The sequence below is a fragment of the Schistocerca piceifrons genome, chromosome X, assembly GCF_021461385.2.
Source record: "Schistocerca piceifrons isolate TAMUIC-IGC-003096 chromosome X, iqSchPice1.1, whole genome shotgun sequence".
Lineage (NCBI taxonomy): Eukaryota > Metazoa > Arthropoda > Insecta > Orthoptera > Acrididae > Schistocerca > Schistocerca piceifrons.
The window spans coordinates 373,400,166-373,544,344 of record NC_060149.1 but is presented as its reverse complement, the minus strand read 5'-3'; positions in this window follow the sequence as shown (position 1 = coordinate 373,544,344).

The window sequence follows — 144,179 nt, the reverse complement described above, 5'->3', positions numbered from 1 at the left end:
CTTTGTGCAATGAGTGGCAACTCTCTTTAAATGTGGATAAACGCAAACGAACGCTCGGAACACCTCAGTAGAACTGGATTATAAGGTTATTAGTGAACGTGTAGAACACGTCACATTGACAAATATTTAGGCGTAACAACACTAAGACGTAATATGAAATGGGGTGAATATGTAAGATCTGTGATATGGAAGTTGAATGGCAGGCCAAGATTTGTTGGAAGTGTTCTGGGAAACTGCAGGTTAGATGTCAAGTAAACAATTGTACTGTTCCAGAGACTGGAGACCTTATCAGCTAACAATAACAATAGATATCGAACAAATTCTGCATTGTAAGCTGTTAAACATCTTTCCAACTTATTTATTTCACTTCAGTATCGTAAGTGCAATGCCTCTCTACTGAGATAAATCTACTAAGAAGATTAACAGAAAAATACTGGATCCTAAGATCTCTGGAAATGCAGGAGATAAATAGATGTTTTTCACATAAGAGTCTCATAGCGCCACTATAAGCAGTATGTGTATGTAACATATGTTCTAAGTTTATTCCACTTTTTACGATTATTTCGTCTCGCTTTATAGATCTTGGACCCTTACTTATTGGTTACTGCTAGTTATATGTTATATCAAAAGGCAAATGCATGAAATCTAAATAAATAAGGTACTTAACAGCTTATACATGAAACCCGATTTACCTATCACGTGGAGAACAGAGTCTTATCTGTCAAAGGAATGAAATTACACTAATCACTAACATTGACAAAGTAAATAAAAAGTTTTCAGTATTCAGTCTGCGTAATTTGAAATAACATAGTAAAGAGTAGATGGTTAATGTAGGTTCTGGCTCACTAGCTAAATATTTATAGAAAATAAAAAAAATTGCTCCTTAACACTCACAATTTTGGAATTTTTTATAAATATTGATCTAATTACCCAGAACCTACATTAACCACTTAATTTATGTATTCGGCAGCACCTTTAATAAGTACTTTACTAAGTAGAATAATTTTAGTAGAGTACTAAAATTATTATTATTATCATTATTATCTTTCTTTCTTTTCTCAGACATTATGTCTGGTCTAAAATGGAAAGTTACGCGGACCTTGATCAAGCGTGACTTCCTTTTAATTGTACTGTATATGTTACATTGCATTTAGGAACTTTCAGGTAATTGAACATGTATCAATAATTACAGATTTCTGTAGTTGTATATTTAAGTTTGGATGTAGCTGTATTGCATTGATGTACTGGTGGATATTGTGTGGTATGACTCCTGTAGTTGATAGTATGATTGGTGTGATGTTAACTTTATCCTGATGCCACATGTCCTTGACTTCCTCAGCCAGTTGGATGTATTTTTCAAATTTTTCTCTTGTTTTCTTCTGTATATTTGTTGTATTGGCTATCGATATTTCTATTAGATGTGTTAATTTCTTCTTTTAATTGGTTAGTATGATGTCAGGTTTGTTATGTGTTCTTTTACCTGTTATAATGATTCTGTTCCAGTATAATTTGTATTCATCATTCTCCAGTACATTTTGTGGTGCATACTTGTATGTGGGAACGTGTTGTTTTATTAGTTTATGTTGTATGGCAAGTTGTTGATGTATTATTTTTGCTACTTTGTCATGTCTCCTGGGGTATTCTGTATTTGCTAGTATTGTACATCCGCTTGTGATATGATCTACTGTTTCTATTTGTTGTTTGCAAAGTCTGCATTTATCTGTTGCAGTATTGGGATCTTCAATAATATGCTTGCTGTAATATCTGGTGTTTATTGTTTGATCCTGTATTGCAATCATGAATCCTTCCATCTCACTGTATATATTGCCTTTTCTTAGCCATGTATTGGATGTGTCTTGATCAATGTGTGGTGTGTTAGATGATACGGGTGCTTGCCATGTAGTGTTTTCTTTTTCCAATTTACTTTCTTCGTATCTGTTGATGTTATGTGATCTAAAGGGTTGTAGAAGTGGTTATGAAATTGCAATGGTGTAGCCGATGTATTTATATGAGTAATTACTTTGTGCATTTTGCTAGTTTCTGCTCATTCTAGAAAGAATTTTCTTAAATTATCTAGCTGTCCATAATGCAGGTTTTTTATGTCGATAATTCCCCTTCCTCCTTCCTTCCTGCTTAATGTGGATCTTTCTATTGCTGAATGTATGTGAAGTATTCTATATTTGTGGCATTTTGATCATGCAAGTGTATTGAGGGCTTCTTGGTCTGTCTTACTCCATTTCACTACTCCAAATGAGTAGATCAATATTGGTATAGCATAAGTATTTATAGCTTTCGTCTTGTATCTTGCTGTCAATTCTGTTTTCAGTATTTTTGTTACTCTTTGTCTATATTTTTCTTTTAGTTCTTCTTTAATATTTGTATTATCTATTCCCATTTCTTGTCTGTAACCTAGATATTTATAGGCATCTGTTTTTTCCATCACTTCTATGCAGTCACTGTGGTTATCCAATACGTAATCTTCTTGTTTAGTGTGTTTTCCCTTGACTATGCTATTTTTCTTACATTTTTCTGTTCCAAAAGCCATATTTATATCATTGCTGAATACTTCTGTTGTCTTTAGAAATTGGTTGAGTTGTTGATTTGTTGCTGCCAGTAGTTTTAGATCATCCATATATAGCAAATGTGTGATTTTGTATGGGTATGTTCCAGTAATATTGTATTCATAATTTGTATTATTTAGGATGTTGGATAGTGGGTTCAGAGAAAGGCAGCAGAACCAGAAAGGACTTAATGAGTCTCCTTGGTATATTCCATGCTTAATCTGTATTGGCTGTGATGTGATATTATTTGAATTTGTTTGGATATTAAGTGTGGTTTTCCAATTTTTCATTACTATGTTTAGGAACTGTATCAATTTAGGATCTACTTTGTATATTAAACTTCCTGGCAGATTAAAACTGTGTGCCCGACCGAGACTCGAACTCGGGACCTTTGCCTTTCATGGGCAAGTGCTCTACCATCTGAGCTATCAAAGCACAACTCACGCCCGGTACTCACAGCTTTACTTCTGCCAGTAAGCGGTGAGTACCGGACGTGAGTCATGCTTCGGTGGCTCAGATGGTAGAGCACTTGCCCGCGAAAGGCAAAGGTCCCGAGTTCGAGTTTCGGTCGGGCACACAGTTTTAATCTGCCAGGAAGTTTCATATCAGCGCACACTCCGCTGCAGAGTGAAAATCTCATTCTACTTTGTATATTTCCAATATTTGTAGTAACCATGAGTGGGGTACACTATTAAAAGCTTTTTCGTAATCAATGTATGCGTAGTGTAGCGACCTTTGTTCAGTTTTAGCTTGATATGTCACCTCCGCATCTATTATCAGTTGCTCTTTACATCCTCGTGCTCCTTTGCTACAGCCTTTTTGTTCTTCGTTTATAAATTTGTTCTGTGTTGTATGTGACATTAATTTCTGTGTAATGACTGAAGTTAATATTTTGTATATTGTTGGTAGGCATATTATGGGGCGATGTTTAGCTGGGTTTGCTGTGTCTGCTTGATCTTTAGGTTTTAGATAAGTGTATCAGGGAATGTGTGTGGGTCTGCAATGTAACTGTTAAATAATTTAGTTAAATGTGAATGTGTTCAGGTGAACTTCTTCAGCCAGAAATTTGCTATTCTATCTTTTTAAGGGGCTTTCAAATTGTGAGTAGAATTAATTGCTTGGGTGACTTCATGTTGCATAATTATCACTTCAGGCATTTGTGGTATCATCTTGTATGCGTCTGTTTCTGCTTGTATCCACCATGCATGCCGGTTATGCTGTACTGGGTTAGACCCTATGTTTATTATTTTTATTATTATACAATATATAATAAATTAAATATACAAAATTACTCACTTTCTGCTTCAGTAGACATAAGATTACTATGAATTGTTGTTTGTAAATGTTGTTTGAGTTAAGACCAATTTACAGTTCTACCACATTCACAAGTAACTTTAATTTTATTACATTCTTTACTTGCATAAGAATGTCCACCTGTTCCATATTTATCTTTATGAAGTTTTTCAGTACTTTTTTTAATCATACATTCACTACACTCTCTTAACTGTAGCGTAATGCTATCCATTTGAAGAATATAAAATTCATGAGAAAAATGTTTTTTTTTTAATTTTACATAGTGAATTCTAAGACATGAAATTCATTCCCCTATATTTCAATTTCATTTGTCCTTTTTTAATTATAACAAAATCAAAATCATCAATTAATGTAGAAATCCTATTTGGTAAAATAACTTTAAAATCATTATTAGAATCTAGACACAGCTGTTCTCCAAATCTAGTGTTTAAATATTCACAGATGATTGCATTATTTAAAATATTTAACTCTAGCTCATTTACTTTTCTAATTTCTTTAGGAATACTTAAATTATTAACTTTCTTGATTAAAGTAGTTTCTATTTATACAGAAAATTTTTAAATCGACAGCAAAAATGGACAACTAAGGTGTATTAGTTAACAAAAGTAAATTATATTAAAAATTTACATTGTGCATGTAATATCAAAGTAAACAAAATTCAAAGAGACAACAGAAATTGGACAATATTATTAACATAAGCAAGTTATTAAAATGTATTAGTTAACAAAACTAAGTTATATTAAAAAGTTTACATTGTGAATATAGGTAAATATATAAAGTGCATTTGTTAACAAAAGAAAGTTATTTAAGAGAAAACATTTTGAACATAAGTAAATAATTAAAATGTATTAGTTAACGAAAGTAAATTAATTAACAATTATTAGTTAACAAACGAAAATTATATTGAAAAATTTACATTGTAAATGTAAGTAAATAAACTGTATCAGTTATCGAAGAATTATATTAAATATTTTATATTGTGAAGTAAATAAAAATTGAATGGACAATAAAAAAGGACAGCGGTCTATTATTTTTTTTACTGTATTAAATGGAGAATGTAGAACAAAAGAAATATACTAAATGTTGTATAGTGAAACACTATGGGACAAAGTTAGATAAACCAAGATCGATTTGTAACTAGTGTATAAACTAGGATCAACTTAATAGATACTATTCAAACAAAAAACTAAGAATTATTACATACTGAACAGTAAAGACGATATAAAAAAGAGTACTAATTGTGACACTGTAAAAACTGTAACAGAATATGGATTATTAGGTAATCCTAGATCAATTTGTAAGAAATTTTTAAATAATGATCCTTTTAGCAGATATTCTATTAAAATGACTAATGTTCAGAATAGTACAGAAGAAATGCAGGGCAACAAACAACAAAATGTACAAAATTGAATAAACACAGTTTAAACAACTACAGTTTAAACAACAAAAGTTTAAAAATATGCAATTTATGTAGTATTAAAAGGAATTTAGATTTTTTTGCAAGAAATCACGGAAATATACCATCAATTTGTAGAAAATTAAGAAAGTTACATAATAAAAAACTAAAATAGATTACTCAAATCTACATTTTTTTGTTGTGGTATTATTCGCAATTGTCTAATAGATTACATACGTATACAAGATACATACCCAATAGAAATCCAATGTAAAGATACTAAAATGCAAAATTTTAAATTACTAGAAACTTTTTGTTGAAGTAATAAAAACAGCAATATTACATATAATTACACAAAATATATAAAAAAGATTGTAAAAAATAAATTAATTGTTAATACATTCTTATTTCTAAGTTAGATGTATACAAAAATCAATTATTAATGTTGTTATAAAATTGGTGTTGTTATAAAATTAATGATAAGCAATTTTAGGTTATGAAGTTAATTTTATTCATGTTATTAAAGAGAATAATTATTAAAAATCCGTACTAGTAAATAAAATAAGAAGACAGAAATGCTAAAATTATAGATCTAGTTTTTAAGAATAAAATGCATTACTGAGATACAAGAGAAAAACTAAATAATTTTTTTGACAAAGACAAACAAATAGAATGTTTGCATTAAGTTTTATTGAAAAATATTGGTGTAAAAATTACAGCTTATAACAAACAAAAAGGTGCTATTGTAGAATTAAAAGGTTTAAATAAACGAAGTAGAAACAAATATATAAGATAGATTCTTGAAGCTATTAACAAATATTACTTGCAAAAACATGACTCAGATTCTAACGAAGAAAGCAAAGAAGATAGTGATAAATATTATAAAGAAACATTTCCACATGAGGAAGTTGTAAAAGATGACAATGGTGAACGAATTAATGGAACAAAAATTTAGTTTTTATAAATTTTTAAGTAGCAGTGTTTTTGTGCTACCAAAATGTTTATATACTTTACAAATTTTATATATATTTGACAATATTTATATATCTTTTACAATATTTAATTATATTTTAATTTTTTAATGAGTAGGAGTAGTGTTGTAGTTATAATAAAAAAATTAGATAAAAGAATATTTTAATTAACTTTAATAGTTGTTAAGTTATTAACAACAATGTTGCTGCAAGCAATAGACAAATAAATATTTTTGATTTCATTTAAAATAACAACTATGAAATTACTTTAGGTGCTTGGTTTATAGATATTTTGTTCCCTTTGTTTAAAGAAATATATATATATATATTACTAATGACATTTTATGCTATATTCACTACGGAATTTGAGAGTTTTGTTTCGAGAAGCATAGAAATATTAAGCAAATTAAAAGAAATTTAATTTATTCTTTAAATAATTACAATCTTGAATGGATGGAAATAAAACAAGATAATGCTTTCACTTCAGATTATGAATATTTACAAACTGAAATAAAAACTTTAAGACCAAATTATCTTGTTCAAAAAACATGCATTTTGCTAACTGTTAAAAACTTTAATAGACCTATAATTTGTTTAAAAACTAAAGATGCTGTTGAAATTATAAATTACTATATAACAAATGAAGAAATAATATTTGATTATGTTAAGTATACAGCAAGTTATAAAATTAAAGAACAAGATCAATTATTATTAGACTTTCAAAACAAATTACAAATTAAAGACAATGAAATAGAAACTAAGGAACGACAACTACAAATTACCGATTATAGAGAAAGAAATAGATATTAAAGAACAACAACTACAAATAAAAACAAAAACTAGAAAAGAAAGATCAATTAGTTGTACATTTTAAATCTTTATTTGAAAATACAGAACTATTAAAAATCGTATCTTTATGATAACTTAAACATAAAACATATGTTTACTTTTGTTAACTAATATATTTTAATTATTTACTTATATTCACAATGTAAAATATTTAAAATATATTATTTTTGCTGTGTAATACATTTTAATTATTTACTTACGTTCACAATGTAAAATTTTTAGTATAATATACCTTTGTTAACTAATTCATTTCATTTATTTTCTTATTGTTGTCCATATTTTGTTGTCTGTTTGATTTTTTATAAAATTTACTTTTGTTAACTAATACATTTTATTTATTTACTTACGTTCACAAATGTAAAAAAAATTATACAATCTACCTTTGTTAACTAATTTATTTTGTAGATTTCCTTATTGTTGTCCATTTTTATTGTCCATTTAACTTTTATTTACTATGATCTTACATTCTCAGTTTAAATTTTTAATACAATTTACTTTTGTTAAATAATTGATTTTATTTATTTAGTTATGTTCACAATATGATCTACATTCGTCAGCTAGTTCATTTTATTTATTTTCTTAATGTTGTCCATTTTTTTTTTGTCAATTTAATTTTTATTTACTTTGATCTTACATTCACAATTTAAATTTTTAATATAATATACTTTTGTTAACTAATACACCTTAGCTGTCCATTTTTGTTGTCCATTTAAAATTTTTCCTGTGTAAATGGAAACTACTTTAATCGAGAAGCTTAATAATTTAAGTATTTCTAAAGAAATTAGAAAAGTAAATGAGCTATAGATAAATGTTTTATGTAATATTATGAACTGTGAATATTTAAATTCTAGACTTGGAGAACAACATTGTGTAGAACTTAATAATGATTTTAAAATTAGTTTACCAAAATAGGTTTTCTAAATTAATTGATGATTTTGATTTTGATATAATTAAAAAAGGACAAATGAAATTGAAATATAAAGGAATGAAGAAACTTATAAATAAAAATAATGAATTTCATGACATAGAATTCACTGTGAGAAACTGAAAATAAAATATTTTTCTCCTTAATTTTATATTCTTTAAATGGATAGCACGAAGCCACAGTTAAGACAGTGTAGTGAATGTATGAATTAAAAAAGTATTGAAGAATTTTGTATAGATAATTATGGAACAGGTGAATATTCTTCTGTATAAAAAAAGAATGTAAGAAAATTAAAGTGAATATTTTTATATATTTAATTTATTATATATTATATAATAATAATTAAAACATAATAATAATAATTTACTATATATTATTATATATACTACATATTAATTATATATATTTTATATATTTAATTTTTACAGGCACCTATGGGGAATGTGTGTAAAATAACTGATTTTTTTAGTACTTTACTAGTATTATTCCACTTAGTAAAGTACTTAGTAAAGCTTGTACTTAAAAAATTAAGGAGATTGTTAATGTAGGTAATGTGGGTAATTAGATCAATATTTATAGAAAATAATGAATAATGTTAGTGTTATTGAGCAATTTTTTTATTTTCTATAAACATTGAACTAGTGAGCCAGAACCTACATTAACCATCTACTCTCGAACTGTCGAAAGCTGACTTCGCCATCATCTTCAAGAGTAAAAGTACTAACTGCCGTAATTAGCACGGTGTTTTGTAACAGAAATCTGTGATAAATCTTGCAGTGAGTAGAGCTACTCCTGAAGGTGATGAAGTAGACAGTTGTCGAATGCCTGTGAATTTTATTTCATATGACGCTGAAGGAATACTGTATTCAGGCATGTGATGCAAAAGACTTAGAGTAAACAATAAGAAAATGTCTTACTGATAAATCAAATCATGACGTGTTGTTTTCTATTAATTGTCAACAGCTTTTTAATGAGACACAAACAATAACTTTATCCTGTGTTCTTTATTCTCCACTGTAAAAATAGATGTCTGAAGGACCAGTATTTTAACATGGACGCCTCCTCTTTTGTGCAATAATTTCACCAAGAGATGGACTCAGTTGCGCCTTATGGCCTGAAGCAAACATTGAAAGGTAATGAACTTTGTAATCATTAACATATATGGTGATTCCACGATGATGCTAAAATCTTTATGGATGATGGAAAAGGGTAAATGTATCAATTTGTGGTAAGAGACACGGATCCGGAAACAACAGAGTCGAAAGTCATAAGCGGAAATCGTGATGACAGCTCTGACTGTGGACTTCCTCTGATGCTACCTCTTTGCTTTCCATGTTCTCGAAGGAGGTTGTATGAGCCGAAAACAAGAAAAAAGTGTCCATGAAACATGTGCTCTAAAGTGCACACCTTAAGAGCTATGAGCACTTGTTCATTTTTGCTCTGTGAAACATACCTCTTCTACTGAATATTTGCTTACAGCTGTTAACATATGAGCAGTTTAGACCCTTGTTTAGTGGATATTTTTTCTTTTTTTGGTCCATACTCCCACTTCTGAAAGTTGCCTGCCCTACAATCTAATCAACAACAGCATTTGTACATGTATTCCACTATAAGAGGTAGTAGAAACATTTCCTCTTATAACTTTCGACTCGGTCGTTTTCTGACCAGGATCTCTTGCATCGAATTGACACCTTTTCCCATCATCACTGAAAGTTCGTAACACCACCATGGAATCACCCTGTATCTTACAAGCTTGCATATCAGTAGCTAATTAACTGCCACGTGCTGCTGGCCACAAATAGCTGCACCAGAAAGAACAAAGCCGATGCACCCGGTAATTGAAGAGCGTCAAGTACAATGAACTACATATCCCCTCTTTTAGAATGAGCAGTTACTGCCTTAATAGGCAGATATAAAATGACAGCTAAAGCTGATAGAAGTTACTAAGGTAGTTTACTCAGTTATTAGATCACTGGATTTGTATTCAGGGGTAGCGGGTTGAAATCTCGGACGGGGAATTTTGATTTAAGTTTTTTGTTATTCCTCTAAATCATTTTGAAATTGTAGAATTTTCCTTCAATATGGAGTTGACCATTTCCTTCCTAATTCTTTCTCCAACTGAGTCAGTCCACCATTTCCATCGCAGAAGGTTTGTTTGTCTCTAATTACCTTCTTCCTATCTGAAAGCAGACGGCTAGCAATAGTATTTTAATTAATGCGCCGCACAGTTTAAACTGAAACAACATAACAGTCAGCGTGTAGCTGGGAGAATGAAATCTCGTGTTTTGCACAGGAGGAACTGATATCCATGACTCTCAGTTTGTAACTGGTACTGAATTGTGTGGATATCAGTGTATCTAACTTTTCAGGAGAGTGTTCTACCCACTACGAGGTATGATTTTTCCACACATACCTAGGGAAATACCATCAAGTTTGTAAGAGGTAATCTGCGAAAATATATTCTCATTCCCTGTGACAGTGCACTGCAGAAACACGTAACTAAATACAGAAGCATGATAGCGACCATTACTGGCAAGGCATTCCTTTTGAATCAGCCTTAGCTCATAAGATACACGATTCTATACGTTCCACTCTCCTACACGAATATAGGGTGAACATTAATAAAAACAGGCAAACTGCAGGGACGAGTTCCTGATTGGAAATAGAGGGAAAAAGTCCTATGAGCATGTGTCCGGAAATGCATCGTTGTGACGTAAATTCCACTGACCACATGCCATGTATTCCTTGTATGATGTAAGCTGCTGATGGTGCAAATGGGTCTAAGCACTATCGGACTTAACATCTGAGGTCATCAGTCGCCTGGACTTAGAACTACTTAAACCTAACTACTCTGTGTGAGTACATCATACACCGGACGAAACAAGGTAGTAATGCTAATTATCTATGGCCAATGTAAGCTTGTGTCATCCGTTTGCGAAACGAGCAGTTGTGGTACTGTTTGCTACGGTATTTTATCTATTTGTCATCGTATTTTCTTTAACAGACGTTGGGTACCAGGCCGTTATTTGCTTAAACGAGCAGTGTAAACTTCCTAAAAGTCACATTCGAGGAGGCCGGTATCCCAACCAATGATCTTTAATCTGAGGGATTCAACATCGGTCCTCGTCATTTAACTGCCCCGTATGCTAGTTCGCTTAGCATTAAACTACACAGGCAGTTCGGCAGGTCACCAGCGATTCGCGTAATGGCACTCAACAGCTTTTAGTAGCAGTGGAAAAGCCTTGGGTTAAAGGAGGAAATTTTTCTATTGAGGAAATTACACGTTGCTACAGTAAACCAAAAACACGTTAGATAAACAGTGTTGGGATCGCAAAGATACGAGAGGCATTTGCTTAGAGGTATGTGAAGTCTGTAATTCGTTGATCAGTTATTCATTTTTAGTTTACACACGTAACTACCGAGAAAACTGGTGGACAGTCACTCTGTAGTACGTGTAGTTAGCTCTAGGATTACTTATACAAATCTATGACCTCTAGCGAAGTCATATCCCTGTGCAAAATTTAACTACATTAAATTTTCTACTAATAGATCCTGTTTCTTATCTTTTTGTATGTATGGAAGTGTGTGTGTGTGTGTGTGTGTTGGAGGGAGAGAGAGAGAGAGAGAGAGAGAGAGAGAGAGACAGAGTGAGAGGGTGGGAGAGAGAAAGAGAGAGAGAGGGTGAGAGAGAGAGAGAGAGAGAGAGAGAGAGAGAGAGAGAGAGAGAGAGAGAGAGAGGGTGAGAGAGAGAGGGAGAGAGAGAGAGACCTCGATAATCTTACTACTCTCTCTACAACTCTCAGAGCTGTAGTTATTCTCTAGTGTTGCCCACACAATCTTTTCCACAGTGGTTATTATGTTTTGGGGGAACGTGTGTATTTGAGACAGGGACAGAACAAATCTACTAAAATCACTTCCAATTACAAAGTCACGTAAGAGAGCAAGGAATTAGAATAGGATATAGTACAAAGAACCATTTGGAAGTTTGAAAAGAAATGAACAATGAATGAGAAACACTACTTTGTTTGGGATTTATCATTTTCTGAAAGCTTTAGAGTCCGGTTCAATTAAATTCGTATTAACAGTCACAGAGAAACAGACTGTCCGTCACATTACACGAGAATACTGAAAAAATTATACATAATTGCTACAGGTTATGTTACAATTCGCAACTAGCGTGACATTTAGAAGTGAAAGAAAATTGGGCAAGTAAATTCCACATGTCTAAAGCTATTGTCAGTTCTCATAAACGAATTTTTCCGATCCATAAACAGGAAGAGTGAAGAATGAGTACGTGTTGATGTGACACAGGTTCATTTAGCTGATGACATTGGACTGTTTACCTTTAGTAAACTTCAACAACAACGGAAAGAACGTAACGGAGCAAGTTTAAAAGTAGCCTTAAAAATCAATTATAACGACCCTATGCAATGTATAATCAACATATCGAAAAGAAGTACAAATTAGCAACGAAATCAAAGACGCAGCGGATGAGCTTTTAAGTGTGGGACAGTTGAAGATAACGACTGCATGGATAGTAAAAGAAATGCATAGAACAGTCGAAATGACCTGGAATGATTTAATAAATGAAATAAGGCTTTCAAGATGAAATTCTGGTGTCCAGAAAAGAAAATTTGATAATCTTTGCGTATTACCAGTAGAGACATACGAGAGGAAAACATGGACCTCGATGAGGAACACACTGGAGTGCAAAACATAATTATGAATGAAATGAAAAAGTTATGTAGTTCAGTGAGATACATAGTAGGGTTAAAGGATGGAAGGTAAACCAATGAGATTCTTTAATGGAGTTCATGACATAAGAAACTACATAGACAATGAACCTATGTAATGCTAGTAAATGACATCTGAAAACTTCTAGGAGCAACACTGATGCCTGTAGATGAAGACCATAAAGCATGTTAAAGTGCTACATGGCTGCTCCTGATGATGACGAGTGTATACACATTCTAAGCACGCAGCATTACTGCAACATTTGAAATTAACTTCTTGCAAGAAATCCTGAGCAAATTTGAATTTTTCCTGAAACTTCCTGCTAGTGATTATAAATTCTGTATTACGTCAACACAGTAAAATAGAAGAATGCCAATTACCAGTAAACTAATGTACAATCGTTTACTGTCAAGGGATTAATTAAACCAGTTATGCGGATTCGTTACTCTTCCTTTCCTTCTCCGATATATAATCGATGAAGGACAATACCATGTAATGTTAAGGTCGTTAGAGGTGGATAGAAAGCAAAGTTACAAGAGAATGGAAGAACGAAATTCCCGCGGTTCTCTAGAAGAAAAAATAAAAACACCCTGGTATTCGTCTCATGCGGATTAGAGAAAGAAATCTAAATTGGGGTAAACTATCGTGGATTCAAACTTCTCTCTTTTCTAATACGAGATAGTAGTTTTACCACACGATCATTTAGTACAGGGTACAACTTCGAGCGAAAGGGTACATGTAAATGTAAGTCGAGCTTTAAGTAAGAATGAGTTTTGTTACGCTCATCTTCCAAAACTTTCAACAATACGCAAAAAAGTTTTATTGCTGGTCGGTTGATTAAAAAATAGACTAGTAATTTCCTACGGGTTAAATTAGCTTATGTGAAATCACATAGTGACTTATAAGTACTTTACAGCTGATTTTTCATACCGTAATTGTTTATTCCAATATGACACTGTGTAATTTTACTGTCGCACTAATTTTCACAATGCGAGCAGCAAGTAGATATCTTACATTTTGTGGTACTATAAGAAGTAGCCAATAAACGTAAACTAAGAAACTGATTAAGAAAACAACATAAACCTAATTTCAAATCCTCTTATTCTCAAAGCACATTTTTGTCTGTGAACGCTGGATATGTGATAATCAAACATCGGTGCAAAGATGACGCTTTCGAAAACGTGATTATCAATCCCTCCCGCAAATATCTGACTTGTAGTGAAATACTGTTGCAGACTCAAAAACCCCTGGCGACCCGATCACCACCGGTGTTGATTTCTGCGCACTCGTTGCCGATAGGTTGTTGATTTATCAACGTAGCTCTACAATGGTGCACTTGCGACCTATTGTAATCTGTCCATTTTTTATCTGTTCCACGTCCCCTACGTCGCTCTAAACATTATTCCTAATTTCAAGAATGATTATTCACACTGTTAAGGAGTGTGTGCTGATTTCAAAGATAGGAGTTAGGTACTGGGGGAAGTATAGCTGTGAGGGTGGGTGGTGAGTCGTACTTGGTACCTCAGTCGTAGAGCACTTGCTTGCGAAAAGTAATTGATCGAGGTTCGAGCCCCGATCCGGACACAGTTGTGATCTGCCAAGAAGATTTATTATTATTAAATTTTTCTCCACCGTATATGTTACTGACTCGTACGTGTTCTTTCTGTTCATAACTACAGAATAGCGTATCACAGTCTTTGTACAAGAAAAACGGCACAACATACCACTGTCGTATAAAGACTGGCAGCTACATCTCGATCGACAATTATTCATCGCGTCCATATTTGAACAGCGTAACCCGACATTACTGTGTGAAATTTCAAAGGGCACCAGAAGTCAATCAGCACGCCTCTGCAATGGAGCTCTCACTGAGACCTGACGCGCTCAGAGGCAAACGCGACAGTGAACGGAATGCAGAGAATTCTGTGTGTGAACCCCGCAGGTAGCCACCCCGCGGCTCCGTCGCTGTGTCAACACAAGGCGGCGTCAGGCGCCACGTTAGTTTACTATCCGCTGCAGTGGCGTCACGGACAGCCAGTTACGCAACTTCTATGGAAACGACAGCCACTTGTCACCGAAGTAGCGGCGCGCTGTGGCACTCGTCCATTCGTGCAATGACATAGAACGTCTACCACGCTCTAAATTTTTCAGGAAAATGATTAACTGAAAATGATAACTTTGACTGGTTTGCCTTGCGTCGCTAACTGCATTTGGGGGGGGGGGGGGGGAGTAAAGACGTTGAAGACTAGTAGTCAGTTCACTGACGGAGGGTTATATGTTGGTATTAGAAGACTATTGTCACTAACGGCACCATCACATGTAACACTACATTTACATCGGTCAGTTATGGCAAACGACCAGCCAAAGCTGTGGTTGGCCCACGTGACTGATGTCACATGTGGTAAACTGCGGCGTACTTCACCTCAACTGACCATTGATAAAGTCAATTCTAGTCTGTGGTAATACAAGTGTCTATGTTTCTGTGATGAAACAGATTTCAGAATTAATGAAAGACTCTCCCTGAGTAAACTACTGATGAAAAGCTCCAGAGTTTCCAGCCGGGTGCCAGTGTTAAATAACCGCGACGATTCGAAGAGAGCTGTACCATCACCTTCATATTTCCCAAATGAAGATAAGTACGACACTCTTCTGAACGTCGCTATGTTTTAACACTGCCACCAAGTCGGAAACTCAGGAGATTTCTATTAATACTGTACTCAGGGAAAGTCTACAGTTACAGATTTCAGGATTGTTTTGAAATCAAACTGAAGAACACAGTATCTATTAACAATATAGCAGTGCATGTGTTGTTAAGGAGGAAGATGCAATCTTAACAACACAGCACTTCAATATCGCATTTATCCACCGATACCAGGTAGTGATGGGTCATATGGTTCAATTGGCTCTGAGCACTATGGGACTTAACATCTGAGATCATCAGTCCCCTAGAACTACTTAAACCCAACTAACCTAAGGACATTACACACATCCATGCCCGACGCAGGATTCTAATCTGCGACTGTAGCGGTCACCAGGCAGTGACTTTCAATTAAAATATCCCCCTCTGTACGGGAATTACATAACGTGTGTATGAATATAGAAACGACGACATATGGAAGTTTGGGTCTGGCCATGAGTCGTGCATGGACAGCCAAAGAGGTTACTCGACCTATCGCGTAAAGCGGAAAATTTACGGCCGTGATAGAGGTCTTCTGGTTCCAATAGCTCTAAGCACTATGGGACTTAACACCTGAAGTCATCAGTCCCCTAGACTTAGAACTACTTAAACCTAACTAACCTAAGGACATCACACGCAAACATGCCCGAGGCAGGATTCGAACCTGCGACCGTAGCAGTAGCGTGCTTCGGACTGAAGCACCTAGAACCGCTCGGCCACAGCGGCCGGCTAGGACTTCTGGCAGTGACTGTTATTGAACATCAGATGGTGTCACTTCAAAAGTTGATAAGGGGCTGTAAACTGCCGTTTTAGCCATAAGCTACTGCGCAGATATAGTCAACGCAAAAACTTTGCTATATATAGAACACTGAAAGCTAATAGTACCGAAGTTACTGGTGATCCTATTAGGCAGCAGTTAATTTAACAGTCCATATTTTCTTAGAGATTGCTTTTCGAGGAAGGACACGGCTTGCTGTAACAATTTAGGCTGCTTCTCATGAAGATTGCGGAGGTTTGGAAGCTTCTGCTGGTCGCGACATTATAGCTAACTGTGTACCTGAGACCACATGATTTTTTTCAGAAGTTACATTATAGAGTGATTCACAGTGACAAGGCACTTCCCATCAGGAAGAGGAGGTAGGGGAAAATTAATGGAGGTGAACATATATTTTTATTTGGTAAACGATTGGAAGTGATAACGGTAAAAATACTTTTTCTGGTGATATAACGATTTGTTATAGATAAGAAACTAGGCTGTTCAAGGCTAAGAAAGCTGGACAAGTTCGTAGACAAAGCAGTGACATCGCGGGACTGGAATCCCATTGAATTTGGTGTTACTCCTTTGGACTGTAGTGTGACTTCAAGTTAGAGAAACTCTGCCGTGGGATCAAACAGGATTTGCTTGATAAATTAGCCACAATGTCCTCAGAGAACGTTAGTCCTCGCAGATCAGAGATACAAAAGATTAATATGATTTTAGTAAACTGCTGGAGCATCCAAGGAAAGATTCCAGAATTAATAACGCTTACTGAAGGTTACAATGCACTGATAGTATTAGGAACCAAAAGTTGGTCGAAACCGGACATTAATGACAATCCTAAGTCCAGATTGGAATATTTATCATAAGGATACGTTAGAAGCCAATAGTAGTGGTGACGTGTTTATTGCAGTAAAGAATTCGATAAAATCTAGCAAGGTTAACACAGATTCCGTTTGTGAATTAATCACAGTGAAGCTAAGTATCAAGATCGGTCAAAAATGGCAGTCAGATGCTTTTATAGATCGCCTGGGTAAGGAGCTCTAGCAGTAGAGTTCTCCAGACAGATCTTGCAGAATATCGTTAGTAATTTCCCTGATCATGCTATTGTAACAGGCGGTGACTTCAACTTTCCAGGTATGGGTTGGAAGTGTTATGCTATCAAAACTGGTGCCAGAGACAGGGATCTGTGAGACATTGCTCTGGATGTCTTGTCCGAAAATTACTTTGAACATATAGTTAGAGAATCAACTCGTAATGGTAACGTATTAAACCCCCTGTCAACAAACAGACCTGACCTTAAATTTCAAATTTATGGTAAGATCTTATGGGAGCGAACAGCTGACGTTATCGGTCCCTAAGCTTACACACTACTTAATCTAACTTAAACTACCTCGCGCGGAAGACCTGACCTTGTCTATTCAGTTAATATAGAGAAAGGTATCAGGGACCATAAAGCTGTGATAACATCTATGAAAACGGGTCTTATAAGGAAAGTTAAGAACGGTGGGAAGATAGTTTTACTTAGCAACAGTGATAAGATATACATTTCAGAGTATCTGAGCACTCAGCATCAAATATTCGGAGACGAGGACGAAGATGTGGAGACGCCCGTGTCAGCATCAGACCAACAGATATGGAGGGGCATGTGGCCAGCACACCGCTCTCTCGGCTGTGGCCAGTTTACCTGACCAGGGCCGCTACTTCCGAATTGGGTAGTTCCTCAATTGCCCCACTGGGGCTGAGTGCACCCCACTTGCCAACAGTGCTCAACATACCAGACAGTCACCCATCAGAGTATTAGTCAAGCCTGACAGCCCTTAACTTCGTTGATTTGACGGGAGTAGTAGGTTAATGGGGCTCCGACCCCAATTTTGATATCAAATTGATATAAAAATTAATTAAATTCCTCAATTAATTGCGTCATCACCCACGCCCAGCTCACCCTCACCCTCACCCCTCCCCCTATGACATCATGTTTTTTCCTCAGTTGACACATGGGTCCCCACTCACTCCTCCTGTCCGCCCCTCCCCCTCCCCAACATACCATATTGGCGGGAATTTCGAAGTTTGAAGGGAATTTAGAATGTTGGTTGGAATGTCTTTGTCCCACAGGAATTGGCAAGACATTAAAAATGGCGGTGCCATTCCTGGGACTTGTACCCTGATCCCTCTGGACGGAAAGCCCAAGACCAACCTCAACAAATGGAAATTGCCTAGATGCAGGAGAGAAAGATTAGGTTAGTGTACTTTATTTATTTTGGTTGGAAACTGAAGTACCAATTGGTCCCTAATACGTAATTAATCACAATGATCGGTCGAAATTACAAAATTATATGCATAGCGCTACACAAGGAGTGCCTAAAATCGCAATTCAGCCCAAAAATTGACGATGTCATACAACTGGTGTTATTCTGCTTCGACCATATTTCACAGTACCACTCAAAACTAGTTGGAGACATACGCAAACTCCACCCTTCACCTACAAGCTGCAGGAAAAGAGACTGTAGTGGAAGGTACTATCTTTATTTTTAGCGGGAATTGTGTACAACTGACGAAATGCTGGTGTTGGACAGAGAGGAGTTTAAGAAGTGTATTAACTGTAAGCTTGCAGCTGAGGACTGTATCTATCCCTGTTACTTGTCAGAGTTCACTACAGACGACTCACCCTACATTGCTCGACAATCACCCTGCAGCCCAGATAATCGAGGGCAATACACGCAACTACAACTGATGGAAAATGCTTCATTGTTCCAATTACTCATCGAAATCGTCACAAAAAAACAACATTCCTCACTCTAGATAGACGCAGAGGCCTGTTCTATCATGTCGCTGATGGTCCACATAGAGATCCTTCTGTTGTCATTGACACACTGTCTCCAGTCTGCGAAAATCAATCTCGGATAAACAAAAGACAAGAATAAGACGCTTCACGCAATCTGTTAAATGTATATCTTGAAAAGACTGGACCCCCCATGCATTTGCGTTATTTTCTGTATGTCTATGTCTGTGCGAGCGTCATGGTTGACTGCCATAACCACACGTTACGGATATAATGCATGTTGGATCCAACAGTGGGAGACTGGGATAAGTTTATTGGAGCCATCCGAAACACACACATAGATACAGACGTACATAAAATAGAGCAAATACATTGCAACAGTAGAATATATGGTTGTATGTGACTGGGCACATTCGAGTACATTGCTATACTTTACCGCCAGACTAACGTGCTGTTCTATCTTGTACATAAGAATAATACTCACGAAGGAGTATCCTCCTCCAACCAACGGGCAACTAGCACACAGAGTAGCGGAACTGGGATGATCATGTGCCGTCATCGTAGATCTTTAAGAGTATAAAAGGAGGTGTGACAGACGCAGAGTATGCCTTGGTCTGTTGTTTTTACTGGAGAATCTAGACAATATTGTTACGATATATTGGTAATACAGCTTGTATCGATGATGTTATGCTCTTTAGCTGGATGAATTTAAATGTGCTTACATCCCCTACAGAAACGATTTGCGAAGAGTTTTTCGCTATTTGCGGGGGTGGAGCACTGTCGAAAACATGTGGGTGAAATCGAGACTTCGCGATTGATAATATGTTTGCATGGTGTCTATATGTATGTGTTAGGGCTATTAACAGCGGACGGTTGCCGTTCGAATGTATAACTTGCTAACTGTTCGTCCATAAATTATGTCGCTGGGGTTGCGCACTCTGAAGGTATGGGGAGGGGAAATTCTCACGTTCCAGGATTCTAAGTGCAGTCGACACATTTTCAGCTGACGAATAACTTATTAATAGGAAAGAATACCCGAAATCTACAGTTTGTAGACGTCCTAACATGGTTTTCGGTGACGTATCAGAGCTGGAAGGTGTAAACAAAAGTAGCGAAGCTCTTCGAGTAAGCAGTAAGAGCATGTACTTACGGGGAAAAATGAGTCAGAACAGAAGCAGAAAACCACTCTGTACACATGCATATCCCTACACGATAGAGAGGAAGTCAGATGAACGTGTAGAAATGTGCCAGACTTTGAGTCTGCATCAAGTGCATCGCTACATGAATCTGCAGACAACCTCTCTGATGTGTCCTATCAGCACACGGATTCGTTTCCAGACTACGAGTTTACACTGTACACCAATCGTTGAGTCTCATGTAGGTACGAGGCGAGTGTTACTATACTTTTCATGATCTTCCTATACAAAATGCATGCATGTAGATCATCAGGAAGAGTAGAAGTCTTAGGATTTTTTAGTGGGCTGGTGCATAGGACACACAAATATCCTCGTATATAATCAAACAGTGCATCGGTATGCCAGCAATATGACTATATACATACGGAAAAGTATCGAAAAAACATGAAAAAATTACATAAAATCGGTAAAAATCGAGGAAGATCTAGTACAATAACGAGGAATTGATGGTAAATACGTAAAATTGAGGAAAATATGAGGGAATACGTAAGTTCGCGAAAAAAACTTGAAAAATAACTAAATTGACTGGCAATAAATAAACTTAGAGAAAAAGTACCATGAAACGTGGGGAATTAAGGTGGGTTGGGGTACCCGAACACTCATGACCCTGAAAAGCTTAAAAATTACGCTCTGGCTGCAGTGAGTTTTAACTCTGCCCCTCCCGTGTAAACTACGAGGGTTTTCGTAACACATACTTCAACAGAGGTGGTATAAGTTTTCACAGAGGCGCTTTGTTGAAGTAGACGAAACATATGTATCCCTATCCATAGCTGTGTTCAAACGCATGCAGACAAATATAGATATTACGGAATTACGGTTGGTTGTCACAAGTATTAAGGAGAAGAATCAATGCGTTTATCAGACTTAACCCATTCTCTAGAGTGTTCTGTAGAACAGTGGACCGATGGCACATATATCACCATTAATAATGTGAGGGGGACGGGTTGTACTCGAGAGGAGTCGTGTTAGGACGAAATTTCAGTATTATCCTGCACATGAGCAAATCTACCCAACAACAGACCAGGACTGCCTTGTGCAAAGGAATGCTAAAAGAGCCGTGTTGATGCTACTGCAAACAGCAATAAGGCTGTTACATCTTCTTTGGCTACTGATCGTGGCGCATACTCCCTCATAAGAAGCTGTTGCTTCCTTGTGTGCATTTTCATAACCGCATCCGTCAAAGCCGATGTTAGTACTAATAACAGGGGAATCCAGTCTTTCCCAGAAATACCTTTAACAGATTGCATGAGGCATCTTGTTCTTGTCTTTTATCTATCTGTGACTGATTTCCGCAGACTGGAGACAGTATATCAACGCCAACGAAAGGATCTCTTTGTGGACCATCAGCGACAAGATAGCATAGGCCACTATCCCTACCAACGGTGAGGAGAGAGAGGAATGAGGGCTGGAGCGGGGTGGGGGGTAGGACCACCTCCAAGTTGGTTAGTTCGTGACCAACCATCCAGGATGACACAGATGCAATTTTCTGGGGTCGATTTGTGGGTAGTTGTGTTATTACAATGATTTTTCCCGACCTCCAGTACACGTGTTGCACTATGATCCGTTGATTACAATGCTGTGACTTTTTTTATGACAATTTCGAAGTGTGATGAGAGCAGTGACGTATTTTCCATCAGTTGTGGTAGCGTTCATTCGCCTCGATTATCTGGGCTGCAGGGTGATTCTGGAGCAATGCAGGGTGAGGCGTCTGTAGCGAACTCTGACTTCAAACAGGGGTAGATACAGTCCTCAGCTGTACGCTTACAGGCAATGCATTTATTAAACTCTTCTGTCGAACACCAGCACCTCATCAGTTGAATACAATTCCTGCCAAAAGTAAAGATAGTACGTTCCACTACAGCCTTTTTTCCCGCCAGCTGGTAAATGAAGGGAAGAGTTTGAGTACGTCTACCACTAGATTGGAATGGTATTGTGAATTTTTTTCCCAGCTTGATAAAACCAGTTGTATGACATCAATGTTTTAGCTGTATTACGGCTATAGGCACTCCTTGTGTAGCGCTGTGGATATAGCTGTGTGACTGGAACCAATCATTATGATCACTTACATAATTAGGACCGATCTTTATTTCAGTTCCACAACCAAAATAAGTAAAGTACTCTAACCTAACCTTCCTCTTCTGCATCTGGGCAGTTTCCGTGTGTTGGGGGGTACACTTGGGTCTTCTGTCCAGAAGGACACGATTCGACTCCATGAAAGGGCACTGCAATTCTTAATTTCCGCCAATTCCGGCGTGGAGATGGAGTTAGACCTCAGCAGAGCTCTGGGACGAAGAAATTCCCGCCAAAATTCGAAATTCCTGCCAACAGTGGAGGCGGGTGAGGAGGAGGGGTGGAGAGGGGCAGCAAGTGTGTACCTGTGTGCTGACTGAGGAAAGCACATTACGTTATCTGGGAAGTGTGGTTGAGGGTGAGCGTGAGTGTGTGGGGGCGTAATTAATTGATGAATTTAATTAATTTTGATATTAATATGATATCAATTTGATATCAAAATTGAGGTGAGATGCACATTACCATGCCACCGAATGGGAACTGCTGTTACCATCATAGTAGGGCCTTTAGTAAAGAGGTGGTAAGTGATAGGAGAAAACCCTTAGGCTGACTGTCGACCAAATACCAGACATTTTTTTTAGAGTCTGGAACTTACACACTTAGCCACCGAACGCCAACATATTCTCTTTTTAAATGCATCTTAATTTATCTTTACTCTTAAGCATAAGACTCCCGCAAGATAGTGGTTGATTATAAAATTTAACTTTACCTTTCTGTATCAAACTCCCACAAGGTAGCTGTACATTATAAAACAGACACATCTGAGAGTAGTATATCCATAGTGTACTAAACTTGATCCAAATACATATTACGATAATTTAAAAAACTGTGTGTTGGAAAGAGCATATCTGTTAACTCAAAATCCGTTTATGACAGGAGATACCGAAAGCCATGCCATTCGTTTATCCCATGCTCACGGAGGGAAGCGTTCACATGGTGAACGCTGCATGCTCGAGCATTATCGTCTTGAGAGACGAAACGAACGCTGAAATTTTGGTTGTAAGGAAGTACAGCAATTCGGAAAGTTCTCCCCAGATTATACACAGCCGTCAAATTACTCACGATAGGGGTCAGAGGAGTCCAACATCCCTTCATGATTTAGGCCCAAAGCAGAACTGACTACCTCCTCGATCAAGACGTGGATCAGTACCTCATCGCCTCCACACTCTTTTACGTCAATCATATGGATTCAGGCAAAGTCTCCGATCCACATCGATCCCAGATTTTTAAAATAAATTCAGAAATGTGCTAGGGATTATCATGTAGTTTGTAATGAAGACGTAGGAGCCAAAGTTACCACGTAGAAATTGTTACTTAATGTCTGGGTCGATACATCCCCTTCCAGTTGCCTCTAAAAGGGCAATACACAGCTCTGTTGCATTCTTTTCTGAGTACCTACGAGCCATAACATCAGGCAGCAGTCTTAAGCTGGTCATGATGTGAGTGGGAAATAAATATGAAGTAGTTCTTCGATATTTTGTGTCTCATGATGGAGGGTGAATGTTCGAAAGAAGTGTGCATCATTTCGGCGATCAGTGTTCCATGTTTACAGCCCTTCTTCCAGTAAAGCGACAATGCTGAAGCGATCTAAGCTTTAAAAGTCCCTTCGAGGCATTATCCCGTTCACGACTAGAGACATAGCGCCATTTAACGAAGTGTTTTTCTGCGACCAAAAGAAATGAGTTTCCTATGAAAACTCACACAATGTATGCAAGTCTTCAGGGTGACGCTAAACTGTTATGGAGCAGTTTATATCGGAGTTGAAATTGTAACGTACTATAGGTAATTGCCGTATCGTATGACTTTCTAAACACTGAGTGCCCATAACTTTATAAGCATCGTTCTAACTAGGTAATGAGCGTATGCGAATGGTAGTAATAAGAAAACAAGGTAAGCGTTCTATCCATAGACAGGGCCGATCTGGCCCGACCGACCGCCGCGTCATCCTGTGCCACTGGCGTCATTGGATGCGGTATGGATGTGCATGTGGTCAAAAACCACTCTACCAGTCGTCGACAGGTTTGATGACGTTGATAGCGCCACTAATCAGTCGAGTATCTCGTTAGTTTGCCTCGCGAGGTTGAGTATACCCCGCACCACTTCTCTCGCCAAGGCTAAATGCCTGGGCGTAATGCGAATCGAACCCGGGTGGTCTGCATGGCAGTAAGCGGCGCTGACCACACAGTTACGTAGGTCGATGAAAATAATGAAGATTTAGTTAGTAAAAGGTGAAGCTGCGACCATGAAATATGGGGATGACGTTAGTAGTTTTCTAAATATTCACCTTTCAATACGACGCATTTTTCTCAACGATCGAAGACTTAGCGGGGACCTAGCCTGCAGATGTCTGCATTTTGTCTGTTCAGGAAACGTTCTGCCTGGAAAATCACGTCATGCTCATTCTGAAAATGCTTGTCAAACAATGGCTCATTCATCAGGGGAAAGAGGAAGGGGCCACTCTTTGTTATGCAAGAGAAATACGAAGAGCAGGTTGCAATACTTGATAGCCCAGACAAAGAGCATGTATGAAACCGCCCTGCGTCGAATGAGCTGGGCATTGTCGTGAAGCTGCTCTTGGGCAGCTTCCTTCGAAGCTTCGTCTTCACGACCTCCCATAACGTCGTCAGGAGATTTCAAAAGTATGGTCCTGTTACGGCTTACTTATTACGAGCACCACCGCACCATAGCAGTCCCGAGAAACACACAGCATCACCTTGCTTTTCCGGCGGTGGTGAATCCACATATTCCCAAAGTTTTGTCTGGGCAATAGTGACACACCCAGACCTCATCCAACGCCATTAAAAATATCATTTCTATCGTTCTAACACGGCTCCTACATCTCCACTGCTGCCTCAGTTCGGCGGGCATTTTGAATATATGTGAGCAATTACAGGCCGCAGTGGCCGTGCGGTTAAAGGCGCTGCAGTCTGGAACCGCAAGACCGCTACGGTCGCAGGTTCGAATCCTGCCTCGGGCATGGATGTTTGTGATGTCCTTAGGTTAGTTAGGTTTAACTAGTTCTAAGTTCTAGGGGACTAATGACCTCAGCAGTTGAGTCCCGTAGTGCTCAGAGCCATTTTGAGCAATTACAGAGGCCAGTGAGCAATGATATTCTTCATGTTCAAAATGCCGTTCAAGTGGCTCAGAACTGATCCGTTACTGATTTTCACTTTTTCCAATATTGCCTCTTTTCTTATACGCCGGTTTTCGGTGACCAGGGCGTCCACTTCTATTCCGATTCGCGGTTCTTCATAGGAGAGATGGTGTGCCATTTCGTTCTTCGTCAATAAAACTTGTTTGATCATAGAAGCACCTACCACAACAGTCCAGTATGTCATATGAAGGCGCATTGTTGCGAATAACTGGGTATAGATTGTTGCAGCGTTGATATAGGTCAAGTGCGGGAAATGAGTACTGCACCTAATCAATCGGTGCCAATTTGTGACAATTTCTTTTGCCTCGTCCGAGGATATATCACTGTGTATCAGCACTGTAGACCTCGACCTACACCCAAACAAAAATTTAATTACGGAACTTGATTTTTTTGGAAGTACTCATTAAATGTTTGTAGCTACACTTCGTGTAGTATGAGGTATCACGTAGTAAGACGTGTATATTTCTATTGTCTATTGCCAACCACAATTTATGAAAGATGTTTATATTTTATTAACAGGATAAAGTAGGAATAATTAATATTTGTCATGTTGGAAATAATTGTGGTAGCAGGGAATGTCTGCACCAAAGTATTGTTGGCAGGAGAGACCGCACATAGATATAATTTCAAAAAGGATGGGAGAGACCACGTAGGATACATTTTAAGAAAAGAGCGGGAAAGACTGCGTATTGATACATTTTGTAATGGTAGCAGGGAATGTCTGCACCAGAAAGCATTGTTGACGGGAGAGACCGCACTTACGGGTTCTTGGGAAGTCAGCAGTAAGCGAGATGTGAAGCGAGTCGGTAACAGGTCTGAAGCGAGATGTTGAGAGGAGCAGTGTGCCTGGCATCCACCAGCTATGATTTACAAGAGATTATAAACGGATGTACAGAGACATCAGCTAACTATTATCATAAGAGGAACTAATATTATTGAATTATTTTTTTGAGAAACTCAAGACTACTGAAGGTACGTTTGCGCAATGCTGGTTGTAAGATTATTGTAAAACGTAAGTCCCATTTCAACGTTTGTAGAATCATTTCATTCAGAATATAATTAATTTTTGCCAGCAATATTGCATTACTGATTATAATCCATCCCAAAAACCATCAACGTAAAACACTGCAAAATTTTATTGTTGTCAAGAAAATGTTTAACTACGAATTACGTAACTTCAGTCAAAATTAATTAAAGACTAACGTCAGCTTTGCTATTAAAGAATTACGGCAGCTATGGTAATAAATACAGCCAGTTATTATGTCAGCCCACCAGCAGCTAATAGAGTATAGTAAAACCGAGTATGTATATTCATGTCGTAGTTCGATGTAGCAGTCAGATGGCGATCCAGTAACAACAAAAAAGGTAAGGAACAGTTTTGGGTTATTGCAGGTAACGACTGAGGGCCACGACGGCGACACATTCTATATTTCGTCGAAATAATCAGAAAATCACTTTTAATAAGCAGAAATAATCAGAATCGAAATAATCAGAAAATCACTTTTAATAAGCAGCATTTAAATTTGTATGCTAAGATTGAGAAAGAGAATTAATTTCAACCTTCGCAACATTTTTTATTATTAAGCAAGAGATATAAATCCTAAAGGCAGGTTTCATAGGTTACTGTAGAAGGGAAGGTTGTGTAACAAAAGAGATATAGAGGAGACGGGAAGGTTTCAACGTGTTAATATATGTCACAGTGTAGTTGACTCAAATTACAATTGGTTCTAGGGCCACACTGCAGACCGACTGGAGATTATTGTTCATTGCAGCTGACAGCTAATTTATCCAGTAGGTTAAAGCAGCACTATTTTTCCGTCGGTGTAACGCAGAACTTCACTCTCAGTCGCTGAGACACCTTGTCAAAAACAAACAGTATCCCTGTATTTTTTTCGTCTGGGATAGGACATTGCAAGCACACGTAACGCGGTGGGGAACAAATATATGAGATAAGATTGGGATTGACGATAATGTGATTCTCGCAATCCTCGAGCACTTGAAATTATTCGGATACTTAAGGTAGACGAAACCTGAGCTATACTGCGTGATTGGAATTCGGTAGTAGAAAGAGAAATAGAAGGAAAAATAGTAGCAGAATATCATACCAAAGAAAGCAGTTGTTGATAGGTGCGAATATTACTACTGTTCGTGTAGGAAACCTACTAATTATACATTAATGTAGCCAAAATGTATCAGCGGATGAGGCAAGAAAGTGTACTTTTACGGAACAAGTTTCTTTTGCTGATGCGTAATTACGCTTTAGCGACTTCTGCCGGTCCCGGAGAGGAAATGCGTCCTCGCTCTACTGCCAGTACGGAAGTGCAGCTAATTTCTAGTCTCACTTTGTGTTTTGCACGGTAATGGCTGCTTCACTCGCTCAAAAAGACTCATTCTTGATGAGAGCTTTTCCGGTCTTCGGCGCCATTGTTTGAAGTGAGCTTAGACGGTGCGTGACACTGCATAATATGCAACAACAAGCATACTGTCTTTAACATGCCCTTGTTTCCTTGCTGCCTAGCTGTTGCACACGATGGATTCGCGACTGTATTTTTACATCGTGTCGATAAGATGAAAAGATCTCTTTGCATTCCTCGAATATTGCTTTAAGACCGCACGACTGGGGTTAAGTGCCATTACCACAGTTTTATTAGGACATCATGAACATTTCTGAAAGAGGAACTGGCTTCTAATTGAGTTTGTCTTCATGGTCTACCAGGGACGTGGTTCCGTGGCTCAGAATGTTTCTCACGTTGCGCATGATGTGGAGCACTGAATTGATTTCTCATGACAGATAGCAAAAGCATGAAGATGTGCTGAATACAAATAGCACAGATTTTTTTTTATTCTGTGGAATTGAGCAATTACATGTCCTGCATATTACTGGGTCGACTTTTCCACTTTGCTGACGCAATTGAAACCTGCTGCCGCTAAATGGCTCGAAATCTTCTCCATAGGAATTGATAAGGGGCACGTGACAAGCAATGAAAAGTTGAGGTCAAACCTGTAAGATCAATGACACAAACGGCAGAGGATCCATAAGAGAGTACTTTAAGATATGGAACCACTGGTCTGAAATGAATATTTTAAGCTGCACGAGACTGGAATACCGTTCAAATGGTGAACGTTTTAGATTAGATTAGATTAGATTAGATTAGAACTTGTTCCATAGATCATTAATACGACACTTCGTAATGATGTGGAACGTGTTAGGTTAATAAAAGGTGTCTATGCAAGATATTACATTACACAAAATATTATATGACACTCAATATTTATATTTTTTATTTGTGGGGGGTTGGGAAATTACTCACTTACTATATCCAAAAATTCATCTAATGAGTAGAAGGAGTTGCCATTAAGAAATTCTTTTAATTTCCTTTTAAATGCTATATGTCTATCTGTCAGACTTTTGGTGCTATTAGGTAATTGACCAAAGACTTTTGTGGCAGCATTATTTACCCCCTTCTGAGCCAAAGTTAGATTTAACCTTGAGTAGTGAAGATCATCCTTTCTCCTAGTGATGTAGCCATGTACACTGCTATTACTTTTGAATTCGTTCGGACTGTTAATAACAAATTTCATAAGCGAATATATATATATATATTGTGAGGCTACACTGAAGATTTCTAGCTTTTTAAATAAGTGTCTGCAGGATAATCTTGGATGAGCTCCAGCAATTATTCTGATTACACGCTTTTGTGCAATGAACACTCTTTTACTCAATGATGAGTTACCCCAGAATATGATGCCATACGAAAGCAGAGAATGAAAATAGGCGTGGTAAGCTATTTTACTCAGATGTATATCGCCAACATTTGCAATGACCCTAATGGCGTAAGTAGCTGAACTCAAACGTTTCAGCAGAACCTCAGTGTGTTATTTCCAGTTCAACCCCTCATCAATACATACACCTAGAAATTTTGAATATTCTACCTTAGCTGCAGATTTCTGATCGAAGTCTATATTTATTAATGGTATCATTCCATTTACTGTGTGGAACTGTATATACTGTGTTTTGTCAAAGTTTAATGAGAACCCATTTGCAGAGAACCACTCAATGATTTTCTGAATAACATCGTTTACAATTTCACCAGTTAATTCTTGTCTGTTGGGTTTGATAGCTATACTTGTACCATCGGCAAAAAGTACCAGCTCTGCGTCTTCGTGAATATAGGATGGCAAGTCAATAATATATATTAAGAACAGCAGAGGACCCTGCGGCACCCCATTCTTGATTGTTCCCCAGTTTGACAAATCACCAGTTTTTTTTTGTATGTTATGTGAACTGTTTATTTCAACTTTCTGCACTCTTCCAGTTAGGTATGATTTAAACCATTTGAGCACTGTCCCATTCATACCACATTACTTGAGCTTATCTAGAAGTATTCCATCATTTACACAATCAAAAGCCTTTGATAGATCACAAAAAATCCCAACGGGTGACTTCCGGTTACTAAGAGCATTTAATATTTCATTAGTGAAAGTATATATATCATTTTCCGTTGAAAAACCCTTCTGGAAACCAAACTGACATTTTGTTAAAACTTCACTTTTACAAAGTTGTGAAGCTACTCTACAATACATTGCTTTTTGAAGAATTTTGGATAAGGTGGTCAGAAGAGAGATTGGGCGGTAGTTGTTGACATCAGACGTATCCCCTTTTTTATGCAGTGGTACATCGCCTGATGTACATTTGTGAAGTGCTTTTACAGTAACTGGAGGCTGTAACTCTAGTTGTCCACGAGAGGTGCGGTTTATATACGAAGCTTCAGCATTACTCTTCGACTGTAAAGTAAGTTAGTTACCATCAACATTGATTCGAAGGAGAGGTGCTGTCCTATAGGTATCACGATCACCGAATTTCACAACTACGGAATTTTTTCCTTAAAAATTCCCAGAAGAAACTGAAGAGGAACTGGCAGATAACGGCCTAGTTATTTGTCTCATTTTAGGAATTCCGCCTGGGAGAAGCTGACTGCCAATTGCGCAACGAATTTTTCGAGAAGTGGCTGTTGCCATGGCTGAGAATGCTGGACGAAATGTGAGGTGTTCAAGCAGTGTACGAGCTGTCCCACGACAGCTGAACATTCCATGGTCCAACATCCCATCTGAGATGTTTCGCGCAACAATAGACCAATCTCTAATGCGGTTCCAGGCTGTTGTGGATGCAAATGGTCATCACATTGAGCAACGTTTGTAGCCTGGAACGCAAACATTGTACGCAGTTAACAAATGTTACCACCCTATGTGAGATTAAAATGTGTTTCTTTCAGCGGTTTATTTGTTATTTCTCTTTCGCATGTCCAGACAAATGTTTACATGAAGTTTCTTTGTCCTACAACCACACGGCTTTGATGGCATTGCTCTCAATCAGCAAAAGTTTTATTACAACCACCATGTACAACAGGGTCGGAGGTGCGGACACAATTAGTATCAAGATAGTGTTTGCATGTCGATGGGTTGCACATTACGGGGTCACGGACGGTCGTAGAATCAGAAGAGCACCATTTGTAATGTTGTTGTTATTATAGTCTTCAGTCCTGTGACTGGTTTGATGCAGCTCTCCATGCTACTCTACCCTGTGCAAGCTTCTTCATCTCCCAGTACCAATTGCAAGCTACATCCTTCTGAATCTGCTTAGTGTATTCATCTCTTGGTCTCCCTCTACGATTTTTACCATCCACGCTGCCCTCCAAAACTAAATTGTCGATCCCTTGATGCCTCAGAACATGTCCTACCAACCGATCCCTTCTTCTAGTCAAGTTGTGTTACAAACTCCTCTTCTCCCCAATTCTATTTAATACCTCCTTATTAGTTATGTGATCTACCCATCTAATCTTCAGCATTCTTTTGTAGCACCACATTTCGAAAGCTTCTATTCTCTTTTTGTCCAAACTATTTATTGTCCATGTTTCACTTCCATACATGGCTACACTCCATACAAATACTTTCAGAAACGACTTCCTGACGCTTAAACCTGTACTCGATGTTAACGCTATCCTTGCCATTACAGTCTACATTTTATATCCTATCTACTTCGACCATCATCAGTAATTTTGCTCCCCAAATAGCAAAACTCCTTTACTACTTTAAGTGTCTCATTTCCTAATCTAATTCCCTCAGCATCACCCTATTTAATTCGACTACATTCCATTATCCTCATTTGTTGATGTTCATCTAATATCCTCCTGTCAAGACACTGTCCATTCCGTTCAGCTGCTTTCCCAAGTCCTTTGCTGTCTCTGGCAGAATTACAACGTCATCGGCGAACCTCAAGGTTTTTATTTCTTCTCCATGGATTCTAATTTGTACCTCAAATTTTTCTTTTGTTTCCTTTACTGCTTGCTCAATATACAGATTGAATAACATCGGGGAGAGGTTACAATCCTGCCTCACTCCCTTCCCAACCACTGCTTCCCTTTCATGTCCCTCGACTCTTATAACTGCCATCTGGTTTCTGTACAAATTGTAAGTAGCCTTTCGCTCCCTGTATTTTATCCCTGCCACCTTCAGAATTTGAAAGAAAGTATTCCAGTCAACATTGTCAAAAGCTTTTTCTAAGTCTACAAATGCTAGAAACGTGGGTTTGCCTTTCCTTAATCTATCTTCTAAGATAACTCGTAGGGTCAGTATTGCCTCACGTGTTCCAATATTTCTACATTTGTAATGTATAAGATTCTTTGTTGAGTAAAACGCTTGTACAGAGGTGATGGTGGCGATTCAGTGGTGTGCGAAAGCCCTCAGCAGCTGCCATCTCCCACTGACCACGGCGGCGTGTTTAGGCGCGGCAGTGCGAGGAAGCCAGGCAGGAGGGCGCCTCAGTGAAGTGGCAATAGATGTTGTGGCCTTGCAGGAAAGCTTGACGTCAGACATTCAGTAGGTGGCAGGCACAGGCGCTGGACAGCGGTCGCTCAGGCACTTGGCCCCAAATCTGGGCAAACGGTCAGGGACCGTGCCCATTTAGGCCCCTACTCTGGTGATTGTCCCATTTCGGTGGCACGGGCTCGAGACCTGGTATCATCAAGTCTAGCGTAGCTCGTAGATCAGCAGTTAATGGATGCTGCAGCTAGATGTAAGAGAAGCTGACTGGTCCACTAGCGACCGACGATTGTCATGAAGCGTGTCTCAGCGCCCACAGCAGTCGAAGACGAGTTGCTGCTAGGCTCTGAGAGGCGAGCATTTATAGTGGCTCTGCACAAGTTTGTTATGACAAGATCCCTTTAGTGTCTGAGACAACGCAGCGTTGGGTTACAGCATGAGGAAATTTAGCTCGCCACTGCAGCCAACTGGGGTCTTGCACCATGTTGCTTCAGCAGTATTCCAGCTCCACCAGCAGGATTCCGTAAGCAGCTAGCTTGCCCACCCTGCCAAGGTTTGTGAAGTCTGCACGGAGGAGTTTTGCAGCAAAAATTGTTAAGAGCTTTAGTTTTTGATATAGCGTGCTAATATCTTATGTCAATGAAAAGTAAACATTTATTTACATCCACGATTTCCTTTTCTCAAAGTAATCGGTTTAGGATCCTCTACCATCTGTACAATTTCGATTGTAGAATTTTCTGACATACTGAAAGATTCCTCAAAGGCAATGAACACATTCAAGTGACTTCTATCATAGAAAAGGTTAGTGACTAATTCAAATAACTTTTATAAGGGCAAATTGTTACGTCCTAGTGGCTAGGATCAACCATAGTCGCCTGTATTAGTACCTTTCAAAGTTGGACAAGTGGCAGTGAAATTGGTCTACAACTTGTATGATCCATCGTGTCTTCTGTTAGGTCTTTGCCATGATCCAATCAAGATGTACGGCCTTCCAAAAGAACTGTTGCTTGACACATATGCTAGGAGACACACACCTGACGATAGTGTCACTTTTAGTATCACATGAGACAAACTTACCTTGATATCATCATGGTGATTTGAGGATTCTGTTGCGATACGAAAGTATGGCATACTTTCAGCACCTCTACAGGGTATTATACCATCGCAAACGACATCACTAGTGCAGGTGGTCACCTGTAACACGGCGGAATTTCAGCAAAACTGGTTCAAATGGCTCTGACCACTATGGGACTTAACATCTGAGGTCATCTGTCCCCTAGAACTTAGAATTACTTAAACATAACTAACCTAAGGACATCACACACATCCATGCCCGAGGCAGGATTCGAACCTGCGACCGTAGCGGTCGCGCGGTTCCAGACTGTAGCACCTAGAACCGCTCGGTCACTCCGGCCGTCGCATTTCAGCACTCTGACACACAAAATGGTATCGACTCAATGTTCCGTCAACTTTGCTATGCGACGCCAGCACCAGAGACAGTCAAACAAACCATCGCCTCAGTGATATTTATACATGTTCATATAGTCACCAGGCATGTTCGAAATGGTGGCCGTAGCCAAACTGCCCCCATGCTTATGGAGTCTCCAGTATCCGCTGGACAGCAGTCGTTCTTCGTCAGCCACCACTCGTACGCTGAGGTCTGGTTGGTTCAAATGGCTCTGAGCACTATGGGATTTAACATCTATGGTCATCAGTCCCCTAGAACTTAGAACTACTTAAACCTAACTAAGCTAAGGACAGTACACAACACCCAGTCATCACGAGGCAGAGAAAATCCCTGACCCCGCCGGGAATCGAACCCGGGAACCCGGGCGTGGGAAGCGAGAACGCTACCGCACGACCACGAGCTGCGGACGCTGAGGTCTGGTGTTCGGAACCACCCGAGCTGTCCTGCAACCACTCTGCTGTCCATCGCTGCGCCGATGCCTGCAATGGCCCGCCAAGCCACGACGGCCATCATCATCAGCCGATGGCTCAGTTCACAGCTGCGTCTGCTGCTTTAGCTACCACGCTGCCACTCAAACAGTACGCCGGGACGAGACCGCGCTTCGCGAAAATTGGAGATCGTCGCCTAATCGCTCTTCAAAATATTGTCGCCTACCGGTCTCCGGAATTTTATCTTAAGCCTTGTGGTTAATAAAGAGTTCTCCCCAGGTGTTGAGGCTCTTCGTGACTGGCTTGCGACATCCACGTGTGCCATCGACCCACAGCGCCCAGGTGTTAGAGGAGCTATTCGGTCTTCACTGACGGGTATAATAGCTCACCACCCATTTGGTATCGGACAGTTACAGTTCCACGATGTTTCAGGACTGCAGCCAGATGATGACTGATTGACCTCGTTATCAGCCATCTTCAACTGAATTTACGACTGAAGATTAGTAGTGTGTGTTACTATGTTTGTTGCAGTACGTGGGGCGATGTCTCATGCCTATAGGTCTTGCCTCGATGACTGTCCTCTGTCGAATCTAGCACCATCTTTCAAACTCAGCTGCATTTGTGGCACGTTGGTGCATGCTCATTATGGTGTACATACACCCTCTGTCGAACTACAAACCCGCAGAGCTTTTGCCGCGGAACGTGCTACTAAGCGTTTGATTATGATATTTACACGTTCCCAAGCGTTATCACGGCTGAAAGTTGCCATCCCAATTCATGAGACCTTGCACCAAATCTACTTCTACAGATTCCCTAATAATTGAAGCCAAGACTTTTGAGAAGGAATAATCCATGTGTTGATTGTAAAAAAAAATGGTTCAAATTGCTCTGAGCACTATGGGACTTAACATCTTAGGTCATCAGTCCCCTAGAACTTAGAAGTACTTAAAGCTAACTAACCTAAGGACATCACACACATCCATGCCCGAGGCAGGATTCGAACCTGCGACCGAAGCAGTCCCGCGGTTCCGGACTAAAGCGCCTAGAACCGCACGGCCACCGCGGCCGGCGTTGATCGTAAAGATACAGTGCTTAGCTGCAGCTAACTTAATGGGCAAGTGTGACGATCATGTTCCATACACCTTTCATGTGATGTGCATTTGGTTTGGCCCATGTAGGCTACATGGATACGGTCTACTGAAGAATCCAGCCTTATGCAATTTGTGTATACAAACTACAGGATCCATTCTTGGATATCTGGCACCATTTACTTACTGCCACGTGCTAAGAACAGGTTGCATGTTCATCGCGACAAAATGCTGAAAAGTGATACCAGCATGTTACTACATGTGTGACTGTAGTGATCAATATACGTGTCAAAAGGTAAGATTCCTACTTGGAATGACATTTATCAGAAATTATTGCTATTGTTCTCCAAATATTCATTATGTTTCCCGGAGGAGCTAAGCAGTCATTCTTTTGGAGGATTCTTAGGAAGCAGTGAAGTTAGGTAGACAGAGCTTTTCCCAAATGAGATCACAGTATTTGAAATCAGTCACGCAGACGCAGTTGAAAATGAGTTCACAGGCATATCCTATTCCAATCTGCCAAATGCCTCACCTGTTCTTCCTTTTTTCCCAAACAAATCACGTATAGCATAAGAAGGTCCTTTTATTCACATGTGATTAAACGGTGCCAAAGTAATAACTATGAACCTACCGTAACAGCAGGGGAAACACGTGGATTTATCACCCCCGAAAAAAGCGACGATGCAACAATAATCATGCTAGGTGATGTGAGTGGCTTTTGGAACTGCCATGATATGGTGCTACGAAATTAATTTCGTAAGGGTTAAACATTTGTCAAGAAAGGCTGTCAAGATGAAGAGTAGCAAGAAATTGACAAAGGGGGTGCTTTTGCTCCATGAAAAAGCCCCAGATCATTCTACACGGCATAACTGCTTACACTGCTTCTTTGAGTAATTAAAATTTGCCTCCTCTTTTCTAGGATTACAACTGTGGTCTCTGCCAGGTCACGCAGCGTTGCAAACAAAGTTTCGTGTTGAAGGCTGAAGATGTCGAGGAGTGCTAGCACCATCACAGACTTTTATGTTTGCAGCTTGATTCTTGCTACGTGGCAATTCAAACTTCACGGCTGACGCTCGAATAGAGATTTTAAAATACAATATGTCTAGGAGTTAATCAAATCTCTCTCTCTCTCTCTCTCTCTCTCTCTCTCTCTCTCTCTCTCTGTCCCTGTCCAGACCGAACCCGAAGAAAATAATCAGTTTTTTTAACATCGTAGATATTTTTAAACGCCGCTTCCAAACAGTCCTGTATTTAATGTGCAGAAGCGGCAACAAAGGGTTTTCGCTTCCAGGCCCACTCAGTGAGGCATGCTGCAACTCGCCGTTCCAGCACGGAAAGCCGCGCTGCCCCAACTTGCGGTGGAGGGTGCGACTGTGGAGATTGAGCCGGCCGGCAGCGCGACAAACCGCAAAACTGCGGACAGCGCTCACTGCCCAGATTGGCCGCAGAGGGGCGCTCGTGCGCGTCACTGCACACTGCCAGCCTGGCTAACAAGACATCTTGCTTCACTAAATACCGTCAAACTGGGAAACGCTATTAGCAATTTTCGTCACGTACCCTTAAACAAATATGCACTGCGATATTTAATGACCATACAAATAGAATTGTATAGCCGTTATCGTTTAATTTTTATAGACAAACGTCTACGAGCAATGAGATATTCGAAATATGGGATACTACTGATAGAAAGTCACCTCCTGCAGCTCAGGACTAAATTGTGACTTGATGAGCTAGACAGGGAAAGTAGTGTTAGATTCACCTGTCACAATGACACAGAGTCATACATTTGATATAGTTTTTCCCAGTTTTATGACTTTCATTTTATCCTTACACAAAACAATATTTGTTACAAATTTTCCCAATTTGGTGAGATATATGTCGCTAATGTTCTGACTATGGGCCCATCCTCATCGAAATGAAATAAGAATGGAAAAAGTAAACTAAACTAAATAACGTAATTAAACAGAACTTTTAGACACTTATTTAATCGTCTCTTCAGGGAATTTTACGCAAGCTAATTAGTTCACGTTGTTAGACATTTATTGGGTTGCTGCATACATTCGTAGCGTTTTTCCGTAAGTTTAATAAACACAACGACATACACAAAACAGAGACTTTAGCCATAAATAATACACTCTCATTCACTATTTACAACAGTTTGCAAACGCTGCGATAACTTCTCGATTCAGTGACGGCAGAAATCACGTTGTTTTGAGACGAAGAGCTCGTCGATCCCTGTTCTGAGCGAATTTTCATCCGGAAAGGAAGTTTCTTGAAGGTTTTTCGATAGAAATAGGGAAAGGTGAAGATCTGAGGCCGCAAGGTCATGTAAATAAGGTGGGTGCGGAATGACTTCCCAACCCAGCCTTTGCATAGAGCTTCTTGTCAATCTAACGGAATACGGCAGGCCTTATCGTTGAGGAGCGTCACTTCACGCAGGCTCTCTGGTCGATGTTCTAGGATTATGGCTGCAAGACGTATCAGTTGTGGAGAATAAATGTCAGCAGTGATTGTTACACCTCAGAAACACCACACGTCGCTGTCCCACCAGATACACAACGTTATCTCTTGTAGATGCGCGCAGGTCTTTGTACGGGGAGCTGCTGTTTTGTTTGGACTCAATCATTCCTTTCTTTTCCTTATATTAGCATAAAGGCACAATTTCTCGTCACCAGTAACCATAAAGGATAGAAACAGTCGTTGTTATTCAAGATCCAATTGACAATAAACAAGGATAAATGCACATATGGTCATATGCTGATATTTTTTATTCTGATTTAGAGCATACGGTACCCACCACACTCGATTTTTAACCGTCTCCGTTTCATGCAAATGTCACACGGTGGTGGAATGATCACAGTTCATCACATTTACGAGTTCTGGAGTACGCTGACGTGGATCATTGTGGATTAATGCGTTTAAACCATCTTCATCAAACCCGAAGGTTTTCCTGAACGTGGAGAGTCACTAATGTCAAAACTATCCTCCTTAAAACGAGAAAACCTTTTTATTCGCGTGATCTGTCCAATGGCATTATTCCTATACACGGCGCAACTGTTTCTGGCTGCCATCGCTGCTGTCACCGCTCTATTGAACTGAAACAGAAGAATATGTCGGAAATGTTCCAATGTCTCCACTTGGGAGTCCATTTTCTAGCTTCCATAGGTTCACCTTCTACCTTTAAATGACAACATGAAAATATACGAACACAAGTAGCAGCAGTGAACCGTAAATAAAAAAATTACAAACCCATAGCAACCAGAATACGAATATGCAAAACAAAAACGCTAAGAACTTATGCACCAACGCAAAACTTATATGTTCACTGGTATGAGAAAATAGAAAGTGATATTTTTAAGAGAATGTTCTGAACAACTGTATGCTACACTCCTGGAAATGGAAAAAAGAACACATTGACACCGGTGTGTCAGACCCACCATACTTGCTCCGGACACTGCGAGAGGGCTGTACAAGCAATGATCACACGCACGGCACAGCGGACACACCAGGAACCGCGGTGTTGGCCGTCGAATGGCGCTAGCTGCGCACTTTTGTGGCGGTGTTCGTAGCGACAAACACTTGGCTGTAGAAATGGCTTACGAAGTCACCGCCACACTTTTAATAGCGGGCCGACCGGTCCGCTGGAACAGTGAACAGGAAGATGAAAGCCCAAACACTCATATTAAATAAAAGTCGGTACTTATCTTTTATTAATGAAGATACAGTAACACAGTAGTGAACTCGGTGTCTACAGAGATCCGTCTAGTTGAGTCGGAGCGGCTAGGTCAGCGTCGGTTGACGACAAACAACAACTCTGCTGCGATGAACACACAACTGACTAGCAAGTACACAATTCGGTGGCGAGTATACAACTGAGCGGCGAATACAGAACTGTCCTAGCGCTCGCGACTCCAGCGCTTAAGAACCCAGAAGCCAGCGGTGGCGCGCGCAGACTTGCGGCGATTTCCTGTCTCGCTGGCGCTGCTTATGCGGACGGCGTCCGTACTTTGATGCTGCCAACCTTTTGGCAGTGGGCTCGGTTGGCATTACTGGCTAGGATACAACACTCCTCCCCCCCAAATCGCCGCACCGTCGTGGAATAATGACGTGGCGAGCGTCGACGGCGGGGGAGGGGTCCGGCCGCAGGCGTAGCAGAAGAGACCGGGGCGGAGACTGTTGTCGGTGGCAGTCCCCGGTCCGCACCCCAGCATTGGCTGCGCGGGGTCCCGGGAAACACCGACTGAAATCCGAGGTCAGGGTGCACGCCTGTGACCACGGGCGCAGCTTCTGGTACTGGACGCGACGGGGCGTCGGGACCCACGAAGAGAGGCAGCGTCTCCTGACGCTGCGTCGACGGCTGCTGAGCGGGCGCCGGACAAGGCGCTGCGGTGTCAGACTCCTTGGGGGTGCCCAAGGAAAGCGGCTGCAGGACAGGCTGCACAGCCACCGCTTGGGAAGGCGGCCCGGCTGAGGGGTCGACGTCCATCATCTCCGAAGGCGGTGGCGACTGAAGAGGGACCGCAGGCGCCGGAGCGACCACCTGGGGCGCTCCCGAATGAAGCTGCGCGGGAGGCATCAACGGGACGGGCTGTCGGCGTGGTAGCGGCGACGGCTGCTGCAGCTGCGCTGGGGGCGGCAGCGATGTCGGAAGGCGCGGCTGGAACCTGCCGCGGACCAAATCTGCGGACAAAGAACGAGCGGCAGAATCCGGGCGGCCAGCGCGGCGCAACTGGTTCTGATGCCTCCTGTGCACCCCAGTAGCACCTTAAACAGTATAAAAACCTCGACCCAGGACACTTATCACGGTACCACGTTCCCAACGACGGCGACCGTGATAAACTCTGAAAAAACGGCGTCGTTTCGCTGAAAACGCGTGCGATGCTCAGAAGCGGCGGGTCGATCCGGGGGGTGCAACAACTGTAGTAGGGTGCGATGACGACGGCCGTGGAGAAGCTCCGCAGGAGAAGGGCCGTCGCGTGGCGTGGTCCGGTACGACGACAGGAACGTGATGAGGGCCTGCTGACGAGAGTGCGTAGCACGAAGGCGGTCCATATGATCCTTGAATGTGCGTACAAAACGTTCCGCTGCACCATTCGATTGAGGGTGGAACGGCGGAGGAAGAACATGGCGAATGCCATTGGCAGAACAAAAACTTTCAAATTCAGCAGAGGTAAATTGGGGACCATTGTCAGACACTAAAACTTCTGGAAGACCCTCAATACAAAAAATTGAAGTCAACGCCTGTATAGTTTGTGCAGACGTTGTAGACTGCATGGGCACAACAAACGGAAAATTACTAAATGCATCTATCACGATGAGCCAACGAGAATTCCAATATGGACCAGCGAAATCAATATGTACTCGCTGCCAGGGACCGGCAGGACGAGCCCACTCAAAATAGCGTTGAGGCGGAGCAGCTTGGTGTTCGGCACACGTCGAACAATCTGTAGACATCTGCGTAATCTGCTTATCAATGCCGATCCATGTACAATGACGGCGGGCAAGCTGCTTGGTGCGGACCACTCCCCAATGACCTTGGTGCAACAAGTCGAGGACCTTGGATTGGAGCACTTGGGGAACCACTACACGAAGCTGGTCATTCTCGGTGCGTAACAGCAAAACTCCGTGCGAAACAGACAACAGATGACGTTGCGGATAATAGCGACGAACCACAGGATCCGATATGTCCTTTGCCTTGGACGGCCAACCACGTTGAACAAAACGTAATAGTAAACTCAGATGAGGATCCGTAGCTGTCTCACGTGCCACCTGACGAGAATCAATCGGAAAATCCCGGAGGGATTGATGCTCATCGGCGTCAATCTGATGGCAAGAGTCTTCAGAGGAATCGAAGACATCATCCGCAGCAATCGGCAATCTAGAAAGCGCGTCAGCGTTTGCATGCTGAGCTGTAGGGCGATACAGTATCTCATACTGGTATTGTGATAACAAAAGAGCCCAACGTTGTAGTCTCTGAGCTGTCCGCTGAGGAACTGGTTTAGACGGATGAAACGGTGACGTCAAGGGCTTGTGATCTGTTACTAAATAGAATGGTCTACCATAGAGGTAGTGATGGAATTTTGCGACACCGAACACAATAACCAACGCTTCCTTGTCCAATTGGCTATAATTACACTGAGCTTTGTTTAGTAATTTAGATGCGAACGCAATAGGACGTTCGGTGTTACCGACTCGGTGAGACAACACAGCACCGAGGCCGAAAGAAGAGGCATCACAAGCTAACACCAGAGGCTTGTTAGGGTCGTAATGGACCAGACAACGATCATTCAATAAAGCCTCTTTAAGCTGCTCAAAGTCTGATTGGCAATCAGCTGACCACACAAACGGAACATTCTTACGGCGGAGACGATGCAATGGTGCAGCAATCTGTGATGCATTAGGTATAAACCTAATATAATACGTCAATGTGCCAAGAACTGCTTGCAATTCATGCAGATTGCGAGGGGCGGGCAAATCACGAATAGCTGCTAAATGTGACTGGGAGGGATGAATGCCTTGAGCATTAATAACATGTCCCAGATACTCCATCTCCGTAAGGAAAAATGAACATTTATCGATGTTGCAACGTAGGCCTGCCTGAGACAACACTTTAAACAAACACTCCAAATTACGGAAATGTTCAGCAGGCGTCCGACCGGACACAACAATATCGTCTAAATAGTTGCAACACGATGGCACATTAGCCAGAAGTTGAGACAAAAAACGCTGAAAAACAGCTGGAGCTGACGCACAACCAAAAGGCAAACGCAGAAAACGGAACAACCCCAACGACGTGTTTATGACAAAATACTGTTGTGATTGCTCGTCGAGGGGCAATTGCAAATATGCTTCACGGAGATCAATTTTGGAAAAGAAACGAGCTTCCCCTAACTTATCCATCAGCTCGTCCGGTCTGGGCAAAGGAAAAGAATCAATGACAGTCTGAGGATTAACTGTCGACTTAAAAGCAGCACACAAACGTAACTTGCCAGACGGTTTCTTTATAATAACTAAGGGAGAAGCCCACTGGCTCGCTGAAACGGGTTGAATAACACCGTTGTTTTGCCAACGACGAAGTTCATCTTCTACAGGTGCCCGGAGGGCGTGAGGCACTGGACGAGCACGACAAAATCGAGGCTGAGCATTATCTTTTAACGTAATATGAGCGGCAAAGTTCGCAGCACAACCTAGTTCGTCTTTAAATATGTCACTGTATCGTTTACACAAAAACGGTTATGCTGTCTTGAGGAACAACAACAGAATTAAGTTGCAACACATTGTCTTGGATAGACAGGCCAAACAAGTCAAAACAGTCCAATCCGAAAATGTTTACACTGTCTGTAGCGCGGAGCACTGTGAATGAAACTGTTTTTGTATTGCCACGGAATGTGGCTGGCACGCTACATACACCTAACACTGGAATTCGTTCTCCACTATAAGTAGCCAAATAATGTTTTGCCGCTGAACGTTTAGGGCGGCCGATAGCCGCATACGTAGCACTATTTATGAGAGTCACAGACGCACCAGTGTCTAATTGAAAATTGAAGGTCTTATCCTGGATGCGTAGCTTCACAAATAATTTATTACACTGTCTCTGGATCGGTGCAGTGGAGGCGGAAGACACAAAATCAGCGCGTTTAGCGCGTGTTCGCTGCTTACGACAACTCGTGGGTTGGGCGGGTGGAACAACAACTCCCGCTTCACTCGCAGTCTGTACATTACTGTTTACAGCGTTTGAATTACGCTTGGGTCGCATAGCAGAGGGCTGGGTGGGTGGCTTATTGCGAACAAGTTTATTACCCACACGAACCGTGGAAGAGTCTTTAATCGCGACCTTCTGGGCGGGCTGGCTTTGAAGAACATGAATATCCATGGGCTGGGCAGCACTAGAATTGTTCTTGCGTTTACGCAAACAAACAGTCTGGATGTGTCCTTTCCGTTGACAAAAGTGACAAACCGCGTTTCTTAACGGGCAACGTTCACGAGGATGAGCAAGAACACACTTAGGGCAAGACTTAACTCTATCATTTTGCACACGCGGCTGACGAATGTGTTTAACATGACGCGGCCGGCTAGTGTTTACAGTCTGACTCTGCCGGTGGGGCCGCGGGCGTGACATAACTTGCTTAGCATAGGCAATTTGAGAAATACATGGCTGATCTAACTCACACTCGGCATAGTCAAAAGTATCTTGGGCTTCAATGATGTTCATCACAGTCTCTAATGACGGGTCAGGCAACTTTAAGATAGCAGCACGAATACGAGAATCTGCAATGTTTTGAGTAATAGCGTCTCGTAGCATGACATCACTGTAGGAAGCTCCACACACACAATTAAATCGGCACTGACGGGTGAGGCCCCGTAAATCTGTTAACCACTGTTTATTAGATTGATGTGGCAGTTTCTTTAATCTGAAGAACTTGAATCTGGCTGCTGCCACATGAACTCGCGACTCGAAATACTCAGCAAGCTTGTTAACAACAACGTCATAGTCTAAAGCTTCTGGCTGGGATTCCGGGAACAACTTACAAAGTAGTCGATAGATTTCCACGCCTGCAGTGGAAATTAAATAAAGCTGCCGCTCAGGACCTGTGGTTTTGTAGACTGACATGTGCGCCTGCAACTGCGCGAAATATTCTCGCCATTCTTCTCTGGATTCATTAAAAGCCCGGAACTGTGGTGCTGCCTGTGCTTGTTCCTTTTGTGTTGGAGGATTAGCCGCTTGTTTGGCGATTGCTTCCACCAGAATTTGTGTTTGCTGACTCTGTAACAAGATCAACTGTTGTAATTCGGCAGACATAGTGAACACAAATTAAACCAGCCCCCAAAATTTTATCTCTATAATTAGTATAACAAGAACAAGTTGAACCAGCCCTGCACAGGAGTTCGGAAGACCTCGTCGCCAGTTTTGTGGCGGTGTTCGTAGCGACAAACACTTGGCTGTAGAAATGGCTTACAAAGTCACCGCCACACTTTTAATAGCGGGCCGACCGGTCCGCTGGAACAGTGAACAGAAAGATGAAAGCCCAAACACTCATATTAAATAAAAGTCGGTACTTATCTTTTATTAATGAAGATACAGTAACACAGTAGTGAACTCGGTGTCTACAGAGATCCGTCTAGTTGAGTCGGAGCGGCTAGGTCAGCGTCGGCTGACGACAAACAACAACTCTGCTGCGATGAACACACAACTGACTAGCAAGTACACAATTCGGTGGCGAGTATACAACTGAGCGGCGAATACAGAACTGTCCTAGCGCTCGCGACTCCAGCGCTTAAGAACCCAGAAGCCAGCGGTGGCGCGCGCAGACTTGCGGCGATTTCCTGTCTCGCTGGCGCTGCTTATGCGGACGGCGTCCGTACTTTGATGCTGCCAACCTTTTGGCAGTGGGCTCGGTTGGCATTACTGGCTAGGATACAACACGCAGCATTTGTGCACCGCCGCCGTCAGTGTCAGCCAGTTTGCCGTGGCATACGGAGCTCCATCGCAGTCTTTAACACTGGTAGCATGCCGCGACAGCGTGGACGTGAATCGTATGTGCAGTTGACGGACTTTGAGCGAGGGCGTATAGTGGGCATGCGGGAGGCCGGGTGGACGTACCGCCGAATTGCTCAACACGTGGGGCGTGAGGTCTCCACAGTACATCGATGTTGTCGCCAGTGGTCGGCGGAAGGTGCACGTGCCCGTCGACCTGGGACCGGACCGCAGCGACGCACGGATGCACGCCAAGACCGTAGGATCCTACGCAGTGCCGTAGGGGACCGCACCGCCACTTCCCAGCAAATTAGAGACACTGTTGCTCCTGGGGTATCGGCGCGGACCATTCGCAACCGTCTCCATGAAGCTGGGTTACGGTCCCGCACACCGTTAGGCCGTCTTCCGCTCACGCCCCAACATCGTGCAGCCCGCCTCCAGTGGTGTCGCGACAGGCGTGAATGGAGGGACGAATGGGGACGTGTCGTCTTCAGCGATGAGAGTCGCTTCTGCCTTGGTGCCAATGATGGTCGTATGCGTGTTTGGCGCCGTGCAGGTGAGCGCCACAATCAGGTCTGCATACGACCGAGGCACACAGGGCCAACACCCGGCACCATGGTGTGGGGAGCGATCTCCTACACTAGCCGTACACCACTGGTGATCGTCGAGGGGACACTGAATAGTGCACGGTACATCCAAACCGTCATCGAACCCATCGTTCTACCATTCCTAGACCGGCAAGGGAACTTGCTGTTCCAACAGGACAATGCACGTCCGCATGTATCCCGTGCCACCCAACGTGCTCTAGAAGGTGTAAGTCAACTACCCTGGCCAGCAAGATCTCCGGATCTGTCCCCCATTGAGCATGTTTGGGACTGGATGAAGCGTCGTCTCACGCGGTCTGCACGTCCAGCACGAACGCTGGTCCAACTGAGGCGCCAGGTGGAAATGGCATGGCAAGCCGTTCCACAGGACTACATCCAGCATCTCTACGATCGTCTCCATGGGAGAATAGCAGCCTGCATTGCTGCGAAAGGTGGATATACACTGTACTAGTGCCGACATTGTGCATGCTCTGTTGCCTGTGTCTATGTGCCTGTGGTTCTGTCAGTGTGATCATGTGATGTATCTGACCCCAGGAATGTGTCAATAAAGTTTCCCCTTCCTGGGACAATGAATTCACGGTGTTCTTATTTCAATTTCCAGGGGTGTATATTTTGGAAACAAAGTTTTAATACGAGATAAAACATCTTATTTTTTAATAAACCATTGAAAAAGTCCCTGACTTCATTAATTTTCTACGGTTTCACTGTCACACTTGTTTCTTCACGAAGGCATATGTGCAGTGTCACAAAGTTTTCTCTATAACCTACGGGAAAATGGTTTTGCGTTCTCTAGTGGATGAAGAAAATACAGAATAGTGTGCATATATAAGTAATTTATGTCAAATTAACTTCAGTGAGTCAACTCTTCAAAGTAGCCATCAGTAGCAGAAATTTTGCAAGAAAACTAGAAACATACTTTACCGCCTGGAAACAAAAAAGTTTGGTGGCCAGCTCATGTGTAATTCGCATACTTCTGGGTTCCATCACTAATTACAGCACTATGCCGGAAGAAACTGCACCAGAGCTATCTGTAGGATCTTGACCCGAGTTACAGTATTTAAGATAAAAAAGATAGAGCGTACTTTATTCACAAGGTAATACCTCAATTTCAAAGCTGCAAATTACGAATTTCAGAAGATCCCTACTGGGAAACTCTACCACTACGGTTGGTTACAGTGTTTTTCGTCTTGTCAAAATGGCTTTCTCTTGTTCGTGGCAAATATTTTCACAATTAAATTTCCTGGCAGGTTTCATCTGTGTGCTCGACCAGGAGTTGAACCCGAAATCTTGTCTCTGGCGGACTATCCACGTACTTCAGTCGGTACCTCTCTCCTACCTTACAAACTTCACAGAAGCTCACCTCCACTTCTTTGGGACTAGCACTCCTGAGGCAAAGAACAATGCTGAGAAATTACTTCGTCATAATCTCAGGCATTATCACCGTTGAAACGTGGTGGTATGGAAATCGTACCACCTGTTCAACATGTCTTCAGGAAGCGTCTTGGTTGTATACCTCGTGAATACTATTTGACTCCATACTTGCACTGTTTGCTTCAGTGGTGTGGTGAACGTTTCGCTCGTAGTATCACAGGAATCGGAATACTTAATCGCTAACAACCGCAGGATGCGTGTCGACACGTTACACTGAGGCAATTCTCGACCTGTAGCTCGTCATAATATATTATGTTGAGTAATCTACATTTACATCCCTACTCTGTAAGTCACCTACGGTGTGCAGTGGACGGTACTTCTTGCTCTACTATCTTTTACCCGCTTCCCCGTTCCATTCACGTGTGGCGCTTGGAATGAATGATTGTCGGTAGAGCTCCGTATGACATCTTATTTCTGGAATTTTCTACTTGTGTTCGTTTCTCGAGACTTATGTATGAGAAAATAATACGTTGCCCGAGTCTTCATAGAACGTGAGCTCTCGAAATTTTAACAGTAAATCCTTCCATGATGAGTCTGGTACTGGAGCTCGTTGAACAACTGTGTAACACTCTCCCGCAGAGTAAATGATAATGTGACGAAACGTGCAGTTGTTCTTCGCATCTTGTCTGTCTTCTCTATTTATCTATTAACCCTACATGGTAAGGGTCCAGACAGATGAACAATGCTAAATAATCAGTCGAAACTAGCGTTTTATACTCCACTTCTCCGTCAATGAATTACACATTTCCTGAAGATTCTCCCAACGAATCTTAAACTGGCATCCGCTTTACCCGCCATTTGTTTTATTAGGCCACACCACATTAGGACCCTCGGGACGGTTATTGCTGATTATTTTAGGATTTTTTTCTGTGTCCAGTGGCTTGTCGTTAGTAGTGTAATCTATCAGTAGTGGATCTCTTCGTATATTTATGTAGAATACGTTACATGTATTTAAGTCAGCGTCAACGGCCGTCCCTGCACAAACTGATGAGCCTCTACAGGTCGTCCTGCATTTAACTATAATCTTCCGGCTTTGCAGCTGTCTTATATACAACAGCAAAATCCGCGAGTAGCCTCACTGAGCTTCCGACAATACCCACTATCTACATCTACATGGACATTATGCAAATCACATTTAAGTGCCTGACAAAGGGTTCATTGAACCACCTTCACAGTTCTTTATTACTGCAATCTCGTATAGGGCGTGGAAAGAACTAACACCTGTACCTTTCCGTACGAGCTCTGATTTCCCTTATTTTATCATGGTCATCGTTGCTCCCTATGTAGGTCGGAGTTAACAAAATATTTTCGGATGCGGAGGAGAAAGTTGATCATTGGTATTTCGTGAGAAGATTCCGCCGCAACGAAAAAGTCTTTCTTTTAACGATGTCCACCCCAAATCCTGTGTCATTTGAGTGACACTCTCTCCCCTATTTCGCGATAATACGAAACATGCTGTCCTTCTTTGTACTTTTTGAATGTACTCCATCAGTCCTATCAGGTAAGGATCACACAGCCCACCAGTATTCTAAATGAGGACGGACAAGCAGCCTCCTTAGTAGGCCTATTACATTTTCTAAGTGTCCTGCCAATAAACCGCAGTCTTTGGTTACCCTTCTCCACAACATTTTTTATGTGTTCCTTCCAATTTAAGTTATTCCTAACTGTAAATCCTACCCACTTAGTTGAATTTGCTGCATTTAGATTTAACTGATTTTTCTTGGAACCGAAGTGTAAGATCTCTTTTAGCAGTCATGTGAATGGCCTGACAATATTCATTCTATAGAACCAACTGCCAGTTTTCGCACTATACAGATATCTTTTCTAAATAGTTTTGCAATTTTTTCAATTTTCTGGTGACTTTACTAAAAGATAAACGACTACGTCATCTACAAACAACCTAAGACGATTGCTCAGATTGTCTCCTAAATCGTTTATACAAGAAACCACTTCTGTTATCACTCGATGACTTTCCATCAGTTACTACGAACTGTGACCTCTCTGACAGGAAATCACGAAACCAGGCACATATCTGAGACGATATTGCATAAACATGCAATTTCACGGCAAGCCGCTTGTATGGTACAGTGTCAAAAGCCTTCTGGAAATCTAGAAATACGGAATCAATTTGAAATTCCATTGTCAATAGCACTCAACACTTCGTGCGAGTAATGAGCTAGTTGTGTTTCACAAGAACGATGTTTTCTAAATCCATGTTGACTGTGTGTCAATAGACCGTTTCCTTCGAGATAATTCATACTGTTCGAACACAGTATATGTTCCAAAATCCTGCTACATATCGACTTTAATGATACGGAACTGTAATTTAGTGGATTACTCCTACTACCTTTCTTGAGTTTTGGTGTGCCCTGTCCAACTTTCCAGTCTTTGGGTACGGATCTTTCGTCGTGTGAACAGTTGTACATGATTGTGATGTATGGAGCTATTACATCAGCACACTCTGAAAGGAACCTAATTGTAATACAGTCTGGACCAGAAGACTTGCTTGTATTGAGTGATTTAAGTTGCATCACTAATCCGAGGATATTTACTTCCACGTTACTTATGTAGGTAGCTGTTCTTGATTCAGTTTTTACGGAATACTTTGTTCGTCTTCTTCTGTGAAAGTATTTCTGAAGGCTGTGTTTAGTAGCTCCGCTTTCGCTGCACTGTCTTCGAGAGTATCTCCATTGCTATAGCGCAGCGAAGGCATTGATTGCGTCTTGCCGCTAGCATACTTCACATACGACCAGAATCTCTTTGGATTTTCTCCCAAATTTCGAGACAAAGTTTCGTTGTGGAAACTGATGTAAGCACCTTGCATTGAAGTCCGCGCTAAATTTCAAGCTTCTGTACAAGATCGCCAATCTTGGGGATTTTGCGTCTGTTTAAATTTGGAATGTTTGTTTCGTTGTCTCTACAACAGTGTTCTGACCCGTTTTGTGTAACAAGGAGAATCAGCTCTGTCGTTTGTTAATATATTTGGCATAGATCTCTCAATTGCTGCCGATACTATTTCTTTGAATTTAACTACATCTGGTTTACACTTATAACGTTAATATGGAAAGAGTGGAGATTGTCTCTCAGGAGGGCGTCAAGTGAATTCTTATCGGTTTTTTTGAATAGGTGTATTTTTCGTTTATTTTTGGAGGATTTGGGGTCTACAATATTCAATCTCCCTACGCCAACCCTGTGTTCACTAAGCCGTGTATCAGTTTTGACGCTCGTTATAAAGTCAGGATAATTTGTTGCTAAGAGGTCAAGTGTGTTTACTATTCGCGTGGGCTCATGAACTAACTGCTCGAAATAATTTTCAGAGTTGCGTTTTGCACAATTTCGGATGATGTTTTATGCGTACCACCGGAATTAAGCATGTATTTTCGTCAACATATGGAGGGTAATTTAAAGTCATCACCAACTATAATCGTATGAGTCGGGTACGCGTTTGAAATCAGACTGAAGTTTTCTTTGATCCTTTCAGCAATTGTATCATCTGACTTGGGAGGTCGCTATAAGGATTCCATTATCACTTTTTTCGTCTGCCAAGAATGATTTCTGCCCATACTAACTCACAGGAACTACCTACTTCAATTTCGCGACGAGATAAACTACTTGGAACAGCAACAAACAGGCCACCGCCAACTGTGTTCAGCATATCCTTTCGGAACACCGTTAGGTTCTTCGCAAAAATTTCGGCTGAGCTTATCTCCGGCTTTAGCCAGATTTCAGTGTCTATAACGACTTGAGCATCGGTGCTTTCTATTAGCACTTGGAGCTCTGGTACTCTCCCAACACAGCTACGACAATTTACAACTGTTATACCGATGGTTCCTGTGTCTACGTATTTCCTGTGTTCAGCTTACACCCATTGTGACTGCAGCCCTTTTTGTCTTTTCCTGACACCCTCTAACCTAAAAAACCGCCCATTCCACGCCCCATAGCTCCTGATACACGTGTAGCTGCCTCCTGCTTATAGTGGACTCCCGACCAATTCAGCGGAACCCGAAACCCAACCACCCTTTACCGCAAGCTGAGTCTGCAGCCTACACGGTCACAGAACGGTCAGACCCTCTAATTCAGACCCTCCACTCGGCTCTGTACCAGAGGTCAGCAATTGGTCCTGTCGACCATGCTGCAAATGGTCAGCTCTGTTTTCATCTCGCAAGCAAGACTGGCAGCCTTTACCACTTCTGTTAGCCACTCGAAACCGGAGAGAATCTCTACTGATCCAAAGTGTCACACATCATTCTTAGCGACGTAAGCAACCACCTGCAGTTGGCTGCACCCTATGCCCTTCATGGCATCCGGGAGGATCCGTTCCACATCCGGAATGACTCCAGCCGATATGCACACGGAGAGCACATTGGCTTTCTTTCACATCTTCGCAGCAATCTCCCCAAGGGGCCCCATAATGGTCCTAACGTTGGAGCTCCCAACTATCAATAATCCCACACTCTGTGGTTTTCTGAATCTTGCAGGCTGAGAGGTTTCCTCTGAAACAGGACAGCTGACGGCATGTGGCTGATGAAGCCACAGACAGCACCTAGAACCTGTTTGTCAGACTAACTGGGGAGGCCTTACGTGTGGTCCCCTGGGAAGAATTTCGCCACCTGCTACGCCCCAGGGCGACCTCCAACTCGACCACAGGTAAGCCGTTAACCTCTGTGCGAGCAGTAGCTGGGCTGCCGCCAGTGAGGACTCATCAGAGGACTCCCACGTGCTGGACGACCGTTGGATCTCCACGGCCGGCCCACAACAGTCGTGCCCGTCCACTACAGCCTCAGACTGTGTAACCGAAGCCATCAGAGACTGGAGCTGATGTAACGCGCCGACTGGCGGGACTCAAGATCTAACCCAAAACGAAAATGGATCGTATTGTATATGTTATGACTGTGGATCGCCATCCGATCACAGAAGATTCCAGTAACAGCCGAGCGTCGGGCAAACACTTGAAGCCTAGCTTGTACAGTAGTTGCAACAAATTGAGGACAGATCAACCCTATGGTGATTAGCAACTGCAACGATAATAAACATTGACAAGACAGCAGACTCAAATTCTAGATAATAATGCTACTACACCACAAATAGATACACCGAAATATCCAAAATAAGTTGACAGTCGCTATCTACCAGCAATGACGAGGCTAGCAGAATACAGCGACAACACACGTTACCTTACTATCATCAAAAACAAGACACCAAAATTATTTCAATATAATACCTTTTTATATTATGTCAGACTATATCGTAAATCCAGCTTGCAATTATCCTCACAGCTGACAACTTTCTTCCAACGCAGAACTATCTCTATGGAACCGCCTCGTATTTTTTTTTAATAACTTTTAAAATTCATCTCAATTAGGGAATCAGTGCAAAGACCGATTCATATTAAAATCGTACTTGGACAACGTTTATACCGGAATAAAGGTAACTGAAGCGATAATTCTGTTTCTTTCTGTGTAGTCTGACGTTGCTATGTAAAGAGTGATACGTAATGTATTTCGCAGGTTAACCACTACACCTTTGTGAGTATGATCGCTGACTTTTCGTAACAACTTCAAACGACATCAGTTCTGATTTTCACTCACTTAGAGCTTTTCTTACGTAAATTTAGTCTTGTTAGCTTTTATTAGTATTGGAATCTTGTGTAGTTTGCATGTACCTACGAAATTAAGTGACTTTCACTGAAACCAAAACTTCCTAATACGGACTCGAGATTATGTTTCGCAAATAGGTAGTAAAATATCTGAAACTTAAATCTTTGCTTTCGTCGTCTTGTAAGAGTTCCTACTGATTCACCTTTACGTAATAATACTGTCTTCAAAGATTATTCATTACTCAGTTCCAACCAAAATAATTTTCCCTTGCACTTTGAAATTAAATATTCTTCAAACAGGTCACTTTTAGAGTGACACTTAAACTTGCAACACAATGAATTACACACAACAGCTACTAAGTAACCACACGTAAAGGTTTTTTCGAGCCAAGAAAATTTCTCTTTATTTGGGCTTGTATTGAGATCAACACAAGTTCAAACCTCGTAAGTCATCGAGTGCCAGAAAAGACTACACAACCCCACAGAAACGGAAATTCAAGAACAAACAAAAATATAAACAAAAAACCTAGGTGCCACCGGCTCTTTTGCCTTAACCTTAATTAACAATTCAAACAAAACTGAACCTCTTCCAGGGTTAGCACAACGTGACCAGTTAAAGTTCCCTAAATTAAATCAGGCCACTCGTCACTTCTACTAACCAAGTTTTTTGTTTAGTTACGTGCTGCTTGTAAATGGTTCCTTTCTATTCCCGCCACTTACAAATTCAACCTACTGGTGCGATCTCTCATATCAAGGTGAAACAGTTCGAATATACATGAGCCAATTCTAGACCCTCTGTATGGTCGTGGCACCCAAACAACAACGAAAAATGTGTTCGAGGTTTTCCCTTCTCGATACACACCAGTCACTACCAAACCACTCCCAAAAAACGTTAGCAACCCAATTACCTCTGGGCGAGCCACGACCACTAATCATACAACACGGACAGGATATCGGGCTCTAAAGATTCCCTAAAAATCATCAAATGCAAATCTCTCCTTCTAACACTGTTCACCCTGTATTTACCACAACAAAATAACCACTGCTTCCCCTCGAACTTTCCACAGGATGACAGCCAGTCGAATACCAAAAAATACAATTTCGCCAAATCAATGTCTAATCCGCGACTACTTCAAAATCCCGGAACTTACATATATTCCGTAACTCGGCCTTGGAAGGAAAACTACAGTCACAGCTACGTCTATCAACAGGGTCCTAACGACAGAGGTGCGACACTGTCTCCGTAAACTGTACAAAATACTGCTCTGGCTTCACCAGCCAAACTACTTCGCCTCCCCCAAGCCTTAAACATCAATTGTGGAACCTATACACAACACGCAGTGGGTTGGTACTATTATATATCCGACCTAGATCTACCCCGAGATTAACTTTATCGGTAAGAAGTCTACTGGGGGACTATTTTCTGATGTCATACAATGGGAACTATTTACATGAACAAATACGCAACACCACGCCAATTTTTGACAGTTAAACTATTATTCCTTTTGGCCGTCGGATGACGTCGATAGCGGCCGGCTGCGTCGCGTCGCTGACTCAGCATCTCTGGAATCAGCGATGGCGAGTTGTCACAACGCTGAAGCTGCGCGCGTTCTCCACCTGTTTTCTCTGCGGCGCGCTCGGGGTATCTAGAGGGTGTTTTATAGCCTTTTAATACATCATACACATATGATTATTGTATTCACCAGGTGTTATTGTCCATTTACCAGATCGGAGCTCAGCAATTGTAATGGCGAACGAAATCCGTGCTTTTGACACAGCACACTGAGATCGAAGTGTCACCAACTCGGCTCGCATCCGCACACAACAATCACAGTCCTTATCCATACTACAGACCGTGAAAACCTTAAATACCCAGATAAAAGGACTATCGGCACGTGCTGCGGAACTCTACTCTAAACATAGAAGACAACGCTGGAACTTGAGGCGTAGCGCCGTATAACGATCCTGCCTTGGAGGTGGTTAAGTGGGAGATGTGTCTCAGAGCTGGATAGTGACATATGGTGACGCGAGACTGGACGCGCACGTAGTTTATGTATCAGCCGATAGAGGACAATATTGGATAGGAGGACTGTGATTTTAGTTTCGATTGTGCCCACTAGAGTGCACTAAAGCAATGGAAAGTTTTTCATAAACTGTTCTAGTATTTTCATGAAGTGTTATTATTTCTTTTTGTGTATGTAAAGTGTTATAAATGTGTTTTAGCAGTATGAATGATGCGTGAGTGTGGTTTAAGGTTAATATGAAGATAATTGTTTAACGAGTTATGCAGTAGGATTTAGTGTGGGATCATTTCGAAGAAGTATGGATATGAACAAAGGGGATTTTTGTAGAATAGATTTGTAAAGTAAGTTTATGGTAAAGAGAAAGTTAATTCAGGTATAAATAACAATAGCAAATAACTTTATGCATAAACAAACTTCAGTATATTAGATAATTACGTCGATAAAAACTGCAGTCGTGAGGTTTACTATTTTGCGATTGGTTATTGATGAAAAGCGCGGACTGACGCGGGAGAATGTTGCTTTGCTATTGGCTGTTGAATAAACTGACCAATGGTAAAGCAATATTCTACGCGCACCTTTCTCTGCTGGTAGAGAAGGCTTAGAGTATTCTAGAGAAGAGTCGAAGTCTAGCCATGAAAGAGATCGGACGTGTGTAGTAGTAGTTCCGATGGAAACTATAAGTTGCCGGATCTGGCAGTGTTCCATACATCAAAAGTGTTGGAAAGTGACGGCATAATTATTCCGATGTGTGTGTAGAAATTTCGGAATTTTTAAGTGAATTTAGTGACGAGATAACACATATATTCCGCGTTGCGTATTGATCAGGTCGGTGGCTAAAAACTGAGACTGCATTTGGTACCGACAGACTTAATATTTGGCGAGCATTATCAATAAAAAACAATCAGTATCTTTGTAGCTATTACGTTTTCGGGAAATGCAACACCATAAACTCGCTAACGTGAGTGAAAGGGATTATGAGTGACTGTGTTAAGACTAGGACGGGCTTGGCAGTGATACTTGTTCACTTAAGTTTCAGAATATATTAATTGAGGACAAAATTTCCAAACTTTCATTTCGTGTTTCTCACGAAACGTAGATTAGTGACTTAAATTGCAGCCTGGTTCACATCGAAGTACAGTAGGTTTCACTCGGCTTTCCTACTGATGATCTGCTGAGACAATGTTCACAGGTAGGTGCAGGTCCGTCGTAAAGGAACGGAAAGAACCGCGCCGCTGCAAACTGTGTCTAATAAATTAGATTAATACATACAGATTCAAACACCTAACTACCGAAGCTCTCAGGTGAAACTAAATAATTCACCCCTGATTAGGAACTTGAAGTATGTCACAAAATTGGTTTACTTTTCGACGCAAACGAAATGACGAGAACTGTGGCTATTGGATATTACATGAACACGCAGAAACTCAAGAAACTGATCTATTAAAAGTCGGCCGAAGTGGCTGTACGGTTCTAGTCGCTGCAGTCTGGAACCTCGAGACCGCTACGGTCGCAGGTTCGAATCCTGTCTCGGGCATGGATGTGTGTGATGTCCTTAGGTTAGTTAGGTTTAACTAGTTCTAAGTTCTAGGGGACTGATGACCTCAGAAGTTGAGTCCCATAGTGCTCAGAGTCATTTTTTTATCTATTAAAGACTTCTCTGTTGCTGCGTCTGCCTCGGCCGGCTGCTGTTGCTTGACTGGCTGACTAACGTCAACAAGCGGTCACTAGTTTTCAAAACAAACAAACAAACGACTATCGACTCGCGCTGCGGAACTCTATTGTAGACCCTTGCGAAAACGCATGAACTGTGTCTAACAAACTAGATTAATAGGCAGAAATTCGAAAACCTAACTATCGAAGCACTCTGATGAAACTAAATAATTCACCCCCGATTTGTAACCTGTAATATGTCACAAAATCGCTCTGTTCCTCCGTGAGATCCACAGCGCAGTGGACAACGGCGCTCAGGCTGATGCCGTGTTCGTTGACTTCAGTAAGGCAATACGAGCTTACGGAATATCGCAGCAAACGTTCGATTGGATTCAAGACCTTCTTGCAGATAGAACTCAAATGGCTCTGAGCACTACGCGACTTAACTTCTGAGGTCATCAGTCGCCTAGAACTTAGAACTAATTAAACGTAACTAATCTAAGGACATCACACACATCCATGCCCGAGGCAGGATTCGAACCTGCGACCGCAGCGGTCGCTCGGCTCCAGACTGTAGCGCCTAGAACCACACGGCCAGATAGAACTCAACAGAAACAACCACAGGGAAGTGTGATAGGGCCGTTGCTGCTGACAATATATGTAAATGATCCAGTAGAAAGCGTCGGATGCCCTTTAAGGCTATTCGCAGATGATGCAGTTGTTTATACCAAAGTCGGAACGCCAGAAGATAGTAATAATTTGCAGAACGACGTGCAGAGAATTGATGTATGGTCCAAAATAAAGGTTCTAATGGCTCTGAGCACTATAGGACTTAACTGCTGAGGTTATCAGTCCCCTAGAACTTAGAACTACTTAAACCTAACTAACTTTAGGACATCACACACATCCATGCCCGAGGGAGGATTCGAACCTGCGACCGTAGCGGTCGCACGGTTCCAGACTGTAGCGCCTAGAACCGCTCGGCCACTCCGGCCAGCGATGAATGGTGCAGACTCTGGCATTTGAACCTGAACGTAAATAAATGTAACATATTGCGCATACATAGGAAAAGAAATCCACTACTGTACAGCTACACTACTGATGAAAACAGCTACAGACAGCGGCTGCCGTAAAATATCTAGGCGTAACTATACAGTGCGACCTTAAGAGGAATAACCATATAAAACAGGTAGTGGGAAAAGCAGACACAAGACTCTGATTCATCGGAAGAATCTTAAGGAAATGTAACTCATCCACGAAAGAAGTGGCTTATAAGGCTCTTGTTCGCCAGATTCTTGAGTATAGTTCATCTATCTGGGATGCGTATCAGGTAGGACCGGTAGAAGAGATAGAGAAGATCCAACGAAGAGCGGCGCGTTTCGCCACGCGATCGTTTAGCTAGCGAGAGAGCGTTACGGAGATGCTAAACAAACTCCATCGGCAGACGTTCCAAGAGAGACGTTGTACATGACGGAGAGACTTACTACTGAAATTTCGAGACTGCACTTTTCAGGAGGAGTCAGACAACATATTACTTCCCCCTACATACGTCTCGCGTATTGACCACGAGGAGAAAATTCGAGAAAGTAGAGCCAACACAGAGGCTTACCGATAATTATTCTTCCCACGCACTATTCGCGAGTGGAACAGGGTTGGAGGGATCAGATAGTGGTACCGACAGTACCCTCCGCCATATACCATTAGGTGGCTTGCGGAGTATTATGTAGATGTAGTTGAAAATAGGTTTACTTTTCGGAGCAAACGAAAACGCGAGAACTGTTGCTATTAGATATTAAATTAACACGCAGAAGCTCAAGAAACTAAATTTTTAAAGCACACATATGATATTATAAAATTCGCTCTTGGTTAGGAACTCGTAAAAGTCACATAATCGGTTACTTCCCTATTGTAATTGCATCGGCCATATAGCCCTCCTTTGGGGTACTACTGAAGTTCATTTCACATTTGTGCATTTTGCTCCGTAAAGAGCGACCTGTTGAGTTCTGTTTGCAAGATAATCCCGTATCAAATATCAAATCTGGTCCGATACTCTGTCAGTATATGTTTTTTCACCAAACAACAATGCGGAGCTGCATAGAATGCCTTCCGGAAAGTAGGGTTCAAATGGCTCTGAGCACTATGGAACTCAACTGCTGAGGTCATCAGTCCCCTAGAACTCAGAACTAGTTAAACCTAACTAACCTAAGGACATCACAAACATCCATGCCCGAGGCAGGATTCGAACCTGCGACCGTAGCGGTCTTGCGGTTCCAGACTGCAGCGCCTTTAACCGCACGGCCACTTCGGCCGGCGGAAAGTAGGGAACACGGCGTTAACGTGAACGCCTTTGCCTACGGCGCTCAGTATCTCATAGACGGACAGAGAGAGACAGAGAGAGAGAGACAGCTGAGCTTCGCGATATTTCTGTTTGTTGAATCAATTTCGGTTTTTATAGAGGAGAATTTTCGTTCTAGAAGAATGTCATAATGCGTGAGAATAAAACGTGTTCCACAAATCTACTAGAGGCGGAGGTCTGTGATGTATGCTTGTAAAGCTGCATGGTGGCATCGTAAACACATTACTTGAAATAACACGACGCAGAATACGGAATAACTGCGGTGAATACATAATGAATGACACATATCTCAGCGATAGCTCCCAGAATCGAAGATAGATTAGCCACATTACTCACGGGGATCGGAAATGTAAAATGTTAATGTGATATTAGTAAAGCGCAGAGGCATCCATGCTGAAGTCCCAGAAATAGTAAGGCTTATTAAAGGTAACAATTCCCAATTTTATTGGGAACAGAAAGTTGGTTGAAGCCACAAGTGAGCAGAAATGTAATCCTAAGTTCAGACTGGAATATATAGTGTGCCCATAATTAAGGTTCCAGTTTCAGAACGCTGTAGAATGGAAACCACTCCTCAGAATGACGTCATATTTGAACAGCGTATTACTTACGGCAGGTGAAATGTCATGGGTAAAAAGAATAAAAAATAAATAAACAAATAAAAGTAAATTAACGAAAATTTCACCAACTTAACTGGAGTCGGCTACAAATAACAGATAAATCGCAGTACGAGGGGCATGGTTTAAGTTGAACATTACGCCATCAGCGCCGCTCAGTATGCATGACTGCAAAAGTTCGGCATTCAACAGCTGTGGACCTGTTCGTTAGTACGCCCATACATCACGGAATGGTCGTATGGTATCTGATAGGAAAATCAGTATTTAATTATCCTGAAGCAACAAGCCGCATAAAAAGAAAAGACATTGTTTTCCAATTTTCGTGAGACTGCCGCAAGACATGTTCAGTAAGCTGTCCACCGTTTTCTGCCACAAGTTGAAATCGAGAAATAGCATTTTCCAAAACAGACCGAAGTCTGTCAGATGTCACGCTAAGAATGCGTTGCGGAATGTGTGCCTTCAATGCAGCTACATTCGTAATAGGAGCACTGAACAGAACGTCTTTCAGCTAACTCCACAGTCAGGAGTCACACGGATTAAGATCATGTGATGTGGGCGGCTAGGCTGTAGAGAAATGACAGCTGGTAATTCTAGCATTTCCTAAATTCCTCTGCAGCAGCCGCTTCACTGGCTGTGCAACGTGCAGAGGAGCGCCACCTTGCATAAAAATGATCCTACTCATACATCCAAGCTGTTGAAGGGTTGGAACGACATTGGTGCGCAAAAGACTTTCATAGCGTTCACCAGTGATGGTACAGGTAAGGACCGGCAGCACCCATCTCCTTGATAAAATGCGGCTCTGCGGTAAATGATGCCGTCAACCAGCACCACACACTCAGCTTTGCAAGATTAGGTAGTACCGGCTGACGTGCGGACGGATTTTCAGTTGCTCACATTCTGCAATTCTGCGTATTGACATGCCCTTGGAGATAGAAATGGGCTTCGCTCGTCCACAAAACGTTACATGCTCATTCACTGTCAAGTTCCATGCGAGCAAGAAATTCCAGAGCAAACGTTTGTCTTGCTGGCAAGTCAGGAGGAACCAAATCCTTACCATGACTGATTTTCTATGGTTAACAGTGCAGGATGTTTCATAGGATTTTATGCACCAGGTTTGCAGGCATTCTCAACTTCCGGGCAGTTGCCCGTACACTGTATGTTTGCACACCACCAGTCGACCTCTCCTGCAATGCTGTGGCCACATTTTCGACAGTCGTAGGATCAACTTCTTTCCTCCCTCTGTATCACTACACTTGAAAAGGACCTGTCTTTTCAAATTTTGTAATCATTGTCTCCAGACCCTTAGCATACATAGGACGAAGGCCTTTTTTCAAATCGTCTAGGAAGTTCTGCAGCGCTACATGTGCGTATTAACCGTTCTTGTAAAAGAGCCTTACCAGCACTGCGCAATACGTCATGGAGGCAGTCATGTTGTCACGTTGGGTCCCTGGGACGCAAACACGGGAAAGGTCGTGCATCACGTGTCTGTTAGTATGCATATTCTGACGTTTATAGCGCTGTCTATTCCTCGAATTTCTGTTGTTCTTTTGTTTCTGCTTTTTTTTTTTTTCATGACGTTTCCCCTCACGCCAGTAATGTGCTCCTCGAGATCGACGTCATTCTGAGCAGTGGGTCTCTTCTTTTTCTACAGCGTTTTGAAACTGGAACCTAATTATGGACACCCTGCATACACATTAAACACCAGTAGTGGCGACACATTGCAAAATAGTACCGGGTCAAGCAACAGGCCGCTATTTTGGACGTTTTTATAAGGTACTAAAAACTATACGAACACAGATTAGACAAAGTGTGTTGCAGTAGATAATGATGATGCAAACGCGATAACAGGAAAGAACAGCCGATTAACGAAAATATTAAAATGGCTCTGAGCACTATGGGACTTAACATCTGAGCTCATCAGTCCCTGAAAATATTCAAAGATCGTCTTATACCCAGGGCGGAATGGACGCTCTGCTTCCTTCACAGTGGTGCCCTTGTCATAAAAACAATACAATTCTTTCTGAAATTGGAGAAATGGTTAATTTTATTAAAATACGGAAGAGGCTGCTAAACTATGCCATGAAATGAGCGAAAATAAGGAAATCCCATCTTTTCCAATAAGTGAAATGGTTATCACGGGGGATAGTGTTAACTCGAGTACAGGAATTGCGAGACGAATTAATAATATTTTTCCAGGATACACAAACGCCATTCTCATTGTTTTTCAGAGTAACGAGTGTATGTTGTTGTTGCCTTCCTTAGCTGATGTATTTCCGCATTTAAACGAATTGAATCAAGATTTCAAGAACGCTATAAAAAAACGTTTCATTTGTGGCAGACAAAGTTCATACCTTGATTGAGAAGCTCGATATCTGGATTATTCGGTTTCGAGCCAAAAAATTTTATATGTTATATCTCAATGAACAAGACATTGTTACTCGCCACAGCTTGTACTGCATAAAGATCTACATCTAAATATCTACATACGTCTACATTTATGAGGGAAAAACGACTGTTTGAACGCCTCAGTACGAGCTCTAATTTCCCTTATCTTTGTATGGTGATCATTGCGCGATTTGAAAGTTGGTGGTAATAATATATACTCTACATCCTCGGCGAAGTTCGGATTTTGGAATTTAGTGAGCACCCCCTTCCGTTTAGCGCGTCGTCTATCTGAAAATGTGTCCCACTTCAAACTTTCTATGAGATTTTTAACGCTCTCACGATGGTTAAATGTACCAGTCACGAACCTTGCCGCTCTCCTATGGACCTTCTCAATCTCTTGAATCAGACCCAACTGGTAAGGGTCCCACACAGACGAACAATACTCTAAGACTGGACGAACTAAAGTATTGTAAGCAATTTCCTTTGTTGAAGGACTGCATCCCTTCAGGATTCTACCAATAAATCGCAATCTAGAGTTCGACTTACCCGTTACTTGTGTAATCTGAGCGTTTCATTTGAGATCATTTCGACTAGTCACAACCAGATACCTGACGGGTGTTACCGCTTCCAAAGACTGGGCATTTATTTTGTACTCGTACATTAATGGGAATTTTCACTTTGTTATACGCAGTATGCTACACTCACTAATATTGAGAGATAACTGCCACTCATTACACCAGACATTTATTCTCTGCAAATCCTCATTGATTTGTTCTGAACTTCCGTGTGATACTACTTTCCTGCAGACTACAGTATCATCAGCAAACAGTCTAATGCCGCTGTCAGTAACGTCAACCAGACTGTTTATGTAAATCGTAAAAAGCAGCGGACGTATTACGCTGCCCTGGGGCACACCTGATGTTACACTTGTTTCTGTTGAAGTCTTCCAACTCAGGACGACATACTGCTCTCTGTCTGTTACAAAACTTTCTATACAACCGCATATCTCATCGGATAGACTGTAAGCGCGCACTTTTTGGAGCAAGGAACAGTGCCGAACTAGCCGAACGGAGTGGCCGAGAGGTTCTAGGCGCTACAGTCTGGAACCGCGCGACCGCTACGGTCGCAGGTTCGAATCCTGCCTCGGGCATGGATGTGTGTGATGTCCTTAGGTTAGTTAGGTTTAAGTAGTTCTAAGTTCTAGGGGACTGATAACCTCAGAAGTTAAGTCACATAGTGCTCAGAGTCATTTTTTGAACCAGTGCCGAACTGATGCATTTGTGTGACCTAAAACCCAGTTGACGAGTGTTTTCTGGAAGTTAAAAACGGTTTCTCGAAGGGACAGATAGTGAATCCGTTTGGTGAAAACGTTGTTGCCGTCGCTAAGCTACCAGTTGAAATTCGCGGCCAGGTCATCGAAATGTCTATCGACAAAACGTTACAACTGCAATTTACGTCTGACGATTCAAACAGGTTTTGGCTTGCTCGTCGAAATGAATATGGAAATTTAGACACAATAGCATTGAAAAACATTAATCGGTTTGGTCACGTCTTGCCCCTGTTAAAAGGACTTTTCGTCAACAGTTGCACTAAAGCTAAATACAAGAATCGCGTTTAATCACTCAAAAACATATTGATTTTTTATTATTTCTGACGTAGATGCACGTACGAAGAAACTTTTAAACGACAAACAAATGCAACCATCAAATTAATTTCTTTTTCTTACGTGTGCGCTTATTGTAAGTAATATGTTTATAAGAAATTATTTATTGTCATGAAACGATTTGATTATTGTTTATGATATTTGAAGACCCCTTTAATATCACCGCGAGTCCAATGGGGGACGCGATTCCCGGTCTGAGAAACAATGCCGAATGAGGATTGTTCAAAATACGTTACTGTGTTATTGAGAGGAATCGGTTGGCTGTAGAGGGAATGATTACGTATATGATCCGTCTCCATGATAACCATAAAAATATTCATGCAGTGTATGTGAAAGGGAGAAGTGGCAGCTCACACACCATCCAGAGCGACAGCACTAAGTAAAGCTGCCGGTAACACAGAGGCGCTCGATAGCATTTAGCTTCCGTAACGAATTTCCGTGGGGCGAGTGAAAGGCAGGTTAATCTGGGAAGTGTGTCACGGTTTGAGTTAAGTTGGTGGCACGCGGAAGTGCTGGGGTCGGCGCGACAGCGCGCCGCACTCAGGCCGCCTCACGAGCAATGGCGCGCCCTGTCGTTACCCCCTCCCCAGCCTGCTGCTGACCGCCGACATCCAGCTTCATGTGCTCTGCCCCTGTGGAGCTGCGGCTATACACACACTACTAAGAATCAAGGCCTTTCCGACTGAACCACTTTGCGACATTCGTTTACAATCGGGAAATTTTTTCTGTACGATGTTTTTCGTACTCAGTCGTGCAATATGTCTTAGGCATTAAGATTCTTTGAATATTAAAATTATATGCTGGATTAAGACACAGTTATATTCTCTCAGATAGAATAGAAACATATACAGTCACATCGCAGTATGCGATCTGTGCAAACACATAGAGCAACAAATTCACGACTTCCCTGGATGTATAAACATGTTTAGTACTTTAGCACTTAGAGAAGTGCAGGTATCTCTTCATGCTTCGAGATTACCTTTTTTTTATTTAAGTCAAAGAATAAATATCTGGTTAACATACTGTAATGTTAAATCAGTTATCCCTTCCAGACACAACGTATGGAACTGACATATTAATCAAATATAATTGCCACAGAAAAACAGTATTTCCAACATAGTAATCTGTGTCACACAAACACACTAGTGCCTACATACGTAACACTTGTGGCACATATCATGTCCCTGCTTCCTCTAGACACACCCTGTTTCCCTTTAGGTGAAGACACAACGGTAACATGGTTCTTTACTCAATTACTGGTCAATACAAGGTGATCGAAAAGTCGTGGGCATCAAAAAATAAATATATGTAAATAAAATTTCATAACCACACACACATAGCTTATAAGACCAGCTCAAAATGGTTGCCGCTTTCAATCCCCCATGCACGAACTCGTTTCGCCATGTTTGAGGTCACTTGGCGGAGAATTTTGATATTGACAATGTTAATCTCCATCGTTACGTGAATATTGTTCCTCTAGCACCTGTCGCCTGATTTTATAGAGCCGTGCTTTAAGGTATCACCACAAGAAGGAGTCTGGAGACGATAAATAGGGAGAACATGGGTCATCATCATTTACAAATGAGTTATTCACCAAAAAATTCGTTTAAGATACTGGTTTCTTCATTATATCTACATGAATACTCTGCAGTTCACAATTAAGTACCTGGCAGAGTGTTCATCGAACCACCTTCAAGCTATTTCGTGACTCTTGAGCACTCTAACAGCTCTCGGGAAAAACGATGACTTGAATCTTCTTGTGGGAACTCTGACTTACTTTATTACAGTGATAATTATTCCCCATGTATGTAGGTGCTCACAAAATAATTTTACATTCGAGAGAGAAAGTTGCGGACTGAAATGTCATGAGTAGATTCCACAGCAATGAACAACGCATTTGTTTAAATGACTAACACACTAATTTTTGTATAATATCCGGGGCACTCCATCCTCTATTTCGCGATAGTAAAAAACTCGCTGCCCTTCTATCCTATCTGGTGCGGATCCCACACCACGTAGCAATACTCCAGAAGAGAACGGGCAATCGTAGTTTAGGCAGTCTTTCTAGTAGACCTGTTGTATTTTCTCTTTGTTCAATTTCACCACAACATTATGTGATCCTTCCAATTAACGTTATTCGGAATTGCAATCCTAAGTATTTAGTTGAATTCACCGTCTTTAGGTTTGTGTGATTCATCGTGTAATGATCTGCGAGTCCATGGATCTCAACATACGGCCGAAAGTATATTAGGCTAGATGGTTTTCTTTAGCTGGCACCTTCAGTTCCTCCTCACCATGAAAATGATATGCACGAAATTTCAACCTCCGTATCGCTTTGCCGGCGTTGCCACATCAGATTGGCTCAAATGGCTCTAAGCACTATGGGACTTAACATCTGACGTCATCAGTCCCCTAGACTTAGAACCACCTAAACCTAAGGACATTGCATTGCACACATCCATGCCCGAGACAGGATTCGAACCTGCGACCGTAGCAGCAGCGCGGTTCCGGACTGAAGCGCCCAGAACCGCTCGGCGACAGCGGCTGGCAGATGAGATTGGATACACAACCTGCTTAATTATTTTTATGATGAACTCAGCCAGTTTGGCGTCCGCTAGAATGGTTAGTCCCCCTGCTGTCTTCTTGTCTACAACTGATTCACATTCCCGGAAACGAGCGTTTAATCCCACTGTTGCTGAACATTGCGGCATTGGGACATCTGCATATTTCTGACTAAATGAGCCTACAACATGTGCATAAAACAAACAGGTAAAACACTTTCCAACAATGAATATTCGTTGCATCTGCGAAACGTCATGTTTACCAAGCAGTGAACTACGCAGTAATACAGCCATCGTGTGAACTGTACCCGGTACATTGGCGTCTTGCCTTGGACTCGGTAATACCTGTGGTAATGTCTTTAGGTGGCTGATCGATCGAATGCAGTGCAGCTCCGATTTACAGAAACATTATTTTCATGCGTGCTACTCTTCACTCTGAATTCCATAGGCTGAGGGATGTCTCGTGAAATTCATCTTAAATATGTGAGTCCCTCACAGTGTAGGACAGCATACTCACGCGTTATAAAATTCACATCAATCTTTCCATTGTGCGCCAGCCTAGTCCGTTGTAACTAGCTCTGACGTCATAAATATTACGCAATACTTTAAAATGAAGTAAATAACCTGAAACGTTTTAGCATGTCAGGAGTAATACAAAATCAATATGTGTTGAATATCAGCTCAATAACTTTAACCATTTTCGAAATTTGGACGTTATTCTGTAAAAATCATTGGCGCAACAGAAAAGAGCTAGAAACTTAAAAATTTATATTTAGATTCCTTTTGCATAATAAGTTCGTAGAAACAGTATTCTGGATCTAACAAATTAAAATTTTAGTTGAAATTCATGATTTTCTGGTTTTTGTCTTAGAAATTAAGGAAGCAAGGTCGATTAAGTTGGCGAATAAATAAAGCTAGGATGTTTAAATTCAAGTCGAAGGGAGATCCGCTATAATTCTGGGATGACGTTAATGATATGTCTTTAGTTTGCGAATGTCGTATTTTCGAGTGCCGCCGCAGGACAGACATTCTACCATTATTAGAGTGGCGTTTGATTAACATTACCATCAAATTATGGCGAGCATTCACTTAAACATTTCATTTGAACTGTTATAGTTGCATCAGCGCATTAGACTCTCGAATGCTCTGGTAGTTGGATTGTGTGAATTCTTTTTGGTCTGTGACTTTCAGAATATAGCGAACATTTTAGAGAGAATGGTTTTTGATTATGAATCCCAGACAATCTCCTAATTCCTCAGAGCTATAAGCTGTAGCCATATATGTATTTCTCAGATGAAGTGGGAACTAGGAATTCCAATTACAGGCTTCACGTTTTGCTAATCACTTTTTGGTTGCCAATATTGTAGTTAGAGAGCCAGTGTTGAGAACGGCAAACAGCATAAATACAAAACATTTATTCTAATATTAATCCACCCGCCGCCCCACATATGGTGCATCGGCCGGGAAACAAACTGAGTAAAAGTGAAAGTGATTTTTAAATATTCGGATTCGCAAGTGAAATGCGACACGCTACTGAGCAATGGAACAGTGATAGACAGTGTTACGTGTGCATGTGGACGACGCAATTGGATTAACAACGCATCTGGATTGATGGAGCTGGCGCTGAGTCCAGCTGCACTGCTGGCATCGCGAGAAGTCAGTCTCGCCGCACCAGTCATCCGTCGGAGCGACCGGAGCCGCGTCTGCTGTTGCGGGCTATGCCCACAACACAGCAGTTGTCGAGGTGCCGTCTGGAGTTCAACGCGCCACGTCACATCAGTAATCCTGGTACGCCGCGCCGGCAACGCCATACGTCGTGCATATGGAACTAGGTTAAGTGAAAAGCTGTTAAAACTTTTACTAACCCGCACTATAAGACTGTCGGCGATGGAACCGCAAAAAGAAACAGAAGTTAAACCTAAATCAGGACCTATGTCTGTTGAAGGAACTGTAAAGCGAGACAACGGTTCAAGTGTAAATATGCATGAAAATAGTAATGTTAAAGTGAAACCCGAACTAGTGTCCCCCGACAGTAGTGTGAAAAAGGGCAACGATTCAATAGTAGGGACCCATGGTAAAGCAGAAATCAGAAAGTGTTAAGTTATAATTTCTCTGATGAATTAAAAATGAAACAGTCATCAGAGATGGTAGAGTTTAAAAAGGAGAAGTTATATATGACTGATCAATCAGAAGATTCATTTAGTTTTGATGATTCTGGTGTTGTAGCTAGTTTTTAGTCACCTGAGTGTGATAAAAAGCCAGCTAGTGAGCAACCCAAAGATACTGGGGCTATTGATTTAAATGTAATATTACAAGCAAGAGCTGCCAGTAATGCAAAAATGACAGCAAGTAATGCTAGAATGACAGCTGATTTAAAATCTGATATAATTGAGGTAAATATCAGGATTGTGGCCAGCCAAACCAATTTTAATAAACGGTTTGAGGCAATGGACAATAAATTAGAATCCAACAAAACTGAATTAGAAACTTCCTTCAAGACTGGCTGCAATAAGTTGAAAGAGGATCTGGACAGTTTAAATTATAAAATTGATTACAACCATGAGGATATTAAGATAAAGGTTGCTCAACAGTTATCTGAGATGTATAAAACAGTAAAATCCGAAGTTGCTGAGGTTCGCAAAGACTTACAAATGGAAGATGCGAAGCTGGAGCACAAGTTAACAGAAAAGATCGAGGCGGAATCTGAATTGTGCTCAGATAGGTTTAAAGATGTTAATATAAAAGTAAACATATGTTAAGCAGAAGTAGACGCAATCAAAACTGATACTACTCATATTGTGCAAAGAGTAAATAATGTTGAAATGAGAGTAGAAGATATTAGTACTAACATTACTAACATTGAGAGTAAAGTGGCTTCAGTGACTTCTGGTATTGGTAGTATGCAACAAGCTGTAGCTGCAAACGCCGCTTTTTTCGGGTGTCGGCAATTCTTGCGGTTCGATCCAGATAAAAATATCCACCCGCTAGATATCAGGATCGATTTTGAAGATGGCGATTCCACCAACTTGGTCTGAACGAGAGAAAATCTCATTTATTAGAAGCCATTTAGCGGGTGGCGCCATGCGTTGGTCAGCTGATGTTATGTTGAAGTGTAAAACATTAGCAGAATTTAAAACAGCTTTCATTAATGAGTATTGGTCTAGCAATAAGCAAAATGAAGTGTTGAGAGAATTTTGGAGTGGAAAACGCTTCAATGCAGGCAAGGAATCTATTAAAGAGTTTGCCAGGTCATGGATCTCACGTTTGTCACATTTGGCCGAAAAGCTAAAACCTGAAATGATAATACTAGGTCTTGAAGCCAAACTGGCATGGTATTGGCAAACTAGAATTATATCTGCCCCTAGAGACAATCTGGATCGTTTCATTGAATATTTGGAACGTGTAGAGCGTGTGGCTGCCAATGAGGAGTAAGCAGGTAATAACAGAAATGCTAATAACACTAGTAGTAATTTTAAGAACGAGCAGAATGGCAATGTAAACATCAGAACAGTAGGTGTTCGCCATCCTAAGAAAGGTAGGAATTGGAAAAATAATTACCAGAACCAACAATGGCATACAAACGATAGTAATTTTGTTCCTAACAAAAATGTGCAAGGAAACAACAGTGTTGAAAGCAATGCTGTGCCAGTTAACTATAATGCAAATAAAGGTAACAGTAGTAGGCAGAGGCTGGAAAACTAGTTCCCGTCTATGAGGATACTGGCGCCCACCAGGCGGTTGCTTTTCCAAAGCCAGTAATTACAATAATTAGTATGACAGATCAGAATACTCAAACTGAGGATTCGGATGATGGGTCGGTAGCATCCAATGATACTGCAGAAATATTAAACCATTCACAAGATTTGATAGATACCGTGTTAGAGACGCTTTCTAAGTAGGAAGAGAAAGAGAGGGCGCAGCAGTGTAACGGTAGGGAAGAGCTACAAAATACTGAATTGTCAGGTGAAGAAGCAGAAAAAATTCATGCTTATATTTACGATGAGGATGATGTGCTCTTATCTAAAGTGCCTGTGCAGGATGTTGATACTGTACTAATAGATTTAGGACAGGAGGTAAGTGAGAATGTAGAGGATAGCCTGTTGGGCGTCGATGAACCCAGTAGCTGTGACCAGTTGTCACTGGAGAAGGAACCCGACGATAATAGTGAAAGTGGTTTAGCTGTAACTAGTGTTATGCCCGGTCTGGAGGCGAAGAATCGCTCAGACTACAGTAATTTGGGTCATGTTCAGCAAACTAAATGTAATGAAGTCGTGCGGTGTTTCGATTTGAAATTAAGAGACCGACTGGAAAAGGCAGCTGAAAATGTAGTTCAGGAAACCCTTCCACACTTTAACCTAGATGTAATGAAGACAGATGTCGATAACTTTAGTTGGAGACAAATCCAAAAGGAACTATTGGATGAGTTTGAGGAACCACCTGTACAGCCTAGAATAAGCCACCCTATAATAATAGTGAATATGTTGTGTATCAATGTATGTTGTCTCTTAGACAGTGGAAGTGAGGTGAGTGCGATATTTCAGTCCTTCTTTGATGCATTACCTGGTAAACACAAGCTTACAGTAATGATGGTATCAGGACTAAGAATAATTGGTGCTACTGGCAAGGTGTCAAAAACGGTAAAGCAAGAAGCTTTACTGCCCTTTGATATTAATGGTAATTTAATTGATCATCCATGTTTAATTGTAAACAATCTCAGTATTGAGGTTTTGACTGGCAAAGATTTCTTGTCGAAATATCAGAGAGTTGTTGACTTTGAAAGAAGCCAGTTGAAATTGGTCTTGCCGATAACCGGAGTAATTACGGTACCTTTTATTGATAAACATGTAGTAACCAATGATGAAACTTGGGAGCTGCCTATACGAGTTCTGAAAAATAGGAGATATTGGGACGAAGGTGTTAATCTTAGTAAAAGTAAGCTAAACACAGAAGAAGCAATTATTTTGGACAAAATTGAAGCTAAATTGCAGGAAATCGATAAAATTTCAGCTAATCAGAAGGAAGAACTGTGACAGGTTTTAAAAAGGCATCGTAAGGTATTTTCAAATCGACCTGGCGTGGTCAAAGGTTATGAATGTCAATTAAAGGTGAAATCTGGCCAAGTGTTTTTCAGGAAGCCATACCAAATACATGTAGCTATTCTGTAGGGAGGAGGTTGTTCTGTAACCTCTACACAGTGTGGCAGCTCTGCAGTCCCAGCTGGGTGAAATCTTCTTTCCCATTTCAGATCTCACTCTATCTCCATCTTTCCTATCCACCAAAGTTTCGACTCCTTCTTTGCAATACAAAAATTTTCCGTCGTGGCTATCAAGCCATGGGTTCTGTAACCATTCTATCCACCGATTAGTGAAGAAAATACCTAATGTGACAAACCTAACAGTGACATAAACAACAGAGAAGTATGATGTAATTAAGATACAAAGGTATTTTAGTAACAAGTATGTATTGAACCCTGGTAATATTATAAGTACTAAGTTGTTGTTTTATTGGAAATGGTCCACCAACAGTAATTTAAAAAGATATACAAATTCGTGTACAAGCAGGATCTGAAGTGGCAGTGAAACCTATTGTACGCGGTAGAGCTGACTAATTAATAGTAAAAGAGATTGCTCAGTGTTATGAAAAATATGCAGATAAGTTGTAAGAATGAACTCACATTGTGTAACAAGGAATGGCAGTGTAATGGAATTGAACAGTGTTTGTGGTTGAGACGTGAAGGACACGTCCCTGAAGTATTTATAAGGTAGGAGCTGGCCATTATTTTGGTGTTGGGTGTGCGGTGACACACCTACATGTATTGAGGTTATGAGTTGGAGGTGTGAATGCGACCATAGGTACCCTTATGTTATATGAGACAGAGCAGCTCATGCTGTCCGATAGGTTTAAGGAAGTTAGCATTACGCTCGTCCATAATTACTTAATGCACTTTAGTGGTAGGTCGAGAGAGACTACCTGTGGTTTCAGCGTCAGATCGAGTGGAAATGGATTGCCACGTCAGCAAACTGATCAGCTGCAATACACTATAGATACGAAATAAGTGTGCAATCCTATGCTTTAAATTTTAATGGAGTGAGTATTACTTAAGTTCATACACTAGCAAAGTAAGTAAGCACATAATGGCAGACGTGAAACATTATTTATAGCTCAGCATAAATACACTTCGATGAAGTAAATACATAATTGCAGATGTGGAACTGACACAGCAGCAGAGGACCAATAAGTGGATTTAGTAGTCAGCTAAACGTAGTGTGTTTTGAACACTCAGAACTGTACTATTACCACAAGTTACTCACATGTACAAAGAAGCTGAGAAGACAACTACTAATCAAATATACTCATACTATCTCTATGAATAAGATAATCGAAGATGAGTCAGCTAAGTAAATAAAATACAAATGTATCAAGAATGTACCGAGCATTGGTTCAGTGTTCCGGCCCAGAAATAATAAATTGAGATTAAATAGGATTTATGATTGTATGCCTTGAGCATAAATTTTCTCTAGTACGTGACTAACGGCGTTTTGAGCCATTTGTTTACTGATTTTATGACAGTTAAGTAACCGCGAGGGTAAAATTGAAAAAGTTCTGTTAACGTTGTTCCAGTAACATATTGAAAGATTAAATGTATATATCCCCATTTCATTGTGACCCACCCTTAGATATTAAGTCAACACAGTCTGAGGCACTCTTTTTGTTTGTTCTACAGGACAAACCAGATAATGGCAGCCTGGTAGCTGCATGAAAGCGTGGAGTGACTTGGACACAACTCGCAGTGACCCCTCCCCTTTCCCCATGTAATTTAGAGTGAACGTGAAGGACGCACACTCTAGCAACTTCCCCTCCTCTACCCTTGTGAATGAAAGTGTAGAACGCCAGCCAAAGCGGCTACAACCACGTGTGTAAAAATGAAATTGTCATCCAGAATGAGATTTTCACTCTGCAGCGGAGTGTGCGCTGATATGAAACTTCCTGGCAGATTAAAACTGCGTGCGCGACCGAGACTCGAACTCCGGACCCTTGCCTTTCGCGTGCAAGTGCTCTACCAACTGAGCTACCGAAGCACGACTTACGCCCGGTACTCACAGCTTTACTTCTGCCAGTATCTCGTCTCCTACATTCCAAACTTTACAGAAGCCATGTCTCCGCAATATCCTTTCTTTCAGGAGTGCTAGTTCTGCAAGGTTCGCAGGAGAGCTTCTGTAAAGTTTGGAATGTAGGAGACGAGATACTGGCAGAAGTAAAGCTGTGAGTACCGGGCGTGAGTCGTGGTTCGGTAGCTCAGTTGGTAGAGCACTTGCCCACGAAAGGCGAAGGTCCCGAGTTCGAGTCTCGGTCGGGCACACAGTTTTAATCTGCCAGGAAGTTTCGAAATTGTCATGATTTGTGAAATTTTCTTTCAGGTTTAGAAAAGACTGCAAAGATATAATTATCTGATTAAGTATCATGAATAACTGTGTTATTTTCTTTGAATTTGTTTGTTTAAAAATATTTACAGACAATTTAATGGATTTAAGATTTTCATAATTTTACATATTTTTATGTGTTTCTCTGTCTAAGGCAATATGTATACCAAAGTGTTTCATCGCTTTTTGCTTAAATTTTGAGTGATAATGTTGCTTAAGAGGCAGTGAACATCCCAGCAAATTTAAATAATTGAAGTATGTAATAAGTTTTCTTTTAATATTTCTATATGTTTACATTTCAATTTTAATTTTCATAGGGAGTTAAGCTGTACTCTTGCTTCCCTTTTTGTAATTATTTTTTTTCATTTACATTCAAAAAAATTAAGTAGAGGGTGATGTAGGGAAGCAGCATACTCACGCGTTTTAAAATTCACATCAGTCTTTCCATTGTGCGCCAGCCTAGTCCGCTGTAACTAGCTCTGACGTCATAAATATTACGCAATACTTTAAAATGAAACGTTTCTAGCATGTCACGAGTAATACAAAATCAATATGTGTTGAATATCAGCTCAATAACTTTAACCATTTTCGAAATTTGGACGTTATTCTGTAAAAATCATTGGCGCAACAGAAAAGAGCTAGAAGCTTAAATATTTATATTTAGATTCCTTTTGCATAATAATTTAGTAGAAACAGTATTCTGGATCTCACAAATTAAAATTTTAGTTGAAATTCATGATTTTCTGGTTTTTGTCTTAGAAATTAAGGAAGCAAGATCGATTAAGTAGGCGAATAAATAAAGCTAAGATGTTTAAATTTAAGTAGAAGGGAGATCCGCTATAATCATAAAAATGTGAGAAGTTTCAACAGAATAACTATAAATCTATAGCTATAGTGCATCTCCAAAGAGCAAGTTCAGAGCTCGTCTACTGCGTGTAGTGTAATTAAATTAATTCTCTCGCCCAAAATATTTGACTTAGCCACGTCAGACTTTTATTATGATTACTTACTTGTGTGCTGATTGCACAATTAAATTGAAAGCTTCATCGGCCATCAGCAAAGGAAGCAATGATTTATTCGATAACTTAAAGTGGTGCATTACTAGCCCAGCGGCTAGTCGGGAGAGCAGATTTGATCAGGTGTTCCCTTAGCGTGCACACTGCGGCTTTAAATGTAAGAACGCTGCGCGAGAAGAGGAAGGCCCTAGTTCTCTCCAGACACTGATTAGCGCACCACCTGTACCGGGAGTCGCGTCGCGTTGGTATCGTTGATATAAACAGCCTCGGATGCAGTAATAAGTTACTCGGGATACGCGTAACCATGAAATCGTTTTCGAGTGAAGTGTTAATTTTGGAATGACGTTAATGATCTATCTTTAGGTTGCGTATGTCGATTTTCGCGTTCCGCCGCAGGACAGACATTCTACCATTATTAGCGTGGCGTTTGATGAACATTATCATCAAATTATGGCGAGCATTCACTTAAACGTTTAATTTGAACAGTTATAGTTGCGTCAGCGCATTAGACTCTCGACTGCTCTGGTAGTTGGATTGTGTGGATTCTTTTTGGTCTGTGACTTTCAGAATATAGTGAACATTTTAGAGAGAATGGTTTTTGATTATGAATCCCAGACAATCTCCTAATTCCTCAGAGCTATAAGCTGTAGCTATTAATGTATTTCTCAGATGAAGTGGGCACTAGGAATTCTAATTACAGGCTTCACATTTTGCTAATCACTTTCTGGTTGCCAATATTGTAGTTAGAGAGCCAGTGTTGAGAACGGCAAACAGCATAAATACAAAACATTTATTCTAATATTAATCCACCCGCCGCCCCACAACAGATTAACAAAGTTCAGCGGGCACTGAATTAATCATTACAGGATATTGATAGAGGTGTGTTGACATGAGGTTGAATGTGCTAAAAAGATGAAATAAGCCGTACCCATCATGATATTAGCACTAACTAGTTGAGTGAAATGTCCCATTCATACACAGCACAGCAAACAATACGATTTGATCTAGGTAATATCCAATTATAGTCATGTTTGTCTAGGCAACGTGAGAGAGAACTAATCTATGTTTCTGTACAATGCCTTCGCTTTATTATATTAAGTAAGATATAGTATTTTGCACGAAACTAGGTTTTGAGGTATCTTTATCTCTTGTTTCGGCTGAATTAAATCAGTTACTTCTAAAATCTGTTTTAAGAAGAATCTGAAAACAAGTAATGCAGTACGCTCGTATCCCTGGTTTAGGGGAATTAGCTCATGGAAATTGTCCTCGACAAAATCTCATATCTCTCTATGAATAAGAGATATTTCTGTCAATAAATTTGCCAATTTTATTCATAATTTCTAAAAAGAAAACGGAACTGAATGACACGATAATTGCGCAAATATCTGCAAAATGACTAGGGAGCTCCAAGCAATTTCTTGTTACAATGGAAAGCGTATGTCATTTTATGTCGTAACACACTTTTAATATATGAAAAATTCGTATTCAGATATCCATCAAGTGTCTGCTATCGTTTTTCAAATGTTGAGAGCGGTGCAGTCATGAGAATTACATCAAAAGCTGGAAAATAATTACCGAAAATAATTCTTGGGTTATTGCCCAAGCATTCTTCACCGTTACCATCAAATGCAAGCAAAAGAGCTCCTGTGTTATTGGGGAAGTAGCAGAGATGAACAGTGTAACAGAATCCGTGCAGCAACCAATAATGCGTGGCTAAATATCTCAAAAGGGAAGTGCACTGCCTGAGGAAGACAGAAATCACAGTTCGTGCCCTGCTCTTTAACACAGTTTTAAGGAAAATGAGGGAAGGAATATGAGGATTTAAAGTCCATTTTAAGGGATGATTGTTAAAAACTATGTAGAAGTACGGAACAGATCACTTTTCCAAAGTAAACATATCTGAATGATTAGACATGGAATTGAAACTCACTCGTCACAAGTGCATCACCTCACTCGGTCACTATTTAAAGTATCAGGAAGTCATGTAACTGATAACCTACCATCGCAGGGTTAAGGATTCGTTGTGTCTTAGGGATATCTTGGTACATGGAGGATGCACAGAATCATATTACAAGAGAAACGTTTCGTTTATGCAGTTTATACAGAAACCTTTTTATTATGCAGTACGTCAAGAGCAACAGTAGGTTTGGGGTTGGGTTGTTTGGGGGAAGAGACCAAACAGCGACGTCATCGGTCTCATCGGATTCGGGAAGGACGGGGAAGGAAGTCGATCGTGCCCTTTCAAAGGTACCATCCCGGAATTTGCCTGGAGCGATTTGGGGAAGTCACGGAAAACCTAAATCAGGATGGCCGGACACGGGATTGAACCGTCGTCCTCCCGAATGCGAGTCCAATGTGTTAACAACTGCGCCGCCTCACTCGGTAAGAGCAACTGTATCTAAGATTATGACGATGTACGCAACTTTATGAAATTAAGTTTACAGGCGCTAAATGAAACAGTAATCATGAGTCATATTTAACTGAAAAGCATCTCAGGTTGGGGAATAACAGTGAACTGCTGCAATGAAACTAAAAAGAAGAGCTAAAATCATTGCCCTGAAAAATATGTTTTCACGTGAGCAGTTGGACGAAACCTTCATAAACCTAGCAAAAGGGTGAGAATTACCGAAAACGGTATTTTGTAGCGGGGAAGAATGTATGCGAATGTAATTCTTTGCGGCGACATTATTGAATAAATGATTCGCGGAGTCCTTGCCGCATCAGATATATCAGTCTCGAGCTTTCGACGACTGCCTCCCTCGTCATCGCCTGGATATATTTCAGTAGATCTTTAGGTAATTAAGATGGCCGAATTTTGTCATCGAGAGGTCACAGAGCCATATGCTACCAGAGATTACGTCAATGTCTGTTCCTGAAGGATATTGTCAGCGATGCTGATTTCGTTAGATGATGGACGACTCACGTCCTTCTCCGTTGCCTTTTAGCATCATCTTTCCTTTTCCGTGCATGGATCCCCTTCCCCATTTAATCAGCATGTACGGCTGGAAATGGTTTGACCTGTGCCAGCTTTTTCGAGGATGGAGGATAAAAGTAGTGAAATGCCCTCGAAGAGTTCCTGCAATACTTCGTCGCCTTGATTATCCAGATAGGACGTCGAAATTACCTGTTGAACTGCCCGTCGATCGACGGTTTCTGGAGTGCTGCTTGGTTCTACAGGGTGTTTCAAAAATGACCGGTATATTTGAAACGGCAATAAAAACTAAACGAGCAGCGATAGAAATACACCGTTTGTTGCAATATGCTAGGGACAACAGTACATTTTCAGGCGGACAAACTTTCGAAATTACAGTTGTTACAATTTTCAACAACAGATGGCGCTGCAAGTGATGTGAAAGATATAGAAGACAACGCAGTCTGTGGGTGCGCCATTCTGTATGTCGTCTTTCTGCTGTAAGCGTGTGCTGTTCACAACGTGCAAGTGTGCTGTAGACAACATGGTTTATTCCTTAGAACAGAGGATTTTTCTGGTGTTGGAATTCCACCGCCTAGAACACAGTGTTGTTGCAACAAGACGAAGTTTTCAACGGAGGTTTAATGTAACCAAAGGACCGAAAAGCGATACAATAAAGGATATGTTTGAAAAATTTCAACGGACTGGGAACGTGACGGATGAACGTGCTGGAAAGGTAGGGCGACCGCGTACGGCAACCACAGAGGGCAACGCGCAGCTAGTGCAGCAGGTGATCCAACAGCGGCCTCGGGTTTCCGTTCGCCGTGTTGCAGCTGCGGTCCAAATGACGCCAACGTCCACGTATCGTCTCATGCGCCAGAGTTTACACCTCTATCCATACAAAATTCAAACACGGCAACCCCTCAGCGCCGCTACCATTGCTGCACGAGAGACATTCGCTAACGATATAGTGCACACGATTGATGACGGCGATATGCATGTGGGCAGCATTTGGTTTACTGACGAAGCTTATTTTTACCTGGACGGCTTCGTCAATAAACAGAACTGGCGCATATGGGGAACCGAAAAGCCCCATGTTGCAGTCCCATCGTCCCTGCATCCTCAAAAAGTACTGGTCTTCCAAAGGAATCATTGGCCCATTTTTCAGATCCAAAACGATTACTGCATCACGCTGTCTGGACATTCTTCGTAAATTTGTGGCGGTACAAACTGCCTTAGACGACACTGCGAACACCTCGTGGTTTATGCAAGATGGTGCCCGGACACATCGCACGGCCGACGTCTTTAATTTCCTGAATGAATATTTCGATGATCGTGTGATTGCTTTGGGCTATCCGAAACATATAGGAGGCGGCGTGGATTGGCCTCCCTATTCGCCAGACATGAACCCCTGTGACTTATTTCTGTGGCGACACTTGAAAGACCAGGTGTACCGCCAGAATCCAGAAACAATTGAACAGCTGAAGCAGTACATCTCATCTGCATGTGAAGCCATTCCGCCAGACACGTTGTCAAAGGTTTCGGGTAATTTCATTCAGAGACTACGCCATATTATTGCTACGCATGGTGGATATGTGGAAAATATCGTACTATAGAGTTTCCCAGACCGCAGCGCCATCTGTTGTTGAAAATTGTAACTACTGTAATTTCGAAAGTTTGTCTGCCTGAAAATGTACTGTTGTCGCAAGCATATTGCAACAAACGGTGTATTTCTATCGCTGCTCGTTTAGTTTTTATTGCCGTTTCAAATATACCGGTCATTTTTGAAACACCTGTATCTAAAACCAAGAAGCAGTGGCAGCCAGATGATCTCAAAAATCTCCTGGCTAAAATGAATATATCACAAGTCATGGACTCATACGGTTCTTTTTAGGAACCTCCAGCTATAAACTTTGTACATGTCATCAAGTTATATCAAATCACCATTCAAGGCATAAGTAAATCAAAATGCGAAGTCTTACAGAATATTTTATTAAAGTATAACATCGATGTTGTTGTTGTTCAGGAAACGCTTACTGAAAATGAAGAGTAAATGAATCAGAGAGGAAAAATTCGTAGCTTTGAATTACTGGAAGCAACGTACCACCGTGCTTACTAATTGGCAACACACGTACGACTGTCAGTCAAGAACGCACATCTATGCTCTGTATTTGATCTCAATGTCATCCACGAAGTTATAGGAGAAACAACAATAGTTAATGTATACAAACCTCCAGCTATCTCCTGGCCTCCATATGTCATTCCGGTATCATCACAGCACCCCGCCATATACCTCGGAGATTTTAACAGCCACCGTGCACAATGGAAGTACAAGGAAAGTGATGGAAATGTTGCAGCCGTAGTAAATCGGGCAGAAGACAATATCTTATACTTGGTGTTTGTTGCAAAATATAAAGGAATGTTCTTTCAGCAGCTTGGAGACAGGAGTATAATCCCGATCTAAGCTTTGTAAAAAGTAATGAAAATATATTACCTCTCCAAAATTCGCGGTTCTTGTTACACGGCTTTCCTCACAGTCAACACCATCCAATCTTAGTTGAAATAGGAACAAATATCCCACTCGTTTCATTCTTTCCACGACATAGATGGAACTTCAGAAAAGCAAAGCGGGATGTAATTGCTAAAAATCTGGACGAATGTCGTGGTTGGATTCCCCTAAAGGCAAAAAAAAAAAAAAAAAAAAAAAAAAACTATGAGATGTTTGTTGGAGCTACGATAAGTGCAGCAAAGAAGGCAATCCCTGGCGGCTACCGGAAGCAATACATTCCAAGTTGGAACGAAACTACTGAGAAACAATATGATGAATTTCTAGAAAGCGAGGACCCGGAAATAGCGGGTAACTTACTTCATAAACCCAATACAGCTATGTGAATTAGCTGGACAGAGACTGTTGAGCCACTCAGTTTTCAAACATCAAGTAGAAAAGCATGGTCATTACTAAGGAAATTGGATGGAAATAAAGTGAAAGCAAGGAACAGCACTCACATATCGGCTAATAGGATTGCATCACATTTATCGTCAACATCAAGAGCACCAAGGGATACAACTCATACAAGATACATCAGACGCGAACTTAACAATTGTTCAAAATGAACACAAAATGAACAATATGAATTCTCAAGCACTTTCTCTATATCTGAAATTTCTGCTGCTCTTAAAACTCTAAAACCCGAAAAGACACCGGGAAGTAACGTAATCCATCCAAAAAGTCTTCTGCATAGTGGGAACTACGTAAAAAGAGGGTTGGCGGATTTCTTCTCTGACATTGCGATATCTGGTTCAGTCCCACAAAAGATGAAGCCATCAAACATCATAGCAGTACTCAAGCCTGGCAAAGCACGAGACCAGCATAAGAACCACCACACAATAGGCCTACTGAGCACTATTTGTAAGTTCCTTGAAAGAATTCTGTATAATCGAATTAGTCCAGTAATCTTTCAGTACCTTCCTACTGAGCGAGCGGCATACAGACCAGGACTGAGCTGTGCTGCTTAAATCTTATCTTTAACAACATTTATTGAAGGAGGATACCAAATGAAGCAAGAAACATCTGTTGCCTTCGTTGAACTAAGTACAGCATATGACACAGTTTGGAAGTATGGACTGCTTTATAGATTATTGCAACTTGTTCTATGCAAACGGGCAAAAAAAAACTAACTGACAATATGTTAATTGGAAGGTCATTTACTGTAACTACAGGAAAAGACACCAGTTACCCAAAAGTATTTAATAATGGCTTACTACAGAGATCCGTCCTAGCTCCTCTCTTGTTAATTTACATATATCTGATATCCATCCAACACAGTCCAAAAAGTTTGCCTACGCAGACGACTGGGTAATAGCTACCCAACACAAAACTTCTGAAAGAACTGAAGAAATCCTAAATTCGGAGCTGTACATCTTAATCCACTATTTCCGTGAATGGAGGTTACAACCAAACCTTAATAAAACGGAAGTTTCAAGTTTTCATCTGTCCAATAGATTAGCACACAGAGCCCTCGGTGTCTGTTTTGAAGGAGACAAACTTCATCAAAATATGCATCCAAAAAACCTTGTGATAATGTTAGATAGGACACTTTCTTTTAAGGAGCACTTGAAACGAACATCTGCTACTCTCAAAACCAGATACAAACTCCCCATAAACTCTGCTGCTCTGGTTGGGGATCGTCAGCATTCACTCTCTGGGTATCAGCACTCGGTTTGGTATTACTCAGCCGTCCGCTGTGGTCGAGCGGTTCTAGGCGCTTCAGTCCAGAACCGCGCGGCTGCTACGGTCGCCGGTTCGAATCCTGCCTCGGGCATGGATGTGTTTGATGTCCTTAAGTTAATTAGGTTTAAGTAGTTCTAAGTCTAGTCTGATGACTTCAGATGTAAAGTCCCATAGTGCTTAGAGCCATTTGAACCATTTTTTTTTTGTATACTCAGCAGTTGAGTACAGTGCGCCTGTCTGCCTTAATGGTCGACACGTAAAAAAAGACAGAAGTAAAACTTAATTACGCCATGCGCATTGTTAGTAGGTCAAAACGACCTACTTCCACTTACTGGTTGCCAGTCCTTGAGCCACATTCCACCACCTGATATCAGACAGAAGAGCGCACTACTGAGTGAATACTAGAAGATTACCAATAACACCAACCTTCCAATAACGGACGATGTATTCCCTGCTTAGCGAAAACGACTGAGATCAAGACATCCCACTCTCATCATAGCCAGGAATCTCATGGAAACTGAATTCAGTACCATCGACGAATGGAAACGCTACTGGAAGCAAAAGTGTTCCCCACAATGCCTGAAGCTGCATTGCATCCAGAAGAAACCCCCTGGATTCAACCAGCCTCGGTCAATTCAGACAAACTGGAACCGCATCTGAACGGGCCATGAATGATGTGCAGACACTCTCTACAAGTGGGTCAAATTGTCATGACCATCATATGATTATGGTGCAGAACAACAGACAGTTGCTCATGTTGTACAGACATGTTCCGCACGTGCCTACAAGAGTCCTTTCGAAGATTTCCTCGCGGCGACGATCGATGTTATAAAATACATTAAAGACCTTGATATCCATATATAGCTGTTGTTATTTTATGCTGGAGAGCTGTGCTTAAATGTTGACGTGTAGTAGTTTTGTAATCTTTGTACATGTACTGCCATACGATAAATGAATAAATGGTTCTGACTGCAAGGGAGTGGGTGGCAGCCGCTGTTCAGATGGAGACAGTAGTTCCGCATACATGGGCACCTCAGTCCGAGAATATTCATCCTCTGCCGAATGTTCGCTTATGTGGTCTTTGATGCTGGTTAAATCCAGAAGTGGTTGAGGGGGTGGAAAGTGTTGGAGCCTAAAACGAGGACGCAGGTTGTAGCAGGCAGGCTGGTGGGAAGATTTGTGACGAGTGTGGTAATATGTGACATGCCCTGTCGGCTACTGAAGCCGGTTGGCGGGGTCGGAGGGGGGGGGGGGGTGCTCTATGTCTCCCTGATATCGATTCCTTACTATGCGCTCCTGGCTAGCCACAGTCTCAAACATTTGCCACCCCTATTGCCTTGCCGACATCGACGTCTTGTGTCTACAAGGGGTTACAGCTGAAAGTCGTCAACACCGGGCCAGTACACATGGGACTGCGCTACTGTCTACATTCTGCACATTCCTCAATGTGCAGTGTGGAGGAGCTCCAGTATGCGGTGGCAGAGCGAGGGTGAATATAAAAACTGGCATTCACATCTGTCCGTGGCTGACAATAAGACACTATCGGTTGCGCTAACCAGCCGCGTAAAGAGTACTTGTGCCATGCTGCCTCTGCACTTTTATACATGTGCTCCGGCTTACCCCGTTGTGTAGCAGATAACAAACTCCGGAGTTACGGATCACAGCAGGTTTCTTGTGCCACTTCGCACACCTTAATTCTAAATTCGGGTACGGTGAGTCGCTGATTAGCGTCTAAAGGAAAACAAGACGCTTTGTGCCTGTTAAACTATGTATCTGGCTCACACGGCAAGCAGTAAATTGCGTCCCTGTTTTAGTAGTGCATGGTGGGTGTATAATGCATCACGTATTCATAGTTAGTAAGGAACAGCTCCCACTACTGCAGCCACTGTGCCGTCTTATTGGCAAATTTCGACTGGGGACCAAATAGCGAAGTCTCTCGTCATCGGTGATCAGCTGATGCGTAGTACCTCAGACACATACATGAAACACTATTTTACTATTTTGTCTAAAACTGACATTTTGAAAAACGTGGCTTTAATACGATAAGGTTAAGAAATTATATCACTGTGCTTATGCACTGGACACAGTGTTTAGTGTTGTTTATATATAAACTTCGTATGTGTAATCCTAACCATTCAGCATATTAGAAATCATTGTAAATAAATTTACTTCACTTTTCGTTTTTAAACTAATCCATTGCACTAGGAAAGACATAATTTACTACCTCACACACTCTCACAATATCGGTAACGTAACATCGTTATCACTTTAACGTCTTTGAAACTATTGTTTACGTTACTCGTGCAAAGCTGGGCCACGCTTTGTGAATATTGATCATGTGTGCTGCCATTAAACAAATGGTTTGGTTTAAAAATTTTTCAAGCGAACTGAACTGCACTCAAATAGAGCACATCCACCAAATGTGTTGATTTTGAAATCCATAAGAAATGCACAGGGTGATTTCGTCACACGGGATCATACAGCACGTAAGTTTTCACTACATTTCACGTTTTAAGAACCTTAAAACCTGTTTATAAATACTTTGATGGAGGTCAAAAGAACTAAATCTGTAGTGAAATTAACTAAACTATGAAAAAAAATTCTTGTATCCAAGTGCAGCAAACCGATAACGAATACAAAACTAAGTTCCAGCAAGAAAACGACGAAACCTGTCACAGCCGTCTGAAGATATATTTGTAAGAAATCCTATACCAGTCGTGATTTGATTCAAATAAACCTTTCCAAACAATGCTTTGGGCTGGTTACTGTTTCAATTACAAATCTTGTACATGAAACATCTTAACGTCGTATATGGTAGCGAATGCCTCTTTCATTATTTGCGAGTAATTTCAACATCCTGCATTCAATGTAAATGTCTCTTTCACTATTTTCGAGCAATGACGCATTTAAGGCTTTAGATGAAAATGCAGTGGGCTGCTCCGTGTCATCGATGGATTTGTGCGATCCGCCAGTGCCCCAACCAGCGGGTTCAATAGCTAGCGTTACCGTTTGTCAAGATTGAACGTGGCTACACAAGGGGCAAGAAGACCCTCTATGAATAGCTGTATGGTTATCAAACCAAACGCTGCGAATAAATAAATAAAAAATATAAAACGCTAGGCTTTTTTTAAGTTATAAGAAAGCTTTCTGGCGCAGATTTAACCACGAATTGAACTTCTTTTTAGCGCAGTTTGCTAAGTGGATAAGAAGTTTTGGCCTTACTGCGAATCAATTTTGCATATTAATTAACTTTTCCCAGCAACAACTATAGGTTTATCAATTGGTAGATGACACACGATAGCAAAATTTAACTAACTTTACGTTCACCTTAATTGCTTATTGTTATATATCTCTTTACCATGCTAATGAATGACAGAAAACTATTTTCTCTTTAAAGTCAATATATTTAGTGTAATTTCAAAATATTAACTTTTACTGATATTACACTAACATGAGTAACACTGTATTCATGTAACAGAATAATATATAAAATATTAATAGTTGCAAGCACTGCACTTCAGCAGCTCTTTTAGTGTACAACCACCATTCCACAATAATATTCTTGAGTTTCGAGAGAATGTAGATAGTATGAACATCAGAACGGCTTCTCCGTTTGTTTGGTGCTCCCTTCGTGTAAACACAGAGCCCAAATATAGTCCCGCATCAAAGCTATATTTCACCCTCCTTTTCCTTTCATAGACAAAATGTCTTGGCGAAAACTTTCACCAAGTGTATTTTAATGACATTCTGCATCAAAGGGCATTTTAGCTTTGAATTAAAACATCTACGCAGTTCCCACTTCCTTTCTTGCCTAGAGACCCAATGCGCAAGCATTCTGAATGACTCCCATGCACTACGTTATTCTGGAGTCATTACATCCTCTAGATCTTTTGACCGTGAAATTTGTGGCCCGATGAAATCCGACCATACACTTTTGCATCAGATATCTGGGAACCATTTGTCTTATAAAGTGATGAGTTGCAGGATTAATAGCCACACATTTAATGACCTGTTAGTTAGTCCTAATTTAATATGCAGAGACGGCAAAGAAATTTTTCCTTATGTACAGTCAGTAACAGAATTCGCGATAGTCTCGTCTCATCATTATGCTGAACTGCACAGCTTACTCTCTCTTATACAGCATACGAAAAGGTACCACCATATTGTCTACAGGTCTCAAGGTGAAAAAATATCCGAGCATTGTCAGACTATTTTAGATAATGAGATACACCATTCTGCTGCTGATTAATTCATCTCTTATGTTTATTTGCTGTGTTCACAAAACTAACGAAAAAACACTTTTTAATACGCAGTTGCACTAATGCAAATGAATGATAATTTATGATAATAACGTTACGAAAACAGTCTTTTTTAATAAAACGAAGTATCTCACATTCTTACGAATTACTAGGATAATATGCACTTTCACCTTCTAAATAGTCTGTGTCCACAATTAGTTCACAGTCGTACAGAGTAACATTACAGGAAGGACTACCCCGAAACTATGAAAATGTAGCACTAGAGGTAGATATATAACGAAGAGGTGAAACTCTTGTCTCCAGCTCACTTAGAGCGAATAACTAACGCAGGCCTCGCCTTGAAGGGTGAACAGTGGGCCGCTAAGAAGTCATACACCTGTAGTAGACACCGCTCCCTTCTTGACCTAATGAGAGCTGAGATGGAGAATTAGAGATGTACAGAGCAAGACAAGCTTTAGTTTCTGTCTATGGATTCATTACAGGTAGTACAGACAAGCCGTCGTGTGAATCACTTTTGAACACATTATCCGAAAACTGTCTTGAGCAGCTAAATCGACAGTCAATGCGTAATGGAAATATTTTAGATCTGGTAGCCACGAACAGACCAGACCTCATCGACGGTGTCAGTGTTGAGACAAGGATTAGCGAGCATGATGTTGTCATTACGCCCATGGTTACGAAAGTTAAAAAGTCGGCCAAGAAGACTAGGAGAGTACTCTTACTAGAAAGAGCAGATAAGCAGTTGTTAGCGTCCCACTTAGTAAATGAATCGACTTCGTTTACTTCCGGCACGATGGACGTGGAAGAATTATGAGCAAATTTTAAACACATTGCAAATCACGCATTGGACAAGTACGTGCCGAAAAAGTGGGTTACGGACGGAAAAGACCCACCGTGGTTTAACAGCGCATTTCGGAGAATGCTCAGGAAGCATAGATAGTTGCACTCGCGGTACAAGAAAGATCGGGAGAATGAGGACGGGCAAAAGTTAGTAGAAATTGGTGCTGCTGTAAAAAGAGCGATGCGCGAAGCATTCGACCACTACAACCGTCATACCTTAGCAAAAGATCTTGCTGAAAACCCAAGGAAATTCCCGTCTTACGTAAAATCGGTAAGCGGGTCGAAGGCTTTCATTCAGTCACTCACTGATCAGTCTGGCCTGGCAACGGAAGACAGCAAAACGAAAGCTTAAATTTTAAATGCAGCATTTGAGAAATCTTTCACGCAGGAGGATCGTACAAACATACCGCCGTTTGAGTCTCGTACAGATTCCCGTATGGAGGACATAGTGATAGACATCCCTGGCGTTGTGAAGCAGCTGAATGGGTTGAAAATAAATAAATCGCCAGGTCCCGATGGGATTCCAATTCGGTTTTACAGAGAGTACTCTACTGCATTGGCTCCTTGCTTAGCCTGCATTTATCGCGAACCTCTTGCCCAACGTAAAGTCCGGAGCGACTGGAAAAAAGCGCAAGTGACGCCTGTATATAAGAAGGGTAGAAGGACGGATCCTCAAAATTACAGACCAATATCCTTAACATTGGTTTTTTGCAGGATTCTCGAACATATTCTCAGTTCGAATGTAATGAATTTCCTTGAGACAGAGAAGTTGCTGTCCATGCATCAGCACGGCTTTAGAAAGCATCGCTCCTGCGAAACGCAACTCGCCCTTTTTTCACCTGATATCTTGCGAACTATGAATGAAGGGTATCAGACGGATGCCATATTCCTTGACTTCCGGAAAGCGTTTGACTCAGTGCCCCACTGCAGACTCCTAACTAAGGTACGAGCATATGGGATTGGTTCCCAAATATGTGAGTGGCTCGAAGACTTCTTAAGTAATAGAACCCAGTACGTTGTCCTCGATGGTGAGTGTTCATCGGAGGTGAGGATATCATCTGGAGTGCCCTAGGAAAATGTGGTAGATCCGTTGTCGTTTTCTATCTACATAAATGATCTTTTGGATAGGGTGGATAGCAATGTGGGGCTGTTTGCTGATGATGCTGTGGTGTACGGGAAGGTGTCGTCGTTGAGTGACTGTAGGAGGATACAAAGTGACTTGGACAGGATTTGTGATTGGTGTAAAGAATGGCAGCTAACTCTAAATATAGATAAATGTAAATTAATGCAGAAGAATAGGAAAAAGAATCCCGTAACGTTTGAATACTCCATTAGTAGTGTTACTCTTGACACAGTTACGTCGATTAAATATTTGGGCGTAACATTGCAGAGCGATATGAACTGGGACAAGCATCTAATGGCAGTTGTGGGGAAGGCGGATAGTCGTCTTCGGTTCATTGGTAGAATTTTGGGAAGATGTGGTTCATCTGTAAAGGAGACTGCTTATAAAACACTAATACGACGTATTTTTGAGTACTGCTCGAGTGTTTGGGATCCCTATCAGGTCGGATTGAGGGAGGACATAGAAGCAATTCAGAGGATGGCTGCTAGATTTGTTACTGGTAGGTTTGATCATCACGCGAGTGTTACGTAAATACTTCAGAAACTCGGGTGGGAGTCTCTAGAGGAAAGGAGGCGTTATTTTCGTGAATCGCTACTGAGGAAATTTAGAGAACCAGCATTTGAGGCTGACTGCAGTACAATTTTATTGCTGCCAACTTATATTTCGCGGAAAGACCACAAAGGTAAGATAAGAGAGATTAGGGCTCGTAGAGAGGCATGTAGGCAATCGTTTTTCCCTCGTTCTGTTTGGGAGTGGAACAGGGAGAGAAGATGCTAGTTGTGGTACGAGGTACCCTCCGCCACGCACCGTATGGTGGACTGCGGAGTATGGATGTAGATGTAGATGTAGAAGGTAAGGATACGGATAAACAAGTTATCAGTTTTATATCATCGTCATCTGTGTAGCAGTTGGATTATCTTCACATAAGTTCCAATCGAAAACAAGCACGGATTCCAGCAGAGTGCTTAACAGCAGCGTTCTGATACAGACCCGGCCATCAATATGTGACGTCACAAGTGTTCGCGCAGGCCTGTAGTCCAGGTAGTATTGCCTGAAGGCGGCTGACCGTGGCCACCAGCACGCTCACCTGCTCGCGAACCGCGGCCAGTTCCTCCTGCGCCCACACACAGCACGCAAACACTCTATCCATCCTCAAGTCAGTCAAGGTGAGATTCGTCAGCTGTATCTGAACTATTTCGTTAGTACGAAGGCGAAGGAAATTGATTTGATTCCAACTAAAAATTTTTCCAGTAATGGTAGAATTGCGTCACATAGTGGGATCGCATGCTGCATCACATACAGACTGCAATGACGATAGTAACGGGTCGCGGACACCCACAACGGCAACCTCGAGTTATCGCAGTAGTGTCTAAAACAACTCAACTAGATCTTTAGTGACACGTATTTGGCGTTTGTTGGCTATGTAGGGGACATTTCAGAATGGGGATACTTAAGGAAGTAATGATTTACGTTTGATTTCGAAGTGTTTTGTTTCGTCTAAAGTCATTGCCATATCAAAGTCCAAAGTTTTCAAGCTGCTCCATGATGATGTAAAGAGTAAGGTGTCTAGTCTGCAAATCTGTTTGTCTTTCTTGTTTTGCCATATTTATGTGTCACCTAACTGTTAGTTAAACAAGAGTTGATAACCTATTATATGAGAAGATATGTTGATGTCATGTGCACAGTGTCTATCTTAAAAAAGTTATTAAGTTTTTCCAGTAGTCTCTAGGATGTAACGAAATTACAGTTAGTGTTGTCCACTGAGTCAGATTAGTCCGCAAGTACTGTAGCAGTTAACACAGCATGCTCTTTTAACAGTTACACTTCGATAATTTTCATATGAAACTTTTGATAGCCAAGAGGCTTCGTTATTGTGAAATAACTGGGAAATGAACTATTATCCACATGATACTTTTCATCCCTTTGGTTTTTATAGAATGAGTGACAGTTTTGCTTAAGAATGCTGTATTCCAGACATTACTGTCGACACTTTTTGTTCCTTGGTTCACATTCCCATAACAACTGCTTCTCCTTCCAACGTATCAGAAGCTAGAATTGCATTTGCACTGCAATCATTTAATTTTATTTGTGGTTTCTTCTGTCCTATTTTTCGATCATTGTGCAAAATTTCCCTGCACAATTTGCATTTCTGTTTTGAAACTATATCTTATTCGCAGCTTATGAATTTCCTTTGGGGAAGTTTGCATTCTGTGATATGTGTTATGATGCCTTTTCATTTGTGTTGTTATTAGATATAGTGCCAATGTAACCAATCACAAGGAAAATGTTTTCAAGTAAATAATATTAAAATGAAGGTTATTTGCTTATAGCGTTAATATCGTCTGGAGATGCCAAAAAAGCGAATCATTTGTGGTAAATAGCTGTTTTGCTTAAGGCATAAAATCAAAAGTAGCTACTACAGCCACTGAAGAGGACAGCCACTCAAATAATTTACCTTGTTCCTTACTTATGATGTTCGAGTTGCAGCAATGCGAACAAAACTCATTGACCTATACTACGCACTTCCGTTCCCAGTCAATGCGGTGGCAGGTGGCGCTGCTGCATCTTTGAAGCGCGAGCTCCCCCAGCGGTAGTCAACTCAAGAAACTCTAGTCTCCATGCCACTAATTTTAAAGAGAAATAACAATATTGTAAAATACAATTGGAAACTATGTGGCCGTCAATTTACTTCTTGGAGTGGTTCACAGTTATCCTGGTAAGTTCACACAATATTTCCTTTCCATTCACATTAAATATTCGAAAAGAATCTCACTTAAAGGATGACATAGAGGTAGCAAATAAAATTTTTGAGTCAGTGAGCCTGTTCCAACGGAATCTGCAGCTTACGTCGAAGACTCCGTTAGTTACCGGCTCTAAGCTTGCTGGAGACAAGATTTTTACATGTTATCTGAAAGAGCCACTAAAAGGTAGCTCGAAATTCAGTAAGGAAATCTTAAAAAATTTCTCCACCATAAATTTTGTCGCTACCTTGATTCTGTACCCTTCAGATCTAAGGATGAGAAAATTGCAAAATTTCAAACTTGTTAACACCTCCTTTTTCTGTTCCTGCCTATTATATTGACTTAATAGTGGCACTGAATAGTTTTTAACTGGGTTTAGTTAGGTATGCACCCCTACCGCTACATTTGCTTACTTATGTTTTGACTCGTCCTGTAACGGTACTCAGTCTAACTGTGGACGTAGGCACAGACCGTCTAGAAGACAAAAGTGCCTATTATCACCCTAATTCGTGACGATTTGGGACTCTTTGTCTTAATAAAAAAAATTTATCGTCACTTTATTATGTTTCGTAATTCCTTTGTATTAGTATCATTCCATGTTAAACAGTGTTGTTTCATTAGTTTCTCAATACAGCAGATAATGTCTCCCACATTATCTGTTATGCCCCAGTATAGCAACAGTGGCGGACACGAAAAACTCGTGCACGTTCTGTCTTGACAGCTGCCACAAACCGTACCCCCTGTGTCTTGACCAGCAGACTGCCAGCTAGGGATAAATTCTCAGCGAGTTGCGGCACACACGATAGGTATCGCAACACGGGGGATCGGCCTAGCTCCCAAGTCTGCAAACGAAATATAATGACATCACGGGAGCCGAGAGATACCGCCATACCAGTGACAAAGCACAGTTTTGTCAGGAAGGCTACGTACAATGTAACGAAGTATTCAGCTGTCGAGCCAGCAGAATAGAGTCTCTGAAAGGTGAAGTTGCGAGAGTCTGAAATCACTAAGAGAGCTGACATCGAGGAAACACCAGGACACATGATGTCATAGCCATCCCCACCGCTGCAGAACGCCCCAAGTGCAAACGTATTTACCCCACCTTAACAATTGTCTGGTAGCTGAGTGCTGATTGCCGATTGCCCAGCGCTTAGTCTCAGCGCTTGTGTCAATTGCAGCAATTCAATGTGAGGGGAGGCTGTGGAGGTCGAGAGCTGACCATTGTGAGACAGTGAGAACGTCAGGTGGACCTGGGGCGAGACTGCAAATTTTAGATGTCAGCGAGAGAAGTTTGGAGATCGATACGTAGAGCAGGAGCTGACAGAGTCCTCACGTCGACGGCCACCCGTGTGGCAGCAACCACTACCCGACGCTGCGCTGTGCTCACGATACTGCAAGATGAGCGCAAGCCTGCCTACTGCCGCTGACGAGACGCTACTCCGCCGGCCCGGCTGAGATGCGGCGCTTTGAAGACATCCCTGTATTACTGCCTAATAAATGTTTTATTGTCAATGGTGTTTTCTTGGTGCTCTCGGGCGTAGCTAAGTCCTCACCATCGCAACCCGCCCGCCTCTCTCCTGACGACTGTAGGACTCTGGGAATACATCGAAACCATCCTGACAATGCTCAGATAGTTTTCGATTTAGCACCTGTAGACAATATGTTAGCAGCACCACTTCTCCATGCATGTTATGCTGTATAAGAAACAGTACAGCTGTGCAGTTCAGTATAACGACTAGGCGACAGGTCTCGCGAATTCTGACGCCGATTGTATAAGGATACTCGAAGTACGCTTTTTGTGCCAGGAATTAACTCTTCTCTCACACGCCATTATTTCCTAATATAGTGTTGGAATGTTGCTCTGATATCTCAAAGGCGAAGGAAACATGAGTACTTTCTGCCTTCGTTTTGATGTTCTAGCAGGAATCTTATAATCTTCGATTCTTCACATAATAATTCATATAACAGTAGAATGATTTTACACTTGAGTGTTACCTACTGATAACCTATGGTAAAGTTATGGGGGAAATTAGTAAAGAAATGAGAGAGTAAAGTCTTGCACTTTCGAACAGCCGGCGCTGCTCAGTCACGCGGAAGTATCAACAGACGACAGTCAGAAGCATCGATTTCAACAGCATTACTCATCTAGGAAGACAGCAACATCGACCCTCGACACTCTTGTGTGTGACTTCGAGCAAGCTTGAAAGAAAGTGGTTAGAAGAGCACAGACCAAACTGCCTTCGCTACTCTCGTAACTTTATATAAGAGAAACTAGGAAGGACGCAACATCATCTAGCAGAAGAATGACTAAGCAGGAAAGACGCTGTAACGATGTTAAGCAAATGTAGCGAAACGAAAGACCGCTGACAACTTGAAAAGAGCAGAACCGATTCGATCATTGTGAGTGACGTCGTAGAGCAGAGCCACTCCTCGACGACATAAATACTTCATCCTCACTAGCTTAGAGCACTCTGTGAGTAGTATCGATGGCTTTCATATCATTCACATTTGAGTCTCCCGTTACTGTATGGTAACATCTTGTGAGTGAGATTGCTCTATTATTGGTCTTACACTGGCTGCCTCACGAGAAGATCAGCAGTTCGTAGGAGCGGAAAGCAATGTCCACTATCCAGTACTGAGGTCAGCACAGCAGCCAGCACTGATGGGTAGTCCAGGGGTCCACCAACACGGCTCTGGTCCAGGGCAGAATCTGCCTTAGGATTCTAGCGTCGCACGAGTCTGACGGCCCAGCGTATCGAAGGGCCACGTTCAGCGTTCTGCACGACATCACAGCATCCGACTTCGCAGTCCACTTAGGGAAAAACACGCTCAGTGATCTTGGAGAGATTCAGTACTCGCCGAAATGGCATGTGAATCAAACACATATGTCGAGGTGACCGCCATCTCCAAGCAGCGTTAGGTACGGCACCTGCCTACCTACAATAGCCATAAACTTACGAGTGATAAGCCAATATATTTATATGGCCTGCTGTACCAGATATGCCTATAGAGTAGATTTATTTTTATCAGCACTTGTAGAACTGAGTGGGAAACGATTTCAGTATTTCCATGTTTGAGTGTCTTCCATAAAATATTATTGTATGGGCCCTAAAGAAACGTCTGTCGTGCGTCAGACCAAGTATCACCATAATCATCACTGTCGTCGTTGTTGTCGTCATCGTGTGCACTGTTAGTAATTAACAAATATCATTAATGTAAATGACATCTCCAAGGTAGGCAGCATAATAAATCTGTCATCACATAAACGGTTTGTCAAAAGTGCAATTAATGAAGGAACGAGATAATGTAGTTTCCTACCATAGGGCCAACGAACTGATGATCTCAAGAAATAGGACTAGAAACAGTGTTTCATTCTGTTACAGAAACATCTAGCCCCTATAAACAACAATAAGTCAGCGTAAGGCGAGAAGGAAGTTACATGTGGACGGTTTTCACAGAAAGAATAATACTTATAAAGTCACATGCTTAAAATTTTTTAGAGAACATACCAGTTTTGTGGAAAAGTGGCTGCGCGAATTTCGTGCGAGTAGGTATCACCAGTTGTGATTGAGCGGATAAGAATGATTGATATAAATAGATTTTGGCAACTACAACTGCGTATTTCATTTTATGTCATTCGAGGCTTCTCGAACGAATATAGGCTGTCCATCGTAGATAAATAAGTAAATACCAAGTTTGAAATTACGCTATTATTAGCTCATAAATTAGTAGCTTTTGTTAGAGAACTTTCAGTAAGTGTCTTCTAAAAGCGTATAATGCAAGTACACAAAGAATCACAGAACTGCATTTAGCGAACCTTCAAGTAAAAGAAAGTTTTCCTTTATTTGCGGCTAACTGAGAAGACAAGCGACCAACCTGTTGGACAGAGGTGAAGTGGCTATTAATCGTACTTCAGTTCACGTAATCTCACCACAGGATGAACTCTTCCAGAGGCGGATGCCCGAACTTCATTTAAAATTCCATTTCTCGCCAGTAGACCAGATCTGTGTCAAGAACAGTTTATCCACTTTCTGAAAAAGTTTACAGCAGGACTCCCTCGCTTCCCTCTCTTGCAGAGTTTGTCAAACGCCTTATTTTCCCACAGAGTTAAGCATTTTACATCGAGTGAAATGGATAAATTTCATATAAACCTTCTATTTATAGTGGCTTATTTGACGCAGCCGTTACATATTATAAACTTTCTTATTCCTACGGACGACTTTTTATTAATAAGTATTATGTTCAGATGCTTAGAATCAATAAAACTGCCTCTGAACGGTAAGTTTGATTACAATATCCAGTGCAAAAATATGTTTAGAGCATCTGTTGGTAATTCTTACCATCATGGAAGGTTTATATCCTTTACTGTTGTTCATCTTTTTCTTAAGTTTTTTCAGCTACATTTTGTATGCACCCACTGTACATACTCTTGTATGAAGTTCAGGCGTCAGAGCTAAAAGGAGCGATGAATGTGCTCTAGGCTCAAACATGCTAACAACTGAGCCTCTAGCAGAAACATAATTTGTGGTAATTTACCTACAGTTTAGAGGGAAAATTCGTGTAGAAAACATCTTGTCAGGATAACGAACAACAAAGGTAATAGAGAAATCTTAAGATTTTTAAATGACTGTTTAGATCACACCACCTTCAGACATCTGTAGTTGCGTTGTACACTTTATTCCTCGCTCTGAACATGTTTCGGAACAAAGTCTTTGTAGTAACTAAATAGAATTTTGATAATCAACGTGAACTTCATGACCTCACAATCGTAACATCCGTCAGTGTAATGCAAAGACAGGAAAATGAGTAGGTTAGAGACAAGGTAATTTTCAGACAACTCCTGATGAAAAACCAAGCCATATCACTTTTCTTGAGTAGCCTACAACTTCAAATTCAACTAACTACAGTCACGACGACTGTGAAAATTATCTTTGGCCATTGATATGTTGAGTGCAAAACCTGAAGAAAGTGTTTATAGAATAAAACTGTCTGAAGATTAAAACGATATGTATTGGCTGAGCGGTATGGGTCCTGCAAAAGAAATATACCGATCAGTCAGAAAATATTTACCACTTATCTAATAGCCGGTATGTGCCACATTTGGCACGGATAACAGCAGCGACGCGTCTTGGCACGGCAGCAGTGATGGTTTGTTAGGTCGCTGGAGGAAGTTGGTACCACATCGATACACCCTAGTTACCTAATTCCCACAAATTCCGGGGAGGGGAGCGATGAGCTCTGACGCCACTTTCAATCACATTCCAGATGTGTTCGCTCGGTTTCATATCTGGTGAAATGGGGGCCAGAACATCAATTACAACTCGCAGCTATATTCCTCGAACCACTCCATAGCATTCTTGCCCTTCTGCTATGGCGCATTATCTTGTTGAAAATTCAACTGCCGTCAGGAAACTGATCGTCGTAAAGGGGTGTACGTGGTCTGCAACACATGGCTCCACTGGACCCATTGATGCCCACGTGAGTGTTCCCCAAAGCATAATGGAACCGCAGCCAGCTAATCTGCGTCCCGCAGAACAAGTGTGGAGGAACTGTTCCCCTAAAAGACGACGGATTCGCGCTCTCCCATCGGCATGATGAGGAAGGTATCTGGATCCATCAGACTATGCAATCCTCTGCCGCTGTGCCAATGCACAGAACCGGTGGTCACATACTAATTTCAGTCGTAGTTACCGACGTCATGGTGTTAACATTGGCACATGCACTGCAGAGGCCCATAGTTAGGAGTGTTCGGTGCACTGTGTGTTCAGACACACTTGTACTCTGCCCAGAATTAAAGTCTGATTTTAGTTTCGTCACAATTCACCGCCTGTCCTGTTTCATCAGTCTGCCTAGCCTACGGCGTCCGACATACGTAATGTGGGATGACCACGCAACCCCACGACGTCTGCATGTGGTTTCACCTTGGTTTCGCCACGTGTTGAAGACACTCGCCACAGTACTGTACAAGTCGTAAAATTTCTGATATGCCCGTGCCGAGCCCCCGGGCCATCACAATCTGCCTTCGGTCAAACTGAGATAGATAGCACGCCTTCCCCATTCTACACTCGGACAGCACGCGCACTGATAGCACATGCACCGTGCGTGTGTCTGGCTAGCATTGATTCCTCGTCAGATGACGCTGCTATCGCTTGGACGGGTTTAGATCGACAGTAGGTGGGTGGTCATAATGTTCTGGCTGGTCAGTGTAACTCGTTTCTAATCACACGCAAGCACAACTCTCACAGACAACACAAACGACTGTTCCTCACGAGATTATGAGCCTTTTTCACGGTTAAACTCCAGCCTCACACGACGTAAAACGGTAATCAGTGTCATACAAGACTCTGAACAATATTACCTGAAAGCCCGTATAGTTCACATGTTATTCGACTGTGAATTTGCGACTCTGATGGCCATTAAAATTGTAGCACCAGGAAGGATAGCAAATAACCAAGTTTTTTGCATATACAGTGTCATAGTAAAAGTACATGGATTAATTTTTACGTGAACTTTAGGTACAGCAAACCGGGTGATAAATTTTGTGCACAGAGCTGCACCTCTGATATTAACAATGGCGTTAACCCAGCAGTTCATAGAGTCAAAGGAATCCTGGAAAACAACCACAAGTACGCATTCCAAGTTGGTTCAACTAAGTGCCAGAGTCCCACGGCAGCTCATGACCAAAAGTTTTCAGTGGGCGAGAGACCTGTAGAACGTACTGGTCAGGGTACCAGCACATGATCTCATAAGCAAGTTGGAAAATCATATCTACTGTGTTTTCAAAGCTATTTTTTCAAAATATATGACTTTCGGTCTCTGAGTCAGTTGTGTCATACGGTTTTTTTGTTGAGTTTTATATTTACAACATATTAAAATGTATTCATAGTTCTTTGCACACAGCACCACTGCTGTCAATATGACCTCAGTCTTAATTTCTTTTTGTTCCTTAAACATAATATTTATGAAAATTGAATCATTACGGTTACAGTTAACAAATGTAATGTACGTTTTTATGGTAGTTCATAAATACACATGGAAATGAATCCAATGTAAATTACTTGGTGTCTATACGACTCCAGTGGTACTCAGAGAGAAAAAAATCCTGGTAGTAGGAGAATTAATATAGGGTGTGTCCACGCTTCGCCTTTATGGCGGCTTTAACTCATTTGGGGACACTTTCACTGACGTCTCTGAATGTGTTTGGAAGAAAGGGAGCCCATTCTTCCTCAAGAACGAAAACAGAGCAGGTACTTATGTTGGTCGCAGGGATATGAAGCGAAGTTGACTAACTCATCCCAAATGTGCTCCTTTGTTTTCAGGTACGGACTATGGGATGACCAGTTCAGTTCAGTAATGTTATAATCCACAAACAATTACCTTATTGGTGCTCCTTCATGAGAGGGTGCATTTTCATGCTGATACAATCCCTCGTCGTCTCCGAACTGTACCTCTACTATGCACATTACAAAATGCTGTAAAATATGTTCATATTTTTCCGCATTTCTCCTTTTCTTATACGCATTCTTCAGGCAGTCAACAGACTAAAATCTTCCTATAGGATTGGCACAGGGTACAGAGTGCTTCATCATTCCAAACCACTCGTTGCCACTGTATAGTGGCAGAGCTCTTTATACCAACTCAAGCGTTGCTTAGCGTTGACCACAGAACTGTGTGGCTCGACCTTAGCACCCTATCTGTTCTAACTCCCTACGTACAGTCTCTGAGGTACCTGGTTTGGTGGCATCACTTTGGAACTTACGAGTGACTCCTCCTGCTGATATAATGCGATTTTTTCAACCGCCATAAACAATGCTCGACTGTCTCTATCCGCCAGTACATGAGGTCTGGCTGGTCTTGGTTCATCTGTGGTTGTTTCTTCGCGTTTGTACTTCACAGTCGCATCACCGACAGTCGATTTGGGCAGCTTCAGAGAGATTGAAATGTCGCTGATGGGTTTGTTACTCAGGTGACATCCAATGACTAGTGCACCAAGTCGCTGAACTCTCCTGACCAATCCATTCTGCTGTTAATACTTCTCTGCTGTCAACACAATGCTTTTTGCCTCCTTTTATACTGGTGGGTCGTCTCTAGTGACATCTATTGATCAATTCCTCATCACACAGTTGTTTCCATATAATTTTGATTAGATAGTGTACAGATTGACGTACGCTCTCGGAATTTCAAAAGGATACCACAAAGAGATGCACATCACCTCTCTTGTACCGTCTGCCTCTTGACTTTCATTAAAATCTCCGTGAAGCTATCCCGCCTATACTGAGAAAGGAAGGAAGGGAGCTGAGGGTCTAGTGATTCGTCGACGCCAAGTCATTAAAGACTGAGCACGAACTCTGAAGGAATTTGGTGGTGTTTTTTCCAAATAAACCATCCCGGCAATCATCTTGCGTGAACTAAAGCTAAAGGAAGAATCGAAATCTGGTTGGCCGATTGGTGATTCTAGCTACTGTCCTCCCGACTATGAGTCCAAATCCTGCCCCTTCGCAACTCGCTCAGTGCGTTTACTAAAGGAAAACGTGACGGCACACTCTGCTCTTGCTCGGATCTGCTTTATTCCCTCTGCCAGTATTACCTGGTAACAGTCTCACACTGAAGATAAACATTCGAGTATTGGTCGAACCACCTCCTTCGAGGGTGGATGTCGCTTCCTGACTATTATTCCAATGAACCTCAGTATATTATCTGCCTTTTCCTCGTTTAGTTCTTTGTGGTCGTTCGACTTACATTACTCCGCACGCATAGTCTCAAACATTTAAGGGATGTTACTGTTTCCAGTGATTGCTCAGCAGTCGTGCAATCGAACACTAATACACCTTTATGACAGTGTGCTGCTGGTCATTAAAACTACAACACCGTGAAGGTAGCATGGAACAACGGTCAAATTGTAAGTAAATGAAATATATGCTTGTAAATGCAAATGATAATCATTACGGCGCAACTGCACAAAATAAGTAGAGTAACGACATCTACATTCTGCATGTACGGACTACGCAGCGGATTTATCATTCGGATATAACATTTGAATGGTTGTTTATGAGATGATGATCTTATGAAGAAGTTACGTATTTAGAAGTTACGTCTACCTGTCTGTGTCGGGCTTCGCCAGCGTCAGGGACGAAGCTGTGTTTCATTATTCCGCTATATTGCTGCTCATGTGGTCCGGGAACCCACGACTGTTACACAAATGTGGACTCGGTGGATCCAGCGGGGCCATACACAACGCCATGCAAGACCTCAGTGGCCCCAGAGCCCGAGGAAACACACGTATTGTTCGCCCAGCTGTGCAGGACCATACTGCCCCGTCACGTACCCAATCAAGAAATTGGTTGTTTGCAGTTAAACAAGCATGAAAGAGTACAGTGCGACGATGTCAGCGGCACCACGTAGTGTCAGCATGGCGACCATTGTTTAGGCGTCACTTGAGACGGCAGCGGAGAGACAAGCGCCGACAACACTGCACAGAGGAGTAGCACCGCGTCGTCTTTGCTGACCAGTCCCAATTCGGTGTACGGCATCATGGCGAACGGATCCGTATGTGTAGCCCAGAAGAAAGTGAACGCTGTCGAACTACAGTCGTGATCGTTATACAGGCCTCGCATCGGGCACGATGGTACGAGGTGCCACTGGGCACGCATCACGACCACCTGCAGCCATTTGGACAGAAGCCGTTGCATTCATCACGTGTTAAGGCCTGTGAGCTATCTTTTAGGTCTCCGTGACGTTACCTCTCAACAGAATAACACAAGAACGCACGTTGGTCGGGCTGTCCGCCCCTGCCTCTAAACAGAGGGTGTTCAACTGCTACCTTGGCCAGCATATTCTCCACCCATTGAAACCAACTGGTCAAGGGTCAGGCTGAGAGACTGGCACGCTACCACTCGGCAGCCGGGTTGGAGCCGCTGTTTTGACCACATTTGGCAGCTCTGTGTTCTATATGCCGCTCCATGAATACCTCCAAATTACCTCAAAATTTAATTCTGTATTTTTCCTACTACACGGAATACGTGGATACATAAAATTTCGTAATTTAATAGCCAGCTTTATGATTGGTGCTACATTGTGCAGCAGGCGGGATATTAGTTCGTATTATTTTTTTGTATCGTTCTGATTTGATGTGTGTACCATTTCATTCCTTGTATATGAGTGCTGCATTGAAATAGCGCGTAATACTGAACTGACTAGGCAGACATAAGCTTTACAATGTTGTCCTCTCATTTTGTAGGACTGACAGGCTGATTATCTGGCTCTGCTATAAAACACATGAACTCTTCAAACACACATTCAGCCGGCCGCGGTGGTCTAGCGGTTCTAGGCGCTCAGTCCGGAACTGCGCGACTACTACGGTCGCAGGTTCGAATCCTGCCTCGGGCATGGATGTGTGTGATGTCCTTAGGTTAGTTAGGTTTAAGTAGTTCTAAGTTCTAGGGGACTGATGACCACAGATGTTAAGTCCCATAATGCTCAGAGCCATTTGAAACACACATTCAAAATTGAGTGTATACAGTTGGCAGACAGATGGCATTCACGATGCTTCATTCCTTACTCTTATGTAAACCATCCTCCCCCCATGAACCATGGACCTTGCCGTTGGTGGGGAGGCTTGCGTGCCTCAACGATACAGATAGCCGTACCGTAGGTGCAACGACAACGGAGGGGTATCTGTTGAGAGGCCAGACTAACGTGTGGTTCCTGAAGACGGGCAGCAGCCTTTTCAGTAGTTGCTTGGGCAACAGTCTGGATGATTGACTGATCTGGCCTTGTAACATTAACCAAAACGGCCTTGCTGTTGTGGTACTGCGAACGGCTGAAAGCAAGGGGAAACTACAGCCGTAATTTTTCCCGAGGGCATGCAGCTTTACTGTATGGTTAAATGACGATGGCGTCCTCTTGGGTAAAATATTCCGGAGCTAAAATAGTCCCCCATTCGGATCTCCGGGCGGGGACTACTCAAGAGGGCGTCGTTATCAGGAGAAAGAAAACTGGCATTCCACGGTTCGGAGCGTGGTACGTCAGATCCCTTAACCGGGCAGGTAGGCTAGAAAATTTAAAAAGGGAAATGGATAGGTTAAAGTTAGATATAGTGGGAATTAGTGAAGTTCGGTGGCAGGAGGAACAAGACTTCTGGTCAGTTGAATACAGGGTAATAAATACAAAATCAAATAGGGGTAATGCAGGAGTAGGTTTAATAATGAATAAAAACATAGGAGTGCGGGTAAGTTACTACAAACAGCATAGTGAACGCATTATTTTGGCCAAGATAGACACGAAGCCCATGCCTACCACAGTAGTACAAGTTTATATGGCAACTAGCTCTGCAGATGACGAAGAAATTGAAGAAATGTATGATGAGATAAAAGAAATTATTCAGGTAGTGAAGGGAGACGAAAATTTAATAGTCATGGGTGACTGGAATTCGACAGTAGGAAAAGGGGGAGAAGGAAACATAGTAGGTGAATATGGATTGGGGCTAAGAAATGAAAGAGGAAGCCGTGTGTTAGAATTTTGCACAGAGCATAACTTAATCATAGCTAACAAATGGTTCAAATGGCTCTGAGCACTATGCGACTCAACTTCTGAGGTCATCAGTCGCCTAGAACTTAGAACTAATTAAACCTAACCAACCTAAGGACATCACACACATCCATGCCCAAGGCAGGATTCGAACCTGCGACCGTAGCGGTCACGCGGTTCCAGACTGAAGCGCCTTTAACCGCACGGCCGCACCGGCCGGCCATAGCTAACACTTGGTTCAAGAATCGTAAAAGAAGGTTTTATACATGGAAGAATCCTGGAGATACTAAAAGGTATCAGATAGATTATATAATGGTAAGACAGAGATTTACGAACCAGGTTTTAAATTGTAGGACATTTCCAGGGGCAGATGTGGACTCTGACCACAATGTATTGGTTATGAACTGTAGATTAAAACTGAAGAACTTGCAAAAAGGTGGGAATTTAAGGAGATGGGACCTGGATAAACTGAAAGAACCAGAGATTGTACAGAGTTTCAGGGAGAGCATAAGGGAACGATTGACAGGAGTGGGGGGAAAAATACAGTAGAAGACGAATGGGTAACTCTGAGGGATGAAGTAGTGAAGGCAGCAGAGGATCAAGTAGGTAAATAGACGAGGGCTAGTAGAAATCCTTGGGTAACAAAAGAAATATTGAATTTAATTGATGAAAGGAGAAAATATAAAAATACAGTAAATGAAGCAGGCAAAAAGGAATACAAACCTCTCAAAAATGAGATCGACAGGAAGTGCAAAATGGCTAAGCAGGCATGGCTAGAAGACAAATGTAAGGATGTGGAGGCTTATTTCACTAGGGGTAAGATAGATACAGCCCACAGGAAAATTAGAGAGACCTTTGGAGAAAAGAGAGCCACTTGTATGATTATCAAGAGCTCAGATGGAAACCCAGTTCTAAGCAAAGAATGGAAAGCAGAAAGGTGGAAGGAGTATATAGAGGGTCTATATAAGGGCGATGTACTTGAGGACAATATTATGGAAACGGAAGAGGATGTAGATGAAGATGAAATGGGAGATACGATACTGCGTGAAGAGTTTGACAGAGCACTGAAAGACCTGAGTCGAAACAAGGCCCCGGGAGTAGACAACATTCCATTAGAACTACTGACGGCCTTGGGAGGGCCAGTCCTGACAAAACTCTACCATCTGGTGAGCAAGATGTACGAGACAGGCGAAATACCCTCAGACTTCAAGAAGAATATAATAATTCCAATCCCAAAGAAAGCAGGTGTTGACAGATGTGAACATTACCGAACTACCAGTTTAATAAGTCACAGCTGCAAAATACTAACACGAATTATTTACAGACGAATGGAAAAACTGGCAGAAGCCGACCTCGGGAAAGATCAGTTTGGATTCTGTAGAAATGTTGGAACACGTGAGGCAATACTGACCTTACGACTTATCTTAAAGAAAGATTAAGGAAAGGCAAACCTACGTTTCTAGCATTTGTAAACTTAGAGAAAGCTTTTGACAATGTTGACTAGAATACTCTCTTTCAAATTCTAAAGGTGGCAGGGGAAAAATACAGGGAGCGAAAGGCTATTTACAATTTGTACAGAAACCAGATGGCAGTTATAAGAGTCGAGGGGCATGAAAGGGAAGCAGCGGTTGGGAAGGGAGTGAGACAGGGTTGTAGCAGTAAAGGAAACAAAAGAAAAATTTGGAGTAGGTATTAAAATCCAGGGAGAAGAAATAAAAACTTTGAGGTTCGCCGATGACATGGTAATTCTGTCAGAGACAGCAAAGGACTTGGAAGAGCAGTTGAACGCAATGGACAGTGTCTTGAAAGGAGGATACACAATGAACATCAACAAAAGCAAAACGAGGAAAATGGAATGTAGTCTAATTAAGTCGGGTGATGCTGAGGGAATTAGATTAGGAAATGAGACACTTAAAGTAGTAAAGGAGTTTTGCTATTTGAGGAGCAAAATAACTGATGATGGTCGAAGTAGAGAGGATATAAAATGTAAACTGGCAACGACAAGAACAGCGTTTCTGAAGAAGCGAAATTTGTTAACATCGAGTATAGATTTAAGTGTCAGGAAGTCGTTTCTGAAAGTATTTGTATGGAGCGTAGCCATGTATGGAAGTGAAACATGGACGATAAATAGTTTGAACAAGAAGAGAATAGGAGCTCTCGAAATGTGGTACTACAGGAGAATGTTGAAGATTAGGTGGGTAGATCACGTAACTAATGAAGATTCAAATGGTTCAAATGGCTCTGAGCACTATGGGACTCAACTGCTGTGGTCATCAGTCCCCTAGAACTTAGAACTACTTGAACCAAACTAACCTAAGGACATCACACACACCCATGCCCGAGACAGGATTCGAACCTGTGACCGTAGCAGCTACGCGGCGCCGGACTGGAGCGCCTAGAACCGCAAGGCCACCGCGGCCGGCACTAATGAGGAGGTATTGAATAGGATTGGGGAGAAGAGAAGTTTGTGGCACAACTTGACTAGGAGAAGGGATCGGTTGGTAGGACATGTCCTGAGACATCAAGGGATCACAAATTTAGCGTTGGAGGGCAGCGTGGAGGGTAAAAATCGTAGAGAGAGACCAAGAGATGAATACACTAAGCAGATTCAGAAGGATGTAGGTTGCAGTAGGTACTGGGAGATGAAGGAGCTTGCACAGGATAGATTAGCATGGAGAGCTGCATCAAACCTGTCTCAGGACTGAAGACCACAACAACAACAACATGTAAACCATGGAAAGAAAATAAGTTGGTGTCTACTTACAAGCGTCCTTTCACCCACTGATGATAGTCTGTTATATAAATAATGGAATAAAGTTCTGTGTAAAAGTTAGAACTGAACGAAAAACAGTACTTCCCACAAATATCAGTTCTGAAATCTAAAGTGAAACTTTTCAAAGGTAACCACCCTACGCTTCATATGGTTTGCCATAAATCACGACATGAACGGAAATGTATAAATAGAATTTCGACGCTTCGGATATATATGTGGGACTATCAGCAGCAAGCTGAGTAACAAGAGGAGAAAACATACAGTAAGAAAAATATATAAAACAATGACGCTACAGATTATGATAGATGGGATTGAGACATCAGTCCTGTACATATTGGCTCAATTAATATCCAAACAGCGGAAATGAAATTAAAGAGATAAACCAAAGAATACTGTAAGTGAGACAATATCAGTAGCCATGAAATAAGAATACAACCAAAAGTCGTTAATATTTGAACAAAAATAGAAGAAAATAGGAAGAAGTGGAAAAATTATTACAACAGAATGGACAAGAAAAGATGTTGTAAGCTAATATAAGACTACAGACCGAAAGGACGAAGAGACGATTTGGGACCTGAGAAAGGATAGGAGCACCTCTCTGGATGAAGCCCGAACACGCATTCGACCAGTACAGTGAAGCGAAGAAGACTAGGAATAATAGGACGATAAATAATAATAGCAAGAAGAAAATCATAAAAGTGGCATAACGCTGTCAAGATACAAGTAGGCGGAAAATAGCATGGCCCGTTTCTAAACACACTGCAAGTCAACAGACTGCAGAGAGGGACACGTCGTAGGAATATTAGCTTAATTTTGTCAGTCAAACACCGAGTATTACTTCGTTTCATAACATGTTCCCCTTGTCGATTACAGCACAAGCAACGAGGAAGATGTTAACAAAACTATCGTGGCACAAGAAGGAAGATGGTACTTACGCGATTCCGTACGTTCTTTTGATTTATGAAAAGGAACGGTATAAGGAAAACTTGAAGACTGAACTAGAATGCGGTCCATAAATTGGGGAGTGCGTCGTTATATTGCTCGACTCCGGTCAGAGGGTACGGCGAAAGTTTTCCGCGAGAAGCGGCCTTCGCATGGCAGTCGTGGCTGGGAGAAGCCATCCGTAACCATGTTGGCGTGTGCGAGGGCGGAAGACCGCGAGACAAGATAGGGAGGGAGATGCGCTAGCCGCTAGCCGCTAGCCCAGTTCGCTTGGCTGCGCTTTTTGTGCCGTGGCAGCAGCGCCAGCGCCAGAGGTCGCCAGCGGCACAGAGGCACTACTAGTGGCCTCGCTCCTGTCCTCCAGTCGTCACTCACCCCCACTGCCGATCTGTCTACTCGCCACTGTGGCTCCCTCCCCATTCTGCTGCTGTCTCCCTAGGTTTATGTTCTCTCATCATTCCGACTTCATCCATACCCTCGCTTCTACGTAGTGGTTGGGAAGTGAGAGAAACTGGGCTGTAGCTTATCTCCCTTTGTTACTAAATTTACACATAGAGCTGTAAAGCAAACTGAGGAAATATTTAGAAACTCAATTTAAGTTCAGAGAGACTAAATCAAAACTTCAAAGTTCGCCAATGACATTTTAATTCTACCAGAGGCGGCAAAGGATTTGGAAGAGCAGGTGCGCCAAATGGATAGCATCTTGAAGAGAGGTTATGAAATGAACAACAACATAATTGAAATAAGGGTAATGAAGTGTAGTGGAATGAAATCGAGCTATTTGGGAACCAAAATAACTGACTACAGCAGACGTAAAGAGGATGTAAAATGTGCACTGGAAACAGCGAGAAAGTATTTCAGAGAACGAAGGGCATATTAATGTCGAACGTCAATTAAGGTATTTCTCAAGTATTTGTCTATATTGCAGCCTTATATGAGGGGTGATCGGTTTGTGGACGTTGTTGCAGCGTACACTGAAGAGCCAAAGAAACTGGTACACCTGCCTAATATCGTGTAGGGCCTCCGCGAGCAGAAGTCCCTCAACACAACGTGGAATGGACTCGACTAACGTCTGAAGTAGTGCTGGAGGGAACTGAAACTGTGGATCCGTAAGAGTTCGAAGGGGTGGAGATCTCTTCTGAACAACAGGCTGCAAGGTGTTACGGCGTAAAGTCACCGCCGGTAGGCCAGTCGGGAACGACAGAAAAGAGAAGGCTATGAGAAGAAGATCAGCCAATCGCACGCTGACAGACCTCCCTCCAGGACGACAATGCGACAGCAGCGGCCCCTATGTGAAGACGACATAAGCGCCGCGCACAACTGGTGAAGGCCCACTTCGAGAGCAGTGTCAACATTAGCCACTTCGTTAGGATTCTCTATGTACCACAGACTGTGGTTGTCTGTGCTGAAGAAGAGTAATTATTTTGTATGTGCCCTTTGCTTGCGACACATATCAAAGCTAAGTAATTGTAATTGTCTTTTGTAATAAAAGTCATTAATACCAGTTGTTTGATTGCTTGTCTAGCGAACCGAGTATGCAGGATTTCTAGGCACAACACAAAGCATCCCAGATATGGTCAGTAATGTTCATGTCTAGTTAGTTTGGTAGCCAGAGGAAGTGTTTAAACTGAGAAGACTGTTCCTGGAGCCACTCTGTAGCAACTCTGGATGTGTGGGGTGTCGCATTGTCCTGCTGGAATTGCCCAAGTCTGTAGGAGTGCACAATGAAACAATGGACATGAATGGATGCAGGTGATCAGACAGGATGCTTACGTATGTGTCACCTGTCAGAGTCGTATCTACACGTATCAGGGGTCTCATATAACTCCAACTGTACACGCCCCGCATCATTACAGAGCCTCTACCAGCTTGAAGATTCCCCTGCTGACATGCAGGATCCACGGATTCATGGGGCTGTCTCCATACCTGTACACGTCCATCCGCTCGATGCAATTTGAAATGAGACTCTTCTGACCCGGCAACATGTTTCCAGTCATCAACAGTCCAATGGCGGTGTTGACGAACCCAGGTGAGGCGTAAAGCTTTGTGTCATGCAGTCATCAAGGGTATATGAGTGAGACTTCTGCTCTGAAAGCCCATATCAATGATGTTTCGTTGAATGGTTCACACGCTGACACTTGGTGATCGTCCATCATTGAAATCTGCAGTAATATGCGGAAGGATTGCACTTCTATCACGTTGAACAATTCTCTTCTGTCGTCGTTGGTCCCGTTCTTGCAGCATCATGAGCCGACTATAACATAACGTTCAAACTCACTTAAATCTTGATAACCTGGCATTGTGGCTTCAGTAACCGATCTAACAACTGCGTCAGACACTTGTATTATATAGGCGTTGCCGACCGCAGCGCCGTATTCTGTCTGTTTACATATTTTTGTAAATGAATACGCATACCCATACCAGTTTCTTTGGCGCTTCAGTGTATATCCAACATAGAACGTCTCTGATGTGTGCCTATAAGCGCCAAGTGCTGAAACTTGAACTATGACGAAGTTGACATCTCTGGCCGAGCGGTTCTAGGCGCTTCAGTCTTGAACCGTGCGACTGCTACGATCGCAGGTTCGAATCCTGCCTCGGGCATGGATGTGTGTGATGTCCTTAGGTTAGTTAGGTTTAAATAGTTCTAAGTTCTAGGGGACTGATGACCTCAGATGTTAAGTCCCATAGTGCTCAGAGCCATTTCAACCCTTTTTTTTAAGTTGACATCTCGCTGTATCGGGTGTACTGCCAGTGGTCTGCGTTTTTCTAACACAATATTTCGACGTCGTACCTCGGCGTCTTCATCAGGTGCTTCCTGTGACTGAATGATAGGCTGACCGAGTCCGGAATTTATGTCTGGACGGTTTCTAGCGTTCCCTACACCGCCCGCTCCCACTGCGAACGCATCGGTTGGTCGCCGGATGTTCTGTCTTCCGTCCGCGCCCGCTTCCGCTGTTTCAGGGCGTACCCCACTAGGTCCGCGCCGTTGGTGACCGTTACGACTTTCTCCAGCGCCCATGTTATTCTCCTGGTCTTGTGTTTTCTTCCGTTATTTTTGTGATAGGTCCAAAGCCGGAGACCACGCCGTGCTGAGTTGGTATCCATCTTCCCGGATCGACAAGTTCTCTGTCATCTTGATTTAGATTGATTTAGTGATTATGCTATCCCAAAATTCGTGGTTCTGAGATAAGATCCTGGTTTTATCATAATCCATGGTGTGCTCAGGCTCCAAGCAATGTTCTGCTATTGCCGATTTAGTGGCTTCTCGTAGCATGGTATGCCTCTGGTGCTCTTTGTCCACGGTCCTGGTGGTCTGGCCAATGTAATACATGTGGTAGATACCATTCCAAGAAGCGCTCTGATCTTGTTTGGTGGGCAGCACACACTCTTGATATTGTGCTTTTTCAGTATTCTGATGAACTTAGCAGGTATAGGTCCTGCATACGGTAAAAAGGCTACCTTCCTGGTCTCTTCTTCTTGTTCTTCTCCCTCAGTATCAGGTCGTCTGGAGGGATGTAGCGCCTTGCCGATGTTCCTTGTTTAGTATCCGTTGTCTGCGAACACTTGCTGTAGGTGTTCTAACTCTGCTGCCAAGCTGTCTGAGTCGGACAGTGTTTTGTCTCGATGAACAAGTGTTCTCAGCACCCCATTCTTCGCAACGGTATACCCTCTTTATGGACCTTGGGCAATCCATACAATCTAGGTGGTACTGGTGCCTTAGCTTTCAGTTGCTTGACAACCTTCTCAGGCCATCCTGTTCTCTTGAGCAGAGCTCAGGTTTTCCTGTCCACTCTATCGGTGGGGTCGTTCTCTAGTGGACTGTAAGCAGGGTCCTCTAAAAGCTTACTGATCTTCTGGTCATAGTCGGTCTTCAACAGTACGACAGTACAGTTCCCATTGTCTGCTAGTAACACCACTACGCTTTCATCTTCCCGTAAACTCTTGAGGGCCATCCTCTCATTTCTTGAAATGTTTCTCTTGGGTGGATTGGCTTTTATGAGCGCCCTGCACGTCTCTCTCCGAATCTCTTCTGCAACACTTGATGGTAGTGTGTTGACCACTTACTCCACAGAGCTGATGAAGCTGGAGATTGGTAGGTCTCTAGGAGTGACTGCAAAATTGAGGCCTCTTCCGAGTACTTTTAATGTGGCATCTTCTAATGGGCGACCAATCAAATTTACCACATTGCGAATATCATGTGCCTGTTGCACTTTTTTATTCATACGCTCAAATTTCACCAGTTGTCAAGCTGTAGCGTTCTGTTTAATGCATGCCGCCAGTGAACATGACATACTGTCCATCAAGTTCCAGTCCTCTTCTGCTAAGTTGTCTGCCAAGTCCAGGAGCAGTCGAAGCAGATCCCTGGAGGTGATGTCCAGTCTATGCCGCATATTACGGATCCATTCCCTTACCAGGGCCATACTGGCGCGATGCTTCATTCTGTTAGTAATCTTACATGTTATATGCTGTTTAATTTTGGCAAAAACAGGCACCACGTCTTCTTCTCTGCACCTAAGTAGGAATCTGAGCGCGTTCATCATCCTCTCTTTTTCGCTGTCGTAACTTGTCCAGTAACTTCATCATCTTGCACATTTCCTCGGCGTAGAGTCTTGCAGTGTAATTTCTTAGACTTTCCCGGCGACCAACCGACACAGCCACAGCGGGAGCAGACGGCGTAGGGAACTCCAGACACCGTACAGACATAAATACAGGACGCGGTCAGCATGTAGTTCACATTGTTCCAGCCGACTGCAAGGACATCATCAAGAAGTCAGGACAACGTACGAACACTCGCCAACTTGAAGGAACAGCTCTTCCGCTTGGACTCCATCGAACAACAGGGGTCAATATGTCAGCTGCTGTCGTTCAGTCACAGGAAGCACATGATGAAGACGCCGAGGTACGACGTCAAAATATTGAGTCAGAAAAACGCAGACCACTGGCAGTACACCCGATTCAACGAGATGTCTCAAAGTCGCAAGGAAAGTCTAAGGCGAAGTTGGTATCAAATGCGCCGAGACAGGGTCAAGATGCTGTTATTATTTTCCTGACGGCCCAGGAACAAACATCGGTAGACATCCATCAGAAATTGAAGAATTTGGATGGGACAACATGTCTGTAGAGAACCACCGTCCGGGAAAACTGCGACAAGGGAGCTGCTGTTTCATAATAACACAGGTGACCATATCGCAAATGTGTTAATGCAGAGGTTACGCCAACTCAAATTGGAGAGACTCCATCGCCTGCCCTAGAGTTGCGATCTCCCACATGCGATTATCATGCTTTTGGCCACTTAGAAAAAGGCCTTGATGGGTCGAAGATTATTGGCGGAAAAGGATGTGCAGAATGGTTTAAATGGCTCTGAGTACTATGGGACTCAACATCTGAGGTCATCAGTCCCCTAGACTTAGAACTACTTAAACCTAACTAACCTAAGGACATCGCACACATCCATGCCCGAGGCAGGATTCGAACCCGCGACCGTAGCAGTCGCGCGGTTACGGACTGAAGCGCCTAGAACCGTTCGGCCACCGCTGCCGGCCCGAATGTGGAGAAAATAGTTGCAGACTTCTTAACACAGCAGGACATGGTGTTCTGCCAAACGGGTATTTCAACCTGGTGCGTCAGTAGGATGATTGACTCGAAGCTCAAGGTGATTTCGCTTGATTGGCACAGTGATTTTGGGCTGTACGGTCATAGAATGGAAACTTTTTTTTTTTTGATCTCCCTTTGGATGAATGAAACGTAAGGAGCATACAAAGCATCGCTGAAGAGAATAAAAGCGGTCCATATATGGCGTATAGATGAATACTGGTGACTAGATGCTACAACATATAGCTAATCAAAAGCTACTAAACACACATGGGAAGAAAAGAGCTTTATGGCACAACGTGACTAGGTGTCACAGAAAAAAAATTTAAATTTGTGGTAAAATCTTATGGGACCAAACTACTGAGGTCATCGGTCCCTAAGCTTACACACGATTTAATCTAACTTACGCTAAGAACAAGACACACATCCATGCCCGACGGAGGACTCGAACCTCCGACGGGTGGAGTCGCTCGGCGTCCCAGACCGCGCGGCTACCCTGCGCGGCGTCACAAAATGGTTCATGTATTTATTTAGTTAAGGAATATGTGTGTGTGTGCATTTTTATGAGTTTGTGTGAGTGTGGTATGGAGGTTAGGGGGGATAGGGATAGAGGTTAGTGATTGCTGAGGACGACTAAAGACAGAAAATAGTAAGCAGGTTCAAATGACTGCGAGTTGCAATAGCTATGCAGATATGGCGATACTCTGCTGGCCATTGAAACCGTAGTGCTAGCAAGAATATCAACTAACGAACTTCTATTTGATCTGCGTATACACCATAGTAGGAAGATTTCAACGATTAAATTTGTAAATAGTTTGGGAGTACACCAGGTACGAAATTTAGTACACAGAACTGGTTCCTCTGGCAGAAGCAATGGCTGTAACACAGCAGGGCAGAGTAAACTGAACTCTGGCGACATACAGGGGTACGTCAACCTATTCAGTTGTAATTCTGTGCTAGAGTTCATCGATCATAGTGGCTAATGAGTGGTTGCTCACGACAACACATTGTCCGGAAGCTTTCTATGGGCGAGGGATCTGCAGAATGTTCGGGTCAGGGCAAAACACCAAGACACTCTCTATCGGGGTGGCTCAGGACAGCACAAATAGTATTAAGTTTTGCTTTATTCTGTTTAAAGATAATGTTACGGAGACCTGCAGGATAGGACATAACCACCAGTCTCAACACATCAGAAACTTAATGGCTGCAGGCCAAATTACCGGCTATGCGGACCAGAGGTTCAAAATGGTTCAAATGGCTCTGAGCACTATGGGACTCAACTGCTGTGGTCATAAGTCCCCTAGAACTTAGAACTACTTAAACCTAACCAACCTAAGGACAGCACACAACACCCAGCCATCACGAGGCAGAGAAAATCCCTGACCCCGCCGGGAATCGAACCCGGGAACCCGGGCGTGGGAAGCGAGAACGCTACCGCACGACCACGAGATGCGGGCGGACCAGAGGTGATCGTTGGTTTACCCAGAGGCACCCCGTACCATCACGAGGATGTTGCGTCCCTGTGGCCATAAAACTGCAAGCTGACAACATTTGTGCGCCTCGGAGCCTCCAAAAACAGATACGTACATCGTGATGCTATACGCAGAACGAGAACTCGTCTGAAAAGACAACGTGGTGCCACTAGTGCGCCCAGTAATGTTGAAGGGCACAGCACTGTCAGAGCGCCTTTTTCACCTGTAGCGTCTAAGGAAGCAGCAAAAATGGTCGGCGTGATGACAGTCCGTTATGATACAGACGTCGTCGTACTGTACATGTGGGTATTTGTGTTATCGTAAATCTGTCCATTATCTGATCAAAGTACGTAAGGGGCTTTATGATGATGCACTGTCGAGCAAATAATATATCCACCCTCTCGGGAATGAGAAACCTCCCGCGTAATATTTTCTTATTTACGTATTGTTTAGGGCGTTATTCCTACCTTCTCTGTGCGGTTGTGCTGAAATGCTAATCATCTAGGCGCTTCAGTTCGGGACCGCGCTGCTGATGCGGTCGCAGGTTCGAATCCTGCCTCGGGCATGGATGTGTGTGATGTCCTTAGGTTGGCTAGGTTTAAGTAGTTCTAAGTCTAGGGGACTGATGATCCCAGATGTTAAGTCCCATAGTGCCTAGAGCCCCCCCTTTCTGCTAATCATCTGCATGCTACTATGATGTCATCAGCGAACTTGCACGTGTCAGAGCACTGTCGAGAGGTCTGATACCAGTTTTCGAAATGAAGACTGTAGCTATAAACTAAGATGATTTTGAAACTTCCTGGCAGATTAAAACTGTGTGCCGGACCAAGACTCGAACTCGGGACCTTTTCCTGTCACTGTCAAGTGCTCTCCCAATTGAGCTAACCAAGCACGATTCACCTCCCGTCCTCACAGCTTTACTTCCGCCAGTACCTCGTCTCGTACCTTACAAACTTCACAGTAGCTCTCCTGCCAGCAAAAGGCAAAGGCCTCGGTCCGACGCACAGTTTTAACCTGCCAGGAAGTTTCATATCAGCGCACACTCTGCTTTAGAGTGAAAAATTTCATCCTGGGTAAGCTTGTTTTGATACTCACACGTGTCTCCACATACTATGTCTAAGTTGTTTTCCAGGTTAGCGCATGAGTACGTATTTCATTAACGTCGACCAATTTCAGTATTTTGTCACTTCAATGAAATTCCACGTTTACACTTTGATGTCCAATGCGGGAAGAACATACAACAAAAAAGAAGAACATACAGCAAAATAGGAACTTCTATTTTGCGAAATATGACTAAGTTCAGTATGTGTTCACATACGGTGTCTGATCGTAAGCATGTGGCCACATATCACTAACGTGGAATTGCCCACTAGATGCTACGAGATACGTACTCGCCAGTATTGAAGGAGGCGGTGAGGGCGGTGAATACTGTGTTGTTGGTAGAGAAATACTAACAGGAGAATGGGTCGGTCAGGATAGCTCAGTGACCTCGAACATGAACTAGTGGTGGTAGAGGTCACACATCTTCGTATTTTAATATATATTTCTTAGCCATCGCACCTGGCGTACTTCCCTTGTTATCTGACTACGTACCACGTCTTTTAGTATGAAACTATTCAAACTACAGCTCGTTAGACGTGCATCACGAAATTAAGAGGATGAACAGGAACTTCCGAATAACCGAGCTTCAACAGAATCGAGTCACATTATCTGTTTTTGAAATCAGTTATTTATTAAGCGACAAATTTCCCATAAAAATACATATACCACTTATTATATTCTGTAACTGTTGATGACTGAAGACAAGCCGATATCGTTTTCTTTACTTGGGGCACCACAGCCACAAATTTATTAAACATTAGAGCGATCTGCTTATTACTTTCTCTACAAAGTTACTATTATCTGTTCGTTACTCCCTGTATCTTCTTTAATACTGATTCTATTTTACGAGCTTCGCAATTTTGTTCGTGTCCGACATCCTCATTCATGTTATGTACAGACTCAAAAGCTGTTCTAAGTATTACACAGAAATGTAAAGTGCACAATATTTTTATAGAGTTTAGGTGTCATAAATAAGACTAGTGGGTAATCTATTACCTATGTTTGAACCCAAAAAAATGCCACTGTACATTGTGACTTGATCTGCTAATTATGTTTCAGGGCTTTGCCACTGACCGTTTCCTGAAATCACTTTTAATTTGAGACACACTTTATTGAACATAATAGTCTCAATGGTCCATAGCTTTTTGATCTTTTTGTGCTGCAGTAGCACTGTAATCATTTTCATGGGGTACCCAGTCGTGAATTTTTTAAATTTAATAATTTACGATCTTGGTTGTTTGTTGCTTTATATGCAAACTTTCCATGAGTGCCAGTTGAAGCAAGTAGGTAGAAAGGTGCAAACGATCCCAAGCTCAGAGGATACAGCGAATGGTTTTTCAGCAATATTTGCTTTAATTAAATGAAGGATAGGAAAGGCAAATGGTACGTCCAGTTCATCTATTATTAATGATGTACTGAAGGAAATGGATACCCGAAATTATGTGTCACTATGGCTTGCTTGTCGCCTTCGAAGATTACAGTAGCAGCATGTGACTGAAACAGTCCTTTCCTCTGCAGAGGAGTGCTCTGTGTTCTGAAACTTCATGGCAAATTGAAACCGTGTGTCAGACCAGATACTCGAGCCTGGAATATTGCCATTCGTTAGCAATACTCTTATCAGCTTCGTAACCCACTCGTGACTTCCAACACTTCCTCCCAAGTTCAGTTCTGTCCGTATCAAGATTCAGGATTCGTGTCCTAACCTTGCAGACAGTTTCAACCTTACACGAAGTTTCAGCATTATGTTTCACTACCTTTTATCATATTTCACTTCAGTTCATAACACACACATAACTTACAGTTAGCTTGTTCTTTCTCTCTCTGGACTATGTCAGTTACTGACCACTGTCTTACGAAGGTGTCTGAAGATGCAGAAAGTCGCGCTGTGGCTAGGTGAAACGTGTTACAGTTTTCCCCCAGGAGCAGGACGGCTTTACCAACTGCTGTTTCAGTTAGTCTGATTCCTGGATTTGTCTACCTCGAAGAGAGTGCGACATGGGGGGCTCAGCCAAGCTCACAAGTATCCTGCAATGTAAGCACGATCATGTAACACCGTCTCTAGCCTTCACAATGGTCTCACTTCAGGTAAGCCAGCCGGCCAGTGTGGCCGAACGGTTCTAGGCGCTTCAGTCTGGAACCAAGCGACTGCTACGGTCGCAGGTTCGAATCCTGCCTCGGGCATGGATGTGTGTGTTGTCCTTAGGTTAGTTAGGTTTAAGTAGTTCCAAGTTCTAGGGGACTGATGACCTCAGATGTTAAGTCCCATAGTGCTCAGAGCCATTTGAACCATTTGAAGCCCGGGTAAGCCATGCCCACCTGAAGTTAATGACTTAAGATTAAATATGCTACACAGCAGAATAACTTTGTTGTGTAGGCTTAAAATTTTTATTACAGTTCCATTAGGCGAGCTCGAAATGTAATAGAATGAGCTGAATCGATGTGCCACTTGTTGACCCAATATAGCGTACCGCCAATGTAACCGACCTCGTGACTGAGGCACCTCTGTACTACTTAGCAAGGCACACTGATGTGACACTATGTAAGTCTGTGACCGAGCACTGCTACAAAGTCAAACTTCAACAGAAAAGTCGAGCTCAACAAATTACCACAGCAAGGCAAGGGGCGTTGATAGGTCCGATAAATGGGGACAAACACTGCCATGTTCTGAGAGCCACCGCGCTGTAGGTGGAACTCATTTCTCATAAATAACGCAACGTTCGGAGTGCAAGATCCAGAGAAAGTGACAGCCTAAGTTTCAGTGAAACAACGGCGAGCTGCTCTATGACGGCCAGCCTGCTACCTGCTGGCTGATTTCAACACCAGAGAAGCCGAACCTGATACACACCATAGCCGTGGTCTCCTGCTACTGCCTGCGGGGTGATCGCGAATAAGAATACTGGTGGACGGAAAGCCCGCCTCCTCCACTGCATCATCGCGGATGATCTACAAGCTGCGTACTTTGGACCGACCAGTCGAGATGTGTCCGCGCAGCCTCCTGGCAGGCTCGTGAACACCTGCTGCAGTCTCGATCGGTCCGTGGTGGGTGTCCGTAGTCTCTCTCAACGACAAATGGCATCCTCGACCACCGTCGGTAGATTCCACAAAGCGTAGGAGGGGGTTATCATTGAGAACGCAGAGGTTGGAACTGATCGAGACTCCGACTGCTTCGCCGGCTGCCAGTGCCCTCTACACGTGAGAGAGGCACTGACACACGCAACTACGTCACGAAGTGCTGACGAGGCTTCAAAATTCCTTCGTGGCACTTGCGTCCCACACCCAGCAGCACTGAAGTTCGGAAGAAGCTAAAACCTTTGTAAATTCTGTTTGACGATAAATGAATTTAGAGAAAACACTGCCCCACAGACGCTTCCGGGACACTCACCATCACACCTACCTCGACTTCCTGATTACAACTCGATCCCAGCGCTGGCTCTTAACACATCCAATACAGCTACCAAAATGCGAGGAAGTTGACTGTTGTAATTCACCCGCTGTTCCACGCAGTCCCCAGACATTCAGTACGCTATTAGTATCGGATGATTTAAGGACCAGGTCGAGGTGCCATAGGATTTCTGTATTTCCGTCAATCTAGAGCATGCAGCCCTATGAAGACGGCTGTTGGCATCTTAGATGAAACGAATGTCCGCAGCATATACGTCATGAAGGTGTAGAAGACTGGGCATCACTTTATCACAGGGAATATTGAAATAAACGCCCTGCTTCATGTTCACTGTAATCTGAATGAGCGGGTCAAGTAATAATACGAAGAGCATCCGAAAATCATCGCAGAGTCCCCTCTAGCGTCAATAACATTCTGCACACATACTTAGCGAGGTAGTGCATTGATTAGAACACTGGATTCGCCGTCGGGAGAAAGAGAGTTGAAATCCACGTCCAACCTTCATTATTTAAGTTTTCCGTGATTCTTCTAGATCCAGTCAAATGTCGGGATGATTCGTGTGAAAGTGCACGGTCAATTTCGGTCCCAATCCTTGACATAATTCGACTTTGGCTCCATATCTAAAGACTTTGTTGTTGACGGGACTTTAAATCCTAATCTTCCTTCCTCCCTTCCTCCACAAACTGCAGGTTAGATGCCTCATATTTGAAAAGAGCCACAACTGCGACTCGACGAACATACGAATTCTGTATTTTTTGACCCATTAAAGACGTACAACTGCGAGAAGTGACGTTTTGCTATGTACCCGACTCGGAACATCCATGGCATGCGGTTTCCTACGCGATGTTCACTCGGAAACTGGTTGATATGGACCTACAGTCACTAACAGTGGCAATTACTGTCGTGTTTGAAGCACATTTTCAGTGACAAGCCGTGATCTCGTCTCGAGACTTTGTCTGTTAACAACTTCTTGCGATCACTATTATTACGACGTGTTACATGGCTGGAAGTGACATACCGTTCCTTGTAGACACGTTGGAGAGTCCGTGTTGATATGCCAACAAATCGAGCAACTTAATTCGTGGTGTGATCATGGACAAGTCGAAACTTAATACATTGTCTAGTCACACTAATGTGACCACCTGTCGAAAACCTGAATTACCACATTTGCAGCGTGTACCGCAGCGAGATGTGCAGGACAGGATGAGGGTGGGTGAGATTCTGGAAGGTGCTGACACAGATGTGAAGCCATGCGCACTCCAGTGCTGTGGACAGCTGCTCTAATTTTCTCGGATGAGCGTCCATGGTGCGATCAGCCCGATCGAGGTGGTCTCAGAGATTCTCAGTTGGGTTAAATGTGGCGCGGGGAGGAAGGGGGAGGGGAAGCGGGCGAGTATGGTGGCCAGGGGAGTGCAATAGACTTCTGGTGCTCTTCGAACCACGCACGTACACTGCGAGTTGTGTGACAAATTGCATTGTTATGCTGATAGATGCCATCGTGTCGACGAGAAACAAACTGCATGTAGAGTAAGACATAGTTCCTAAGGAGACATAAATACTTATGTTGATCCATCGTGTCTTCCAGAATGACGAGATCACCCAAGTGCGACACTGGCGTACAAATTCCAGCCCTCGCCGCTGATGAACGGCAGTCAGCATGGGTGTGTGAACAAGGCACCTGCTGCAGAGGTCCATATGCAGCAACGTTCGCTGAACGGTCATTGAGGACACACTGTTGGTGGCCTCTTGGTTCATCTGGGATGTCAGTTGCTCAACAGTTGCACGTCTACTCGCCAGTACACATCTCCGCAAGTGTCGTTCACCCATGACGGCTATGTCCCTTGGTGTACCACAGTTGTCTTGGCGCCGGTTTTGGACAGAGCCATTTTGTCACGCACGGTATACTTTAACCACGGCGGGACGCGAGCAGTGCAGAAACTTAGCAGTTTTGGAGATGCTTCCATCCTTGGCCCGAAAGCCAATGTTCACGCTCTTTTGGACGTCAGATAAACTGCTCCGTTTCTGCATTACGACAGCGAATGCATTGTTTTCCGCATCCTCCCGATACGTTTCATATACCCTCCACTGCTAGTGCTGCAACCTGCCGCCTGTGAGTGGTTACTACACACTGACGTCAAACATAGTCGGTGGTTACGTAATGTGACTGGACGTGTAGTCCTTTCTGTCATTTTGTCACATCTGTACGTCCATCCATTTACTGCGCTGCTTTCATAAAACTGACTGGCACATATACACCACTTCAGTGCCACGACTAACGGCAGCTAGAGGTCACATGTCCACTGGGTACCATATCTACTTTATCTACGGCGATCCAAAGCGACCAGTATGCATAGATTTCATGTTCCCTCTTGTAAAGATGATACGGCACGTACTCGGTCGTCATTCTAATCGTGCACGTGATTAGAGCTAAGGATTGTTCAGTAACAGCTGTAATGTGCACTAGCCTCTCCGCAAAGTGTTCCTCCAACCTAATGCTCCGATTCCAGTTCCTTACGTATAATTTCTTAACAATATCTCATTTTGTTTAGAGCAATTGACACCACTGTGCATGTGATTTAATAACCACCACTATATAATACACATGTGACCCGCCAGGTTAACCGAGGCGATAAGGTGCTGCTTCCTAGTCTCATGTAGGCGCGCTGGCTCCGGATCGAATCTGCCCGGCGGCTTAACGACGGAGGCCGGTGTGCCGGCCAGCCTGGATGTGGTTTTTAGGCGGTTTTCCATATCCCACTACGTGCATACCGGGCTGGTCCCCACGTCCCGCCTCAGTTACGCGGCTCACAGACATCTGAACATATTCGCACTATTCCATGAATTACACTAGTCACTGACAGTGGGGTACAGTAATTCCGTCACAGGGGGGGTACAGGGTGGCGGCAGGAAGGGCATCTGGCCACCCCTTAAATTAACCTTGCCAAATCCGATTAACCATGCCGACCCTGCGTCATTCCGAGAAAAAGGCACAAGCAAAAGAAAGAAGAGAAAGAAAGACTATATAATACACGTGTATAGTGCACTTAACAGCGTGAGTTACACCGTTTATTGTGATCTCAGAGTCTCCATCTTTTGATGACATTTTCCTTTTCTCGTGTCTCATTGCATATGTAATTGGAAGCAAAAGAGTTCAGCCAGACAAGTAGTAAAACAAATGTTTTTCATTCTCATTCTGTTCATCAGAGGTCACTGAAATACGGAATTCCAATAATTAAGTGGCTCAGATAAGTTGAAGTGATAAACATACGTGTTTCAGTGTGTCTGTGTTTCGTTAGGGCAAGCTGATCCGCCTCTGTAAATAGGTTTTGCCATGCGCGACGTTTTGACACACACTGCTACGAGAGTGATACGTTTACGGAACAAGTGGAACAGAAGAAGATTGCATGCAGCGAACCACAGGCGCTGGAGTACCAAGTGCGACCACAGCACAGGATAACGGTCCTCAAAGCCTCATGGCACTAAAGCCTGGCCCATGGCATTGACGCTGCACTGAAGCAGTGCAACGGCTGTAAAGTTGCAGGCGTCGGCTATTCGACACTGTCTGTGGCTGGCTAGCTTCAGATGCACACACATCGCTTCTTCGACTTCCATTGTAATGCGACACCACACGCGTAGAGATGCGTTACAGATAAACGCCAAGACTTTCAGTGGCCATAGTGCTCAACAAGCAGTCTCGATTCATGCGTTATCATCTTGTTATTCTTCTTCTGCTTCTTCACTGCTAGACCACCTAGCATGCAGCAGTTTAACAGTCCACATCTTTGTGGGACTTCATCGCTGTGTCTTATGGAGCAGATATAAAGTACAAATATTCTTATCGCAATTCTCGTCCACTCTCAGCATGTCTTTGAACAATTTATTCTGGTGCTAATGAAAAACTGTGATCTTACACAATAAATATCTGTTTCTTTTTCACATTTTTATGAGGTCTCATTTGGAAGCAGGAATCTAATTTTTACTGCTTGAATCTCAGATTCATCTCGTTCCTACAGCTGAAATATCCTTTCTTTTATGGAACATAATTTTTGTTCCTCTTCTGTAACCCATATCCAGTAGCGGAAGAATTTTGCTACAAATTTTAATGGTAATCAGAACCTAATCTTCAGTTTTCGATCATGCTTATGCGTGACGCAACATCCAGGCCATTTGAATTTTGACTTGTTTTGATATCAAATTGTCTATATTAATATTTGACGAATTGAGTGTTTCCCTAGGAATGTCCTGATATTAATTTTTCGTTGTCGCTGTTTTTCGGTTACATCTTTCGGAAATGGTCTGGTGCCTTATTTGATTAACTCCAGCACAAAACCAATCTGTATACTATAAAACAAAATATAACCTATTCTAATTTAACGTACTGTAGCAATTTGTTTGCTTATACTGATATCTGTTCTGTGTTTAAGCAAAGATAGATATCAGCCACAGTAAACAGACTGCTGCAATACTTTGTGGTAGAATATATTTAATTTAATTTAATTTTGTATTTATTTGCTACCAAACGTGTTTTGCGCCAGGCTTAAGTAAATAAGACACCAGATGACGGTCGATAGTCCGAAATGCATAGTGCTATGCGCGTATAAGTAACAAAGCGTTTGAATTAATAATGTTATGCAACTTATTGCGGCTACAAACATACAGCCAATGTTCTGTCACAAGGCTGTTGCACTTTAATACCAAAACCGATACTGAGATAGAAAATAGAATGAGTAACAAATCTATCATATACTTGATATTTTGAGATTGTTTCACATTATTCAACGCTGTAAAACTAGCTTACATAGGACTGTCGTGTTCTGAAATGGATACTTACGTTAGCTATGTCTCAATGTCAGTCCTTCAGAGAAAATTAGTGAAATGGATGTGCACCTGTATTCTACTTTGTATTACAGCTAGAAATTTCATCCTTTTTCATATAAAGCTGCAACTGGTGCACTCAAGTGCAAGTAGTAAGTTAAGTTTAATTAGTTAATATATACGTTGAATAGTCAATGTTTACCCAAGTTCTACTGAAATAAATCGAAAATATGTGCTAATTAAATTGAGACGGAATTACCTAAATAAATCGAACGTCGAAATAATTTTATCCTTCCGATGTAGTATAAGATACGTAGTGACAGAATATGTTTTAGTTACGTTACTTAACACGGAGGGTTTCCCTGTCAACAAAAATCAATAAAACTAGACAATTATTTTAGCACCATAATAAACAAACAAGGCGGAATAAGGACAAAGTTTCTTCTGATTTATGGACACTGTGCTATAGAAGACTCGTCTCACAGTTTATGGACACAGAATCAATAGCTGGTACAATTAAAAGTTGATTTGAAGGTTTATTTGTATGGCTGTCGATCAGATCAAAAGAACGATAGCTGTAAAGTGCACCAGCAATCAAACGTGAGTAACACGACCAATGACAGTCTTCGGAAGTCATCAAGTACCATCAAAGCGCTGTTGTCATAAACCCATTATCAAGCCGTAAATTACTGGATTTTACCTGTTTGCTTATTTGCAGCTGACTTTGATACACAGTCACGGAAAAGCCGTGAGCGTGGCAGTGGAGACTGAAGACAAAAGCAGAAAGAGGAGTAGTTCAAAACATACAACAGCAGTAAAATAAATTACTTCACTTCTATGTTTTTACTTGGGACTACTGTTATATGCCACCCTCCTTAAACAGAACAACAAATTTTAGTGGCAAACATTGTTGTGCCATTGTGATAATACTTAAATGAGTGATCAGACAGACGAAGAGTAGAGTAGCTCAAGAGCATTAATGTGTCACATGTCTTCACTAGGTCTCAAATCAAATAAGAACCTTCCAAGTGTCCTTTTTGCTAACTGTCTTGTATTACTTTGAGTAACTGTGTTGGTCTGCAACTCGTCGTCTTGTGGCTAGCGTTGCTGCCTCTGGATCACGGGGTCCCGGGTTGGGGATTTTCTCTGCCCGAGGACTGGATGTTTGTGTTGTCCTCATCATTTCATCATCATCATCATCATCATCAGCGTTCGCGTCACAGGATGGCGACAGAAATGGCATCCGCCCACCCCTTAAATTATCCCTGCCAAATCCAACCCTAACCATGCCGACCCTGCGAAACTATTGCACAAAGGCACAAGAAAAAGAAGAAGCAGACTTTGAATAACAAAAGGTTAATAACGTTCCGATTCGATGAATCACCGTAAACTGATGTTTTTCATCGACTTCAGCCAGTTTCCAGACACATTTAAATGGCTCTCAGTACTATGGGACTTAAAATCTGAGGTCATCAGTCCCCTAGAACTTAGAACTACTTAAACCTAACTAACCTAAGGGCATCACACACATCCATGCCCGAGGCAGGACTCGAACCTGCGACCGTAGCGGTCGCGCGGTTCCAGACTGATGTGCATAGAACCGCTCGGCCACACCGGCCGGCCACATTTAAGTATTCAGTAGTAAAGTGACTTTCTAAAATAAGGGACAGGTAATGTAGCCAATAAAGACAGATTTCTTGCACACAGTATTTTTCAAAGTTTTCGAGAGGGGCATGTACACACGGACAGTATCACAGCTGAGTATATTTTTATTTATTTATAACTGCCTGTAACTGCTGCAGTGAACGAATGTTATTCCCTTACAGTGCTAATACAATATGAAATAAATCTTTCAGGTACGCTGACAAAATTTATACATTATCTATCAAATCCTGCTGAATTCGAATCATTTTCATGAATTGTCCTAAAATTCATGTATTGTTGTCTACTGATAATGCAAAAAGTAACAAAAAAGAGAAAAACAGATGTGAGAACCACTGGACTGATTGACTGGTGGAGATGTGACTCATTATGCAGTATTTCTAATATATGAAAATTATTTTATCATCATCTATCCTTTACTTAAAGGAAACACAGAAATCTAGATTTACTGCTTCAACCAGGATTTTTGCTGTTCCTAGAACACCTGCCCCGCAATTACATCTTTTTGTTGAACATTATACCAACAAAATTCAGGTCTCCAATTTTTCATCCCATCAGAACGTAAGAATTTGTACCTCCACTTAATAACCCAACGTGCAGCTGACGATGGCTGTCTGTGACTTAAGAACTGAGATACGATGTCTGCGGTGGGTCCTGCTAATCCTATCGATATTTATACTCGTATTTTAACGTCTCTAAAGGGCTTTTTAATCCGTCTCCATAGCTCAAAGGTGAGCTTGTCTGAAGACCATGAGAAGACACCGGGTTCGTTTGCAGGTACTTCTATGGATTTTTTTTCCTTTCTGGGAGGGCTGGAACGCGGTTCACTCACCGTCACGACACTAGTTGAGTTAATTGTATGAGAAGTAGCGGCTCCGAGATCTGAGAAACTGACAACAGCCGGGAGAACGGTGTGCTGACTCCATGGCTCTCCATACTGCGTCCAGATGACGGCAACGGTGGGGGATGACATGGCGGTCGTTCATCACTGAATGGTCCGACATGGTGGGAGCGTGGAACGTAGAACACGTTAATTATGTGAAAAACTTAAGAACAACCAGACTCCCAAACTGATTCTTCTGAAAGTTAGCAAACATGTCAGAAACTGAATTCTTAAAATCTTCAGATAAGAGTATCTATAACGGTAATACATTCTATGACAACAAAATTTCGTTGTTACGTTTTAGAATCACCGGAATTGCACTGCAAACAACCAATGAAGGAGAGAATTATTAAAAACAAAGTTAAAAAGGTAAAAGCAAAGCTATGAAAGTGCATACAGGTAGGAGTAACCCTTGCGTGACACACGAGTATAGAGGGCGCAAATGATTAAAGATGCAGACAAACGTACCTACGCTAATGTTTATGAAAATTGCTGTACGAAGAAACATACATGTGTCAGAAATTAAAAGTCTCTGATTAGATACGTAACAATACAGAAGTTGTTTGGGGAATAGGAGTGTACCTGATCTCTGAATTTGATACTTGATTATCGTGTGAAGCCCCCTGCCCTGCAACGGGAGCGTCTTAATGTCATGGCATGAAATTAAAAATGAACTAGTGTCGCAAACAGCCAGTGACAAACTTTCATGGTCACGTTTCTCAAACACAGACGTACTAAGTGATGCGTTTAAAGACCATGTCCATAAAACTTGTAGTCTTTACAAATATTCTTAGTTGATTAATCGTGAAAAACACACATCACACATAAACCGACTGAACAACCCCTGCACGCCTCATGACCCGTTCTCACAATTCACTTCCACCCTTGCACGTCACCTACTTTCCAAACTTCACGTAAGCGCTTCTACTTACCACACAGAACTAGGACTCCTGAAAAACGGGACACCGCAGAGAACTTGCTTAGCCACAGCCTAAGGTATTGTTAGCAGAGTGTTTGTTGTTCTTCCAGGTATCCCTTATTGGAGGATTCCCGTCCCCAGAAGTAAGCAGGAAAGTTCCTCTCAAGTTTGAAAAATAGGAAACAGGAACTGGTAAAGGGAAGTTGCGATGGCAGGTCTCTGAACCTTGATTGTCAGTCGAGAAGAGAACTGACCGCTTAGCAAGGTTCTAGGTTAGAGTCTCGATCAAGCACACAGGTCTAATACGCGAGGAAGTTTCAAAACACTACGCTGCAGAATGAGAAAGATTCATTCCGCACAGTGGAACAAAATATATCAGCATATCACATGGAACCCTTTCTCACATTAAATGTTTAATGAGCCCTCCGTTATAAATACATACATCAACCCGGTTTCACATTGAACCCTGGTTTCGCTTATCCATTCCTGAATAGTTGCGTATGGCTTCGCAGCCTTCCACACTGTGGACACAAAGACTGTCTGCACCTTCTATAAAGTCTAACGGATTGAAATCCACACAGCATAGAGCCGAGGGACTGGTTCCCCTTTTCCCGACTATCTGTTACAGAATCTGTTTTTTAAAAGCCGACGGGCATTACCACTGAAATCAGGAGGAGCACCATCGCGCATGATGTGAATGTTTTGTCGCGCACGTTAAGACACATCTTCTAATGAGATATCCTCTAATAAAGAGCTGTTTCTAATAAGATATTCTCTAAGAAAACACTGAAAGTTCGTTAGATGATTCTAAATGTAAGATATGAGGCATTAACAATCATAAAGAAAACCCAGCCCAAGTAATTACAGAAAGTCTAAGTTGAAGTCGTTCACCAACAGTTTCCCCCGTATTCTCATCAGCACGTACGTGCCGATTGTGGAAATGTACTGTCTGATCACTAGTAAACGTCGCCTTGTTCTTCATCAGCAGAGTTCCAAGAAAATATTGGTTGGCACACTGTTGAATAAGCACTTCACAGAAGTGCACCCGTGCAAGGGAAGTCAGCTGCCGACGATACCACCACTCGTTGTTAGTAGTATGGATACAGCGAGGTTTTTCAACACTCTCCAGACAGCCATGTGATCATCACTTTTTGCAACTACTTGTCTTAGGCTGATACTGGCGCCGTCGTCAACTGCATGAAGAAGTGACTCCTTTGGTTGCAGAATTCTAGTCCTTCTAGCCCTCCCTCCCCCCCCCCCCCCCCGCCCTCTGTTGCAACTAGCATGTTTCACCGACCCATCCTCGCAGAGGCGACATTGAATTACTGGAGACGTTCTCGTCTCGTGTCACCTTTATTCTAGAAATCTCTCCTTATACACGAGGTGAGTGGCCATTACCCTGTGGTAACCCATACATCCAACGAGCATCTCCATATTTCTGTGCTCTGCCACTGCAATGAACGGAACACCAAGACTTTGGTGAACTCTAATAAGCAGTTATGCACTATGCATGTCCGTAAAGATCAGTTGATGGTACAAGTAAGTAAGGCAATGAAGTGAGCTGCGCGTAAAAACAAGTAATGACGTCAGTTCCATGTTAACATTGCTTTTTGTGAACTATAACGCAAAATAATTACTGTAAACCTAAAAATTACAACTTAATCAGACGTAACCAAAAGGACATTTTGAACATTTCACGTAAGAGTGAGATTCACGTGGTATGCCGGCACACCGGCATGCCCTTTTTTCTCACGATTAATACACACTGAAGAGTTGTAAAAAATGAGTTGTAACATCGAAATTATGTATTTCAGAACCCATGGCCACACAACGTACTTTCCCATTCCGTTCGTCCTTCTGCTTTATGCACTTAAAGTTTGCTGCATAGCTTTTTGTTACACCATATATATTTGCGGATCCTCCCTCCATACGGCTTGTATTGGAGTTCCCGAAGCATCAACAGGTGGTGCTGGTGGAGAGTGACAAAAAAGTTGCGACTGATATTGCCACAGACGTTTTAGATTGAAAACATGCTCGGTGAATATGCAGTCCATGGAAACTTCCGTTGTTCTTCTTCGAAAAATGCTTGCATATTTTTCGCTGCGTGTATCTAGCCTTTAGCGTGCTCAATCCTTACACGAGGAGTTGCTTGGAGGAAGGTTTCTGCTTAATAATATAAACCAACCCTTGATATAACAATACTTGTTCAGACTGCCCTTGATGTGTAGGAGAAGAGATTACGTATTCCATCCACTTTCGCCCCAAACTAACATACTTCGGGCTGACCGCTAAGCCAGTCTACAGCGCAGGATGCCAAGTTGTGGGATATCACACTACTGTCTACCATGAAAATTTCGTCCATAAAGGACGGCATTCTGAGGGTAGAGAGTGTCGATGAATATTAATAAAGCAGTTTACAGCGTCAGTCACTTACTTATTGTTCCACTATCCGTTCGAACAACACCGTAAACAAATGTATAGGGAATAGCACATGCAACAAGTGGCATTACGCAGTATTTTTTTGAACTCTAGTTACCTTCAAAAGATGCAACACAACCTGCCTTACACTTGGCCAGCTGCTGTGAAAAGGCGTCTGTGCTCTTCACTAACACCAGCAATATAACTACAAAAATCTCCACCTGAATATGACACTGTGAACTATCGAAAAGCGTCGTGGAAAAATAGATAATCGACTGCTTCAGTAAAATGTTTTATTTGTAACATCTACCGTGAAACATCCGTTACTGATGGACTGGTTCAGACGAAACTCGTTTCGGAACTCTACATTTGCAGCTTGAGGAGGTAGCGACAGAGATCACATGTTCATGCCAATCAGAGATAGTTGCAGTGCTGTAGCAGGCGACGCAGGCGGTGTCAAACGTTCGAGACAGACAGATCCACATACGCAGGAACGTTCTATGTTCGAACTAATACAGCAGATTTATCTCTACTGTCAATTGTGACTACACGAAAAAGAAAACAGTCATCCACACTGCTGTGATTAAATTTCACTGTCTTATGACGAAGGAAGACAACTGTATGGCAAGAGATGAACTGATGTCTGGTCCTCCCGAACGTGGATGCATTGTTGTACTACAGTTCGACTTATCTCGGTAAGTTGCAGAGTCTAGTACATACTTGCCACACCATCTCTTCTGGAAAATCTTATCGACGGTACTTAAAGACAGTACATTGCTCCCCCCGTTGGTTCCGCATAAGCATCACTGTCGACGCGAAAAATTATGGTATACCGCAACAGTTTCCTAGAGACCGATCGTTTTGCCCTGTTCTACCAGACAATCGACAGCGATGAAGGATAGCAAAACGTATTCTGTCTTGTTCACATAAAAAGAAGGCTCTTTTGAAAGTTGTAAAATAAGGCAGACGCACCAAATAACAGAAAATCATCGCCAGTTCAAGGATGGAGAGGAATCGAGGAGCAGCCATGCAGCTTAGAGCCACCTCCTTGCAATAGACTACAGAAGACAGCCTCCCACAAGTGTACTTCTGCTCTCTACACGTCACAGAGTTTGGTATGGTGACATCAAATAGGGCATCGCATCTCCATTACCAACAGACCAGCGCTGAGGACAGTTGTGGATGTACTATCATGTCAGAATGCGATGAAATGGAGTCTCTGATAAGTCTGACATCCTGTTCCACTGGAAAACGATACATCATCACACTGTTCCATCATGTACATCCTTTTGTTCCACTATCTCACCTCGAACGTGACCTGAAGCTTCACTAAGTAAAAATAAAATCTTATCATGAAGAATAAACTGCCTGACAAAAAAAGTGAAGCACCCATATAGGAAAGAGGAAATGAAATGAAACTTCACAGGTTGAAAGGATATGTGATGTTATTTTTGCGATTGCTAATTCGGATCAGATTTGCAAATAACAGTCCACTTATCAATATGACAATGCACGTCCTCTGTCCTGGATGCATGCATTGATTCGGTTGCGCAGGGTGACATAAAGCCATTGTATCCTCTCCTGAGGCAATTTAGACCGCAACTATTGTATCGGATTCTTGATATCCTGGATTCTGGTGCTACGATCGAAATGCCGTTCGATCTGGTTCCACACGTCGCGTACTCGTTACCACAAGAGGCCGCAGGATGTCTGTGACGTACTGCTGAGCCCTCACAATTCTCTCTATCGTTACCATCCGTGAACTGAAGTTACATCTGATGGCTTCCCACGCCATCGTGCCAAGGATAACATCGTTGTGACTCTCCAAAAGATTCGAATACCGGGACCTATCCACAGGTCGCCTCCGTACAAACCGACAATATTCATCAGTAGTGCAGAACCGTGATACACCGCTGAATACTACAGGACGACATTCGTCAGCAGTTCACGCTTCGCGGTCACAGCATCACTACTACTGCAGCCGTTTGTGTTGTGGTGTCAACGGTAGTACGCACATGGAACGGTAACTACTTAGTACGGTTCAAAATGGCTCTGAGCACTATGGGACTTAACATCTGTGGTCATCAGTCCCCTAGAACTTAGAACTACTTAAACCTAACTAACCTAAGGACATCACACACATCCATGCCCGAGGCAGGATTCGAACCTGCGACCGTAGCGGTCACACGGTTCCAGACTGAAGCGCCTGGAACCGCACGGCCAAACCGGCCGGCTACTTAGTTCGGCTGCTGCCAGTCTCCGACCAATACTACGGGTTGACCCAGAACATTGCAGGAAGACCATTTCTTATTCTCAGATAGCGGGCGCAGATGTGAAGGGCTTATGATGTGCTTGGTGCACAATACGGCGATCCACCCTTGGTGTGGTCAGACCTGGTCGACCGGAACGTTGACGACGTGTATGCCTGCCTTCACATGCCTATGCAGTCCAACACTGGGCCAGTGTCATATCCGAAGGCGCCATGAATCTGTTTATACCAAGATTCCACCAGCTGGTTAAACGTACACCACCCACCCTTTCCAGTCTCTGTCAGGTGCTGATAACGCTGTCTCTCACGGGTATATGGTAAGTCTGTGTCCTCACAGTGGTCACTCGTCATCTGACACTGTTTACAAACTCCTTATATACCTTAGCAAGCTTGGTAACAACACTAGAGACGTACAACACTAATGCAGTCCTGTGTTCGTTACACATGTCGAAGAGAATTGCAACTCGAATCATTTACATATCCGTTGATGATGTATATGTGATCGAAGATACATTGAGATCCGACCATATCTGGTGGGTGCTTTACTTTATTTGTAACGCAGTGTAGAATCAGAGTTTACTAGAAATATTCCCAGTTCATGGCACTTGTTATCAATTACACTGCAGAGTACAAAAGCTTCAACACCAAGAAACCAATATATACACATCAAAGTTTTGCATCACCCCGATTCTCAGAAGTCCTGAAGACAGAAGTTGACTGTGGATACTGTATCGCAGACTGTTCAGGAATGTCACTAAATCCGCCCAAAGATGTAAACAACCATGCACGAGCAGCGCCTATTAGACGGAGACGGTCCGAAAGCCGATCAGATCCAATCATTCCACCAGGAAGGAGGTACACAGCTCGTGTTGTCTGTAGTTCAGCCATGCCTAGACGGTCAATACCGCGGTTCGATCGCGTCAGCCTTGTTACTTTGTGCCAGGAAATGCTCTCAATGAGGGAAGTGTCCAGGCGCCTCGGAGTGAACCAAAGCGATCTTGTTCGGACATGGAGGAGATAACAGAGAGACAGGAACTGTTGATGACATGTCTCGCTCAGGCCGCCCAAGCGCTTCTATTATAGTGGATGACCGCTACCTACAGATTATGGCTCGAAGGAACCCTGACAGCAACGCCACCATGTTGATTACTGCTTTTTGTGCAGCTACAGGACGTCGAGTTACGACAAACTGTGCACAATAGGCTGCATGATGCGCATCTTCACTCCCGACGTCCATGGCGAAGTCCATCTTTGCAATCACGACATCATGCAGCCCGGTACAGGTAGGCCCAAGAACATGCCGAATGGACCACTCAGGATTGGCATCACGTTCCCTTCTCCAATGAGTGTCGCATATGCCTTCAACCAGACAATCGTCGGAGACGTGTTTCGAGGCAACCCGGTCAGGCTGAACACCTTAGACACGCTGTCCAGCGAGTGCAGCAAGGTGGAGGCTACCTACTGTTTTGGGGTGGCATTATGTGCTGCCGACGTACGCCGCTGGTGGTCATGGAAGTCGCCGTAGCGGCTGTGCGATATGCGAATACCATCCTCCGAGCGATAGTGCTACCATATCGGCAGCATATTGGCGAGGCATTCGTCTTCATGGACGACAATTCGCGCCCTCATCGTTCACATCTTGTGCAACTAGAATGGCCAGCATGTTCTCCAGACATGAACCCTATCGAACATGCCTGGCACAGATTGGACGACGTGACCCACCAACCACTCTGAGGGATCTACGCCGAATCGCCATTGAGGAATGGGACAATGTGGACCAACAGTGCCTTGATGAACTTGTGCATTGTATGCCACGACGAATACAGGCATGCATCAATGCAAGAGGACGTGCTACTGGGTATTAGAGGTACCGGTGTGTACAGTGGTCTGGACCACCACCTCTGAAGGTCTCCCTGTATGGTGGCACAACATGCAATGTGTGGTTTTCATGAGCAATAAAGAGAACGGAAATGATGTTTATGTTGGTCTCAATTTCAATTTTCTGTAGAGGTTCTGGAACTCTCGGAACCAAGGTGATGCAATACTTTTTTTGATGTGTGTATAATAAACATCAAATCATCGTGCTCATATATGCAGTAAGTTCCACTTAAATGCAACCACACCAAGTACGTACTATTAACGCTATATGCACTCTGTATATGAGAAAATATTACATAGCTAGTTTCTCATTCAGAAATCTGTGTATAAAGTAGTCTGTTTGTGTGAAGGTCGTATAATGCCTTGTGTACTAAGGTGAAACGTCTACTAGTAAGAGCCAGAATTCAACAGAAACGAGATCGCGGTCTGTGCCCTCGGAGTCTTTCACGGGGGCATGCTTCTCGGTCTGTAAGTCGCGCCACTTCGAATAAAACACTCGAGCTTTCGATAGCTGCCTGCGCCATCGTCATCTGGAGTAAAATCACTGACTGTCGGGGTTGCTACGGTGTTCGTTTATGCAGATGTAATGGCAGGGTGCCGAACCTACCAGAGGGGCCCAGAGAGACGCGTGTGCAGAAGTGCAGTTGAGCAGCTCCGTCCCGCCGCGGAACCGAGCCACGTCAGATGGCGATAGGGGCCGGCGCCACGTCTGATACTGCCACTGCCGCTCCCGCGTCCCTACAAGCGTCAGGCCTACGTCTTCGCTTTCGCTCAATTTCCAAAGCCCGCCCCAATTCTATACTGTGTAACCCCAGCCACTCTTTAAAATGTTTCTGTTTATTCTAGTTTCGGACCCGTCTTTTATAACAAAATCCCAGTATGGTGGTGTTTGAGCCAAAACTCTAGTCTTTTCAAATTGTATTTTACGTCCCTTTTATAGGCAATGTTTAGCCGCGGCCGACTTCTCAAGTTCCCTTTGTTTAATACGTCGTGAATGCTATGCATAACGCTCAGCAACAGTGCTAACAGTTTCACCTATCTAAATACTACCACATTCCCAGGGAACACTGCACACGCCACGAACTCGAAGACCTATTGAGCTGTGGTAAAAATTGCTGTTTTGAAGAGCGCGCCGCAGCACGTTGTGTGACGTAGTCGCTCTCCGTTTCTGGCGGTGGTGCCGCTGTGGCAAACGCAGCTTTGGTGTCTCCCTCTGATGGGAAAGGGGAAAGGTTGCCTGTTCACGTGCATTCAAGGGGCGCTATGAGCTCGACAATCGGTCAGTCTGGGTCAGTCTCTCGTCCCCAGCTTCCTAGTCTGTTTCTCGTCCGCATTTGTTAGGCAGTTAGTGTCTGTCTGTCGTTCGGAGTGCTAGTATGTCTGTCGTTCGGATCAACCTTTAAAGCGGGCAAAATGAGAATCTTTCCACTCCGCCAGTAAGAGAACTCAGCGAGTGGTCGCCCGGTCGGGGCTTACTTCCTGCATCTGAGTCTGTGCGTTAGGCCGCCAGTCTGCTCGAGTTTGCTCAGGTAATGGTCATTGGCGGTTGGATCGATCGGTTGGTCGGTCGCGCACTGAGACACAAGATGACTTGTCCGTCTTGAGCGTCCGCGCATGTGAGGTCGCCACGTGAGTCCAGTGGGCCGCGGCGTATAGCGAGGGGTAGTGACTTCGCGGTCGACACGAGAGTAACAGGAGTCAACCCACGACATAAGTCTGGCCGGTGCGAGGTGCGACGCCGTGAGACGGGAGATCGGCGCGCTTCCTGCGTCCGTTGAAGCGGCTGGCAGCGGACGGTTCGGGAGAGCGATTTGGGGGTGCTGCGCCAGGTCTTCTCGAGAAATCGCAGTTTATTAGAAGTTAAGTGATTGGTGGAATGTTGTTTGATTTACTCTTGTTAAATTCTACTTGTTTTCTTGGTGAGGTCACCAGCCGTTTTGCTTTGGGGTCGTCCCACCATTCTTCTCCGTTTGCCCACCCGCGGGAAGGTGGTTGTTTATAAATTGGGTGGTCCGTTTTTCCCTTGTGGAGTAGGGGCGGGTTAGAGCAACCTGCGGTTCGGGTTGTTCGGTAATCTCCCTATCAATCTACCGTACGTTAGTGGCTGCCTGTGTCATGTTTGTCGGAATTGGTGTGTTAACGAATTTATTGCTTGGAGTGTAACGGCCTAAAACCTGAAATATGTTTTGATCTTTGGAAACTTTGGTATTATTGCCTATGGTCTTGAGAGGCGTTATCTGTGTACTGTAGAGCATCTTAACTACTATTTGGCCAACCTTGTAGAATTTTATATAAGATTGCATTTCATGGGCTTTTATTTAAATGATCATTTTAGTATATGAAGTTGCCACCCTTTCAACGTGAGACTTTTCTTAGAAGTTAAAATCAAGTTGCACCTTCAGTGGCAAGGTTAATATTTTAATTGTTAGTGTTTTGTACCATTTCCATCTCTCCTACGGGGGGTGCATAGTTTGTGTAAATTGTTAAAACTCTTAGTTTAAAGTCATCTGATGTGTTGCAGATTTGCTCCAGTGTAGTCTTTCAGAGGCTGTTATGAGCGGTCGTAACTACGGCCGTGCCAAAAGGGAACGGCAAGGTTCTCTGCCCGAAAGCTCATACAGTCAAAACTTGTTTCTTTCTTCCTCTGAATAAATTTTTAACTTGGATATTTAGAGGGTGCCTTCTGATTATAATTTTAAAACTGTTTCTTTTAAAAATGCTTTTAGGCACTATTAAAGTGAATAAAATTCCCATTTGTTACAAGGAATTTGGTTATGATTTCATCAGTTACTCCCTGGCAACAACTTCCATGCTTACATAGTGTGATTATATGTGTTAATGTTCTTGATGTATCGCTAGTAAATAAAATAAATTCTTAAGAATATTCTTTGAAAATAAATCACGGTTCATGTATGTTGTTTTTAAGAGGGCATAACATATCTCTTATTCTGGAGGATGGCCGGAAAACTGCTCTCTACGGAGCAGTGCCTTAGGCATCACTCGCACGACGCGGATGAATATATTAGCCGTACCTAGCATAACTTAACCCACCGAAATCCGTTATTAGCCGGGAGGAACAATATGACGTTCGCTTATTAAGTGAAAATGAGGTTTTTGTTGTCTTTCCAGTCGATAAAGGAAATGCCACTGCAGTCCTGAACACTGAATACTACCACCTGCAGGTGCTGCACTTACCAGAAGACGATAGATATCGAAAGTTTAGTCGTGATCCAACAGAGGCCATCATCAGAAAGCTATGGCAGTTAATAGAGGACCCCGGTGTGCCAGAAGAAGTGACGGAGAAATTAATGCCGCGTGCCAGCACTCCCAGTCTTTATGGGTATCCGAAAATGCAAAAGGAAAATATTCCTCTGAAACCTATAGTTAGTACAATCAGTTCACCCACCTGCAGATTGGCAAAAAATCTTGTAGGGATATTAGAACCCCAACTGGGACGTTGCAGATACCACGTTGTTAACTCGTCGTCATTCGTTGAGACGCTCAGGCAAATAAAGACAGGTCCAAATGACATAATGGTCAGTCTGCAAGTCGTGCCAGTTTTTACGAGAGTGCCGGTGCAAGACACACTGCACCTTTCAGCCCATCAGTTTCCGCCTGACATCGTCCAGCTGTTCCGCCATGCCTTAACGACAACATACTTTCTGTACCGCAATGAATATTATGAGATGACTGATGGCACAGCTATGGGATCCCCACTGTCTCCGGCTTTCGCGAACTTTTTCATCGAACACCCACATTGCGATACCCTGACAAGATTTTCAGGCTATTTGTGACCACTCTGTGTAAAACACGGGGAGAAAAATATATGCAGTAATAATCACCTTGTGGTGTTGCAGTTTTTCTTATGTACGTGCTTGCTATGAAAATAGGACGAGGATTCCGCCTTATGCAAGACATCTTTTCAGTTTCGTTTTACCCAGACATGTTTCAGTACTTTTTGTGCTATCTTCAGTGAGTTATTTTATTTTCTTACTGTAACATTATTGTTACATATTAATCTATGGAGAAACTTTTACTTCACAATATATACAGTTGTGAATCAATAATTATTGTGAAATATTATACATCATTTGTTTACAGTTCGCAGTTGATATATGTATTAACGACACCTCAGAACTGTATGTTGTTTATAACATTATGTCTGAAGATCTAGTTATAGCTTAATTGGCAAAAGAGTGGATGTATGCATTAGTTTACATACCTTATATGAAGCTATTGGGTATTTATTTTGATAGCTAGTCTGCTACACAATCTACAACGTGTCATCTGCAAACAGCAAAATGTTATTTTTATTTTTCTGTTTATTATGCATTTACAAATGGATACGAGTATACATCAGGTTTTTTGTGTGTAACTTACGGCTTTGATGTTGTAAGTTCCAATAATTATTCATTAAGAACTGTAAATATTTTATACTAAAAGTTTCTCTACAGTTTAATATGTAACAATAATTTTACAGTAAGAAAATAAAATAACTCACTGGAGATAGCACAAAAAGTGCTGAAACACGTCTGGGTAACAGTAAGGAAATAATCGTTGCTATAAATATTTCCTTGTCATACCAATGAAGACACCAACAGTGAGGTTGCACCAGGGGACACTCAATGTTAACAATGTTACTGTCTATATACCTTGGATTTGCCCCCCTGGTTTTTCCTATACTGTGATATTTTCATGTTTCATATTTCATGTATGTATCTGGATCTTATCACTGTCTCCCTGTTTTTCCAATGTCGATTAATTTTATTGTGCAAATGAATAGTGTCTCACCGCTATCAGTGAAGCCAGAAACTTACAATTACGTTAAGACTCGAGGTGAACAGCCAGGTCAAATCATGGATACAGCTGCTTCGGGCAATAAAGTTGAAATTTTATCATTAGAGTACAGAAGTTTTGAGAATTGTTTGTGAATGTTTGTAAATTTATTGTGAACTAAGGAATGAAATATATTTTAAGTTCATGCTGATTTCCCCAGCGGCTATCTAACGTATCTCCTCTGTCACTTTAACTCTTAAGGATCCCATACTGACGAGCAGTGCTAAAGAATCTGTCGAACAATGGCCTTGTGAGCTCCTTTTTTCATAGTTTAATTACTTTCCCTCAGATTCTTCATATGATACTCTCACGCTGGCACCTGCTTTTCCTATAAGTTTTAGACATTCCTCCTCTAATGCGACCACCAGAGCGCAGAGCATTGAAGGTGTTCCCCACTCTAAGATGGGCCCAAGCGCGTCCCACCCAGCAAATAAAACCGCACCTGTGTCTTGTAACATGCTGCGTCTTACGGGGCAGCCTAAACTGATGCGGTCGTGCTCCAATGTGTGTCGCAGTAGTGCAGATAATATATTTTCTGCAGACCACGTCATATACTGCGTCGTGAACGTTATGTGTGTTCATCATGTCCTAAGAGGAACTAATTTTTCTTAACCATATTTGAAGAACCTATACGGCTATAAAAGTTAATAATTTCACATTTCCTACTCTCACACTCTCACATCGCTACTTAGCTATAGCCCATGTATCTTTTCGTGATTAGTCACCGTTACCGTAATGTATCAAACGTAACTGACTCATTTTTAGAATTTGCTCTGAATAATGAATGACATCGATGGTAATTTACATCTAGTGTACCAAGGTCGTACATCGCTACATAAGAAATGTAGCTGTCATAACAAAACTGCTATTAACGTTGAAGGCAGATTCGTATCTTTTTGCAACGTGATCGACACACTCGTAGATTTTAAAAACAGAGATAGACCCCATCCTGTTGAGCTAGAAGCTGCTAAAACAGGCTATATTTATAAAAAAACATTTATATTGGCAGTAATGTGTTGATACTATTTTAAAGCACGTTTGAGTAGAGAAGAGTTTACTAACGTTCATTACATCACTGTCTAATCTCAAGGAAAAAAATATTTTCTCTTTCTTTCGATGATATTAAATGAGAGTGAAATGGAGAACTTCTTTTAGTCATTTTATTTGCGTAGAGTTATTCCTGCTTGTATTAAGTGATGGACTAGAGTTATAAGGCATAGTATTGTAATTACAGGCGATTTGTTTGGATTATCGATGCGCAATAATTCGTATTCACTTTTTAGTGTCATTGACTAGATTAAAATTTGACGTAAAGCAATTGTAGGTCATTCTGAAGTAAATATAAAACCGTTTATATCTAGATAAAACTGTGACATGAACACTAGTTTTTAGCAAAGGTCCCTCTCTAAATAAACGTTATCCATCCATCATTTCTTTTTCTCAGATACCCCCATGTTTATGATTTGTGGCTCAATCATCTCTGATATGAACGATCTATCCCTCTTCATTCTGCATCTTTCGTCACCATTAGTAGTCTTAATACTTCCTTCCAGTCAGTGGTTCACTCCTAGCTTCCACCCTTTTCGACCTTGAGATGTTGGACCTGAATATATTGTTCTTCTTTGTCTTCTATGTCTTTGTTACAGTGGTCATATCATTTACTTCCACGTCTTCAGGAGTCACTCGTACTAGTAATTCTTCACCTTGGCCTCAAAGCATTTAGGAAACTGAGACTTATAGATGCCGTTTATTGTTTGTTTTATAGGGCGTTCCAAATATGAGACTGAAATAACTATCTACTGTGTGATACGTTGGTTCCCTCCAAATTTTGGAGAGAGCGAAAAACGAGTAATGAAGTCCTTGTAATCTGTTAATCAATAGCGTAAAATAGTGGAGGTTGGATTAAGTTTTCGTTTAAAAATCGACCCTACGCAGTAATAAGGAAAAGAGACAGTGATATTCGCACAGGCACGAAATATTTCAGCATGACACATGAGAAACGTTTCCAACCCCAATGTCCTGGAGATTGGTTTCAGAACTAAGGAAGATATACGACAATTCCTAGTATATAATTTTCTATCTTTCTCAGCTTAGGCAGAACTCAATTTACAATCCTCACACTGGCTGTCACACATAGACCGGCGAAACAAACAGGTGGTTCCTGTTGCTGATGGCTGCGGGACTCAAGAAGCAAACAAGGAAGGAACAAAAGTTCAAAACATAGCCGATCGTAATGAGAAAGAAAAACGTAAAAAAGGGCAAGTTCAATCACTCCACTGCCCAATCACGACATTATAGCACTTGGCCTCTCGTGGTCGTTGTCAGAAACATACGTTGACACTACTGGTCCTGTAAACAAGTAGAGAGGTGACTACGGAAAAGACATCGCTCTTTGAATGATTTCAAGACAGTTTTCGTATACTGATAAGTGTTTCAACGTGTCCTCTTGAAATTTCACGACAGAAACTCGAGTAAGCCGATCGAACCAATCTTACTCCCAGGTGTAGAGACATAGTGGTCGACGAATGCTATCAGCGGTGCATGTCGAAGGCTTTAGAGAATAGAGAGAAATGCCAGACCACTGCGGGGCCACAGTATTTATGGACACCGTCGCGTCAGTGGACAGACTGTGGTATGAAGTCCAAGTATCTCTGTGCTTTCCTCCACACCAGAACTTGGGCTGGGCAGTGAATTCGAATCACTGTCGGATACTAAATTTGTCCACTTTTTATCACTATGTGGCACGTCTGCTGAATTTGGAGAGAAAGGAGAGGTCCTGCAACCGCGTCAAAGGCTTCCGTGGTATTTCTTCATTCCGTTCTGCTGTGTTGGATGTCGGCGCTATGTGGGGAATTGCCGGCCGGTTGAAGATTCCTGTGGCACTACTTGACGCTGCCTGCAAAGGAGTGGGTGCTGGCCTAGTCTCTGATGGGGGCAACTGCTCTGCAGCCACGTGTACATCGCTCTAAGAGTGTCGATTGCTTGGTAAGGGGGTCTCCGACTTTGGTGTGAGCCAGAAATCGCTTAGAGAGTGGAAGCGATTCTACATCTACATCAGTACTCCGTAAGACAACTGACTGTGTGTGTCGGAGGGTACCTCTGGTACCTCTAACAGTTCCCCCACCCTATTCCATTTGTAAATGTCGCGTAGGGAGAATGGTTGTCGGTAAGCCTCTGAATTGGCTCTAATTATTCGAAATTTCTAGTTGTGGTAATTAATCGAGACATATATGGGAGGAAGTGACATGTTCTCCGACTTCGCCGAAAGCACTGTCTCGAAATTTCAGTAGTAAACTCCTCCATGCTCCATAACGCCTTTCTTGTAGCGTCTGACGCTGGTGTATCTTAAGCACATGTGTAACACTCTCGCACAGACTAAGCGATCCCGTGACGAAACAAGCCGCTCTTCGTTGGATTTCCTCTCTCAGTTTATCAATCCTACCTGGTAAGGATCCTAGATCGATGAACAGCACTCAAGAATCAATCGAACAAGAGCATTGTAAAACACTTCTTTAGCGAGTGAGTAACATTTCCTTAAGATCCGCCCTATAAATCTCGGTCTCGCATCTGATTTTCTTACAATAGGCTTTATGTGCTCAATCCATTTAAGATCGAATCGGATAGATACTCCTAGTTATTTTACGGTGGTTGCTGTTTTCTCCAATTTGTCATCAATAGTGTAGTTGTGCAGCCGGCCGCGATGGCCGAGCGGTTCTAGGTGCTTCAGTCAGGAACCGCGCGACTGCTACGGTCGCAGGTTCGAATCCTGCCTCGGGCACGGATGTGTGTTATGTCCTTAGGTTAGTTAGGTTTAAATAGTTGTAAGTTCTATGGGACTGATGACCTCCGATGTTGTCCCATGGTGCTCAGAGCCATTTGAACCATTTTTTTGTAGTTGTGCAGTAGTGGATTTCGTATATATACGCAACATCCTAGATTTATTTATGTTTAGGGTTCACTCCCAGTTCCTGCACCATTCATCAATCCTCTGTAGGTCCTTCGGCAAATCGTTACTGTATTCTGGCATTTCTAACTTATTACAGACAACCGTATCATCTGAGAAAACCTTAAAGAGCTTCTGACGCATTCTACTACATCATTTAAATACATCGTAATCAGTAATGGTCCTGTCACGATTACTTGGGGTACCTCCGACATTCTGTTTACACCCGTCGATTTAATTCCCTTTAAGAGCAACATGTTGAGTTAGAACTGTGGGGAACTCCTAAATCAATTGGAAGTGTGGTCAGATACTCGGTGCGCTGTTACTTTTTCGCTAACTGGCAGTGCGCGCCTATGTCTACAGCATTGTGTATGTCATGAAATAACACAGGGAGTTGAATTTCACGACATCTCTATTTACGGGATCAATGTTGATTTTTATAAAGGTGCTTTACGGTTTCCAAAAACATTCCAGCTCCGATGGTTCCCATGGCTGTTCGTAATTAGTTCCTTAAACGGGGGCGAAGATTACAGCAGTATCAGTCAAGCTGGTGGGCAGGCTTGATCCTGCGATGGTTGCGTGAGTCATACCCAATCGGCTGCCGAGTGGGAGTGGGCGATACTTCTCATTGGGCCTGGAGTTGACTCCAACGTCTGATTGTGCTTCTCGCCGGCCGCAACCTCATAAATTTGCCGCTCCTTATTGTCTACGACGGCTTCTTCAGGCAACCCGGGTTTCTGGCTGGAAGAGCGAGCCTACACGTGGTAAACATTATTGTAAGAAGGATTTGTGCATGGGCGGTGGGCCCGCTTTGTCGGGCACAGCAGGTCGAAGAACGTGCGGTGTCTCTGCCCATGCATGCGAGTGACCCGGTGGTGATAAAGGCTGTGAGTAAATTTCATTAGTCGACTGGCTTCAGTACCCTGTGCATCTGCATTCTGATTCTGAAGATCCTGAAGTTCCTCCAGACTAAGAGTTGGACGCTGGATGGAATGACAGGACGGACAGGTGCTTAATAAAGTTGCTTTTACAAATCAGCTGACATGATGATGCCGTGATGTGAGGGCCTTTGTCAGTCTCGAGGTGCCCCATCTGCGGCAGATATGACGGCGAGGGCACGGATGGAGGCTACTCTGATGGTGGTAGCCACACTGCATCTTGGAATGTTCCTACAAAATCAATATATACTTTTTACCAGAATAGTCATGGCGTCACCAAGGCTCGAAATGCCTTTCCGAGGCTTATGGCTGTCACTACCGGGCCAGTACACGTAATTCTTAACTACTGGCTACGTACTGCACATTTGACCCACAGCCGATTTTGACAACAATTCCTGTGGCCCAGGAAATGGAAACAAAACTACTTCAGCTTGAGCCTTAATTGTATATTGCAAACTTTCGTATTAACTCCCACTCAATAAGGGGCATGCCGATGGCGAACAAAGTGTTTCTGTTTGTGCGCATCTACCTACGGTGAGGACGGTGGACAGACAATTACTGCTCTAACTACTGATTCCAGCTTCATTAGACTACCGAACGATTGGGTTCTTGGTAAACTTAATTATGATACTGGCAGGTTGTCATCAGTTGAACATAGAACACAACAGCGACTACAACTACTACTACTACTAGCACTAAAAACGTTGATACCATATGTGTCGCGAAACAAAGGTCTTGGTGCCGCTCCGTGGGCTGTGGCAGTTATTAGCACATTTCTCAGGCTTGGATCAGACTACTCTAAACCCTTCGCGCTAATTTCCCTGTCAGGAGCTAGATGTATAACAACATCACAGATTAATGATTCTGCATATATTAAAATTTGTTACAGCGGAATAACCAAAGTGCAGTGTGTTCAAGGATTTTAACTGAAGTAAAAGCTGAACTAAATCTAATTAATTAAAATCAATGTAAGAAAAAATCTTACCTTTTAACATCACTAAAACGAAGAAAAAAAGTTTCTTCATTTCATATTAAGCTGTGCATGTACTGAACGTCATTAAACTCACCTGTAGTTATTCCTTCTTTAGACTGATGTTGACGTATTATTATCAGTACAGTTACTAGATATCATTTTCTGAATAAAGCTTTCACACGTGACACAGAAAGATGCCACCAGTTTCTTAAATAAATATACCTCTAGATATATGATACTATATGTTTGCAGCTATGTACATAGCTCGGCGCAGCTAACCTCCACTATTTAAAAACTGTTTAGTGTAGACTGGAAATAGAAATAACTCTATTTTCTGACGTAAAAGTAATTTAGATTTGTTAGCCACATTTGTAATGCAGCAGCGTATGACCTAACATGCAACAGAAGAAAATTATAATAAATGTGACAAATAATGGAAAGATAACTAGTCTGTAGTCGAGCATCGACATGAAACTATTTTTGTTGTTGTAACCTTCAGTTCCAAAACTGGTTCGCTACAGGTCTTTATATTAGTTCATACTGTGCAAATCTCGTCTTGTCTGAATTACTACTGCAACCTACATCCATTTGAAACTGCTTGCTGTATCCATGCCTAGGTTTTCCTCTGCATTTTTCATACCTCTCTCTCAAACGTCTCTACACTACCAAGCTGACTACTCCTGGATGCCTCAGAATGTGTTCTGACAGCTAGCCCATTCATTAAGAAATTTATGCCATAAACGTTTTCCTCCTAATTCTTTTCAGTACCTCCTCATCAGTTATGCAACCCACCAAATTGATATTCCTTACTCTCCTATAGCACTGATTTCAAAAGCTTGCATAATTTTCTTGTCTCAACTGCTTATCGTCCACGTTTCACTTCTGTATATGGTTATACTCTGGAGAAAAGCCTTACGAAAAGACTTCCTAACATAAAATTTCTAGGTTTTGTTGTTGTTCCCAGTCTACATGTTGCGTTGCTTGTCTGAGTGCCTCAGTGCCTCTTCACGTTCACTAGTGAGGGCATCAAAGTCCATGATGCAACGAAGCACTTCATCAAGCGTATTCACCTTTCGTTTGTACACGTCAGACTTCGTCCAACCCCTTAAAGAAAATTCTATTTGCGTAAAGTCTGGCGATCTTCGTGGCTAGCTAACTGCGCTACCATGACCAATCCAGCGATAAGGGTAACTGCAGTTGACATGTTCCTTCACTCGTCTGATAAATGTGGTGAGGTTCCGTCATGCCGGAAGTACACAGCACTCCGAATGGCCAAATGAACGTCTTCAATGTGTTCAACAAACGAATTTTCCAAGAAATGCAAGTAAGTCTGTCCCGTCATTAGCCCTTCTAAAGTGACTCGATCTATCAGTATGTTAACAATCATGCCGCACCAAACACTGATCGAAAAACAAACTTGGATATTGGTTTCCACCGTAGCGTATAGATCTTCCATCGAATATCGATGATTATTACGTGTGTTGTTGACGTTTTTGATTCCATTCCGTGCAAACGTGGCTTCATCAGTTAATAGTGTTAATGGAAGCAAATGTCGACTGTCTTTTAATCGGTGACAAAATTCAATTTACATGACATTATGACATTGTCGGCGATGTGAAGAATGTGAACTCGCTGTATGTGAAATGGTAACAAGTTTTTCGCATGTAATGTCCACCACTCACGTTTTCATGGGTCACTACTAGTTGCATAAGGTCCGCGAGTGCTGGTAGTGGGTCTACGCTGCACCA